The following is a 140,529-nucleotide window of genomic DNA, read 5'->3' on the forward strand; positions in this document are numbered from 1 at the left end:
GAATTGCAATTTTTTTGTGTTTCTGCAGACTGTTTCATTTGTGGGATCATAATATGTTAGAGTTTCCCAGTTTCATTACTGCCATGGGAATTCCCTTCCCTTTTTCCAATGATGCATTGATAATATCAGATATGTAATCCCAAATTTGATTTTGCATTCAGCATTGCAGACTTCTATTGAACTAAGATTATGTCATCTCAAATGTATTCCCTGGGAGAAGCGTAAGGATCCGAGAGAAGGAGCAGGAATGCGTGTTACTGAGATGGGAAAACAATGGAAAAATAATCTTACTGACGAGGACGCAGGTAAAGAGAAAGAGGAGCTCCGCTATTCCACAGACGCAAACGCTAAAATGGGATGACCCAGAAGGGGGACGCATACATGGACCGCAAAGTCAATCTCAACATCATCAGCTCCTGATTTGTTTTTAATTTAGCTTTCCTTTGGCTAAATAGGAAATTATTTCTATATGTCATCTTCCATGAAAAATAAGAGTGGAGCTTCGCGGCATTGCATAGCGCGGAGCGCTACGGCGCATGCTTACAGTTATAAAGGATCTGTTCTTCCAGCTGCTGATGCAGGCGATTGATCTTTTCTAATCCCGGTGGATATCAGTGCTGCATGTGACACAAGCGCCGGCTTTCTTTCAGAAATGCCTCGGAAAATAGGTTGGCGTCCCAAGCGTTGATATCGCATGTTTCAGATCTTATCTGTGTTAGATCATTTCCTTCTGCTGCAGGGAAGGTTCTTGTCCCATCCGGCGTATTTCATTTGTGCTGATGTGTTTCCACACAATGTGTTTCCTCTTGCTAATGCATGCATGCATGTGGTAGGTTCTATTTAAATGCATACATTTATGCATTTATTTTGTAGATAACTTTAATCTTACTGAAGACAGTTCAGTTTTCATTTTGCAGCCTGAAGAGACAATGGAAAGACATTTCCTGCCCCACTTTCCCTGCGGCAAATTAAAGATGGTTGAGGATTGAATGTCAAACAAGACAGATGTAAAGCATTAAAATCAGATATCAAGCGAGGCAGAAGCTTTTTACAAGGAAGGACTTGGGATCTGTGAATGTGTCTGGGAGTAGCTTGAAGGTGAACTGACTTGAAAGAGGTGTGTTAGAAAGTATGAAAGTTGATCTGAGCTTGTGTGAGTCTAAATAGAAGGCTTGAAAATGTATGGGATTTCTCAATGGATGGCAGAAAACACACACACACACACACTGTAAACACACATTTCTATAACCTCACCAAACAGCGCTGAGGCTGCGAAGTGCCACCAGAATTTATTGACCCCGCCTCCACAGTCCGTCCCAGCTTGTGTCCTTTTCTTCTTCACACCATTAAGTACAGGATATGAAACTGCAGTGTTGGTAGTACCAGCTGGAAACCTTCCAATTGCTTTATTTTCTTCCTGTTCTTCCAATGCCTGGACGCATTGTCTTTGTCAGGCAGCTTCCATCATTTGGCTTCTAATGGTTATCAGTGGGTCAAGGAGGTTTGCTCCAACTGGAAGCGTTACAAGGATGCTTGGGAAGAAGAGCTGACCATGGCTGTAATTAGTGTTGAACTATTGACAACCTTTTCCCAAGTTGGCAGTAGTTTTCATCGTCTCAAGCTCTGAGAGAGCGAAGAAAAAGCCGGTACCAAGCAATGGCTGAAATAGCTTGTTCTCTCAAGTCAATACAAACCTGTAAAACCATTTAGGAAGGAATATTCCCAGTGGACACAGTACCTAAACAAGTGTTACATAGGGCGCTCACTGGAGGTGGTTTGGGGAATTTGCTCAAAATGACCCCCCGGATGCCTGCCGAGATGTGTGGAAAGGCCCCTTGGGGGCGGGAGGGTGACCCGGAAGAAGGTGACCCGGAAAAAGGAAGAGATGGGGAAAACGCCGGTGGGAATGTTGCATGTGTTTGATCATATATCAAATCATTGGGGGGGGGGGTTCTGTGGTAATGGTGTGAGTTGAATTATCACAGTGAGTTAGCGTGTGCCATTCCCGCATGGAAGCACATTCTCAATGTGATCAATCACATTTCCTTGCACAAATTCCAGTAAAAAAGCATTAAAAAAAAATGATTGGTCCTACTTTATCATGGATGATTAATTGTAGATGTATTTGTCCCAAAATGTAGACAAATCCCCCCCCCCATCCCACCAAACCCTAATCACCGCTCCACCCTTCCAGTGCTTATTATCTACTGGAAACAGGCGAGTGGAAGACAGGAGAACGAAGCAGGAAACTGAAAATCAGTCATGTCGCCGTGGTTTCGAGTTTGTTAGCGAGAGACAATACGCTACATAATGCATAACATTATCAATATATTGTTGGGGAAAATGTTCGGGGGAGAATATGGTCAGAGAGAGATTAGTCATGTTGCAAAGTTTAAAGCATTCATGAATTCAACCCTGGGATTTATGATTTCTCCATCAAGAAGGAGCTCATTTGTCCCTTGTGCGTTCTCTAATCCATGGCGGGAAGCGATGAGAGGAACATGGACTTAAATATTATTTACCACATGCTTTTTTAAACAAATATAAATAAACCAGAAACCCCAGTTAAGAGCAGGAATCAGCTTCCAATGCATTCAGAAGGCAGCCTCGCTAATCCACTTCATCTGATTCGGGTCAGACCCGGCACTCAGCGGGTGAGAGAGAGGAAGTAGCTGGGTGAGGAGGCCGCAGCATTTCCTCAAGTGCCTGCTTTAAATTCGAAATGAATTAGAAGCACAAGCCAAAATTTTGTTGGCATGGCGACGAATCTGAGACCATTTGATCAAAGAGGTGAGCAAACACGTCAACGAGGTGCGTTTCAAATGTTCTCCTCTGATTTAGCCTCGCGCTAACGTCGCCGAGAGGCCGGAGTGGAATCCAAATGACAACTGGCGCCGCGTCTTTTAATCAATCGGTTCTTTCCTTGTCACTGGTGCCGACTGCTACACCCATAATGCAACAGTGATGTTTCATGCTTCAGCCAAAAGCCGAGCCAGGCTCTACTGCTGAACAGAAATCAGCTTTTTCCCAAGACGTAACTAAATATTTCTTCATCTGTCCAGCAGCAAAATACTTCTTTAATCGCACGTTTTCCCTCTTGGGGTCTGATGTGAAGGATTTAGTGGCACCTAACTGTGACAGCCCCCCCCCCCCCCCCCCACCCTTTACCCTCCTCCCCCAAACATCATGGCGAATCAAAACTGGTCCGCTAAAAAAAACCCAAAAGCGATCATCCTGCACTATAAAGGAAGCCGTTTCAACAGATCACCTGAATTCTTCATGGCGACATCGAACAGGTCAGCTTTCCTGCTGCCCCCCCGAACTCACTTATTTGGCTCTCTAATATACCTGCTGAGTGTAAGCTGTCAGCATCAGGGACTTCTCTGGCCTTTAGCACATTTGCATTCTTCAACTGTAACATTTTGAACGGCTACCCTTCCCCTTAAGTCCATTTTCCATCACTCTCTCAGTTCCTGAAGCTCATTCATCACACACTGCCTCCCCAGCAGCTTTGATTACTGTTCAATTCCCTCCGGCTTTCCCCTCCGCTCGCTCTTCCTCCTCGCGCCTCCTGGCTGGCAACAGGAGCTGCCCAGAGATACCGACACTACAGTCTCTCGACCGAGGCTGCAATCTTTCACCTGTCAGGCCGGTTCAGCGCACCAATCTTGGATCAGATCCAGTCCTCAGTAGATGCCCGTTTCACTAACGTGGACCTCTGAGCCCACACACATTTTCCACACCGGCCTAGAAAGTCCATCCTATTACTAGTCGGGACGCTTCATCACGTCCGCGGGAGAATCTGGCCTCCTGATGATCTGCAGCGTCCGTGAGCGCCGTGGTCAAATTGGACTGAAACGGCACGAAGGCGTGAAAAGCAGGGAAGTTCTTCAGACGCTTTTATTACTTCCAGCGGTTTTTGGACCCTGTTTGCAGCAATAAACGGGATATTTGCACACGTACTTAATATTTAACATTGTTGTTTTTTGCCTTATCTTGGAGAGAGAGAAGAGAGTTCTCTTCATTTCAGCTGAAGAACGGTGCAGAAATGGGACGGAGCAATAATGAAAGCGATGGTTTCCACAGAAGGCGGTCAATTAAAAAACGGATTCTGCAGGGTGACGTTCAAATTCAGGACGTGTGGACTTCTGAGGGAATCCGAATTGCGTTTAAAGTCTCTTTGCACACAGATAATTGGATTTTGTGCTCCTGTTACAAACATGGAAGTTGTTTCTGCACCGCTAACATGAATGCAATACCCATAAATCAAGCTGTTATTAAATGGATAGTTAATGCTTTTTATCGAATTAAAGGACAGGTGATTTCAAGGTTGAAATATTTGGTCCTTTTCTGACAAAAATCCACTTTCTGTTTGCAGTCCAGTCAGTCAAACCTGTCACAGGTTCAAATCCTGTACTATTCCGTTTCATTCAGTCTGAGGCATTTGGATTTTAAGGCTTGGAAGTGATTTTCATGTCACAAAAGTGCAAAGTGTGACTTTTCAATGTGATGCTTTTTTCTAAATGTCAGCCAGTCTCTCTGGATCAAAAGATAAAAATGTGTTTGATTCCTGTAGGCTACGAGTGACCCTGTGCCAAACAGCCAATCAGCAGCTTCACCAGCAGTTAAACTGCAGCTTTATATTTGGTGCTGGATGATATATGTACAGATTAATTCCTGTGGCTTAACTATCTAACTAACCCTAACCCTAACCCAATCTGACAGCCAGAGCGCTGGTGAAGATGAACACCATTGATATGTTGCTGCTGTGGCTCTGAAGAATGCAGAATGTGCGTCATTTAGCAACGCAATGAAATGAGAACAGGCACGAACTGGAGCTGGAACTTCACGAAACATCGTCTACCTTTACTTTGGGAATCTGTGTCAGTTGCCGAAGCAGTTTGTTCCCTTTATGCTCCTTTTTCTTCTGTCATTGTGAATAGTTTGGAAATATAACAACTGTTCTATCCCCATTTCATTTCTTATTAGGTATTTATAGGCATTTACTGAGACCGTGCGAATAATAAAGGGGACCGAGGACGACTAGTAAGCGGCTGGCGCCATCGTAAAACTGTTGTTTTAGCAGAATTGTGTCAAATTCACAGGGAATGTCCCATTTCTCTGTCCTCATCGGGGGGAATTGAAACAGCTGGATCAGACTGGGAGACATTTGTGTGAGTGTGTCGGGGGGGTGGGGGGGCACACAGATGCTGCACCATGCAAGCACTTTGTTTTTCCGAAGTGGATATTTCGGTGTGGAGCAGACATTGTTAAAATGGTTTCTCGAAGGGAACCGAGGGTTCCTCATTAATTTTTGAGATTGTGCTGGCGCTGCCGTGGAGGCCACCCAGGCTTTCTGTTTGATATATGATTCATATTAAGTGAGAATTTACCTTTTGCTGTTAAACAGCTCCTGGATCCTTCCAGAGCTTTTTTGGATGTTGGTGTTTTCGGCGCAGCCTCGAACATGTGTACGTGTCGTTTTCAGGAGAAGAGCCATGAATGACAAGCTAGGAATAGTCGTTCAAATATTGATGAGTACACCGAGGCGCTGTCATGTCTTATATTTTTTTTTTGGCAGAGCTTAATTATACAGTTAGGTACCCGTTTGACAAGTGGAATATATCAAGCTGCGCTCGATGAAGTGCAAATCATGAGCTTAGTGTTAAACGGCTCAGTGGAGTGCACGTAAAGGAAAATGAGCGCTGGAGCTCTGACATCTGGTTCATCATTACAGCCTTCTTGTGAAGGCTCGGATATATATGGATCGTTATATGTCATTACTTTTTGTCAGATCTGGAGTTACACTGTGGCACAGAGTGAGACCTCTCTCCTACAGCCAGAGATGGTAACGCGTGCGGCGTGACGTCACTTCCTGTGAAGCTATTGGTTGAATGTTGCCTGAACATGGAAGCAGCTCGACGCTAGTCGTGCGAGTCTGTCCGCGGTGTGAAAGCGTTTTTAAGTGGATGACAAAAAGCTGCAGATTCAGGCGCTGCTCATTTTATTTTAAATATTCGTATTTAATATTTCCTGTTGCACTAGTCCAAGTCCAAAGTGAAAAAAGTATTTTATTTATTACTTGAATGTTCAAGCTACGCCACAGAAGTGCTCTGTTTAAGAGTTGAAATAAGCTGATTAAAATAAAAAATAATGGACATCCTGGATCCATTTTTCACTCGTCTTTATTGTTTTTTATGTGTTAAAGAAGTATTGGATCGGGACTCGGGACTCGGTATCGGTTCAAAATCAAATGACTCGGACTCGGAGTCAAAAAAAAACCTGAGACATCGAAACATCCCTAGTACCGGTAAGGTAATCACCATTAAATTGGTAGTAGAAGCTTCGATGTAGTAGTAGTAGTAGTAGTAAAGCTGGTTGCAGTAAAAGGTTGTAGTTCTGGGTAAAGTCCTCACTTTTACTCCATATTTGAAGGGGACACATTCTGTCATCAAACCGAAACACTGACTCTTGCCTCACCTACGGTTACCATGGTAACAGCGAGCGCTGGGCGATACTCCAAGCAAACAGTCCTTGGCCAGCCGATGCATCTGTAAAAAGTTGAACGAGAACAGCGTTTCATTAAGAAAAGCCATTTGGGAACAATTGGAAGTTGTGATTGATTTCTTTCTTCCACGTAATAGGCTCATGTCGAGTTACCTCGCCGAGAAGCTGGACGTTTGCACACAGTCTTCAGCGAGTCGCTCAAGCAGCTCATTCCGCGCCCCTCTCGTATTCTGGCTTCCAGAAGTCGTAAAGGCAGCGATGTGGAGTTAAACGCGTTTCATTGGGAGCAGCGGGAGGAAATACAGTCGAGGTGCAAAGGACGTAAACACTTATAATCACTGAGACCGTTAACGAGATGAAATTATGATGGATGGCTGAATGCACTTTAAATCAAGGCCCTTTGAATCCAGCAGGAACGGTGACCCCCCCCCCCCCCCCCCCCCCAACAATGAAAACCACTGAATAGAGGGTAATTGCTTTATTGAGATACTTTAAAAGGCTGTGAGAGAGAAATAATGACCATAACAAAATAGGATTTTACTTTATGAAAATCTTAGGCTTTATAATATAAAGATAAGTGATTAACCCTCCAGCGTTCCTGTCCTCCAGTTGAACAAACAGCTAAATGCGATCAGCGGTGCTGGGGGGGGGGGGGTTACTGGGGCAGAAGAGCGGCCTACGTTACTGAGCTGCGTTCAAAACTTTGTCTGCTCCATAAATCTCAACGTCCTGGTGTATTAATGTTTATTAAGCTGTGCTCCGCTGAACCGTTGCAGGAGTTTGTGATGCTTAATTGATGCTTAACTCTTGCCCACAAACGTTTACATAATAGCCACTTAGCTCGGATGGAGTCATTTGTACAAAACGTCAGAATGATGGTGCGTTTTACAGAGAGAATGGAGTCATGTCCTTTCTGACCATTTCAGAGTGATGTAATTGCTGCTATTAGACGTGCTCACCTGCAGCCGGCTGTAACGGATGAGTTTGTAGTTCCGGCGGAAGAAAAGTCAGATATTAAAGTTAATGGCGTGTGTGGTGACGCGCCAGGACACGGACCGCTTGTGGGCAGGGATTACGCTGGCATTATAGGTCCGCCTCCTCAGAGGATTGAACTTTAATTAAATGCGTTGCTCATTAACTCATCAGTGTTTGCACCTACAGTTAGCGGCCTTTTCATCTCGCCTCAATATTGTTCCCGAGGGGATTGTTGAGTGTAAATGAATAACCGGTGGCCGATGGGAGTCTGAACATTCCATTTCCTTCTTAGAAGAAGAATTCATTGTGTGTAAAGTAATATTTATCATTGATATATCATGTACTGAGGAATACCTGATAAATATTCATTCACGCCGCCCTGAGATTATGATTTAAGTGAATTGTTAACCGGGAAGATGGAATTGCACAACTAGTTAACATATTGTGATGTATTTCTTTATTTCTTCATTTTTTTTAAGTGGTTGAGATTGTAAATAGTCAGCTTTCAGTGAGAAATGATTCATTCTCACTGGATTTAATCAAAATCGATCTTATCTGCTGTTTCTAATCATTATTTCATTCTCGCTGATTGATGCTTTCATCGTTTACTGCCTGTATATTCTGGCGAAAGGATGGAACAGTTGGAGCCTCAGTGTAATTATTAAAGGTTTTTGTAATTCATTTCACGTTTTTCCTCCGTTGACTCAACCTTCCTCTCTCCGTTTCTGGCTGCAGGGCCGTCGTTGGCCACAAAGAGCCCTTGCCTGATGATAGCAAAGACAATATTACTATTTTCACCCGAATCCTAGACAGGCTGTTGGATGGATATGACAACAGGCTACGCCCCGGGCTGGGAGGTAAGCAGCGCTGCATGTCAAATAAAGCTCCACAGGTATGACTTTCACTCTGCTCAGTCTCTCTGCTCCTGCTCATGAAATAATTGCCATCAGTCACTATACTATAACACATTGCTAAAAATTGACCATTTCTTGTTTTTCTTTTTTTGTTGTTGTTGTTCATCTGACACTTTATTTAGGTCACTTTAGAAATATGTATAAACACATAGGAGCAAGTTCCAAAATACTTTGACCGCCCCCCGTCTAATCGATGAATCTATTCCAGCCCAAGCACTCCCATAAAGATCTGCAGCCTAGTGCAATTATGCACGTAGCAAAATATTGTGTGGCACAAATATCTGAAGGAAAAGAACAGCGAAGGGTTGACTGGGTTCAGAGATCATGACAAAAGAGTTAATGCCTCTAATGAACTGATACGGGGAGGCAGCTGAGGTTTCATTTCAATCAGCAGAGACAAGAGAAAAAGCAAATATTGCTGCCTATTATCACAGGTAATAGGTAAAAAAAAAAAGGGTATTTTGCCTAGACCCTTCAGGGAGATGACGACTGCAGAGTCTCTGCCCGAGCATGACTAAGATAAATTCCCTATTAGAGTCCAGACCCCAGTGGAAGTGGGGGCTGATGACACTGCTGGGACTGATGAGGCTGGTAAAATGATGAACTTGTAATGCAGCCGGGTTTGGGCCGCATATCAGCAGAATGAATGAGCCGAAGACAAAGTGAGAATTGTATATAAAAAGGCAGCAGAAAGACAATAGTCTCCTTTACTTAACTTTTGTGAGCGCTTCAGTCAGAAGGGATCAGTTTGGATATTTTATTGACATATCCACAATAAGGATGACATACTCTATGTAAAGTCTTTGCTGGTTAATCATGACAGACCTTAAAAATATGCTTCAGTTAACAAAAACTCTCTACAAATTAGGTTTACCCTCACTGCATATGGCTGATAACACTGCATTTTTGCAACGAGGCTCATTTTCATAGAAACAGTCTCATTTTGTGCCTAATGTTTCACTTAATTTAAATATGAGCAATCAGCAACAGAGCACTCAGATGCTATTTGCTTGGCAGCACAGACAGGAATACATTCACCTCATGCCTTAAAGTTGCATCATTATTTTTTGCATTATTTGTGCACGTTAAATGGTCTGCAAAGCCATTCAATCGTTGCATGAATTACTATTAGAATTATAAAATGTCATATCATTTTTTTTATCAATGTCATTATTCGATACTTTTGTTCTAACTTAAGAGAACATTCTGTGACTTTATTCCTTTTGAAAAACCTCCAACCTCTTTGGCAGCTGAAATCCTTTTCTTGCAACAGCCACCATTAAAATTGGGTTCTTTGTAACCCTATTTCCCGCCTGAGGATATTAGGGGACATAGTAGTACCTGAGACACACAGCAGCCAACGCAAAATCAATTCAGGCCAATTTGAGCCCAGAATCGTCTATGCCTTGGGTATTGTCTTTTGTTCAATTATGGCCCAATGGCAAATAAGCACATATGCCAGTCGAAATCCCTCCCCCGTGCCATGTCATCCGAATATTCGCCCTCAGAGGAGAAGAAGCCGCATAACTGCAAGCCCCAGATGCTCAAACAGGCTTTGCCATTTTTCAGTCAGCCAGCTGGAATGGTCATTTCTGCTCTACTGCTCGCCACTGAAGCCACGAGCGTCGCTTCCAGGCTGTAGACCCACCAGACAAATGAGCCGGACTCTGCGACGGCAACCAGAGACGAAGCAGGCGCAAGACATTAATGTCATATTCTGCTCGGTGCAAAGGTTCACATGTCCCAGGGCGAGGAGGCGGTTCCGTCTGAACGACTGAGCCTCTTTGTGCTGTAATAAACCTGTGGTGCAGTGAGACCTGGTAGAAAGAGCTATAATTAGAATGATTCTGATTGGTTAGAAAGAATCTGATTGCAAAGATTAGCATTATATTGGGGGGGGGAACAAGCCATTAGCGAGAATCCTTTTGTTCCATTTCAATTGAAGTGAATGCATCTTACATGCAGTCTACAAATGACCGAGACTATTTTCTAATTAGCTCAAGTCTACAGGCTCAGTCGACAAATATCATTTATTCAGTAACCTGCGATGAAGCGCTTGCCAAGTTCCACAGGAAGCCGTTTTCATCGCCCCCCCCCCCCCCCCCCCCCCTTGATGTCACTGATCTCGTTTTACACTGTCCCTCTTGCTAGGGTAGGAAAGCAAATGTTTGATGTCCAATAGTGCCCGCACCCTGACGCCTCTCGCTGTCATCCAACAGGAAACACGCTTTAAAAGTGTTTACCGAGGGAATGGCTTCATGCTTTTCAGAAGTGCATCATCTGATACGTTTCTGTGTCTGTTGAGAATCCAAGCAACGCTGCAAACAATCCAGATGCCCGACTGCAGCAGGAAAAGCCAGCATTTTGTGCTGCAGCTGCATCCACTGTCCTTTAATTTAGTTTGTCAAATATATGTAGTGATATGACAAGATGTTGTTCCTTGTTCTGCAAAAGACGGCTGCAAAAACCTTGCGAATATTAAAGGTTACCTTCTACCATTCGACCTGGAAGCAGACCCTCCAGTTGGCCAGTTCTCAATCAATGTCAGGGGCTTCCACATGTGCAAGAACCCGATTGCCAATCTTCCTCCTGTTTGTCCCTCCCCAGCCACCATCTTGCTGAGACACAGTCATGTGGGGCCGTCTCAGGCAAGCAGATCGGACAGAAACTGGGGAAAACCATTTCATTTCATTTTTGGCTTCTATTAGCGCTGCCCTATGCTCTTGTGCGTCATTGTAAACAAAACGGGGGCAACTCATTTTGTTACCCCGTCTGTGCCTGCCATGCAAACTGCTGACTTGGGTGTTGTGATAATCACATATTTGCGAGAGCTATTTGTGTCACAGGAATGATTAATGTGGGAGCAGATCGTCTTTCTCTGGGGGGGGGGGGGCTTTGCTAAAGGATTGGAGATTTCACCTGTGGGGTGGTCACTTAGAGCCGGGGCGCCGTTACAGACGAGGATCTATTCACTTTTAGAGAAAGGGCTCATCACTCCAGCCGTTGACCCTCTGGGAGAAGCCATTTGTCTCACTATTGGCCCGAGGGCCTGCTTTAAGGCCCAGAAGATCCATCCCAGCGTGGGGGGGGGGGCTGTTTTTGATCTGTCTTCACTTTCACATTATTTTTCCTTCTCTTACTGATGCATCCAAATTAATGAATTGTGTGGAAACTTGGAAAAAAAAGTCAGGATGGACTTCTATGTTTATTCCACTGCAAATGATTCTTTGTTGTCTTTTTATCGAAACCTTTCTTATTTCTGGCAAAATTATTTTAACATTTCTTGACGTACAAAATCATCACTCTACATGGACAGGTCCTTTCATTAAGATTGAGCCATTTTCTGTGTAGATTCACTGGTTACCTCTTCTATTATAGCAGCTCCTTTTTGCTGACGATGCGACCAGCATGGCAAAAGCCTGAAGCGAGGTGGAAATCAAATTTGTGATGGTCAGATATTGCGAAAGCTCAAATCCGATCAACGTCTGAAAATGTCAGATACGATCGCATCTGAATGCAATGCAGTCGTTTCTGACATTTTCAGATGCTGATTTGATCCTTTTTGCGAATATCAAGAACAATTCATCAATTGTTGTGAATCCATCACAATTAAAACGAAAAGCAGTCAATGAGCTTGCATTGTAACTCGGCATGCAATGATAGATACACAGCCGCAAAGGAGCACACAAAAAAAAACAGTTGTGTCTGATTCAGACTACATCGTTTCTAATGTGATTTTGATTGCAGAAAAATGGGTCCATTATTTGAAATACACAGACCTCCCCGTCCGGAATGCTGAACTCGCTCATTTTTCTTCCCGAGCCAGCGGTCCCGTAGGGGCAGCCACAACAACAAACAGTTTTGCAGCAGGCTAACTAAAATTATTTTGGGTCAAAGGGGATGTCTTCTCTCCAAAGATACAGACTGGCGGGCGGGGTGCTCGCTCAAAGCAGATTTTATAATGTGGTGGACAAAACCAGCCTGTGCCAAAATAATGCTCGTTTTACTGAACTAAAGCGTTTGTGAAGTTGCTCACAGCAACATTTTTTTTGGCCATGAAATTAAGGCTGAAAAAATAATCTCCACAGCCAAACATATTTGGGGTGCTAAAACCATTCCTGTATGGCAATTCTTGCATCATAATCTGAGGACATAGCTTTTGGTCTGGTGACGAAATGATGCACAAAGACGGCGAAAGTCCAGGTACTTATCCGTCCGCCGGAGCGCACGGTCTTGACTGAGCATGAATAAATCCTCAGTGTTTGAAGTGTTACTCTAACCCTTGATTGCAGCTGACTTGCCGTGTGAAGCAGCTTAGTTAAATGCAGGCAGCCTTTCCTCTCATGTACACAAACAATCGGCTTAGCAGAGACGGAGCAGCAGCGACGCTTTATTTTGTACGCAGACTGCACGGTAACGTTTCCTGGTCCTTGTTGTCTCTCCTCTCAGAGAGCGTAACAGAAGTGAGGACAAACATCTATGTGACGAGTTTTGGGCCGGTGTCGGACACAGACATGGTGAGTTGTTGCCTCCCTCTTTCTCTTTATCCTCTCTTTAAGTCTCTGTGGTTCATCAGACCCCAGGTCATTTGTCTGTTTTAATTTCAGGATGGTTCTCATTATAGTCAAGTTAATAATCTGCTGTGTCTAATAACTGTTTTTTCACCCTCATCATCGGACGTCTCATTCGTGGCGTCTCCGGATGAGAATGCTTTGGTCCCATCAGTAGAATACTTCCTTTACTGTGTTTTCTATAGATAAATATTTTGTTTTTGTTTTTTACATTCTGTCACTCAAGAATTCTCCTATTTGTCTCCACTTTACTTTTGCAATAGGTTACAAAACGCATGAAACCATGGCATTAAAAACATCTTTTTTTACACGCCAGGGACAGAAAACTGGCTCCAATTCAATTACATCCTCGCTGCACATCTAGGAAGATCATGTTTAATTGCTTCACTTTGGAATGTTTTCAATCAGGAAATAAAATAAACAGAGCGGATGGGCTGACCAAAATGAACAAAAGACAAAGCAATCAGCCAGCCCAGCCCACTCAGTCAGATCAAAACAGAGCATTCTGAACCGAACAGAGAGACGTCTTCAAAGTAGGGCTGTCCGACACAACAGAAAACAACAAGCATAAGAAGCAGCTCGAGTGTCGAGGTGGAGGAGAGTGGGGAATCAGCGCAAGTCATCAACACGTAAAAACGGGAGAGAGCACAGGACTATGAGACACGATGTAAGCAGCATCCAATCCGTAGAGGAAAGAATATGTAGCATATAGCAACCCAGCCGAATGACAAAATAAACTAAAGACATTTACAGCAACGCAAAATCCTCCAAATCAATTTAGGAAATGTGCTTAGTTGGAGCTAAGTTCTGGAGGAAGTCCATTTTGACGGCCTCCTTCCACCAGCGGATGCTGAAGACGGCGCAGATCGCGCTATGCAACATTTGACGTATTTGATTGTGCTGCTCTAATTGGCCACCTGGAGCAGTGGGTTGTTTCACCGGCTGAGCACTGAGCGTGCTGGACGGCCCGTAAGCTTCTTGGTCTCACTCCGTGGCTGCTTCGTCCCATCTCCTCACATGAAGGTCTCTGGTGTAAGTTTCTGTTTCGGGCTGTCGGACCCCAGGACCGAAGAACGGACTCGTGGTTCATGTTGGGATAGCGGTTAAGAGAAGGCAATGGGCAGCGTGTCCCTGCAGAGCCAGGCCATAATCAATAACTTATATATATTGATAAAATGCTGATCATTCACACACGACACTCTTACCTCTTGCAGCATTTTGCCACTGTTAATCTATTTAGTGTATAAGATTTCAAAAGCTGTCCACACAATTTAGAGCAGGCAGCCAGCATGATTAATTATCAATACATGATATCAATCAGCTTTGCATATTAGGAGCATTGAACCTGGACTTGAGGTAACTGGCAGGTGCTCTTGTAGCTCTGTTGACTATCTGTGTATGAATCTTCGTGTGCAGCCGTAAAATGAAGCAAGGTAAGAAACTGTTGAGATTGCAGAGGCTTATATTGTAAAACTGCAGTTTCCTCCATATTTAATTTCTTAATATAGTTTAGTTATCTTGACAGGAAGACTCTGTCAGCCTACTGCCAGCGCAGTGAGAAGCTGATCAGGCCCACTGGTGTGATGGATTATTGAACCCCACTGTGGACGCGTGGACCTGAGACTCTGATTGAGTGACAGATAGAATTTCTCGCTGGAGAGTCAGTCAAACTCCTAAAACCGGCGAACATTCAGGGGTTGCGTCACCCGCATGAGGAGGAAGTGCATACATTTTCTTCTTCCTAATCTCAAACATGCACACTCTACGAGATTTTAAAAAATGATGACGCCTCACGGACCGCAGGATATTCCTCGGATTACCGAGTCTCAGGGAGCAGCACGCAACCTGGTGTGATCTCTCCCGGGGAGGCCGATGTAAACACAATTGAGACTGACATGGTGCAGAAACTTGCTTTGGTGATGCTTTTCAATGAGAAGGCTGAGCAGGTCTGGATGAGAGATTGGACGGGGAGGCAAAGCGGAATGGGCTGTCTGCGCTGCAGGTTCAATTTCCGCTCTGTGATGGCTTTTGTGCTATTGCTCATAAAGTAGCGACATAATTATCCAGATTTAACCTCCTAAATATCCAATGCCCCAATGCGTCTCCAGGCAGTTTGGGATGTTTGAGGAGCGGGTCTGTAAATGCTTCATCGGTACCAAACGGTGTCGATGAAGACCACTCTTCTGCGGTTTTTCATCATAGAAATCCTGCAGCCTGAGCTCGGCTTAAGTGATTCAAAGCAAGATGCAAAGGAGGTACGAATAAAATGTCAAACAAAGTCCGAAAACAGGATATAAAACAACACAAAAAGGGCAAAGTGACCAAATAGAGATGCAAATGTTGCAGACACAACAAACAAAACGCTTTAGCCATTAATGACTAATTATAATCTACATAATACTGTATACTTGAGATTTTAAGATGAGTCTAACCCTTTATGGCATCATTTCTGCCACGTAATGTTGAACTTGCGTTGTGTGTAAATGCAAGTTCTTTCCCTTTTGACAGTAGACAGTGCTTGATCTTTTTTTCACCTTTAGGGTCTCTTAGGGTTCAATTCGAGGCTCTATCTTTTATTCTATTCACATGCTCCATTTGGCAAGCGTCATGAATCAATAGAAATGTCACAGAGTACAGTCAGGGGAACTCATGATGGCTGTGCAGGACGGAACAACCCGCCCGGGCTTTCGTCCCGATCAGTAAGAAAGGTCACGGCAGGTGTTTCCAGTCCACCGATCGTCCGGGTACGCTCACATCTTTGTCTGGTGATCGATGTATGAAAAGTAGCTGCAGACATTCTTACTGATCAAAGATTTGTCTTTTGTGTCTTCTGCTTTGTGTGACGTGTAGAACGAATGCTTTGGATTGGAAGACATCCACAGAGTTAGACAAAGGTCAGCCCTGGAGGAATGAGAATTGTAGGCTGCAGCAAAGAAATCGCTCCCGACTCGGGACTGTAATGAACGGTTCCGATTGTGGAAATGTGTGCCTGTTTCCAAATCAGGGGGCACTGGTTCTCCTTAAAAAGGGCCGATGTTTCAAACAGGGACGGGGCTGAACTTGCTTTACATTGTGTGATTTACTGGCTTTCGAGAGACTCTTGAGTTTACATTCAAGCCAATGAAGCCAACTAGCAGAGCAGGACGGTGTCGAGCCTTTTGTGTTTTATGGTTCGCCAGCTTCCAGGCTAGTGGGCTCAGAATGAGTCGGATCCGATCTCCGAGTGTGGAGCAGGACAGCCTCGGAGTGTTGAGCTCTGCAGCAAACGGTTCTGGGAAACAAAAGCATGGAGCAGTTTTCTAGGTCAGTTAAAGGGGAGGCAACGACTAATCCTGGAGGTATTTCAGAGGTGGAAAGAAGCGTTTTAAAAGCATTTCCTTTATGTGCTCAACAAAAGGAAGACTTTGTCTGAGACAATTTGCCAGAGTTTAGAAGATTGATATGGGGCAGCTATCCAGTCATTAAAATAAAGTGAGAGAAATCAGCTGCTAAGGGATCGCTTAACTTTGTTTACTTCCTGTTGCCATTACATCGGTGCTTTATCAAACCAGCTTTATTTCTCTCCAGATTCTTTAATGAGCCTTTGCTAAACCATTTTTAATCAGCTTTATGCTCTACATAAACTAATGCGCCATCGTCGATGTCACGGCTCCGATTGATGCAATGCAGGAAATGAACCTCCCCGGTTCTCTCCTCGCTCCAAGGTAAAGCATCAGCCGCTTGTTTCATGAAAAACGGACAAGCAACATGAATTAATGAGCTCGGTGCTGTAAAGCTATTTAGAAAGTTGAGACTGCGTTTTATGTTGGGTGAGAGCGAGACAGCACCGGAGGATTAGAGGATGGAGATAACCATATGGCTGTGTTGGATGGGGAGGGCGAGAGGAAGCCTCTCATATGCTGGAGCACTGCATTGCGCTGCGGGGGTGTTGTTTGGTGCATTCCGTGGAGGTTGCTGTGAATTCAACATCAAATAACCTCCAATAAACACTGAATATTGATAATGGTATATTGAATATTTAGATAGCAACAACACAAAGGGTCTACAGCCATGACTGCAGGTCTGTCTGGCTGCACCTGCGGGGGGGGGGGGGCTTTGAACTTGTGATGTGCTGTGAGCATACACATGCAGTGCTAACATGCTAACTTGTGCATATGTACATTGTGGTCCCCATCTGATTTGGGTGGGTTAGCAAGCAAACAGCATTGCTACATTTGGTGAGGAATAGCGCTCCTTTAATTTGTTGGAATTCCTCCTCTGGGTTTCCTAGCAACCTATTAATCCCTTTTTATATATATATATATATTTCTCATTGTGAAACCACACTGGAGGTTTGTCTGGCCGCCACTGAGGAATGTGTAACATAACTACTTGCAGAAACTATTAAATCTCTGATTTCTCTAGACAGAGGACATTTTACACCCGAGGCATCCCGTACTTTATGTCATGTAAATCCAGTGGTCCAATTACCCAGCTCTGTAGTGTCCCAGAAATGTCTGCTTCTCACTCGCCCTGAGGGCTACTCGCTCAAGCCTTCACTTGAACCCCAATACGCTACATCTGCCTTTAGCGTCCCACTATCGCCGCAGAGGGGAAGCTAACTGTATAATCGGAGTGAAACTGGGATATTAGGCCAATAACAAGGCACACTGTTGAATGTCGCGTCTGACTTGGAAGGATTTCTGCAGTGTCACTCCAAAACCCAGAATGTGAGTTTGCAACCTTGATGCTGATCCCTCGTAAGGAGGATGCGTTTCTCTATCGCAAGCCCTCCTCCGTTTGTTGCTGAATTCTCCTCTCTCTCTTTTGTTCGTAACGTCGCAGCACATTTGTGAGGTTTGACAGTTCCGCTCAGGTGTAATGGGAAGCGATTCAGGCTGTCACAGGTACTGGCCTGACGTTCGCATTCTCAGCCACGTCATTGATGGCCTGATCTCAGCAGGGTTTCTGACTCTCTAGGAGTAAACACTTCAGGAGCATCTGATCAGGTGTTTTGTCAGAATACAGCCACGTGCTTAAAATTCAGGAAGCTTCTGTCCAAAATGCCTGAGTGGTTCGCCGCCTTCTGACGAGACAGATGGGAGGTTTGTGCTACAAATGTTTGGAGGGGCCACTCCCCCCCCCCCCCCGTTCTGCATGAATCAATTCAACCTTGTTCAAAGTCCAATTAAACCCAGAATTTTAAGATGTGACCCAGATTTTCAGAACCTTTCAGAATACAAAAAAAAAAAAAAAAGATTATACTCCCAATAGGGCTTAATTACTTTCCATTTGTTACAGAGGTCGTGTTGTTCCCCATCTCACAGTGTGATTCATGTACAGGGCAGAAACAACCTGAAAGCAGAGCTGCTTCACTCTGGTTGTCACAGCAACCATTATGAAAAAGGCAGCTGCTGTTATTGAGACCTTTGAAGATCTGATATGAACATGACAGCCCAGTGATGGGAAGTTACTTTTTCAGTTTGGAGCCACCTGTTGTTTTGACCCCGGGGCCAACATGGTAATTTGCTGATCTTTACAGAGGAGATTAAGAAGCATATATTGCAAATGGAATGGCTCATCCATCGGTGCCGCAGCTTTTGCAGTTCTTTTTTAACTTCTCTTGTCATTTTTGCTTTATTCTTTCATGGTAACTACCAAAACATATGGTCTCATACGAATAAACATAAAAAATAATAATAATAATGTCATGTTTTCCACCTTGTTTATTGTCAACATCATGAGGAACAATTTGTAATTCATACATATCTGCAGTTTTGTTTTATTTGTTTTCCCTACAATAAGAACGCACGAATGAAAGGTCATGTTTTTTGTGGACAACTTAAAGCAGCTCAGACAGACTGTGGAATTTGTCCAATTGAAACTGAATTAATTCCGCCAAATAAATTTGGGGACCGAGCCATATTTCCTTCTTCATTTATATTGTCAATATGTATTAGGTTTCTGACTCCTTTATGGTCATTGCAGGCATCTGACCTATTAATTGATTGATATTCACATCCTGTGGGCAGAGATGCTGCCTGTTTTGGTCGTGCACGGCAGATTACAATGTGAAGTGTCGGTTAATTCAATGCGCATCTGTCATTTCTTCTTTAAAACGAGCCACTCCTGTTTGTTTTCCTGAAAGCAGCTCGCCACAGTCGCCATTTAAAAGTGTCTTAAATATTGAAAATGCATTATGTTTTTAGTGGCAGTTTTATTTTTTTTTGCCAATTAAATATTTGTAGGACTGAATGTAGTGTGTGAAGTGCAGCACAATAAAGCGCTGGAGCAGGTTCACGCCTCAGAGCTACAGAAACTGGAAGGCAGTAAAGGTAATTGGGGTTGGTACGGGTTTCACAGCTCATTGCTAGTCTTACACAGGTTTTATTCCCAGTAGGCGAACAGCATGTAAGAAGCAAAGCAAGGTGGGATAATTGATCATCTGAGAGCAGGGCGGACTACTAATAAAGACATTTGTCAAATCCTTCGCTAATCTTTACAATGCTCACAGTGTGAAGATCAGAAACGCCGTTGGAATGGCTGCTCCGTCTCTGCAATGTGTGATGATGATGATGAATATATTTATTAGATAGAATGTTAGAGTACAAGTACAGTCACACAGTAGCATGTATAACAGTAAAAATAAAGTCTAACATCCTGTCTAAGAGGAGCATTTCAAAAAAGCCCTTGCGGTCTTGTTTCCGTTGAAAGTCCTTAGTACATAAATCATCGACATTTAACAAAACAAATTTAACAATACAAATAAAAATAAAAACAATATTAAATCGCTCAATTGATGCAAAATAACAATAGAAAAATTAAAATAATTTTACACCACATATGCAAACTAACAATAAATCTAAAATAAATTAGCCCACAGATGCAAAATGGCAATGAATGACAATAAATTATAATAATAATAATTAATAAATAATAGTCTGTGTCACAAATATATAATGAGGATATTGCTGGTCTCCTGGGTTCAACCAAAATCATGACATTATGGCATGCATCACATGTGACATCTCTGCACATTAATTGGGGAAATAACCCTGCAGCATGATGTCATATCTCCTCAGGAGCTCTAACTCAAACCCATCAAGATAATATTCCTGAGCAGAAATAAGGGGAAAAAAATAGATTTCCAGTAGGGATGACTACGATTATCAAATAATCATAATGTTGTTTTATCTTTAAAAGAAAAAAATATAATATATGAGATTCGGTTTGTCATTAAATCATTATTTACCCTTGTTTTACCAGCACATGGGAGTAATGTAATGAGACTTCCAACAGGTGGCGCTAATGCACATGCGGGCTGTTTGCAACCGTTATTAACAAAAGGAGAAGAACAAGTTATTATTAAAAGGCACCGGTAAAGTTCCGCAGCAGAACGGGAGAAATGTGCGACAGCTGTCAAAAGGTTTGCCGTTAACTTCTGTAAGAAGATCCGGCAAAGTGAGATGTGATGTCAGCCCTGCCAGGGATAACTAGATCATCACATGTCAACTCTGTGCAATCATCTGAGAGCACAGCAGCCAGCAGTAGGAAGGTCCAAGAAATGTTCTGTGGAAGTAAGTTGGATGTTAGAACAAACAGCCCTGATATCAAAGATGGTAGATAAAGGCGTGCGTCCTGCCAGCTTCGGATGTGAAGGTGAAGATTTTCCATTTTTCACTGGAGTTTGTTGAGCCTGAGTTTACAGAACCATCCTGAAGCTAAACTCGCCGTGCAGACAGAGGTGTGCAATCTCCTCTCAAGCAGCTTCGACTGTGTGGGAAAAGGTGAAGCTAAAAAACCAAACGCCCACAAAGTGATGCTGCATCTGGGCGCTGCCATCTCAGCGCCCTGCAGGGAGGATTACGAGGAAACGACACGCAATGCACAAACGTGCACACCCCTTCACATCGGTCCCATCAACTGGTGAAAAAAACAAACAAACAAAACAGATCATCCCAGAATGGGGAAAAGGCTCCGTCTTCATCCCTAACATGACATGCCCATCTTTTTAAATAAGAATGTGGAATAGGCTAGAGGCCTGAGGACAGACTTTATGAAGACGGACGTTTTAAAAATGAATGTGTGCAGAATCGTTTTCTAAATCAGCGTCAGTGTTGTTTTGGCTCGGCTGAGGCCGGCACACATTTTCCCTGGCGTATTCTAAAAGATTGATGCTGTATTGATAAACAGCCATAGAAGGCATTTCGCTTCATTTGGCCATGCCGTTGAAGGATAACGCCGTTAGCTTCGTTCAGGCCGGGAGAATCGGGGCCGTGTTTGTCTTCAGCATGCTGATCTCAGTATCAGCCGGAACAATTAAAAGGCGGCATGGTGGAAAGCGCGGCGTCCTCTTTGCGCTTGTGCGTGGGTGACTCCTAGAAACCGGTTCATGCATTCATCTCCAACAGATTACGCGACTCTAACGCTGTATTTGCAGGATTATCCGAGCCATCGGTGGGACAGCTGCAGCTCTGTACATGTAAGCCACTCTGTTTACAAGTACACAAATATTTGAACATATTCATTCAGTGCTGGAATCACTTCATTGGCTCCCACTTCAATACGGAATCACCTTCAAAGTGCTGGTTTGTGGTCTATAAAGCATTGCTGGTTTGTTTTATCTGTAGTCTCTGACTACTCTGACCCGCTTACTTGTTATAGCCGCTCAGGTCAGCAGGTGAAAGTGTTAGTATTAAATCTAAGGCAGGTGAGGATGTCGTTCGTGGTCCTGCTCTATGGAACAAATTGTCTGCTGATCCGAGGTCAATCAGTCTTTTCACCTTCAGAAACAGACTCATAACTTCATTCATTCATCTTCTTTACCGCTTTGTCCTTTACTGGGTCGTGCTGGAGCCTATCCCAGCAGTCTATGGGCAAGACGCGGGGTACACCCTGGACAAGCCGCCAGTTCATCGCAGGGCCACACATAAACAGACAATCATTCACACACGCACACACACACCTATGGACAATTTGAGTGTAACCAAATCCCCTAAATTGCATGTTTTTGGTGGGGAGAGGAAGCCGGAGAGAACCCACGCAGACACGGGGAGGACATGCAAACTCCTCACAGAAACTGTCCTCCATTAATACAATGACTGTGCCCTCAAATATCAAATTCATGAAACCTTTTTAGATAGTAAATGGGAGAAAGAAACAATTCAAACATGCGATTTGATTAGGAAGATGAAATTCAACGAAATAAAAAGAGACTGTAAAAACCAGTAGAAATGAAAAACTGAAACTTTCCAGATACGCAAGTAAAACCAAATGAAGTCTAAAATGTGACACGTTTGAAATACGATCTCATAAATAAAGGTTTAGAATATTATGAGCTCATTAATTTATGATTAAAGGCTACATTTATATTCTGTCAGACATGAGACGCAACCTTCCTGCCATCAGCCAATCAGACACTGTCATTTTTTTTAATGCCTTGCTCAGTCTTGTTATTACCCTTTCCTATCGTTTCCTCATTTCCATTCAAACCTCATGATCTTCTCTCGACTTCCGCCCTACCTTGGCCGCGTTTCCTCACCTCGCCGCGTCCTCTGAGACGCTCCTTTTGTTTCCATTTGTTCCTTAAAGCACTGCTGCCGCATTCCTACAGTATTTACTATTCAGTGCACTCAGAGGAGACATTAGAGGCAAATGGAAAATGGACTGTACTTGTATTATTTCTCGTTCGACTCAAAGCTCTTTACAATACTCGCCAGCATTCACCCTTTCACGTACAGTTGCACAATTTCTGAAAGGAGGGAAGGAAAATGCATAAATAAATAAGAAATCATCATCATGGTTTCTGGTTGTCTCCTCATTTTTTCAGTGAAGCTAGGAATAGAAAGAATGTTGCACAGCTCACTAACCTCGGATCAAACTGTCAAATCGCACAGCGCTCGTCAAATATGGATCAATATTCTGTGTCTACAGAGCCGGAATCTCACCTGAAATGTCTTGTGAAACATTTTTAAGAACACTATTCAGATATAATAAGAGTACGGTTGTGATCCGGCCACCATTTCCCGAAGGCTATGAGTGTGATTCTTTAAGTGGCCTTTGAAATAAACTGGTGAACCCCACCTCTCATCCAGTGTCAGCCGGAGTAAGATCCAGCCCCACCAGTGAGCCCGACGCAGGACGAGTGGTTACAGAAAACAGATGGACGGATGTTTGTTGTGGTCGTAAACACTGAAATGGTCTCCAAAAGCAGATTTTCCTTTCCGTGTACGATGGGGTGAAACAAATTTACACAAATTGCAGGAAAACAATCTGAACTGGAGGCCACAATGGGGTGCATGCGCCGCTCCATTTTCAGGAGCCCTGAGGGTGAAGAGGGAGAAGGTCTCATTTGGGAGGCGTTCATTTTGGTTTTATGTGTCAGAAAATTGACTTTTACAGCAGGAGATCAGGGTTTGAGTTCCACGTGTAATCAAATGTTAAACACATTTGTTTTGAAGTCAGATATGTAAGCTGGCGTCCTCATTTTAACCCGCAGCACATCTTTTCCCTGAACCTCGCTATGTCGTTTTCATAGTTACAGCCCAAAAACATTAAATATTTGCGCTGGTGGATTTTTTTGCTGGATTGTTTTTTTATTATTATTATTTAAAAATGTGAAAAATAAAGAAATAAAAACGTTAAAAAAATTTATCTCTGAGTTTTTTACCCGATAAATGTTCTTCTAACAGCAAACCAAAACAACGAACTGAAAGGCACCAAAACAGACAGCTTGAAGGGTCTTTCACGGTTATCGTAGTCATGTAATTCACCATTAATCTAAAGTATATGGATTGTGTGATGACTTACTTTAATTCCTAATCAGCTTAATGTAAATATAATGAAAATAATCTTGATTGCAGCCCCACATATTGATTGTTGTTAACATACTATTCATCCAGTTGTCAGGTTTAAGGTTTAATTATATTTAGGTCATTTGAAAAAACCCACAAATAATCACTAGGCTGAATGAATAGAAGCATTTTAATAGCTGAAGAATTTCTGAATCCGTTTGAGGTTGTCTTGGTGCCAAAAGATGTATAAAACTCCGGTACTCCTCATCCAACCCCCCTCAGGGACCGTTGAGACATGACGCTCGCTCTCTCGCTCTCTCTCTCTCTCTCCACATTTGCTGCATCTCTACTGTGCTCTCTAATAATGGCGCCATGCCAGAAATATGAATACAGCCATTTAAAAAAAAGGATCTGCTGTGATTCTGTATTCATGAATCTTTTTGTAAGATCAGGTGCAATAAACGTGTTTTAAGCATCGTTTAATTTAAGGTTGCTCGTGACAGTGAATCCTGTTACGTCTGTCGGTATCAAGAATATATTTTTGATGTAAAAGTCGGGTCACGGCTCTACTGTGTCTCCCCTATCAAGGAGAAATCAATACCTCGTCCCTGGAGGAACACAAGCTGGCAGTTGAACTATGTGCCATTTGGCCCGGTGTTGCGTTTGACTATGATTTTCCTTCTTCCTTCCTGTCAATCAATCTTCAAAGTAATTCCCTGTGTATCCTTGAGATTACTGTCCAAAAGAAACTGAATAATGAATATGTACTCAACAGGGACACTTTTGTCTGGCTGGTCACTGGATTTCATTTTACATTATTGGGATAAGACTTGGCAAGGCTCTTGGATCCCATAAAGAAAAGGCCAGACTTAAAGCGTATAAAATGGCGTTTAACTGTGGTAATGGAGATTTAAGTGTTTGAGAGATTCTCTGTGCCAGGATACAACATTCCTGTAGAGTTGCCAAAGATTTTTGTTGAAGGAAGACCAAACAATAAATCGCCATATGGCGTGTGAGCTATTGTCAGTCTTATCAGTCTTTCTTGAGACCTGGAGGGTCCTTTGTTGCTGCACCGGGAGCAGACTTCACAAAAAAACTTTCATACAACGTGAAGGGATGTGACTATCGCTCTATCATCTGTCCATCCATCACATCTGTAAGTATTTTCTGTCCACGAATGGATGATATTTCTTTCATGAAATCTATCTAGCGTGTCAAACATGTCTAAGCGTGGTGAGTTTTGTATTTGGGTTTATTTTTATTTTTTTTCAGTTTTATTTGTTTTCTTTAGTTGACATTTTTTTGAGTGCGGACTGTTTGTCCTGATGAACGCTGGAGAGATTCTTTTTTGTCAGTTAGAAGTTTGATGGTTTTTTTGGGGGGGTCAAAATCTACAATCTGCCAATTACAAGTTACTGGAATTATCCTATTTGTCTGTAATTCCAGTGTAACCATGTGGTTTTGGATTTGCATTTCCCCTCTGTCGAAGAATATGCTATTGTTTAATTTTATTTTGCATTAAATGAGTGAAGAGTTTAAATATTACTGAAAAGGTGAAAAATATGTATAAGAATTTGGTATTGCTTGAGGGAAATGAGCTGGACAGTCACTTTTATGTCTCTGCTTCGGATGTTTTGCAGACTGTCAGCAGTTCAATGGCATGGAGGGGAATCTGCACTCTCAGGGTCCCATTTATAATTTGTATTTCTTCAACGACAACATAACCTGAGCGTCGTTATTCGTGTCAGGTGTTGTGGGAGAACAGAGACGTTGGCGTTGGGGGAACAAACGGCTGAAATAACAGACGTCCATTTGGGATTTGATCACAGGCGACCTGTTGATGAGCTGCGTGGAAGCTGTAAGCCTCCCTTCCACTGACGATGGCTTCCCGTTGTTAAAGTCAGATGAGAAATGACTGTAGGAGCATTTCAATCAGGGAGAATCCGGTTACAGCTCACCGGCTCTGCAGTGCACAAGCCCTTTTATTGTATTAGCCAAAGCACAATGAGAATCAAACAGAAACACACGCGGCATCCTTTCATTGTTCACCGATAACGTGTACTGTAGCGAGAGATGCAGGCAGCTTACCCTGCAGAGACGCTGCATTCAGGGCTGCACCGCCGCTGTGTGCAGCTAATGAGGGAAATCTGTTGCTAGGACACCAAGTCCATTTGAATGCATCATGTAAAATAAATTCATTTCGACTGCCTTGCCTTCATTTTATTTATTTACTTTTCATGTGCCGGGGACAACACAGAAAGACAATGTCACGCACATTAATACAACGTGAAACAGATGTTTTTACAGGGTTTCTGGCTGAGACTGATTGTGCCTCAGTCCAAGCTTTGGAAGATAAATACCGCTACTCTGTTGTTAACAGACTAATTAGGTGAGGACGGAATAAATTATTTTCAGAATAAATTATGCTCAACAATAACTGATGTGTTTGTATCCTGCCGGATTGGGGACAGATGTGCGCGTCAGTTCCTGTGTTTGCTGTGCTGTTAAAGCTGCGTGCCGCTAGCAGATGGGAAAGCTTGGCACACACCTGTGTATCTCTGATTAGACCTCACACGCGACGGACAAATTGTTTGATTTATTTGAACGTTGATCATCTTCCGTCTTGTTTAGCGCGTAAGTAAGACGAAGAAAAAAGCACAAGTGGTGTTAATTGATGACAATTTTTTATCCTGTTTCTCACGGTAAAGTTACGATTAAAAATGAAAAGGTGTTGCAGATTCATTGCACTTGCAGTCTGAAGAGTTTTCCTTTAACAATTTGCACAGTGCAAATGTCCTTTGTGAAGATCTATTAATGCCACCATCAAATGAACTACCTGTATGTGTGATCATACGGCGTCATCTCATTGTCGATCTCTTTGCCCACGCAGGAGTACACCATCGACGTCTTCTTCCGGCAGAGCTGGAGGGACGAGAGGCTAAAGTTTGACGGGCCCATGCAGGTTTTGCCCCTGAACAACCTCCTGGCCAGCAAGATCTGGACTCCTGATACCTTTTTCCACAACGGAAAGAAATCTGTGGCTCACAACATGACCACCCCGAACAAACTGCTACGACTAGTGGACAACGGCACGCTGCTCTACACGATGAGGTGAGCTGCAAATCACACAGCCGTCGAAAAATTGTTCCTAAAGAGAAGTGAGTCATCGGCATAACAAGTTACACTGGGTGTTGTATTTCAAGCATGAAGGGAGCTGCCCTTTAGTCCAGATCCATAGTCCTCTGAGTTATCCTCTGTTATCTGTTGAGCCATGTTACTCTAAGTCGAAGGAGTCCAGCACTAACCCTTGCAACTTCATTGTAAAGAATGAGGACACACTCCGATCGTGTAATGGTGCTGAAAGAAAATGTGGGGATCAATTTGATTCCATTTCTTACAATCTAGCGTGACAAATGAATGTGACTAACAACGTATGATTGATATTTCACGTGTTATCTGCAACATCCCTCATAGAGGCCGCTGAATTCTAGATACAAAATCCTAATAATTGAAGATGTGTCAGCTTCATAGTGATGCTAGATGAAAGGGGATTAAAAGTGAAGTTGTGGGCAGCTGTTCCAACAGCTGATCGATTCGGATCGTTTCATACATCTGAGTGCCAGATAACCTAATTGCAGCCAGTGTTGTAGAGCCAGAGAGGAAAGTACTCTGACTAAACGTGTGGTAAGATGATGGAGTCATGTAGTCAATTTAATCACAATAAGCCTCTGTCATAAAAAGCAAAGATGCTTTTTTCAGAACCAGCTTGTTGGTCTCCAGTTGCATTTGCAATGCGGCTTATTCTGATCCTGAAGCTCATTTACGTAATTTAAATATGCAATAAAAAACTTTCACATCATCTTTAATGTAACTGACATCTTTGAAACTATCAGAAGACAAATCTTCAGACGTATTAACTGTTTGTTTGTTTGTTTGTTTAAACTACCTGAAGAATTTTGCAAGTCTTCATGTCTTTTGGCCCAATGGCCGAGTCGAGCATCGGCTGTATTGTGTTTTTGTACTCCAAAATTTTGTACTATAAAATAACGCCTTTGCATTGGTATAAATCTTCATAGAATGAACCCATGATGATAATTTCAATCATACCTTTAGTTGATTTCCCTCCAAACATCCACCTCAATCCCTTTAATCAGCGTGTCTACAGCCTCGGAGCCGAAGCCCCCTGCTCAGCAGGACCGTGTCCTTATTTTCAAATTGACGGAGGTTGCATTGTCTGCCTGTGCTGCTGCTGTCTGGTTTCTAGCGTGAGGCCATTTATCATTCATTTCAAATTCACCTCAGTTTACTTCAAGTTGAACATGGTAACTAAAGCATTTCTGTTTGCTCATAGAGAAAATTAATGTCTTCATATATCTCTCATTTCTTTTTTTCATTGTCTAACCGCTTATTCCGCTATCGGGTCGCGGGCCAAGCTGGAGCCAATCCCAGCAGTCAATGGGCGAGAGGCAGGGGACACCCTGGACAAGCCGCCAGTTCATCGCAGGGCAACACAGAGACAGACAACCAGCCACACACACACTCACACCTACGGGCAATTTAGTGTCACCAATCAGCCTAGGCAGCATGTCTTTGGAGGTGGGAGGAAGCCGGAGAACCCGGAGAGAACCCACGCAGACACGGGGAGAACATGCAAACTCCTCACAGAATGGCCACAACGAACCTGCGACCATCTCGCTGTGAGGCAACAGTGCTTACCACTGCGCCACCGAGCCGCCCTCTTCATATATCTATTTACATTAAAAAAAACTCCTTACCAAAGGCCGTCCTATGTACCCGTTGAAACATCATTCCAGGAATGCATGTATTTTTTTTAATCCCCACAATGGACTTTCCATATGAGGCACCTAAAACGACTGTGCAGCCATTATTGAAGATGGCCAGAACAGAACCAGGAAAAATTGTGACATTTGTAGAGAAAGTCGTGGTCCCCAGAGGATGGTTCTGGTTAATTACCGTTAAATATAATGCAGCTGTGTCTCATTATGGCTTGACTGTTGGATTGCTGATCTCTAGCTTCTCACCAGGAACACCAAAACTTCAGTTTGCCCTTCACGGTGCTTCTGTGCTACTTTCAATGACAAAGAAAAGCTGTAAAACTAAATTCCCATGAGTCTGCTCTACTTAAAACTGCATGTTATTTAAAAAAGTAAGCAGTATTTTTCTTTTCTCACCAATATATGGAATTATATTTAAAAAACAAAATGGGCTACTAGCAGTAGTTGGCTTTCCGGTATGCAAATCGATGCTGAAAAAATTACTGTACAGCCCTACTGCTCTAGGGCTGCTTTGACGGATATACACTGGTGCTTTCAAAGAAATTGTAGTTATTATAAGATAAATATTAAGGTAATTATTATAACTGCAAAACATTCATATGTTTGCATTAACATTCTAAGCATGTTAGCATGCTAATTTGAGTATTCAGCATCGATTCGTCATGGTGGCGCCTCCGGAGAAGCTCGTCTTGCTGCTTTCGCTCTGTCTTGCTTTCCTTTCTTTTCTGTCTTCCTCTCCACTTAATGGGAAGAAGTTTTGCTTTGGCACAGTAAAAATCTTGCTTTTCTTGTAAATTCTGTTGTATTTTCTGCCACCCCTTGATTCGTTTAGGTTTTGCTTTTGCGTTCCGTCGGTTTAGGAACAAGGTTTTTGCCATTAGTTGCTGGTTCCAGTGCTGCGTGACATGCAGTGGAGCGTCGCTCCCGTTTGTTTTCTATTAAATTGCATTCATTTGCATAGTTACTGAGCCACTTATCAGAAGCGAGTAGCACCAGAGAGGGAGACGGCGCAATAACAGGATGACATGGTTGCTGCGAGTGCAACAAAACAAGCTAATTAGAAACAGTACGTTTTGTCCGTAGAAGCGGCCCACATTGATAATTGGAATTCTCGCCCGCAAACTTTCTGGAATATTCCACACTAAGGGTGTTTGTGATCTGTGCTATCTGTAGGCCAGACCACTGTAGTACGCATGTGTGGGTTGCTAAACGTTGATTAAACACGTGTGAGTGAGATAACGTGCACCACTCCGCAGCTGTCTGACCCGGTGAAATAAACTGATGCTATCACAAATACCATTATTTTGTTGTTGTTGTTGTCAGTCAGCTAACTAATTACCAACGTTGGCTGCCGGAAGGAGGTGAGAGAAAACGGTTCTCACTCAGTCAACAGACTGTCGTTTTAAAATGACTGGAATGCTCTAATATGCGAGCAGTTGCTGCGTCATATGAAAATGCGCCCTGTGTTTTGTTGGTGCGTGTCATGATCGGTTTGTTCTGTCGCCCTGACTCAGGTTGACCATTCATGCCGAGTGCCCCATGCACCTGGAGGATTTTCCGATGGATGCGCACGCGTGTCCTCTCAAATTTGGAAGCTGTAAGTCCGTCCGGTGAAGACCTGCAGCGCAGAAATAGCTGTGACTGATCTTTGCTGTGAACGATACTCATGCCATTGTGACTATGACGTAATGGAATACTTCTTTTGGCATGTAGCATAAGATAAATGCTCTTGATCACTTCTTAGCCAAGGCTGAACTAATGTAGGATCCTCTGTGAGCTTGATGTTAGCAGGTGTTCACAGAGTACGTGGATCTCTAGTCTGTCCGTTTCTTTTTGCCTCCTCCCCGTTGCCAGATGCCTACACCAATAACGAGGTGATCTACCTGTGGACTCAGGGGGATGAGAGGTCTGTTGCTGTGGCAGAGGACGGCTCCAGGCTGAACCAGTATGACTTACTGGGGCACGTGATTGGCAAAGAAACCATCAGATCCAGCACAGGTGCACGATATGTCAGCCCAGACAGCGGTGTACAGTATGCTTCGAATTCTGCATATTTGAACAGGCAGCAGGATCGCTCTAGACCAAACAGCACGCCTCACTAAGCTTGTGCGCCTGCAGTGTGTGCAGATCGGTCCGCTACACAAATGTCCATCACAGTTTGACAGTTCTTGCAAACGATTTTCATGCATCAAACGGAAACTAAATTTGATGTGTCATGGGCTGGAACTTTTGCCTTTGAAACATCAACTCTTATTTTATATAGGGGGGGGGGTTATGCAGAGAATTTGTTGTGAATAAATTGACGTCCTTCTTTTGTGCTGATACATTCTAGCACTGTTTTGTTCAGTCTGCACTTTCCTCCTGTTTCCATCACTCCAGTCTCAGCCTGCATTATTTAGTCCATCAAAAAAATAAAAAGATGACTGGTGAGCTTTACAGAAACTATTGATGTGTATTTATAAAGACAATAAGATGAGGCGCCAGAGGTGGAAAACCCTTATTTCCACGTTTTTGGCTGCTACTTAGGGTCAACTATAATAAGCAGAAAATAATTAAAAGGAAACATCCCAGCCCATAATACTATGTGTACTGCACAGGTATAGATAAAAAAAAAAAAGTACTTTGGTAGCTCTACAATGAAGTCGTCTGCCTGTGTGTTTCTCAGGAGGAGAAGTCACAGAGGTCATTTGGACTTGTTGTTGTTGACTTGCCTGTTTCCCCAGGAAGCAGAGAATGCGTGGACACAGGGTTAATGTTAAAGTCGAGCAAGTTGCAGATGTATTACGAAGGGACAAGACCATTTGAAGTCTATAAGGTGGAGTCGACATCACTGCTTTCATTATCAGCTTCAGACGGGGAAGTAAAAAAATATAGATGCCATTTATTTATACTGTAAATGAAATGGACTACCGTATGATGAGGAAATGGGAGGGGGGGGGGATGGATTTTCAGTGAGCCTGCTCGAAAAGGCACCTCAGGGAATGAGAGGCTGTTTTTCCTCATATCTTTTGAGCACAGATAACAGCAGACATAGCAATGAGAACTGGTGCCTGGAGGAAAGGAGCCATCCCCTGCCATCAGTCGCAAAATATTAGCTGAAGAAAATGTTCAATATCAAGGGTTAGAAGGGCGCAAAACAGGAGTTCTTCATATCACCAGCGAGGAGGGCCACAGCAAAGTGTGTCTATTTATCGACCTGATTTCATTTGGAGAGTAGAAATTAGCTTTCTAGATGAAGCCGCGTGCAGTTCTTCTTTCTACAGTTGTGACGTGGAGATATCCTTAAAGATAACAATGACAGCATGTGGTCAATGATGAGAACCATGACGAGGCAGCATCATCATCAATCTAACAAGATTAACGAAAAGGCAAATTTTGATGACAACGTTTTGACAAAAATCTCTTTCCATTTTCATATTTTCATTCACCAAATGATGAGATCTAGTCTCATACAAAATTACAACCTAAATATTGTGTTTTATAAATGGTTTGTGGTACAATACATCTGGAATGAGATGAGATTATTTGGGATGAGATTAAATGAAATTAAAGGAGACAAGATAAAATGAGATTCGCTGAAATGGGGTTAGGCTGGGACGAGATTATTTGGGATGAGAGTGTCCAACATGTTAGAAATTATTTAATGTAAAGGACAAAACTTTTCCAGATTGTTTAGACTAAAATTAAATTAATTTTTTTTTTTTTTTTGACAGACAAATAACATTTTACCAGAAAGAAACATACAGTTGAGTAGACAGGATTAAAATAATAATGGTGTTTGACAGGGAAATGTATTTATAAATGAATTCATAAATGTTTTCCTTACGTTTTTAAATCTCCACCAAAGATCAAACAAACGTTCTACCTCAACTCCATATTTCCCCTGACTTCTCATAATTGTAATCGGATCTCTGTTAAGTGTGAAGTAGAGCTGCCTTCCATATGAGTCCAGTAGATTAAAATGTATGTTTCCACTCCTTCAACGTCCTCTTTCCATGACAATTTTCCACACATCACAACCTTAAAGAAAATGACTTATTCAAACCGACATTTTTCATGTTATCTTGTGTTTTAATGGCTCATGTGAGTAAGCGAAAACCATCTTTGAAATACTTGGACTTGAATATTTCAGATGGGCGTATAGCTGTATTAATAATTATGACCTTGTGTGTGTTTCTCTCCATCTCTTTCTGCGTTTCTCCCCTCTCCCTCAGGGGAATATGTAGTGATGACAACATATTTCCACTTGAAAAGGAAAATTGGCTATTTTGTTATTCAAACCTACCTCCCTTGCATCATGACTGTCATACTGTCTCAAGTCTCCTTCTGGCTGAACAGAGAATCGGTTCCTGCTCGCACTGTGTTTGGTAAGTGCCATCTTGTGTTCTTAATCCGAGTTAGAGAAAAGGCTCTGAATAATTTAATTGAAAAGGTTCATTATTCCCAAATGGATGGACGGACGGGCGGTTCATTGATTTGGTGGAAATTTGGAGACGAGAGCAAAAACACACATTCAAATTTGCATTTGTTTGCATGGTCAGATGATTTGATAACCCACAAAACAAGTCTGTAAAATAAAATGTATAAAAAAAAACGTTCCCCTTTGAAGTTTCAAAAAGCATAATCTACAAAACATGACTCGGTGCTTTTAGGTGCAAATGGGCATGAATGAGTAATTATTTTTCCACAGCAGTAACTTCCACCCAACTCTTTAGCTGTAAACATCAATTACTCAAGCGTACGTTGCAGCAAAGTTTTTAAAGTATGAAATTGGAAAAGTGTGGCAGGTGATGGACGAGGTACCGCAGCTCTTGAAGACGCCCGACTGCAGAGATTGGCGTTACCACTCACTGAGCATGAGGTCACTTATGAAGAACCACGTCAGTGCTGAAGACCTAATCCCTTCAAAACTGCTTTATTCTAAAGGTCAGATTATGTATATGGTGCAAAGGAACAGAACAAACCAGAGGATCGTCAGAAAACAGTCCCCGTTGCACAATATAATGTTAATAGATTTACATATATATCTTTTTTTTTAAGATGAATGGTGAGGAAATAAAAATCGCCTATCCGTGTGCATCCCTCTGAATAATCAGCTCCTTCACTCACACAGATTCGCTGCAACATTCTTCTTTGAACAGATGTTTGAAAATCACTCCAGTCACACAAGAGATGTAATTTTTAAAGAACCTTTTCCTTTGTGTGGGGGGGGGGGGGGGCTGTAATCAGTGTCATTATAGGGGAAGCCAACAACATTCATCTCTTTCTATGTTTTTGTTCTAAAATAAGTGCTTATGCGTTCTGACTATCACCGGCAGCTAAAACTGATTCATCATTTCTGCTCCCTGCTTTCAGGTTGTATTATGTAGGCACAAAATAAAATCTTGTTTAACGTCTCTCACAGTTTAATGACCTGACTGAAGAATTCTCTCCTTGATATTACCATCACTTCCACATCCCTGAATTTATTATCAGCCTTTTTTGACACTGTGCTAATAATTAAAAAAAAAAAAACGCCACTGATGTGATGAGCAAATTAAACAGCAGGCAGTTAAAATTCTGGAGTAGTCAAGTCATGCATAATCATTATGATCAGATACCTGCATGTGAAGAAAGAAGCTCCAGGTATGGGGAATAAAACTTGCCTACTGCCGCCAGACTCTTAATCCTCATTACGCAATAGCGAATAACTTGTAAGTTTAGAGTGATGCATAAAGCATCGCCAGATAATAAATCAATATCCACTGCTCGGGAAAAGCCAATATATTACCTATCAATTTAAATCTCTCACCCATGACTTAGCAAAATGAGTTGTCCACGCTCTCCAGTGACACAGTACCCGTACTATCACTGTCTCTTTCTCGTCAGATCACATTGATTGAAAAGGGCGAGGTCTTTTCTTTTTTTGTGATCAGACACTGTCCGAAATGCATTTCATTCCAACAGCACTGAAGTCATTAAGGAAAGGTTATAAACAGTTTTACGTTAAAGAATTCAATTCCAGATTCGTTTATTTTAGTCGATGGAGTTCTGCTTCTGCTTTCAGGTGTTATAATTTGAAGTCTCGATTGGAGCTGACTTTTGCACGCAATCGTGGTCCTTGAGATTGCTCGTCCTACATGAGTGCAGAATAAGAGCCGCCTGTCTCCGTTCCAACATGGGGAAACTCGTATTGCCATTTGTTTCCAGTAGATCTTTCTGCCCTTGCAGCTCCACCACACAAAGGCTGACGCAGCCATTCACTGATGCCAGAGACTGATTGGAGCAAAATACACAACAAAAACAAAAAACTTTAATAGTTAGTGACTGCAGGAATGAACCATAATACTTACAGGTTTTATGTGCAACTTGAATTTCGTTAGCTTTATGTTTCTTTAAATGATCTCACAGAATAAATTATGTCAAGTCAAAACAAAGAGCCAAATTTAAGTAATCTGGATCATAATGACACAAAGTAGTTTTTTTTTCATGTGATATTTCTAAGTCACATGGATCCCTGGTTGTTTAAAATCCGTGAAAATAAGAAAGTAAAATGTTTTACCTGCTCGGCACGATGATAAAACCTAGAGAAAATCTGACCTAGTTGTAAAGCAGAACTTCCATTTAAGTGTTTGCTTGCAAGAAAAGAAGAACAAAAGAAAGATTCAATTTCTTGATGTTTCCATTTTGCCTTCAGGAGTCACCACGGTCCTAACCATGACCACCTTGAGCATCAGTGCTAGAAACTCCCTTCCTAAGGTGGCTTACGCCACCGCCATGGACTGGTTCATGGCGGTGTGCTATGCCTTTGTCTTCTCTGCACTGATTGAGTTTGCCACAGTCAACTACTTCACCAAGCGCAGCTGGGCATGGGATGGGAAAAAGGAGGGCATGGAAATAAGGGTGAGTCATTATTTGCTAAAATACAGACTGCAACACAGAGCATAGTGTCCATCCTCATGTCTTCCTTCCTGTTGATTTCCATAGCAATTGTTCCCCATCCTTTGATTTGAAGACCTTGTTTCAGAAATGCGATTGATATTGTTCCTTGAAACCACTGATGGAAAGATGCCGTCTTAAAGCAGAAGAGCGCTATATAAAGACTATAAAGACAGTTTTTATTTATTCAGTAACTGCCAAATGGAACAGGGACAGCGGGGTGTAGCAGTGAGAGCAGAACTTTGCGGAAACTCCCAGAGACACTGGCCTTGATTTCTAAAGGCAGCATATGTTCAAGTCTCATCCCAAAGTTAGTGCAAACTCATCCTCCCCAGGAAGGATGGCATACGTATTTGAAGTTATGCGTCATGTTACGGAAACTCTGATTAAAAAGGGGCGTGTGCATCATTTCAAATGAGTCACCGGAGGCCAGTATTTTTATGTTAAGCAAGAGATCTCATAAATCACAGCTGGCAAACTTTAATTTGTCAGCGTTTGGGTTATTGTTTATGAGGACATGGGACGGGGAGTATAATTTGCATCTAGGCAATAAATAATAAATACACAATCTATTGGATTTGACACAAAGTCGCTTTTAGTGCTTTAACTGAATTCATAGACTGTTGTTTTATTTGCAGGGACTTTAAAAAGATGTGTTTTCCCGAAGGCTATGTCACAACAATAAAAGGTTCCCATGGTTACCTCAGCACTTGGATCCATCAGTATTTCAAATATATTTCACAACTGATCAATGAAATAGGTTTGAGCCGTGATACTGTCTTAGAGCGGCCAAACAGAGGCAAACTAAAACAGCTGCCTCTGCCTGGAGCTTCACGTAGCCTCAGTCGTCCCGCAAATAAAAGGAAAATGTATGTGTTCCTGTTTTCATATCGATCATGCCGTATGTGTGACAGAATGAGATGAGGACAGCCGGGTGCGACTTTGATTTATGGCGCTGACAATATTTGTCAGTAATATGCTATCTCTAGATGAATAATGCATGTTTGATGTTTTTCGAACTCGGCACATCGCTTATATATATCAGTTTTACAAAGTCATACCAGCCTCTGGTAGAAAGGGATCTAACAAATACTGCTATATATGTATTGATTGCTGAATCAGAAAATGTATCGGCTACCTGCATTTTCTTTTATAATATCTTTCCTTTTTTTTATGAAAGGTCTCGTTGAGTTTTAAACCCCTTTTCGGGAGAAACCCGGTTTGGATGACAAATTTAAAAATGCTATCGAAAAAATAACTAAACCAAACAATGGCAACAACACAAGCAAGCCGAAAGGACTTCTCAATGGATGCTCTAAAACATATTAGCAGTAGCGAAGCGCATTAAAACGATAGTCTTCCTGGTGCTGGTGTGAAAACCGCATTTGAAACCTGATGAAACTGAAACGGTAAAAGCAGCTTCTACGTCGCTGGGAGCTCATAAATCAGCCGCAGACACAACACGGAATGACTCATATTTGTTCTGCTGCTACAAACGGTGTCACAGATCTATTTTCTGCTCCCAGAGTACAAACTGTTTGACACAATCAGTGCAGGCTTTACAGTGGGGGCTTTTTTTTTATAGCTCGACATTTTGGTCCTCTGAGTGATTGGCAGGAATGCATACCACCGCCGCAAAACTTTGCAGTCGGCGGGGAGCCAAGTGGAGGTTGCTTTCTTTTCTCTCTTTTTTTCTTCCTTTATGATGCCTCATCTTAATGGCAACGACGTGTGCTGCATCCTCGGGGGGGGGGGGGGGGGGGGCTGTGCTGAGCATGCAGTTGTCTGTCATAATAGATAGAAAAGAAAAAAGAATGGGGTCAGTGAGGGAGAGAACGCTCTCCCATCGTTGTCCTCCCTTCTGGAATTATCTGCTAAAAAAAACAACGCATCCTTTTTAACATATTTGGGTACAATAACGGGAGCTTAAAGAAGGAGAACCTGCGAGGACAGAGCAGGAGCATCAGCTCTGTGACAAGTAGCATCACTGGAGGGGGGGGTTCAACCACTGCTGTTATCTGAACTAAACAATGACGCCATCTCCTCAAGGGTTCTTCCTTTTTTGGGGGGCCGTAAATTGTGAGCTGTGGACGAAATAAATGTGCACTAATTGACCTCTTGAAGCTTGAAGCTTTATGAAGCTCCTTTGCTGTTCCTTTCCTTTCACGTAAACATCCTGTTTGACAAGCCATCTAACTAATTACCCCCCCCTCCCCCATGAAGGTGTGCTTATTGCACAAATTAGCTTGGTGGGGAGCTTGGCCGGAATGAAAGCCGGGCTATTCAAGGCGCTCCGTGACACGTGATTGGACAGCGCTGTGTGTGTGATACAATGTGCTGCTTTCATCAGCAGAGGCGGGCGCACCGGCTCATCGTGCTGTGGGCTTCACTGCCAGAGTGTGACATTTACTGACGTTTTAATATAACAGTTTGTAAAAGAACGGCGGAGACACAAGCCTGTCAGAATCAGTCATCGCGGGCGGGCACAGTGCGGCGTGACACCGCCGCTCATTTCACTGGAAAACACTCGAGTTCTGCGACAAAGTTTGCTAGTGAAGCGTAACTTTGTGTAGCTACGTTAGGAATGGAAAGAAGCACAGCTGAAAGAACAAACACAGACATTTCTTGAGGCATCCACTTGAGATATTTTCCACGCGCAACTTTTTTTAGCTACAGGTGTGGTCATGCACGATTCTTTTCCTCTCGGCAAGCTCCTTTTCAGTCATGTCTTCACTCAAATGGCCTTGTAATATATTCAAACAGAGTGGTTGCATCTGCCTAACCATCCTGAACGGTGTGATCGGTGCAGCGTGGGCCCCACCCAAAGTGGAGCAAATAGATTTGTTTTAGCAATAAATAAATAAAAAAGCAGATACATATTAGGAAGGAAGTGTTTTTAGGAACAAGTAAGAATTACATTGTGTGTTTAACAAACACAAATTCATGTAACCTGACAACGCTATCATATTTAAGGCTGTTAAAAATGTCAACACCTCATGTCCAATCTTAGGCAGGGGACAGACCGTCTCAAGGTCAGGTCAGCACACATGAGCTCCGAACAGCAGAGCCGTTGCCCTCAGGATGCTTAATCACACCCAGAGAAATGTTCGGATGCAGCAATTTGCAGACGCTCCAAGGACAAGGGCAACAGATGCCTTCTGTATTCGTGCCTGCAGCTCAACAGATGACTTTGAATAGTGCACTGGAATCTCTGGCCTGAAGCGAGTGAAGTGCTGTGTCTCGTTAGGTTCATGAAAACATGCACAGCCCAATGCTATTTGATTTCCCCAACAATTAGGCCGTATATATTACTGCACGGGGCAGCCAAGCTAAATAGCACCGAAAAATCACTTTGCTCGGTTCGTTTGTCGGGTTGCCGGGCGAAGAACATCCTTGATGCCACAGACTGAAGAGTTTAGGGGCTGTGATTAAGGCTGTATGACACGCTTTGGCAGTCCTTGGGTTTTCCTGCTGATGTAAGCCATCGCTGTGATAGAAGAGGCTCAGGGTGGTTTTAGAAGTGGACGAATCGATATCCTGGAAAAGGATCTGATCATCCAGGGGGGTAACAGTGCAACTCTTTATCGCTCTGCACTAATTGACTTGAGATAGACCCCTTCAGGCAGCGGCTCACCACTTCTCTCCTTCATGCAATCAGCCGTCTGGAAGGTTTGTTAGCCGCTGTCGGCTGCAGAGGAACGTGAAGGATTGTCCTCTTCCTGTTGTCCCGCTCGCTTGAGGAGGAAACGTTGATCACACTCAACGCCTCAATCCTGCTGCCTGCATCTCCTCGGACGGATCGTCTGAAGCTTACCCCCCCCCCCCGCTTCATCTCACACCATTGTGATTCCCGTAGATAACGCTGTCCCCGCTGCTGTCCACGTCTGAAATCCAAAAATCGTTTCGTTCAAACGCTGACCAAACTCGTTGTGTCCGCGTATAAAACCATTTTTTTTCCGCCTCCGTTTGAGAGTGTCCGTGAATATTCGGGAATAAAGACAAAACAAAACATTTGGGAGATGAGCCGTGTGCTGGAAGAGATCCTCCGTGAAGCATTTCGGGAGGAGGGTAAAGAGGGGACATTAGTTATGCTAATTAAAAAAGATGGATTCAACAGAAAAGGAAAATAAATTAAATGAAGCTGAAAAAGTAGAGCAGGAATTAGAGCCGGGCTCAAAGCGAAACCGAGGAGTCCTGAAAGTGAAAGGCACGCCACTTTAGCTTCTGCTGCAGATCTTACAATAGCCTCAGTGGAAGAAATGATGCCGTTCACCCCGGATGCCCCTCGATCAATCCTCCTTGTTCTCGCTCCTTTACAGCGAACGCTGCACTGTCCTCATCAACGCTGACAGGATCCGCCGACGATCTGAGATGAGCTCTCTGAGTGCACCAAATTTGCAAACATAGAATTCTGTATCGCTGTGCGACTTCACTCTGAAGGCAGTTTCTCCAACCAGGTTCATCACACACACGGTTTGTTTTATCGCTTTTTGGCTGAAGAGGCCCCATCGTCATTTGATCCCATTTGTCAGGTGTCTTCGGGCCGTCTTGGGTTTTCCCTACTCCTGCTCCGTGCGTCAGATCCCGGTTCTGCAGCAACGCCACTGATTCCTCTCTCCAGCCCGATCGTTTCGTCATGACTTTTTATCGTGACTTCTTTTTTTTGTCCCCCCCTTTTTTTTTTCTCGCAATCTAGATCTGTATGATGCCGTTTAGAATTGACAAATGATGAATAGAGTATGTAAGTTGGGTAATTTTAATATAATTGGTAAACTTTTTTTCTTTTCTACTTTTCTTTTCAGGAACCGTTTCAGGCTAACATGGCCAGGATTAAAGATATGGTTAGGCTTTTGTTTTGTTCTTGTGTGTGTCGTGTCTCGTGGTGTTGCTTCTATTTCCTCTTTATGAGTTCAAATGGAAGTATTGTTGAGTCTGTTGCCTCGCTCCTGACGATGTTTACTCTACTGCCTTCTTTCCTTTCAGAGAAGAGAATCCGCCACTCTGTCCAAAAAGGCCAACAACACATTCAACATTGTTGGAACCACCTATGCCATCAACGTAGCTAAAGACCAGGGCTTGACGACCATTTCCAAGAGCGCCCCCGTAGCGCCGGCCAAACACTCCTACCTACATAAAATGGATGACCCCTACACGGAGGCTAAAAAGTCCTACAACCGTGTCAGCAAAGTGGACCAGATATCCCGCATCATTTTCCCTATTCTGTTCTTCATCTTCAACTTGGGCTACTGGGCCACATATGTCAACAGGAAGCCGGTTATCATGGGGGAAAACAACCTAAACTGAATTTAACCAAATGTTAGCTTGATGTGGTTTGTTTTGGAGCATAGACAGCGCGTGTGTGTGTGTGTGTGTGTGAGCACGTCTTTATCGATGGGAGGCAAATTCGGGTAGATTCACTTTATCGCGTTGGGCTGTGTGTGTGTAGCATTTCTTTACCCCCCCCCCCCCCACACACACACACACACACACACACTTTGGGTTTGGCGCCGAGCTTTCCCCCCGTTCTAACTCGGTCGCTTGCGTAGAGTAGTCAAATTGTGTTTTCACTATGTTTTGACATGCTTGCGCTTTGCTTTGTAATAAGTCAGAGCAAGCATGCCTTTGAATTTTTCATTGTAGCTCATTTCCGACGATAAGGTTCGGACACATCCATGCAGTTAACCACACACACACACTCACACGTGCACACACGCGCACACACACACAGCGATGCGTCAGAACATGCCAGAGGAACCGTTCGTGGGTTGCTTTACTGTGCGCCGTTAGCTGGGGGCCGCCTGTATAGTCCCATAGGAACATCATTAATAACCGTCAGTGTCTGGCCTTCAGCTCAGGCTGAATCTCTACACACCCAGTGCAGCATCATTTTGGGATTGCTTTTGCATCCCGTGGGAACGACCGCCTGTACATTTTTCCAATCCAGTGGCTCTTATTGTTTTAACTGGCTGACTATATTCATTGCCAGAGAAGCTATGTGCCTTGGTGAATACACACACGATAAAGAAAGAGAAAAAAGGCTCTGACACGCTCACGCTTGCATTTACAGCACGCTTATGCACAACGGCCTGTGTGTGTGTGTGTGTGTGTGTGTGACACCCAAACTGGTGTCTGCAGGCTCCGCACTCTGCCCCACCCACCCACCCACCTGCCCTCGGCCCACGGACACGAGCACCCGGTGTAAAATGACCCGTTAGCATGGAAGGCTAACAGGCCTCTCTGCTTGGAGATTAGAGGATCCAGTGTTGATGTGTATTCATGTTTTGGCTCATGAGCAGAGCAGTCAAAGCTAAAAAAAAAAACTACCACCCTTACCTCAGAGTGAAGTTGAATTTTGAATTATGACATATTTTTCGTGGAAATGCAAACAACGCTCGATGTTTTATGCATTAAATCAGAGCAGACACCCTTTTCTTTCTCTTTCTTTCTTTCTTTCTTCTGCATCGGTCACTGTATTCACTTCTGGCTTCGTCACAATGAAGCTGCATTTCACTTTTTTTTGCCCTTTTAGGATTGATTGTGTGAAGTATATCGGTGTCTAATTGATTGTCTCTATATGTCGCAGTCGTGGAGTATTTCTGAACAAATGTACAGGACACTATCATCACTGGGGGCTGTTGCACTGGAAAGTGCTGCCAAATCAGCAGAAAGAACAAAGACTGCCTGATTTCTCCAGCGATAAATGGGTTGCCGAACTGTCGTTATCGCACTGAAGAGCAAAGCAACGAGCAAACTGATCCTTGAACGACATGCAATCATGTTTTCAAAGTTGTAAATCATATTGATATCCAGCTTTGGTGAAGGTCTCCAACATTGGTTTGCATTTTGTATTTTTTTGTCACGTGTTCTTGGGTGCCGTGCTTCTGCAGATATGATGCGATCCAGTGTCCGTTGCGTCTTTGCCGGATGCCCTCTGGACATCTCGTATCATCTTAAGTGCGTTAAATCAATAAAACACACAGTGGATCTCCTCAAACTCCACCTTAGGCGTTTAGGCGTAGGATAATGAGCGTGCTGTGTTGTTGCCTTTTTACACAGAACATGTATAACGTGTCAGTCATAGGTTAATGCATGACAATCTGTACATGTTTATGTCTGCAACCTCCAATAATGGTGTTTGTCACTCTGAACTGTGGATCAGTATTAATGCTTCTGACTGTTCCTCTTTTAATTAGCTGCTCCTCGCCTCAGCCGCGACGACATAGACAAACGTAAGCATCAGATATGTCTGTACGTTGATGTGATGATCAGGATTCATGGCTGGCGTAGTGTTCCGACAGTGTTTGGTTTACGTTTAAATCCATGTACTAACACACACACACCACCAGCTCTACATCCATCTCAGTCACACACATTAAAAAGTAAAGGGAAGTCAGTCTGTGTACAAGCACACGCTACGATTCTGGATGTGGCCTGAAATTGCATTCAGGTCACATCCAAAACTAGAAAGTACTCAAAGGTTTTAAAAAAAATAAAAAAATAAAAAACCTCCCTCGAAAACTGGACCAATCAAGAAATAGTTTCCAGAACAAACAGCAATAAAAACTCATCATAAATGTTCAACACGGAAATATAATCAGTAATGACTGTATTAAGATATATTTGTTAAAGATGTTAAAAATATGCGTAATCAATATAGTATTAGAACAGCCATTAAATGTCAAAAGTGAAGGCATTAAAATATTTATTTTTCTTGAAATGGCCAGAAATGTCACTAAAATTCTGTGTGTGTATATATTCATTAATGTTAGCCCGACAGACTTCCTTTTGTTTCACTGACACAAACATTATTTACTGAGAATAGAACCTAAATGGAGGCTTTTTCTTCTGGATAAATATGAACAAGCTGATCAAATATTTATTTATTCATTTTGCATCTAAGCAAAACGTGACAAAAGGTGTTTGTCCCAGGCACAATGCCCCCCCCCCCAGACTCAATCACCATCTCCTGGTAAACCATTTTTCTGTTTAAACAATTCACATACTGACATCAAATCATGACACTACAAACTCTGGATGAAATCTGTGCGGAGCTCCTTATTTTATTTTATTTTACTTTATAACCGCATCATGAGACTCCTCCATTGGAAACACAAAGTCGAAGCCTGGCTTTAGAGCGAGTCTCTTTCTCAGACGAGATTCTGAGCATTCTGCCTGAAAGGAATTGATTGACGATAGAGATGATGGCGTTTAAAGCCTGCTGACAACACAGAGCGCTCATGATTATGGATGCTTCCTCTTGGTAATGTGATGGAGGTCCTGAAAGCGCCGTTTGCTCCGTCATCCTTCTCAGAAACATCACCGATGTGTTCACCAGCAAAAATCTATTCTAGTCGGATGACCAAAGATACACGACTCTGTAATTTCATCATTTGTAGGACTGATCCACAGTTTTAAAACAAAAACTATTTAATCCCATTCACACTGAGAAACTTGTTTGGGGGGTGGGACATAAATTATATATATCAATAGTTATGACAGCAGAGTAATAGAGAGCGCACTAAAAAGATATATGACCAGAATATTTGGGAATAAACAAAATGGTTTATCCGGAGTTTAAAGTTGGATCGATTCCATTCATCGTGTCACTCATGAATGTATTTTATGATTTATCATTACATTTTATATTCATGTTCACGTCTTTGTGCTGGATGTTATCTTTGGGGCCACTTCATAATTGCTCCAGATTATTATTTTCAAGTCATCAAGATGACCTGATTTTTGTTTATTCACATCTTTTGTGTCTGTATGAGCAGAAAAAGAAACAATTTTAAATGAGGGACTAAACACTTCCAGTCACAATAGCAACAAAACTGCACCCAAAACGTCTCCAAACATGCAAATGTGCTAGAATTATAAATGAAATTAACTATAATTTGAAGGTATGGGCGAATGGCATAACAGGTCCAGCGTTTGTGGTCATTCAGGACCATTTTTGTTGAACAGGAGTCTATTGTTGCCATTTAGCTTCGGTTTTGGATTATTCATGCTGTAAATCTTCTCCCCACAGATGCCAGAGGTCTCAGCAGAAACATGTTGCCCTATAAAATACAGTATATTAAGATTATATTGCTATAGGAGTGTATTCATGCTATTCAGTGCAGCATTAAATATTACATGTTTCGTATGAAATATCGTCTGCAGCATCGATGCAAATCTCTTAATGGGTAGAAAGCCGCTTATACAAAATAAACAAATGATTATAAACTAAATGGCAACAATTCTAATTGCTCAGAATCGTGTTACCAAGTTGTGAATTTGTAGATATTGTGAAATGAATTCCAATAGTCTTTGTGAATATTGATATGTCACGTCGTTTATTTTTACATTGGTACCCCTTGTCTTACATTGAGCCCAGTAACACTGCGTGCTATGATTTTAAAGACAGTACAGTAGAGATAATACTCATTGAACTACCGGTACTTACAAGATCAGTACCTTGTGTGCACTTTTTCAAACCTAACTGTGAATTAGCAGCTGTCTGCAAGTAGAGTTGTACACAACTGTGTTCTCTCGCCGACGATTTCACTGCATGTCCCAACGAGAGCGCCAGGAGGCGAAGGACTTCCTCCACAAAGTCCGCTCCAGGAACATTAGAAGGACTTTGTGCTTTTTGTTGGGCGGCTGCTCTCTAGTCTCTGCTCAGTGACTGGACTCTGTGTGTTGCTCTCTTCTTCATGGTCTTACTGTATGAGATGTAACGAATGGAAATACGGATTAAAAAAGATGTTGTATTTTGACTTGGTTATAATGTCCTTCTTGGTCAACAACTCAAACCCAAATTCTTTGTGACTTTGTGCTTTAATCTGCTAGTTTGTTTGTTTTTTGAGCAGCTTGGAAGCAGGAACTCGCATCCAGAGGGTGACGGATCAAAGGCTGTGTGTGGGGGGGGCTGTCTGGGGGTCAGGCATTATTTTTTCCCTGCTTTGTAAAAGGAGCGTAAGATTGATGCGTAGTTTGCTGGCAGTAGTCATCATCTTCCCCGTGGTATTTTTCACGGCTTCTGTCAATTTGCAAAACCAATAAATGGTCAAAACAAATAAGACTGTACGTTAGGAAAAAAAGAATGTATTGCTTTAGTCAGTAAAATGTGAGATTTTTGACTGCAGTGAGCAAAACATTCAAATCAAATCAAACTGTTTGTTTTAGAAGTCTTTTAATGGTCAGTATTGGCCTGAAGCTGCAACAACAATTCACCCATTTCACTGCATAAATGATTTTTAACGAGTAAAAGCTGCGAATCCTCAAAGCCCCGTCTCTCACAGAAACACAGCCAAAACGTCCCAGCAACCGTCGGTTCTTTTAGTCTCATCATCTGGCTGTGGTCCGGTCCGGACTGTATGCAGGTTCCCTCAGATGGACAGGAACGCTATTATCTCTCAGACTAAAACATCTCATTTCTCTCAGCACGCCGGGGGAAAATGAGCGCTCTAAAACTCCCCACGTGGACATATAAAGCTATTTGCTCTGCTTGCTGTGATAAATGAAACAATCCATTATACATTTGCGGGCTGGTGTTCATAACAGTTACAGGACTATATAGTCAAGTGCTTTGCTTTTGTGAGCTGCACCATTGCTATTATCTGCCTGATCTCATATGCGTTAAAAACCCCATGGGGGGATTCGAGTACAATGAGACTGAGGCCGTGTGCAGATTGACCTTTAGCCAAATTGAAGGTCATCCGCTGGTGGAACGGCAGCTTTATTTGAATAGCATGCAGGAAGGAATGAGTGTACTAAATGTGGCGTTGGGAATATGGGGCCAAACGGTCCGACCTTTGCCGGCAACGCCACTTTAGGACTCGCAACCTAAAGATCTATTTTTTTTTTCCGTTGGTCCCCAGCTCGTTTTAGCGGGTTTCCCCAACCACAGGTCCGCTCACAGTGACGACCAGCACGGCATTCAACAATTCAAAACATTTATTAACACTCTAAAAACTCCCTTAAAAACACTCTACAAACAAAGCTAACAAATGAAAAGGAGACACAAGGCAGTGACAGTCTACGGCCAACCTGCCTTTGACGGGGAAAACACAAAGACAGGAACGAGGGAAGGGAAGCACCAATATACGCCCCCCCCCCAATCAGTGGCAAATGGGCCACAGGTGCTCCCTCCCACACCTGCCTGCCTAATTAAATCCCATCCGGTTACATAAAGTAAATCAATTACCGGTAATCGTCATTTTATTAGTAGATGGCAATTTAGATATGTGACATGAAATGAAACCTGATAACAGAAACTTGAATGAAAACTGATATAAGAGGGAATCTCATAAAATTATCAACTAGAAAAGAACTCAGAGAACGCAAACTGCCGCCAAGGCACAAAAAGATTTATAATAACCCAGTCATATATTTAAAAATTCCTGGATCCACATGGTGATCTGGATCATCATCAAAAGGGTCTAAATTGTTCTTTATACACCAACCAATGAAAAGAAAAAGTGAATCAGAGTTGCTCTTTGAATCCATAAACATTTTTTGTTTACCCTGCCTCTTGACTGCTTGGATAGACTCCAGTAGACCCCGTGATCCGGATTCAGCGGTAAAGAAAATGAATGAATGAATAAATAAGACCAGGACCAGGATCTTCAGACATTTTCTTTGGACTGGACTCATCTTTATGCCGAGTCGACGTTTTGCAAAGAGAAAATGAAATGCATCATATTGTCGGTCTGAAGCTGAATTTCAATATTTCTATCTGTGAGTCTTATTTGAATGACAAGAGGATAAGAAAACAATATGGATGAATAGCATAATCATGCAGAGTCGCTTAGACATCGGCTCGCTCCTCTCGCTCCTCCCACGCGGAAGACGTGTGTCTTTCCTTGCCCGTCACTGGCGCTCTCAGCAAATAAAATGGCTGTGATGTGGTTCAGTGAGCGACGCACAGTTTTGATGGCGCTAACAACTTCGGATTGGGTTGCAGCGTTCGTGTGCCTGAAGACAGCCCACATAATATCTTCTGATAGGCAATACATTGATACACTTATCCCACCTCCCCCCAGGAGATGCGAGGATGAACACACTTATTCTGCTTGTGGGGTGTTCCCCATGCATGACTGATGTTCAGATTCATATCCTTGACTGATTCCTGCTCTGCAGTGGAGAGCGGAATGGGCCGATCAGAGCACAGCTGCCCCCTCAGGACTGCATTGATTTTCCCACCATTCTGACAAATGTAAAAACTCCCAAGACCAAAAGCACTTCATTCTGTTGTTCCTTTAGACGCCATCTCATCAGGCTCGATGAGCCACATCCACATGCGCTCAAAAAATAAAAATAAACTGGATTTTCTACGTGTGTATTTGCTGAATCTTATTCATGATTAATCTCATTCGATGTAGGAACTACCTATTTAAATGCATGAGATAGAAATGGAAGAATCATACGCCTGTCAAGAAGTTTATGCATTCATGTTTGTTTGACTGGGATCCCCGCGAAGCTTCTTCAGCAGCTCCAGTCTTCCTGCAGTCCACACTGCAAAACAAAATATTAAATCAATATTTCATATGAAAAACTGTTTATCATTAAACATCAGCAAGGCAAAAAATCAAATCAGGCAAAATCAGCTCAACCTTTTCTGCCGAACTGCAATGACTTGTATTGATTAATGTATAATGAGAGATTTAAATGTGGACTGGCACCTGCATGGTGTTGACTTGGCTTTAAAGCCTTTTTGTATTTGTAAAGGTACCGTCATGCTGCAACAATAATACTTTTTAAGTCCTTAATATTAGTGCCCGCAAACTGGATAGAAAACTCCAGGCAACTGGTCTGTAATTTGACTGAAATTAACAAAGTACTCTGATTTAAAATGAAGTGCTGCTTTTCCACCAAATAACCTCCAAACAGCCTCGTGGAGAATAAATGCCGAAACCCTCACAGGGAGGGGAAAATGGTAACATCGCCCCCTGGTGGTGACAAAAACAGCCACGAAACATTACAGCATGATTCCAGTACAGACAGTTATACATGTTTTAAAGAATCGTTTGTACTCTTCTCCAGAGAAAAATGTTGCAAAGGAGTGTCGGAAATTCTGTATTCTGCACAGACGGCGTGATCTTCTGCTCTCCCTCCCTGTTTCCTGATAAACAACACAACCTTCATCCAACGAGAACAGGCAGTCGGCTCATAATGAAGTGAAGCTGCGGGTTTTCTCTGCCCAGCTGTTCTTCCGTCTCAATCTTCAGCTAATTGGCTTTTTGTTTTTTCCAACCAAGCCTATAGGGTCTTGATTTGACGAGGTTGCTCCTATCTAAGATGTGTTTGTTTTACCCTCCAGTTAAGCATCTGGAGCCAGAAGGCTGACTTGTTCCTTATCCCTCAGGCTCTGAAGCTTAATCTTTAGCCCTGCCTCTTTTCCTTTCCACCCCCCCTGAAGCGAGGCCAGGCCCTCAGAGACCGTGGAGTGTTTTCCCTTTTGGGACTGAGAGAACAAGCTGTACTACCCTTTTGAAAATGCTGAAAGTGAGGTCCGTTTTATTTTCCCAGGTTTGCTGATGAGACGCTTTTCTGGGCAGGCTCCTGAATGAAAGCTTGAATCAATCACTAACCTATATGTTTTTTTTGGGGGGGGGGGGGGGTTATTCGCCATTAGATCAACCTCCAGCTTTAATATCCCATTACACAGATATATATATGTATATATTTTTATTTAAACCTTTGATTGGTTGGATCAAATCATGCCAATACATATATTGTGTCACTTATTAATCTGCCTCTGAAACAGAAGGCAGGGAAACCACCAAAATCATACAGAGTAGAGGTTCCAATTATCTGGCATAGTTTAAATCATGTTTATGCTCTATATCAAACTAAGTGAACTCTTCCCTCACAGGAATATGAGTGTTTTGTACTGAGATTTGTCGGATAGCTTTGTGGTCCTGTGATTGCATTCCTGCCAATGCATGTTAATTATTTATGTCTGTATACATACACCATACACCAGATTCGTGGCTTGTGAGTTTTGCTTTTCTTATCAGGAGATTATGTCAATATAAATTATCTTTTGTTGCAAAGCTCTTCTTGTCTATGAAGCAGACTGGACACTGTGACCTTTGCTCAGTTTCTCCAAGGCAGATAAAGGAATTCCCTCTCTGTTGCACAGCAAATCCGTTTGGGCTACGATTACAACATCAGCTTCATAATTTGCACTCTGAATGATGAGGCCTGCTTTCAAACAGACCTCACGCCACACTGAGTGCTGTACACACCCCAACACTAATGGAATCACGGCAGCTTGTGGTTATTTCAAAAAGCTAGCGCTGGCCAACCGAAGCAGGCGCCGGGGGAGAGACATTAGATCTCTCTCTCTCTCTCTCTCACTTCGCTCACTTGTCCTCCGTGATATTCACCTGCATCCTTGTTCGGCCCACTCCGTCTCCCCAAGAGCATTTGTGAAAAATATTTTTGCCAAATACCACGATGAGAGTACCGTGAGCCAAATGAACATGCAATGGAACCAGGTTACAAATTAGTCCTCTGAGGACTTTGATATTGCCAAGCGTATGTTTTGGAATTCATTTCAATCAAACTTTTCTGCTTTTTTTACACGAACATGGAGAGATTTCAAAGGAAACGTTCAGTTCCTGTCAGTTTAAATCAGACAAGCTTCCTATTCTTGTGGCTCTTCATGGTGTTTGCCCATATTTAGTGGAATGCTTGTTTGATCCTCCAAAGTTCTGTTATTTTTATTTTTTTTATGTCATGGACGCCTGAAAAGACTGGTCAACGGAGCAGTATGACACTGATCGCCTCTGCTTTCAGCTGTTTTTATTTCAAAATTTGAAAGCAACAATTGTTACAAACACACACTGACATCGTGTCAAGATCCTGGTCAACTCCATCCATGTGACAACAATGTCCCTCTTCTCTTATGTTGTGAAAGTCCAACAGCACATGGATTATCAGAGGATTACAAAAGTACAAGTGCATACATTGCAATGCAATATAGTTCAAGTCTATGCTGCATCCTTGTTTTGAGTCCTATATGCAGATGCTAGCTCTTGATTATGGACAAGTCAGTGTTGGGGAATTTCATTTTATATACAGTAATGCACAATTTTTTTTTATTAGTATAAAAATGCAGGCCAGTAAATCCAATGAAATATTGCCTCATCTTCAGCTCTGAATGAATGAAATTTAATTAATGAAAATCATTCTACATGACGCCTATTTCTGATTTTATCAGAGAATCACTGTACAAGGACTTTCAACGGAAACAAGACCGCAAGGGCTTTTTTGAAATGCTCCTCTTAGACAGGATGTTTGACTTTATTTGTACTGTAATACATGCTACTGTGTGACTGAACTTGTACTATAATATTCATTCATTCATTCATTCATTCAATATATTCATTCATTCACACATGGCTAAAAAAAAAAAAAACGATTTCAAAAAAGATAATTGTAAATATGAAGTGTCACACTACGAGAGTTTGAGGACGAAAATATGGTGATAATTGTTTATGGCTGAGGACACCCTCATGTAATTGTAACCGGATGGGATGTAATTAGGCAGGCAGGTGTGGGAGGGAGCACCTGTGGCCCATTTGCCACTGATTGGGGGGGGGGGGCGTATATAGGTGCTTCCCTTCCCCCGTTCCTGTCTCTGTGTTTTCCCCGTCAAAGGCGGGTTGGCCATAGACTGTCGCTGCCTTGTCTCTCCTATTGTTTTGTGTGTTTATAGTGTTTTTAACGGAAAGCTTGTTTTAGGGTGTTAAATAAATGTTTTGAATTGTTGAATGCCGTGCTGGTCGTCACTGTGAGCGGACCTGTGGTTGGGGAAACCCGCTAAAACGAGCTGGGGACCAAAGGGAAAAAATTAGATCTTTAGGTGCAAGTCCTAAGGTGGCGTTGTTGGCAACAGTCGTTTAGCCCCATATGCCCAACGCCACATAATGAACTATTGAGGCTCCGAATGAAAACATTATTAAATGCCGTTTCCGTTATGTTTCCGGACGCGCGACCTCCGGAAGCGTCGCGTGCGTTGGGTGTCCTGCGTGATTCGTGGGGTTTTTAAGCCCTCAGAAAAACCTTTCAGGCCCTGTACAACGTGTCACGAAACGTAAATTAAATGCCGTCCGTGAATATCGTTCGTGTTGTTTCACTCATATTTCACGTAGCCGTGGTCATGCAAATCACGAAACAAACTTTTCTAAATTAACAAAAATGTCAATTTCAGCGATGAGTTGACGCGGTTATCTACACTACCAAATAAAGCACGAAAACGAGACTCGTTTCCCCACTGTTGGTAGTTATTTCCCCTGTTATTGACAAACAATTATTAGTACTTTTTTTGTTGGTTTCGCGTGTGACGCCTGTGCAGCGTAAAGGGATTTGAGTTCTACCTGAGAGGCAAAGCGTTGGGCAAAAAATTGCCGCTGTTCAGAAAAGTGGGCTTGGTTGCTAAGCTAACCGCAACTAGCCTGGATGTACGCTCACGCTAACCCACGCAGCCCCGTCCCGCGGCGGCTGCTCGGTGTGATTAGGGGCGCTCGTCATCATGATTGTGTGCCTATTATGATACAAAAAAATATTAATTATAATGTTCAAGTTAGCCATCTTAATTTTTGTGTGAGGGGCGTGAGAGAAGAGGGACGGTTGCCACAACCACCGCTAGCTTCAACGCTGCTGCCTCCTCCTCCTCCTGCCGCTGCTAACTGAAGTTCCTCATTCGTGTTCGGATGGAAGCCCACAGTGGTTTAGCTACCGCTAGCTTAAACAGCCTCAGGCGGTGAAATACGCGCCTGTACCTCCCGACCGTGACGCCGAACTGCGAGAGGAAAACGCTAGCGGTTCATGTTTCGCCAAAAAGTCAGTGCGACGTCTTTTATTCCATCTTGTTCGTATCTGTGCCAATACGGGAAGAGGAACATGCCCAGGTATAACCTCTACAGCCTGTTGGACTGGGTTTACGGCGGGGTGGACCCGAAGTTCGAGGGCAACGGGGGGCCCGAGTGCGCCGCCTTCCTCGCCCCGCGGCAGCGCGTCGGTGAGAGTCTGGTCGTCGTGCTCATCTCCCTGCTGGAGGTCGGCGTGTCGTTGAAGAAGATCAACCTCTCCAGAGAGCTCAAAGGGCTCGGAAAGGACTGCGTGAAGGCGAAGGAGGACAGCTTAGCGAAGAACCTGTTGCTGGTCGCACTTTGCATGACTTTCGGAGTGGAGGTCGGCTTCAAATTCGCGACCAAGACCGTGATATACCTCCTGAATCCCTGTCACATAATGACCATGGTTCAGGTGAGGAAACGCGATGCAGACGGGCTTGTTGTTTAGGGTGTACACGCCCAGCCTGGTGTGTGTGTGTGTGTGTGTGTGTGTATGTTTGTTTTTCTTTGTTCCGATTCTTTTAAACTCAAACGTTGCTCAGGAAACGAAATTGAACATAAACTCTTTTTGCTGAGGTTCTAAATAATGTTTGCGTCGACTTTTGTCTTTTGTCCATTTCCTGATCCACTCAGACTTTGTCTAATTAAAACCAGCTTCTCATAGCAGAACTAAAAAAAAAAGAAGAGGAAGAGGAGGAAGAGGAGGGGAAATATGTGGCCATGTAAGCAGATTAATGCCACTTTGAATCGTGATGATAAATACGAATAACCACAGTAAAATAGATGCAATCGGGGAAAAAGAAAAAGTTGTGCTACGATTGGAGTGATGAAGCACGGCAAAGTGGGGGGTGGTGAGAATAAGGATCATGTTTTGGTTTCCCCCCCTCTCCCCCTTCTGGAGGGTGAGGAGCTCCTTGATCGGTCAGGCACACAACCCCTTATCAAGTGAGCTTTCTCTCCCCTTGAAGGTCGTCCCAAATGTCCTGTGAAAATGAAGATCGTTGAAAGTTGGCTTCCAGGAAACCAAGAACTCGTTCCGATACTGAATCGGGTCACATGGAATTCTGTAGCGGCTTCGATGGGCGTCTTAAAACACTGAACACGAAAACGATGTGCCGTTTATCTGTCGCAGAAGCAGAAATGCTGCCTATGAGTTGAAGTAAACTCCCTTTTTAATTTGACTTGAACGTCGTAGCTCGTTATGTTGATTACAGATATTTGAACGGCTGCTCATTTTGCAGCCCGGCTGTCAACGCTGACCTGGTTTTTATTTCATATTTAAGATCTTTAGCGGTAAATTAACAGGATTCATTATGGCCTTATGTTTCGGCCTGTTAGGTTTATATTTTAGCTGAGAATTAATAGTGAGGGACGAGCATCAGAGGTTTATGGTGTCTTTTATGCTCGTGCAACAGCGCCAAGGCTGGTTTGACTCTCGTAACTTTGTTCACGCGTGTCTGGGCCCCACCCCCATTTAATGCGGCCGTGGAAACCATCGTTTTGGTCGACCACTGAAATGGTTTTGTATGCTTGTGTTCATGCTTGGCTGTTTATATGTAATCTAATGAAAACAAATTCACTTTTAAGTTTCAATAAAGCGACACCAAAGGGAAACGTGTCGTGACGACTTGGTCGTCTTCCGCCAAACGGGCACGTTGGCACCAATTTGAATCATCATCGCACCCGCACCCACGTCCATTTGTAAAGATTATTGAACAATGTGTGTATAATGTCATGTTTTTCCAGGCTCATGCAGCCCCAGAGCCGACCCAAATCTGATAGATATATCTCTGCATCATAGCCTGTAAACATGGACACGGTCCTAAATACCAGTCCGGGTTGGGCAGTATGATCCTCATAGCATCATGTCAGCTAACGGGAACACACTAGATGTTCGTGTAAGCCTTTGTCACGCTCGTTATTATTATAATGGGAGTCTGGACTCTCTCCAAAGCTCATGTTATCTGTACGTCCAGAGGACCCAGAGCCTGTTCACACTAGTGTGAAGGACGGGAACCATGATAATGCACACGTTCAGAGAAATACATTCCTGTATGATCATAAAGCTGGCCCATAATATTGTATCTTAGACCTTCGTTTCATGATATATTCTGTCAAAAAAAGAATCGTCCACATTGTGGTGGGCAGTATGATTACAAGAGGTTGATCCACTTTTTATGGCTCGTTCCAATCTTTTCTATTCCAAGAATTGGGAAAACAAAACCAAAACTGGTGCTTTTAGTAATTCTAGAAAACTTCTTCTGTATTCTTTTCAGTTGTCTGGCAATAAGAAGTTTTTCCATGAGAAGTACAAGCTGAAGTACAACAGATGTCCATGTCTCACCTGCAATCATTCGCTTACCAGCGCTGTTAGCCTAATGACAGCTAATTACACACCCAGGTGAGACTGAGAGCAGTGCTCCCTAATTGGTCCGTTTAAAAGCACCACTTCTAAGTTATATGACGGTAATTAACGTTTGTTGATTTGATCGTTTCTGTGAGAGAAATAACGGAGAGACCAGAAACATGAATAACACTCGAGAATCAGGATTCTGAATAACCTGTCTCTTTGTAAACTCAGTTTCTGTTGCTGATTCTAGTCAGGAAAGCTCTTGTGGTGATAATCACTGCAGTAATGCATATGGTTCTGGGACCCCCCCCCCCCCCCCCTTTCCAAGCTCAAATCTTCCATAAGCCTTCATGCAAAAGGCTAATCCAGGAGATGTGCAGCCCACCGATACCACGATTTAATACAGAAGAAGTGTCGGTGATATAAGAGACGTTAAATCACACGGAAAGGAAGAGTTGGGGCGGAAGTGGGTTGCAAAATAGCTTTCAGAGGAAAAAGGAATAATAATAATAACACTGGCAACCGAGTTTGATTTCAATCGCCTGCCCGAACCAACAAAACCCTCCGACACTGGGTTCCAGTCGTGTATAGGTGTGTGTAGTGCATTATAAATGCAGCCGTAAACCACTGAAGCTGTTGGCTTTATTTGGTTTTCCCTGCTATTTTTATTTTTATGTCACAGTGGATAGGTGTGTGTGTGTGTGTGTGTGTGTGTGTGTGTGTGTGTGTGTGTGAGAGAGAGAACAGTCACAGATTGTGGCCCAGCAAACGCCACCAGTCACTCAAGGAAGCGACTGACTGATTAGCAGAATGCTTTTCAGCGTTTTGGTCCAGTTGTCCATTGCTGAGACGTAGCTCCTCAACACATCTCGACTAAATAGCTTTCTTGTAAAATGGTTTCCAGATGACGGCGTGTGGAACCAATTCCTGAGCACAGTGTCCTCCAGGCCCCAACGGCACAGTCACTGAGCATACATGGGATAGTGTGCATAGTATAGCCTCTTTCATTTAACTGTGGAGGTAACATTAACAAGAACCTATTTGACAAGGCAAAGCAGCCGATTGGCTTCTTTATTCTTCTATAAATAGCAGCGGTCCTCACTTGGGACTGTGAGTTTACAGTATTTCTCTAAACCCTTTATTCGTGGTTCTGCTGTAAAATCAAACCTGAAGTCACAAGTTCAAAGGTTGTCTTGGTAACGCAGTCGTTATTATAACGTCCGTTTAGAAAGCCTGACAGAATCCCCAGCTTTGTCGACGTTGAGGTTTTGGGAGCAGCAGTCCCGATCGGATACGTATCCATGGAGCTGCTGCAGAAATCGATTACATCCCTCCCGCCTGTTCAACAATGAGGTGGAGAACAGTTCAATCAACCGTCGGGCATTTGTATGCAGCATCAGTACCATAGAAGTACTTTTAAACTCCACACTAAGCGTTTCGCCGTCCTCCCGGGTGCCTTCGTAACTCTGTGGTTGGTTCTCTCATTTGGAGTGAGATGCATTTTGCAGTTGCCTCTGGCCGTCTGTTCAAGGCTCCTACTTTTATTATATTCATATTAAATCAAGTTAAACGTGTTTGTTCAGTTGCTTAAAACATTGGGTGCTGGAAGCTTTTGAAGTGGTGATGATGAGGGTAATTTAATATGTTTTTATTTTTATTTTTACGTTTCTCGTCTGTGTTTTTCCCGACAGATCTTCCTGTTGGCGTGCCCGCCATGTAAAACAGTCATGGTTTTGTTTCGGTAAGTTCCTTCAGCGCTGGCTCCTGCGTGTTTTTACTTTGTTATATTGGACAATATATTTTCACTCTATAGATGAACAAGCAGTTTGTTTTTTGACTCCAATCGATTTCAGTTCTGTCGTGCTAATTTACTACAAAAGGCATCCATCAGGCACCTTCTTCATCCTCATCCTCCAGAGTTATCTGCCATGACTGCAGTATTAGAAAAAAAGCATAAAAAAGAAAGACGTTTTTCTCAGTGTTTATTGTTATTGCTTGCAGGCCTCTTCGGGATGAATCCAAAGTTCCACCATGTTTTATTGTAATTAATTTGTAGGGGTTTATCGCCGCCTCTTCAGAAACAGTTCTGGTCTTTCTAGTTAATTTTACCGTTCAAAATGATCCTGTTTCTTTCCAGTGGGCGCATAAAGTTGGATTTACTCAGGAATAAACAAAAGGATGTTTGCCTTCGGTCGATCTTACGGGAGCGACAGAGTAGGCGGCTGTTTGTTTGCATCGGTGGCTCCAATAAAGCTAAAAGCATCAATAAATCGATTTTATGTAAATGTAATAGAGACAAGTCGAGGTTTTATGGTTTTGATATTTTGAGTTTTCCTAAATTTACAATATATAAAAAAAAAAATAGAACAATACATCCGCTTGTTTTTTGCCAGTACAGTGACGGCTGGCCTCATTGGATCTGATCGATCAGTCGATCGAACATCCGTCACGCTGTCCATTGGAGAGACGGCCGTGTGGACACTGGCCGTTTGATGAGGAGCACTGATTAGGGATGAAGGACTCCCGTCAGAATCCCGACAGCATCTGGCTGTAACTCCCTTCTGAAATAATCTGTGGCCTGACTCTCCTCACAGTCGACACTTCCTAACGGATGGGAGGCAGCTGCTGCTAACAGTGTAAAGGAATTCACCGTAATGATGTCATCAGTGTAGAAAGCATTGCTTAACAATGATTTCTACACTGTTCTGCAATGTTTCTCTCCTTATGTTTCAGGCTGCAGGTCCACATGCTGAACGGTGCGTTACTGGCCCTAATGTTCCCCGTAGTCAACACCAGACTGGTACGTAACCAGTGCACGGGACAAAGCCTTTAGCAGGGCCGATGCTGATGTAGATTCAACTCTTCAGTATTACTGTCCTGAAGATGTGCAGAGATGATCTTGGAATGTCTTAAATTCAAACCCAAAAACGTATATTTACATCTGCGTAGGAGAAATGAAAGTTGAGCGAGTTGGAAGTGTTTTTATTTGGGTTTTTGGAAATGAACATTGAAATACTTTTTCTTAATTATGTCAATTTTATTTTGAAAAAAAAAAAGAATTCATGATGTTGGGGAAAATTTGCTATTTTATTTTGAAAAGAATATTGGAAAAATCAAGGGTTTTGTTTTCCAAAATTAACACAGATATTTTTTTTTCTCCCAAACAGCCACGACTTAACTTCTTACATATATTCCATTCTAGAAAATAACATTCCCTTCACTGTGGACATTTCATACCATAGTTGACATTTCGGCACAGCTGAAAACAAGTTCTACTACTACACTGTAGTGTAAATATAAATGTCATTTAAATGTATTCCTACCGTGTCCACCTCCAGCCCCTGCATTTCCTGTGCAGTTCACCAGAGAACGTCGCTTCTCTGGCTCTTAAACACTGTTTAACAAATATTGTACAGTCAAATAATACTTGTCAGTCATAAAGTACCTGAGGTCATAACATGAGGAGCAAGTTTCAAATGCGTTTCAAGAAGTTTAAAAACACTGATTTCCTTGAGTTCTTAAACCTCCCTTGTTCTCTCCGCAGCTCCCATTTGAAAAGGAGATCTACTACATCCAGCATTCCATGCTGTACCTGGTCCCTCTTTACCTTTTCAGGAAAGGAGGTACGTTTGATCCGTCTCTCCGTTCACACTGGCATGTTTTATCCTCCAGTGAAGACATTACTGTTGATCCGTGTTGAATAGTTACTGCTGCTGAGCATGATTCCAAGGCCTTCCGATGCTCGGCAGGATATTCGCACATTAGTGCCGGATCCCACTCCTCCTGGGTGGGTCATAAAAAAATGCCTCTTGATCTTCAAATAGAACGAACGGCACAAGAAACTCCTGCAGCAGAGTTCAGGACGCATTTCAGAACTCCGTGTTGCCATGTCAGCGCGAACCAAATGTTGCACCATTACACTGATCTGGTGTGATGCAGAGCAATCAGACCTCCGCAGTCCCTCAGTGTCCGTCGGCTTCGTGGCGCTGGAGCCACGCGAGGAAATCTGCGTAGCTTTTTGTCAACCTTTGCACATTTACTGCTTTCCTCAGCAGCAAAGAAACAGGAAAAGCCAGTCTGATACCGCATCCTGCTCGAATCGTCATGTGGGTCGGACGGCGCCCAATCTGTTGACTCGCCCCAGCCTCTTTACAGACAGCAAATGCTCTAGAGCGGTGTTTGTTTGAATACATCGGTGTTTCCACGGAGACGGCGCCTCCTGTCGGCCCATGAACTGCTGCAGGTATCATGTGTTCTCTCTGCAGGAGTTTACAAGCCGGAACCTCTGGGGGACATGTGGTGGGCGCTGCTCTCCAACGGCTTACTGTTCCTCTATCACTTCCTGTTGTTGCAGTTCCTTGGCCTGGTAAGATGGAGCCCCCTGCTGGGTGTTGGGAGACACTCCGTAACGCTCGCTGTAATCACGGCATCATTGATGGTAGATTATCAGCATTTTGCTGATGAAAATATGGGGCACAAAATTAGCTTTTACCCGGGACCATCGTGAAATCGGCTGTCCTGTGTTTTCCTTACACCGGATGCATCATCTGCAGGATTTCAAATTTAATATCCTGTTTCGTGTGACAGTCACGCCGTTATTCTTGTCTCCCTGCTGTCCTTTGAAGGCAGCGACTCGAGAATACTCATTAGAAGCCTTAAAGTAAAGTTAACTGGATATAGAACTGTGGGTGTTAGTGGGGGGGGGGGGGGGTCTGCAGCGCTGCCGCATTGGGTTGCATGATGTCAGACAGTTTTCTTAGACCGCTGCCGTTGAACTGGCATCAGCGTTTTGGTCGCCCTCGGAGGGACACTTTTAAATGCTCGGCTATATAAATAAACCTACTTGTTATATAATCGCCTCTGCATTCTACTATTTCTGGTTTTTGTTATACCTCAATAATTAATCACGCTGAAGCAATGGCAGGCAGAAGTTCAGCGAGACGGCCGTCGGCGCACAAAAATCTGAAAATCACATTATTGTTTTCGTACATTGAAACTCAAACTTGATCATGAAACCAGAGCTTTCGTTTTCTCCTAGTGTTAGCATTACGAGCTATTAGCTACTGTACCCGACATGCTTTTGGAACCACCGCGCGGTTCTTGTATCGACATCGACCAAACCTCACGGCGCTTTCATCCGATCGTGTCGGCGCCACGCGAGGGCTTCAGTCTGTTTCTTTCCTCCACCCAGGTGACGGAGGTCAACCTGAACAACATGCTGTGCCCGGCTGTGTCCGATCCCTTTTACGGGCCTTGGTACAGAGTGTGGGCGACGGGCCACCAGACCCTGCTGACCCTCCTTCACGGGAAGGCCCTCACACTTCTGTCGCAGCACACGGGCTCGGTGTGCAGGTACCTGCTGGACACGCTCTGCCTGCGTAGCAAGAAGGTCGACTGAACTTCAGCGAAGTTTCAAGGATTTCAAGGATTATTGTATTGCAGCTTTTAAGGCTTCCGATCTGTGACGCTGCAACAAGTGAACTTCTCAGCGTTGGTGAATCAGTCTTTTTTGTGTTGTTTGCATGCACACACATTCTGTATGATGGGCATTGAATTGAACAGATTTAGCCTTTTTTTTATATATATATATATATATATACACACAATCTCCTGGTAAATGTGTGAATTCACGGAGGGATTTCCCAAGATGCCTTTCTGTAGCTGTAAAGACAGGCATTAGGGATTGCCTAAATGTGACCACTGATTTGTTCTTACGGTTTGTGTAGTTGTTCCGCTCGATCTGTCGGTGGATAAAGCTGCCATTTTATTTGTCTCGAGTGCGTTAAAATGCTTGTGAATGTGAGTTGTTGTAAAAGTGATTGCACCTTCATGTGTGTGGGATTTTCTTTCTTCCTTTTTTTTTTACATATCTAATCAGTTTTCAGAGAACCTTATTTTTGATGTCGCTGCATTCCCACCTGATACACGCACACGCAGGTTAGGGAACGACGGTAACCGTGTTCATGTCCAGCCTATTCAGATCATTCCGGTTGTGTTAATCAGCGGAGACGAAGTATTCGGTGTCATAAATAGAAACGCGATGGAGGTTTGTTCCCTCCATCGGGGAGGCGGCGTTTCTGCGATGGTGTCATTTCAGTCGAGTTGCACGAATGTGGCGTTTGTTGACAAAACGTGTGTGTGTGCGCAGATCTCCATTCTTACACTCGGACAGTGCACGTTGTGTTACATAACCTCTTGAATCCACTCGACAAGTCGCCGCCTGTGTTTTGTATGAAGTCACTCCTGTCAAAGTAAAAGAAAGTATTAACTTGCTGGTCATTAAAATATTTCAAGTGAGGGATGTGTGCATTACTGTAGCAGATGTAGAGAAGGGAAAAGAGCAAACATTTGTTTTCTATGGGATGTAGTGTGTCGTATGGATAAATAAAAGTGATTTCTGTTGACCTCTTGTGACGTGACTTCACTCAACTTCCTTTGAGAGTTTTGACTAATTCTCAGTTTCTATTCGTCCGTATGGAGCGGCAGAAACGCTGCTTAAACCATTTAGTTTGGTCTGTTGGAAGATTTCTCCTGTTTCTGGAACCTTCTCTTTTACGGAGCAGTAGTTTGGTTTATTTTATTACGTGCGTTTAGAGCCCAGCCAGATTAGACAGCCGCTCGTGTGACACAATCTTATCCGGTTGCCATCTGCCGCTGCCTCCTAGTTAACAAGCGGATGATGATCGTAAGCGATGAGCGGTTGTCTCACCTGACGACAGGCAAGAAGCGAGAAACCTCTGTCTGATCTGGAGCGTTCGTTTTGAGCGGCTGCTCCCGGAGTGAAAAGCTCTAAGTGCAGAATATCGACTGGAGTCGAGCTGCAGAGTGTTTTCGCAGGCCTGTAGTGCTTCATCATTGCAGACTGCACTACCTAAACCAATCAAAGCTATTGATTCTAGATAGACGGAAGCCCAGAGTCAGACATGAAAGCCAAGCGCTTGTTTTGATCTCAGAGCAGCAGGACTTGCACCATTCACCATCTCTGGGACGCTGCTAGAAAGTAGCAAAATGTTCAAATGAAATGAAAATTAATCCTAAAATACGCATCTGTGCACCCTAAAGGGACTTTAAAGCTATCTGGCATTAGAGCCAGATGGCATTGAATTCTAGTTCGAGATGTTTAGGACAGATGAGAAACACGTCGGCACGTTTTAACTCGATACCGTTTCATTTTCATTGAACAACTGCGTTTGCAATTCCAAGCATTTTTGCCGTTTGGTTTTTCAAAAGTTCTATTTAGCAGCTGTCCTAGAGCTTTCAATAATGCAACATGACCCATTAGCAGATCACATTTGCCCGAGCACAAAACTGAGTTATATTTACTTTTATGCTTTTGTTTTTCGTACTATTTACACATCTGTTTAAAAACACGTAGTTACATAATATAACTGCAGGCATGTAAATTGGCATTTATCTGCTGCGTATGAACGGATTAATCCAGTTTCCGTTATTTCTAATGGGAAACGTAGTTTCGGCTTTCGAACAGTATTTCGGCACGAATTCTGTTTGAGAACATAAATATTCTGTGCAGAAAGAAAGTAGGACACATTTTCTTCTGAGTTGTTTTTAGATTTTTTTATTGAATAAATGATTTTCAAAGGTAATAACAATGTTTAAAACTACATTATCATCACATCCATTGCTTACATACTCAGGTAACCCATCTATATATATTCTTTAAAACCTTCCACTTTAATTTTTTATGATTTCTTTCTTTTGTATGATTTCTGTGTATGTGGGTGGGGCTTCTTTTTGAGTAATACTATCATAATAAATGCCCATTTCAAGTCTCGTCACACTAACAGCAACTCAATAGGAAAAGGAGGAAGGTTCTAGCTCTACAGGGGATAGGATTTGAAGTTCCCAGTTCATATTATTCCATCAATATTTTTCAAGTTACGAAAGCAGAGGAAAACAAATCCAAAAATTGAAAGGAAAAGAAACAGAAGTTGGTATGAGGAGTTACACCAGGTAACCCTCCCAGCCAATCAGGCCACTGCATCAGAAAGAAAGTCCTTTTGTACAGTGACATGTCTTAGTAGTCAGCGTGTCAAAAAATTCAACCATAGAAAACATCTAAAATAATTTTCAAACTAGATCCAAAATTTCCTTTTGAAAAGAATTTATTTTGATGTACAAAAAGTCTTTTTTTTCTTTTTATATTTTTTTTTTTGTAAAACATTCAAACACAAGTTTATTGTAGTTCTTTCATTTGTCGTTATTATTATTATTACTGATTCAGCTTTTTTTTTTTTATTCATCCATCAGTGCGATTGTATACCAGTGCAGCTACTGGGTCCAGAATAAAGAAAACAGGCTTGCTTTTTTATTTAATGGCATAAAAAATAAAGAAAAATTCATCTATTATACAAAGTATAACTGCTGGTCTTCAGGGGAAAAAAAAAACATTTATAAACCCATAAAGCTAGGAGGCACACCATGGGATTTTTATTTTTGTAAATAATAGCGATAACAATACTAAAAGTAATAATAATAATAACAATAAACACATTTTAGCCATCCTTGATGCCAGGTATGGCTTCAGAGACAGGCTCAATGAAAAATCAGAAATATTGGGTTATTAAATCGACAGTTGAAAATAAAAAAAATAAACACACACACACACACACACAGAAAAAAAACAAAATAAGACAAACATTATGTCAGTTGCAGGGGGGTGTCTTTTGGAAGGACAGGAAGCCAGGCCTAAAGAGCAGCATTTGGGCGTGGCCGCTGGCGTCTTTGGTTCAGTCAAACATACAAAGGTAATGAGCTTGAGCATTCCACAAAATATGAGAATGACCACAGAGGGAAATGCTGAGGCTAAACTCTAACCCTGGTATGGAACCAAAACACAATCTGCTACAACAAACTACAAAAGTTGTTTCCAAAATATCCCATGAGGTATCAATGCTTTAAACAGTTTATCAGTACAGAGGCAGGACCGTTTTCTGCGTCCTGTACGTAAAGACGTCAAACTCTGCGTCCCGCTGGGGAAAGACGCCTTGCCTTTGACGCAGTCGCCGAGGCCGCTGGAGCCTCGGCGACGGGACCGTTTCGGAGGTCAGCAGCTGAAGGATGTGCTCGGCAACGCAGCGTCCCGACTCCCCAGGGGAGGGAACAACCACTAAACCACCGCCATCTAGTGAACGACACAAATCACACCGTGACAAACGAGGCCACGGTGTGAGAGTGTGTGTGTGTGTGGGGGGGGGGGTAACCGAGCAAGGTGAGGCTGTGTGTGACTTCTTGTCCTTTCAAACCTGCAAGGGCATTGATTTTGCACTGGTGGGAAACACAAACACCTGTTCAACAGATCTGCATATATCAAGGATAGTAAAAGGTAGCATGTAGGATCTTCTCTCGGTAACCTGCTGCGAAGTCGGAGCGGCGATCGTTAACAGTACATTCCATGCCCCCCCCCCCCCCATACGGGTTTGCTGCTAAAACTTTTTCTTCTTCATATGGTTTCTAAGACTACCCATCTGGCTTTTCCCATAGGGAACTGATCCTAAAATCCCTTCCCCCCACATAGGACTTCATGTCTGCTCGCATTCACGAGGCTACGGTTAGCATCAGTCGCATCCTTCAAGTGTGAAATGCACTGCGACGCCTCGCTTCACAGAAACGCACCCAAGAGCAAATCCTACACGCAGCATCTTTAAGTATGATATGAAAAAAAATTAAAATAAAAGAAATGAGTCCGCATGACCAGTCACTAGTTGTGACCACCCCAATATGAGGTCTGATAGCACCGTGTTTGTTTTTAAATCTCTTAATGGTTAGCAAGAGTTTCTAAGCCATAGGTAGGATCAAGCATATCGCGGATAAAACCATAGGTCTCATACTCATACCTACATGCAACCAAACGCATTGCATGTGTACACAAAGATAGATGTAAAAAGAGCATGGTCAATTTGGTTTTGCAGCAGAGAAATTCAGGTTGTGCTGTACCAAGCGGACCAGGAAAGGCAGCCCCGACTGCTCCGATGTCACGTGGAACACGTGCACGCCGCTTCCCCCCCCCTTACTGTAAAGAGAGTGACTTTCTGTCGGAAGAAGACGTGAGCAAACAGGAGACTGCAGGCTCACAGGAGCCGCCGTGCGTCTCAGGCGGTATGAGCAACAGCATTTCAGTGTGGGGGAGACGTCATAAGGCCCTTTTCCTGCGCTGTGGGTGCGAGGATGGAGGCGGGGGAAAGCGCCGAGCGAGGAGCACTCGGGGCGGCGTCTTACTGGTCCACTGCTTAATGTATCGTTCATTTAAGGCAACACAACTTAAATCTAGGTCATTTCGGGTTACTGTGGATGGAGTCCCTAAAGCCCTTGACATTTTGCATAAAGAAAAAAAGAACCTGTCGTTTAAGTGAAGACTGTTACGCGGAAAGATACCGAGCAAGTAACGAGAACCTCGCGAAACGTCCAGCTTGCAAAACTAAACTGAACCCAAATCAGGAGATCATCCAGATAATCCGCATTCGGGTCGTACATTCTGGAAAAGTGACTCCAAATAGCAACGTGTGTGTGTATGTGCGCGCACACGAACGCGAGAAGTAACATTAGCATGAGAAATGGCTTCTTCAAGTTCCTACAAAGCCCTGGCTTTTTTTATTTGTAGACCTGAACTCCAAGTCGCTCGGGCCCCCATACGGAGATTCTGCTCCAACAGCTGACCAAACAGAACGCGGATCTAATCGGTTCCTTGTGTCGGACGCACACAGAGCAACGGGGTTCTGGCCGGACAGCGTCAGAGAACCGGTCAGAGAACCGATCCACGCTAGTGAAGTTTCAGCGGCTAAATCTACGAGCTTAAAATGACACCCGACATGATTCGGGAGAATTGTACGTCATCCAGAGGCATCGATGCGTCCTGCTGCGACGACCTGACGAAAAGGGTCGGGGACGCTCTGAAAAGGCAAAGACGTCGTTTCCACGGTGACAAAATCGACAAAGACATCTGAGGAAGGAACGAGCGAACCGGTTTGAAACTCTTCAGCGGTGCAGCATCGCACCCGAGGCCGACTGGTGCGGTTTGCATTCAGAGGGTCGATGGTCATGCACATAGGGGGGGGGGGGGGGGGGTCTTTTTAACCCCTTCTAGTGAGCCTTGGATTCGCCTGCTCGTCCCCCGAGCTCGTCCCCCCTCAGACAGAATGGCTTTCTCCGGGACTTTAACAGATAAGATCAAAAGAAAGAGCGAGCCCAGCGGCAAGCTCTGGTCAAAACAACATAATTTAAGGTTTATGGGTTCCACCAGAAACGCGACAAAACACCAGCGAGGAGGCTTCCACCCTAAAAAAATAATAATAATGGTTTTCAAGAATCCTTTTGAAAAAAATCCAATTTGTAATTTGCTCTTCCTGGTTTTTCCCATATCACCAGACCAATCTTCTGTATCCACACAGAAATAGAAACGCACACTCACCACCAGCAAAGGCTGGTCAAAGGGCATCATAATCCTACTACCCATACTTGAGGACACAGATCCCAATATATATATATATATATATATATATATATGTGTAGTTCTACATAAGCGAGCAAGGCAACAACAACCTCGACGGTCAACCTTTGTTTTTTCTGAGCGGTTGGAATCGAGACAACGCAGCCTGTAAGAACTCCAGTTGGCCTGCTACATGTTATATGTCCGGATAGGACATAAAGAACATAATGGTAAAAGATACTTTCTTTTTTTTGGTAAACGTAAAATCAAAGCGAAGCCTAAAAAAAAAAAAACAGGAGAAAGACGAATCCATCATAAGAGACCTCCTTCCATCCACAGAATCAAACACCTGATAAGGTTTGCTGAATAAAATAGTATTCAATTTTCAAACATAGGATGAAAAAGGGGCGGGGGGGGGGGTAGCTAAAGGTATAAGTATGCTGCAAAAACGTAACCACAGGCGAATGAAAGAAATTGTGGAATTCTTGCCGAAATCAAACGATGCTTCGTTTGCCACCCGTTGCCATGTCAACGTCTGGGAGACGGCCAGCATGGCAACGGAAACTATCATCATAAAATGGTACAGTAGTAGAAATAGCTAGACCAGGAGGGGGCGGGCTCGCCTGGGAAAAGGCCCGCGGAGAGGTCCAGTGATTGGTCATGCGGCTCGCTGTCAGGAATAATGGTTGTAGGGGGGTAGAGGGTGCCCAATGCCGTTCTGGTAGTGATGGTGCTGGCGGTGGGCGATGTACTCTGCATAACCCATCGTCATCTTCTCACTACGGTACCTGGAGGTGAGAGGAGATGTGTTAACGTTCTGGTGCGGAACAAGAGACAGAACCCTGTTCCCTCCTTATGAAAAACCTGGATCTGGTCGAGATGGAAGCACTTCAGACCCGCACCGCCAGGAGGGGGGTTCATCCCTCGCCCTCTCTGTTTAACGTCTATCAGCTCCTTTTTTTTCATCTTTTTTCGGTCACTAACATTTCGCTAGCAGCAAAATGAAAACACTTTTAGAAGTTAAAAGCAGAAGCAGGGAGATCCTGTGCTTGGGGGGGGGGGGGGGGGGTTTGATTTGAAAGAATCTTCCCTTACATACATTTGAGTTTCTTTTTTTGCTGATAAGGGTCTCCATTTCTGCAACGAGGGGCTTTCAAATCTTTAAATCAAATGCTTCCTGTGGAATCTCTGCGGTATAACTTGCTAACCCCCCCGGCCTGGCCAACTGGCGGGCGGCGTCAAGAGTCGTCTCTCCCGTCTGGTCATTTTGCTGCTGGGGGGGCCCAGCTGACGGTGACATCGCTCGCCATTTGTCACGTGGCCACAAACGGGATATGTACCTGATCTAAGGACACAAACGAAAGGGACTCATGTCTACGTTGTAAAGATGAGATCGTATACGTTTCGCTTCACATCCGAGTCACTTCCTGGAACGCAAACACACGGAGCCATTTCTGGAATGTACCAGGTTAGCGTTCAAGAGATCAAACAAATCTTTCCTTTAGTTTGTGCGTAACAGACTATTACACGTCTGCCATGTCCTGTCTGTTATTTTGGGAGGGTTTCATGTTTGAGCATCCATTTCTCAACAGTTTCAGCCCTTTCGGTTAGATATTGTAGTTTCTACAGTATGGCCACGTCTTAAAAAAAACACGGCGTGCATTTGTTGGTGATTTTTGGTCCCGTTTTATGTTTAGGCGCGTGTGGATTTAAACGAGAAACTTCTAGCAAACAAAACGTGCGCCAGTGGCAACTCAACATGACGTCAGAATATGTCTGTGGGTAATCGAGCACTCTCACCTGGTTAGCTTTATAGTCTTCCTGAAGTCATTTGTGATGGGAGCTTTGTAACCTCCCTTTCGTAGTAAGGAATCTATGGTTTGAATGTGGTCCCAACCTTTAGAAATATAAAAGAGTGACAGCTTTCATCCCTTTTCGTGTGAGACGCGACATCTCCATCCATAACTCTTGTCTTCCTACAAAGCTAAAAGTAATGGCCAAAGGAAGCGCTCTCACCTTGCTCCTTTGCAACCTCTGGTAGGTAGGTGGCGGTGCGTTTTGATCCTTTTTCATTGAAAAACTCTATCCTAATACCGTGAACACCCACCTAGGATTCGAGACAGCAAAACCATGTTAGAAAATCCTCAATTCATGAAGCTAAAATCAAAAGTTGAAGGCCGTGTTTTGCAGAGTCAAAGGCAATCGCTTTGGATTTGTTGCTTCGTGCATGAAACACAACGCGATACATTCCATGAATGACAATTTCAGCATTGGAACACGCGTCATCTCGCGCCTCCTCACCTCCCAGTCAAGGTAATCACCGACGTCTTCAAAGTTGGTGAGAAGAGACACTGAGCAGAAGAGGCGAGGCAGCTCATCCCTTGTCATAGGGGGGAAGCGGCTGTCTTTAAGGGCACTGCCGACACAGAAAGCATTCGCGTGTAAGAGGCAATTCAGAATAACGGTATCGAAGTCAGCTATCAAGAGCTCAAAGAGTTTGACTACCAGGTCTAAACATGTAATGCGATGCATTCAAAAGGTTTTTGTTTTTCCACTCGGGATGAAGGATCAACCAGCCGGATGACCTATGAACATATGGAGGCCGGCGTGGTTGCAGCGTGAACCCCGATCTCGGCTTCTGAGCCGTTTGGAATGAGTGTCTACAGGTCAGCTGCGAGGAATTCAAACAATAAGCAGAGAATTTCGGTCATTTAGTAATACTCCTATTACAAGGTCACCCTTGATATGAGACTTGAGTCCAATGTCCAAGTTGATGGTTTGAATTTCCGAGTAATCTAATTATCTGCGCTCATGCTCGGTCACAGCATTCAGGCTACAGGTGGAACAACAACTCACCTGGTAAGGGTGTACTCCCTGAGTCCTGAGTGCAGATTCATGGCAGAAAATGTACCTATACAACCCCGCAACCGCTTGTCTCTGCCTATTTTCCACGTGACAAACAGCGGGCTGAAAAGCAACAAGACGCCACATTAGAGAAGAGGTCACACACAAACAAAATGTACATGAACTTATTCTGCTTCAGTATGCCACAGATGGCACGCCGTGGTCCGGCACGAAGCTAATCCCTCATAAACAATAAGACCAAGCAGTAGCCAAAATGTCTCACTCAATGGTGACGAGTCTTAAAGTTCATCCGTTGGGTTTGCACGAGTAATGTTCCCCGCATGAATCGCAGGACAATATGTGGCAGCGTTTGTAGTCATCGCAGTCAACATGTACTAAAATTGTTCAAAACGGAGAGCCGTTGCCATGACGAATGCATATCTGACAGAATAACGGCACTTCAATCGGAGGCCAACCCGTAAACAAAAGTGTATTTCTTATCATTTGCAGAACGCGATTCCAGGAAAACAGATAAATTCGTTTTTGAGAAAAGACAGGAGGGCCTTCCTGTACCTCCGGTTTACGGGCAAACAGAGCGTCTGGATTACTGGTTTTATAACCAATCAGAAGGTGTTGCTATCACAGAACACTGGAGGTCCATCTGCTTTAAATGAGCATCAGCTCAATTTTAACTGATTAAATATTTTTCACGGAAAATTGCATGAAGTCACACAGAAAGACCGGCAGCAACAAATACCATGAAGCTTGGAGACATTTTTAGTCAGTTTTGTTTTGGTCTATTTAGAGAAGGAATTCAAATGGATTTGAATCTTACCGTTTTTGTTTATCGCCAAGTCTCGAGGCAGACATTTTTCTCTTTGAACACTCAAATTCTATTTCAGTTTCCTCGCAAATTAATCAATCATTGTGCCAAATTAAGGGGAACCTTTGGATGGAACAAAACACTGCAACTATAGATCGATGAGACCATGTGGATCGTAGTCACTAAGTAGTAGTCTCTAAGCTATTAAAGTTGGAAATCAGAGACCCTGTGTGCTAAACTTTCCTGGAGAATTTTCCCATTCTCTCACATTGGTAGGGACGACTTCTATATTCACGTCATGATTGACTTGCTCGGTTATAAGTTGGTTTCACTTGGCAGAGCGTGGTGGGGCATAATTTCTGTGGAAACTCAGGTGGGGTTTATTTCTATGGGAAACATTTTACATCGTGATGTAATTATGTGTGAAGTGCAGAGTGTCTGAGTCCTTCGTGAACGTTCCTCCATGTCGCTGCTGCGGGAAATTTTCTGCATAATTTACAATGACAGGGGAATACTAAATTAAAAAGTGCCGCAGAAGTGAAGAAAGCCATTATGATGATAGAATGATAATATTAACATGAAAGTTAATATTTTCTTCAGAATTGGGTAGCAAAAAACCCTATTTTATCAAACTACAGTCACAAGACGCTCGTCTATGCTGCCTTTGTTCCTGCAACACAATGATGTTAAATAGATTGGGTTTTGCATAGCATGCCAGCGTTCCTTCGCCAAAAGGAGGGACTCAGCAGCTCGTGTATCTATTAAAGTACTTTACATATACATTGAGCAGTGGATTTTACATTTTACATTACAGTGGATTTATCTCAGAGAGCAACAACAATCATATACCATCCATTGTACACAGCATCTGATTGCATCCTCCCAGATCTCACATCGTGCATGGTGTAGGCCTGCTTTAGACTTTAATTAATCAGATTACAGTCGAAAACACGTTTAAAAACACGACATGTGTCCCTTTGTGAGGGAACACGAGTCTAGTTTCATCAGCCATAACAGGTCAAAACACTGGAATGGCCATTTACAGCAGAGACCCTTCAAGGCCTCACCCAGTCAGATCACTCAGCACCGCTTGCACAAGTGGGGGGGTTCTACAGTTTCTGTGGAGTGCGGTTACAGGCACGAGATATGCATGAACCAGTCCTGTTGTTAAACCGGTCATAACGACAACACCTTCATTCAAATATGTCGTTCATCGCTATGTCTGTATTAAAGATATTTGTCTAACTTTTTTAAATTCAGGTTTGTTCATAAGAGATTCTTCAAACTGCTTAACTTTATTGATTAGAAGAAAAACTAAATTTCCTTTGTTGGTCGATGCTAAATCAGCTGTTTCAGTAAGTTTCCCCACAATTCGACAGTATATATATATATAAATATAGATTCCAAACGTGCCCCAATACGACCGAATAACTTGACAACCTATCTGTCTGGGAAAACAATCAGACTTTTTCCATACATTTATTACCAAATACCTTATTTCTGCTAGCTCATTAGCACTTCGTTGCTAAGCTAATGTAGCTTACAGCTAACAAAGCTAAGTCACCAGGGTTCATTGAGGGCAAATGAAAAAAATAAAACACTACCGTAAACTCATAATGTATTGTATTGTAGTAGTTTCAATCGTTTATCCTCGATAGAAAACGGTAGAGGTTGCCAACAAATTAAACAATATTACACTGCTTGTTTCACACTCTCTTTTTGAACAAGTGTTCGTATAGCTAGCTATTATTAGCGCGTAGCTTAACCAGCGTTAGCTCGTGTTGTTTCGAGTTGGTCAAACAGGCTCGACAAATCTTTATTTCGCTGACTAGCGATGAGAAATCGATGCGACAACATTCATATCTAATTTATATACAATTTCGCTTTGCTGACCTCTAATAATTCATTGTAATGTAATTCATTGTAACGTGTGGCAACTATAGGCCAGTGGCCGCCGCTCTTCAAACAAGGCCCAAATTTCAACTTGCTAAAAATCAAGCAAAAAGAATCGCAAGTTCTTTTGGTCACAAAATTCACAGTAAGTACAAAATGTTTCTACGTGACCGTCTGTGTCTCTAAATCTGAAATATAAACCAAAAGTAAAATCAGTGAAAAGTGCAGTGAAAGACATGTTGATGAATGAAAACATCAATGAGCTTTGACATGGAGCAGAACAACAAAAGAACACACTCACTAGGGATCGTTTGTAAACCTGGGTGTCCTCGGAGGCTGGTATCCGTAGAGATGGCAATAAAGCACGTCAAAACAGAAGCAGCACATCTCCGCCGAGACGACCATTTTCCTGCCTCCACTTCCCGAGCCGGGACCCGAGCTGAGATTCGGGGAGAGGCCGGATGAAGTGTAGCCGGTCGGCGCTGGGGACAGAGCGTTTGTGCCGCCGCTACCGCCACTACCACTCCCGCCGCCGCCGCTAACGCTACCCCCAGGTCCCCCCAGGCCGTTCGCTCTGCTAACGCTAGCCGCTCCTGCGACAGACGCCGAGGAGCCAATCCCCAACTCCGAGCCACAATGTCCGGTTCCTGCCACCCCGCTTCCCGCCCCCACCCCGCCGGGACCCCCCGACCCGGGTGATCCCGACAGTTTCTGCTTCTTCACCCCGCAGCACCCGGCCGCCATCTTGGAACAATCTGCACCGACACACCGCTTCCGACCCATAACCGTCACCGCGGGAAGGGTTGGGGTGTGGGGTGTGGGGTGTGGGGGGAGGAGGGGGATGCCGCCGCGACCAGACGGAGAAATCCCACTGCGTTGATACGTACGACGGGGCGATACTCCACTTTCACTCCTCTTTTTTTTTTCTGTCGGACGATGAAATAAACGACGTGGGGGTAGCAGACTGCGATGTCACCCCAGCGTGGCCTTTAAAAACGTTGCGACAAACCCATATCTGGGATAAGCGGGGGTCTTTAGCCACGAGTAGTCCAACCAGTCCAACGCTTTGGACCGCGGTGGATCACCGATGACGCAGAGTCCCAGCCGGAATAGTCCCCCCCCCGCCCCCGCTTCTCCCTAACGCACCGCCACCCGAAGCGACTTCCCCTGCAAAACCTTCAAGTTCAGGGAGCGTGTGAGTCGGAACCGGGCCGCAGACGACAGTAGCCAGGCGGTCCAGATGTGAAGCCGACAGCCCGGTGCGCCGTGGCCCCCGCAGCAGCAGCAGCAGCAGCAGCACGCCTCTCCTCCTCCGAGTGGAAGCCGGGAGCTTGAGTGCGCAGCAGGACCCATAAAAGCGTCAGCACGAAATGCGCACCGCGTCTCGGGCAGCGCAGCGTTTCATTCCCACCAAGCTTTAGTGGAACTTCTTAATTATACGACGGGCCCGGCGTGAAGGAATTCCAGACGATGGGATAACGCGGAGTAAAAAAAAAAAAAAAAAAAAAAAATGGCATCTGACAACGCGAGGTTGGCGTCGCGCAATGAAAAGGCGTCATTTCAGCGACTACAGTTCGCACCTGCAGCGTGTTGTTTTCTGAGACCTCTTTAGGGAAGAAAAAACAAAATCCCCGATAACCCCCCTCCTCCCCCCGCGTCAAATGGAGAGCCGAAAGTTTTCAGTAGACCTTATAGGTTTGTTTGGAGGCGCTCCGTCCGCTTATGCGGATGCATATAGAAGCGCGTTCTAGTCCGGTCAACCGTGAGAAATCCTCCGGTTTGAGTCAACCCTCGCTGCGCACCCGTCTCTCAGCTGCTACCATTCAGTGCTGGTCGGGGGGGGGGGGGGTCTGTAGGCTGTAGGTATAATCGGTGTCGTCGGCACTCCGGAAGCGGATTCAGAAAAACGCGTTACGCACATTTCCTACACTTTCTGCGTATCGCTGTCCCTCCGCTATAAAAGGCAGCGAGAGTGGCCGGATGTTAGCTTGTAACGAGTGTTTTCATTCGATCACAGCTCATAGTGTCTTCAGTTAGCTGGGCAGCTAACTATTGGTAGCAAAACAAAATAAAGAATTGATATGCCTTGGTTTCGAACCCGTGACTTTCTGGCCGGGAGTCCAGCTTGCTATCCGCTATCGACCCCGTCATCGCTCCATTTGTATCCAGCTATTCTCCCCGTCCATCGAGAACAGAATACCATGTTTGCTAGTTATTTTTTTAAGCTAAGAACTTATCTCCCTAACTCGCATCAAAATGTTTATATCTGCTTCTTCATATTGTGTCAACTTCTCTAGCAAGTAAAATAAGACATTTTTATCACTTTTATCACAAAAAACACTTTTAGGTGGAGCCACGTGTGTGTTTTGTACATTTATAATAAAAATCCTTGTTGTTGAAGTTATCAATGCTGCATTTCTTCTTTTGTCCTGTAGAGGTCAGTGACGCTGTCGACCTGCGTTGGTTCGGCCATAAAATAATAGGCAGAAGAAGATGGAGGGGGCGGAGCTTTGTGTTTGAAACTGGCGGGCTGTTGAAGGTTTTGTATCGACGCTCGTCTGTATTCACAGGTAGGCAAACAAACCTTTAATTAATTTAGTTGCAACCAGTAAAGATATCTGCCCGATATTAGCACCGTTTGCCGTCAAAGAGAACCTCTGAATGCGGAGCTACTTATATTAAAGCCGGCAAACGAAAGAAGTAAAGTTAGCCTTCTTCTTCGCTGACACTTTTTACTGTAGCTGGCTAAGGCGCAGGAAGCACCGGTCTGAATTCAGGGAGATTGAGATTTTCACTGTTTGGTAATCACAGCGTAGCTTGTTTGTTGAGTGAAGGGTTATACGGGCGAGCGATGTTGTTATTTGTTTGTTTGTTTTCTGTCATTGGTGGTGGGTGAAGTGAATTAAAAAGAAACGGTGTGTTGTTTAGCTAAGCATTTGTCGTCACCTCCGTTTCTGCGCAGGAGTCTTTTATCATGACAAACGAGGCTGTTAAGGTGATCCCGGTGCGGGTTGCCTTGAGATGTCGCCCTATGATTGAGAAAGAAAGACTTGAAGGATGTCAGTCCTGTCTCACTTTTGTTCCCGGGGAGCCACAGGTCTGTTCTTAACATTCAAGAATAGATATTTATCTACTGTATCCATGTTGTGCAAGTACACAATATGTCTAAATCTTGGTAAATGAATTGTTTCAGGTTATTGTTGGCACAGAAAAAGCATTCACGTATGACTACGTTTTTGATCCTACTGCTGAGCAAGAGGAAGTTTTCACTACGGCCGTGTCCTCCCTGCTGGATGGGCTTTTCAAAGGTAGCTGCAATCAATAACATGATTTATGGAATCCAGTGCGAAAATATGCCCCCAATTCCCTTGGTGACGATATAGATTTTGAGATGTCAAAACTGTTAATAAATTTACCAGACACTTCCCTATTCACAGCTCACTGTTTTCAATTATATTTTATATTGGAAAAAGTAGAATAAAATGGACTCTGATTTTAAATAATTAAAAAAAAAAAAATCCCTTTTTTTTTTTATCATTTTGACTCCTTTCATCCTTGTTAAATTGTTCTTTTTCGTAGGTTACCACGCTACCGTTCTTGCATATGGACAGACGGGTTCGGGGAAGACCTTTTCCATGGGAGGGACATACACAGCATCTCAGGAAAAGGATAATTCTGTGGGTGTTATTCCTCGTGTTATCAAAAGAATATTTGAGCAAATGGAGGAGAGGGAAGACACGGACTTCTGTCTGTCGGTGACCTACCTGGAGGTTGGTTGATTGTTGTTTAATCTTCATCTCTGCCGAGGAGGTCTTGCTTTTGCTGCTGTTTATCTGTCTGTCTGTTTGAAACGTAACTCAGAAAGTTACAGATAGATCTTGCTAAAATGTTCATTACCAGAAACAAATTATACAGTTTTTGTGATGATCCAGAGGAGATTCTGAATCACTGAAATCTTTGGTAGCGTTGCAGTCAAAATGTTTGCTCCTTAATATCTTGGTTGATTATTGGTCCAAACATTCCCACCCTGGTCATTTAGGGTGGGAACATCTATCATACCACCGAATTCATCCAGATCTCATTCCAAATCGGAGCATGTCAACGGATTTATTAACTCCGCCAAGGAGGTTATCTTTTTGATTTTTATCAGGATCGCGGACAAAATACTGGATGTATTTGGATGAAAAATATTCTTACTGGGATCGCATTAAATTTTCAGAGTGATCTGGATACGAAAAAAATTACAAATCACATTTACTTATAATAGAGGCTTCTTGTCAGTCATAAACGGGTCCGATATGAACTATCATGCAAAATATCTCCTGCATCTGATCCAGAATGAGATCAGGTAGAGATTTTAACAATGACATCTCCATTTACGAATTCAAAAATCTGTTAAAAATACACGTCTGATTGAGTTGTTTTTTTTCATGGTCGGTTGGTTTTTTTTATTTTATTTTATTTGTCAAAGTTTTTTATACTTTTTTATTATCATAGATTTATAATGAAGATATACTGGACTTGCTGAGTTCATCAAAAGAAAAAACTGCCATCAACATTCGGGAAGACCCTAAAGATGGTATTAAGGTGAGTTGGCTGACATGTTTGTGAGAATGAATGCTCAGACGGCTGTTCTCTGGAGATTATCGTACATTTTAAGTCAGATTTTTTGTAATTGTTGTCCTGTTTTGTATGAATATACTTCTCTTTTCCAGATTGTGGGTTTAAATGAGACGGTGGTCCGTACTGACGGTGAGATGGTAGATTGTTTGGAGCTCGGAAATTCCGCTCGCACTGTGGGATCCACGGCGATGAACACGGCTTCATCTCGCTCGCACGCCATCTTCACCATCACGTTAGAGCAGCGCAAAGGAGCCGACAGGTCAGCCTCATTCCTCCTTATGGGAGTCGCTTTTAACATCAGCGTGGGTAACGACACGCAAACAGAGAAATACCGGATCAAGCGCTTTCAGCCATGCTATAACTCGGGTCGTATCATTTGCACTTCGCCACCACAGAAAAAGCATTAGTTTGCTCCGGATTAAGAGGAAGTTAAATATTCCATTTGTGATGTATTATATATCTAAATGTAGGTTGCAGATGCCTTTAGGGTCACTAAAGACATCACAGTCCGGCCCTGTTTATATTTGTGTTCTGTTCTGGGCAGAAGTTTTATCATGAGTTTTGGATTTTCTGGAACCGGCGAAAACGCTTTTGTGAGTTGAATGTTTTTGCTGCAGGTCTGACATTGTCATTTCCAAACTGCGCTTGGTCGACCTGGCTGGTTCAGAGAGGCAGAAGAAAACTCGAGCAGAGGGAGAGCGATTAAAGGAAGGTAGTGGTCTATTGTGGACTTGAACATTTCTGTGTTGTAAAAGTGGGCTTGATGACGGCATTTCGGTTTTGATGATGTTCAATTTCATCCTCAGGCATCAACATCAATCGTGGTCTGTTGTGTTTGGGTAACGTGATCAGTGCCTTGGGGGATGAAAGCAAGAAAAATACCTTTGTTCCTTACAGGGACTCGAAGCTAACCCGCCTGCTGCAAGGTAAGCTTTGATGTCAGTGTAAGTGACCTTTAGGGTCAGCTCTGATGCCATCCTCACTTTGAGGACGGGATCAAATTGTGTTTCCAGCCGTTAGTCCCTACCTCTCTTGGCTTTTTTTAAAATCAGATAATGAAACTTGTTTTGCTGCTTATTAAAGAAAATAATTTGTTGTTCTCTGTGCTGAAATGAATCTAAATATAACCTTAGACTTTAATTGTTTCACACACAAAATAACATTGATTAGCTTACACGAAACAGCCCCATGTTGAAAGCAGTCAGGATGCAAAACGATCGACTGTAATGCGCTCATGTGACTGGTTTCCTTTTTCGCTTTCGTCAGATTCTCTGGGAGGCAACAGCCACACTTTAATGATCGCTTGCGTCAGTCCCGCAGACTCCAACATGGAGGAGACCATCAACACGATGCGATACGCTGACAGAGCTCGCAAGATTAAAAACAAACCCGTTGTCAACATCGACCCCAGAGCTGCTGAATTGAACCGTTTGAAAAATCAGGTACTGAATTTTCCATTGCCTGAAGCAGCAAAGCTGCAAAATTCAGTTCAGTTCAGTCATGCGTGTTCAGAATTGTGTATTCTTTTTTTTTAGTCTGTAAAAATCCATAAACTAGATGCATCGTCGTCTCAGCCGCAGGGTTCAAACTAAGTGTGTGAAGAACGCAGCGGCTTAAAGTCCGGACACGACGGTGGATATAATGTAATGAATGCTTTGTTCTAGGTTAGGGAGCTGCAAGTGATGCTACTCCATGCCCGCGGAGGAGTAGCTCCAGTGCTATCTGGGTAAGAGGAATTTCCCAGTGAACCGTTTCCCACCATAGAGATGCATCATCTAAACTAAAAGTACCCCAAAAAAATAAATCCATGACAGTCACTCAGTGCTTCCGTCACAGGTCGGAGTCGGGGGAGAATGCGACGAAGCTAATGGTAGCGAATCGAGCCCTGCAGGACGAGAATAAGAAGCTAAGCAGGGAGCTGAGCGAGGCAGCCGGACAGACGGCATTCATGTTTGAGAAGATAATAATGGTGAGCGAGAGCTGCGGTCATTGAAAGAACTCTCTCTGAGTGAAGATGTTTGTTTGCACCAGACAGAAAACTTCAACAAATCAAAATATGAAATGGTTAAAGAACTTCATTGACATGAATGGTGTTTCTGTCGATCACACTGAGACCATTTCATTCTACAGGCGGAACAAGCAAACGAGCTACTGCAGGGCAAACTGGAACAGCTGCAGCACCACGATGCGTGAGTTCATAGCGGGTCTTCATTTCTAATTCCTCCTGTTCAGCGTCACCTCATACTGAGACGCGGTCTACATTTATCTTTTCCTCAGGTGTTCAGTTGACCTTCAGAAATTGTTGGAAGCGCTTGAAGACCAAGAATTAAAGGAGAACATCGAGGTGATGAAAAGCCTGCAAGATATCATCTTGGAACTGAAGGTATGCGAGTCGGCGTGTGTTTTCATCCGGCGTTTGGCAGGGCTCTACTGAGTTGTTGCATTTGCCCTTTCCATTTTTTTTTTCCCTTCGTTGATAACAGTCTGAGTTAGTTTTTTTTTTTAGGGGTAATGATTTGCCAAAGTGAGGTTGCCTCAGCAAAAACACGATCCCAAAGAAAGTGAAACGCTCACTTCAGTTGTCCGATCCAGCCCCTCGACAGGCCCGAGAGAATCGCATGAATTCACTCAGTCAAATCTTTTTTCATGATGGTTTCATTCATACGGATCCTCAATAAAGGCCATAGAAATGATGCTGCACGGATTCCGAGTCGGTCGTGTGCTGAGCTGGTGCCGAGCTTCTTATTGGACGTTTGACTTGTTACAGAACAGATTAACTTAAATAATTATGACTGCATATTGTTTGTTCTTGTCACCTTCATCAAATGCTTTATTGTCTTTTTGCCTAAGAATGAGAGCGCATGCATCGAGGCCTCCATCGATGCGATAGCTGCAGGAGAGAACGCATCGGAAGCGTCCGGCGGTAAAAGTGCATCGGATGAACCGTCACCGGTGTGTGAACGGTTTGACGCTCAGCAACTACCTAAGCTTCACTAAATCTTTTAATTTAAACCGACCGACTGTGGAGACGCCTTTTCTGGCAGACATTAATTGACAGTTAAAAATTCAACACTTGTCTTTAAAGTAAATTAAAATGCGTCTCACCGCTAACACGTTTAAACAGGACGCCGCCGTTGACAAGGACTCCCCGGAGGCGTTTACAACCCGCCACGCGCTGCGGCAGGCCCAGCTGTCCAAAGAACTGATCGAGCTGAACAACGTGTTGGTCCTGAAGGAAGCCTTCGTAAAGAAAATGTGCCAAAATGACACGCAGCTGGAGCCGATGCAGTCGGCGCATCAGGTGAGGGCGTTTAGTCTGGAAGGAAGATGCCTTTAGCGTCGCTCGCTAAGTTTAAAGTATCACTCACCGGGCGTTTTATCCCGACAGAAAAATGTCCATTCTCTGCAGTCGGCAGTGGAGTCGCTGCAAAAGGAGAAAGAGGATCTGATTTTAGCACTTCAGTCTGCAAAGAAAGACACAAACCAGGCCAAGTATGAACTCTTCGTCTCTCTTTTTGGAATGTTTGAAGTGAAAATGCAAACCCATCCCGATACGCTTTCACGCCGGAGCTCTCCCTCCGTCTGATGTTCTTCTCCCGCTTCCAGACTCAGCGAGCAGCGGAGGAAGAGGCTGCAGGAGCTCGAGGGTCATCTTGGAGAAATGAAGAAGAAGCTCGTGGAACAGTCCAAACTTCTGAAAGTGAAAGAGACGTCTGTGCAGAAAGTCGGCAAACTGGTGCATGAAATACAGGTGAGCCGTGATTGATCGATCAGATGGCGTCGCCGAGCATTGATTGTCTTGAATGCAGTTTATTAGGCGTGTGAAACGCTGTCCTCGTGTCCTCACAGGCCATGAAGACGCAGCGCACGCAGCTGATGAGGCAGATGAGGGACGACTCCGAAAAATTCCGAGACTGGAAAAACAAGAAGGACCGGGAGGTGCTGCAGCTGAAGGAGAAGGTGCGGACATTTTGTTTGACCGGCGTTTGGGTCATACAGTCACTCCTTCAAATGTTCTAATTCTGCGAGACGCTTTTCTTGTTAAATGTGATTCTTCGGCCTCGTTGAAGCCCACATTTCATCTGCTTCGTTCCAGGATCGTAAACGCCAGTACGAGATACTGAAGCTGGAGAGAGACTTCGAAAAACAGGCCAATGTTCTGCGTCGTAAAACCGAGGAGGTGAAGCCCGTTGGTCTATTTCAAATCCCGAAGTCTCCAATTAAATATTCAGCAGCTTAATAATAACACGTATTTAAAGGGTGTGAATATTTTGATCGAAACTTTCCGAGCAGCATATTGGAAGCTATTTTTCTTTTTATTTGTCTCTATAGGCTGCAGCTGCGAACAAGAGACTGAAAGATGCTCTGCAGAAGCGAAGTGAGGTAGCGGACAAACGCAAAGATGTGCATAACAAAGGGGTGGGAGGAGCTGCTGCAAGAATCAAGGTAGGAACGCTCGTTTCTCGCGTCTGGAGACATGAAAGACTTTTACGTGATTAGTGTGAAACGGTAAAGCAGAACATGCTGCAAACTGCCACCGACTTTGTTTCTAAATGGGACTTTTGGACTTATTCAGGCACCTGCTTTTGAGAATTTGAGTGTTCTAAAGGTCAGCGACACATTTCCACAAGTAATTTTTGCTTGAACTCTTTGAATGGGTTTGTGTGATCAGGCGTGGTTTCTCAATGAAGTGGAGGTGATGGTCAGCACGGAGGAGGCCCAGCGCCACCTCAGCGATCTGCTGGAAGACAGAAAGGTCTTGGCGCAGGAGATCAACAACCTCAAGCAGCAGATGGAGGCGGGGCACCGACCCTCGGCGAAAATCAGGGTGAGATCTCAACTCCAGTGGCGACCGCGAGAATAAGAATATGCACGAAACCGTTTCCAAATAACCCCCCCCCCCCCCCAATGCAGCGCCGGACGATGATCATCTCTGAGCTGGAGACCCGCGGGGCGCTGGAAGCTCCTCTCTGCAAGCAGGTGGAGCACCTGGAGATGGAGATGGGCCTGAGGTGAAGCAGACCGAAGCTCGGCCGCAGCGTTCACGGCGGGTTTTTCACCGCCTCGTTCTGTTCGGGCTTCATCGTTTTCTATGTGAACAGGAACGCCCAGATCGCCGACCTGCAGCAGAAAGTCCTCGTCGCAGACGGCGAGGGGCGCCTGAAGCAACGCATAGACGCCGTCACGAGCATCGTCGAGGCCAAGTGCGCCCTGAAGGTCCTGATGTCCGAGGTGAACGGGACCAAACGTTTCCCGCTCGCACCTGAAAGCGGAGCCGTGCCGCCTGTGTTTCTAAAAGACATTTTCCTTCCCGTTTAGCTGGTTTCTGCTAAAACGGCCGGTGCCAAGCTGGAAAGTGAAATCAAGCAGGAGAAAGGGAACGGGCAGGATTTACGGAAGATGCTCACCGACGAGAGGAACGTGATGTCGGCGATGGACGTGGAGCACCAGCAGCAGCTCGTGGAGCTGGAGCAGAGGCACCAGGAGAAGGTACCGGTACTCGGCGCTTCTGCTCGTGCACCAAGTTGCTCTTTTTGGATAGATATTACAAAAATCTCTATTATTGCCCTTTTTTCTTCTTCTTCACAGGTTCTTTACCTCCTTAACCAACTGCAGAACCAACCCATCGGGGAGGCGTCGGACAAAATGAGCGACGAAGAGAGCTCGAAGGAGAAGGAGCTGCTCGAGCGTCTCAAAGTCCTGGTTCGTCTCCGCCAGCCGATGGGCTTTATCAGACTCAGGAAAGAATCTGCTGAATAATGACTGAAAATGAATCTTATGATTGTTGTACTTCGATTTAGGAAGAAGAACTGCAGAGATATAGTGAGCAGAACCAGAAACTGGAAGAACAGAATGAGCTGTACCGACAGGTGACTGGTCTGACGGCCGTTTGTCTTTTGTGTTGGCATCGAGGGAGGGGGGGGGGGGGGTCATGGAAAGGTCCATTAAGGAGCGTGACGGGCTCGGATCAAACCATTCTTGTTTTCTTTCCTCCAGAAACTCCCCCTGCTTCACTCCGGAAGTTCAAAGAGAATCCTCGCCTCTACATCCAACAAGGAAAACGACCTGGACGACTCGTTTGAATACATCCCACCGAAGGTGCGTCATTAAGGATGTCTGGGGTGTGTGCTAAGACCTGTGCAATATTAAACCGCCAAAAAGACAAATGTTATCCTGTAGAACGCCATTAAGATAGAATAATAATCAATTTGGTGCAGATGAGCCTGTCCTGTATGGAAATATTGATATTCCTTTGTTCAAGAAGAGGCATTAGAAAATGAAGGATCATTTTGATCACAAAGAATTCATAAAATGTAAGACAAACGATGACGAGTCGTTTATTTCCTCCTGAAAACGATTTATTGGGTGTTTCCTGGAACGCCGCTGCGTCCTTGTGATCATGAACTGAGTTGTCTTCTTGTTTCTATTGTTGATATTCCGAGCGATGGCTCGACTAACGCTCCGTAGTTAAAGTAGTGACGTAAGCCCTGAGGTCAAAGCGTCCCTCTTCAAAGCACAGACAAGCAGTCGAGAAACGGCGAACGTTTTTCAGGAAAAATGAAAGCGCGTTTTTAAAACGACATTCTCTGATTCAGTCGTTTAGATTATTTTTAATGTGCGTTGACTTTATTTTTTTTATTTTTTGCTTAAAGCCTAAAGCAAAGCGCCCCAGCACTGCGAAAGCACAGGGGGGAAAGATCGTCCACGTCGTGGAGCTGATGTCTCCCAGCGACGAGGACGAGGAGGAAGAAGAAGAAGAGGAGGAGGAGTGGCGTCCTGTGAAGGAACGCAGAATCTCAAAGAGGCCAAAAGCAACTGGGGTAAGTCGGGGGTAATCTGTTGTGACGTCTCGGATCAGGAAAGCTGGATCCTTTCGGATCGATGGGAAACTGATGAGCGGCTTCTGTCTCCAGTGTGCGTGTCGAGGTCACTGCTTCAACAAGCAGTGCAGGTGCCGCAAGAGAAGGCTGGCCTGCGGGGAGAACTGCAACTGTGATCGGGTGAAATGTCGAAACATGGAAAAGCTGCCGCCTGCTGAGGCAAGTTCACCTGCAGTTTCTCCTCCCGACACGTTTAATTTAATTCTTTCTCTTCACGTTAGGGTCCAGAAAATGTTTGCGTGTCGACAGAAAAACAAACCGTCCCCGTGAGCGTGTGTCTTTTTGCTCTTTTCAAGGACGTAGCTCAGATAGAAGGCGTTTCCAGAGACTCTGGGTGTCTTCAAGATTCCACGTCCGTCAGCCCCGACAACACCACGTTCTTCAGGCCGCCATCTTGTACGCCCACTAAGAAGGTAGGCCCCGATGCTTCTGCGCTCCGTCTCGAGGAACGTGTTTTAGCTCGTAGCATCTCGTCTCTGACTCCAGAGTGACGCCGCTCTGCTCCTTTCCGTACTGTAGTTGCTCAGAGAGATCGACGACATGGGGCACACACCCACAGACCTGAAGCTGATCAGGAAGCCAAGCTTGAGACTGAAGGAGGAGGAAGAGGAGGTGGAGGAGGAGGAGGAGGAGCAGATGAATGTCAGCTTACTGAAAAAGAAGAAGAAACTCTTGACGAGTTATCAGAACAGTTTTTTTTCGGGATGCACCCCCATCAGGGAGGAATCGTAAGCGGTGGAGGAACGCGAACATTCTGATGTCTAGATTCTGTGCAGCGGCTCGAATCTTTGTTTCTGCCCGTTTGGGTTTGAGAATAACCGGAACTTCGGATCCAAATGTTTTCGGCTGCTTAGCTTCTGTGTTTTGAAAACGACAGCCTTTTATCACAATTATTTTATCATTTAACACGATGTTTTTAGTTTCAGATAAAATAACACAATAAAGTTTTACTGTTTCTGTACATAGATGTCTAATAGTTTATGATCGGTCTTAAATAAACGTTTTAGTCTTTATTTTTCATGTTCTTACATCTGCCGAGGCGGAGGTAATGTTTGTTGTTTGTTATTCTGTCTGTCTCTATCCCACCACTGAATTTCATCTCCATCTGGTCCAGAATAACGTTAGAGAAGATATAACATTTTAACTGAAAACAACATTCACGGATTTAAAAATCAGTTAAAAATACACATTTGCTTCATTACTGAAGCTGCGTTTGCCCTCAGAGGAGCGTTGTGATGCGTTCATGGCACCGATAGAGGGCAGAATAGACAAGTCGCCAGCCAATGGGATGGCTGGGTCACCTGAGGCTACGGCTAATCAGACCGTCCGTGTTTGGACTCATTAATAATTAAGCGTTTGATGCATGCAATTTTTTACCGAATATACCGGAAATAGTAGAAGAAGTTATGGCGACTTCCGTTGTAAACAAATCCTCCTTTAATATCTCCGGCAACGTGTTTGTCTCAGATATTGACCAGTTCTGTCTTTCGCTCGCTGCGGTTCAACTAACTTCCGGGAATAGCAGCGGCGCGCATGGCTGACGTCACAGACATGCGCAGTGAGGACGGCTTGAAGCGAAACATCGGAATAAGTGTTTTCGTGCGCCCTGATCGGATCATCAATCGATATAAAACCACCCCTCTTGATCGGAATAGAATCTTGATCGGATTGAGTTTGATTGGGTCCGATTTGGGTGTGTACATGAAGCATTTTTATTCCGATCAGGTTTTTAATCCGATTAAATGTGTCCATGTAAATTAATTGACATCATGCAATGTGCTCAGCTCAGATTCGACGACTCCATGTGACACTAATGCGGATAAATTCATGCTCAGCAGATTCATGTCGTTATCTCGATTGCAGCAGAAACTATTATGACCGATGGCAACGGCTGTATAAAGGACAAAAATTCATGCTGTGCACATTCTCTCCCTCTCTCTCTCTCTTAAAAACACTGAACTCTGCACTCAAGTATACCGAAACCTTGACAGAGATAAGATAACCAAAGTTTATGAATAAAAGATGATTTTACTTGGAAGAACAATACGGATATTTCACCTAAAGCATGAGCGATTCGCATGAGTAAATGCCGGCATGGCGACAGAAGACTCTTTCATAATGATGTATATATATATATGTATGACATTGATGACAAGAGAGGATTCGGATGCGCAAATCAAGAGCGCGCAGGAATAAGATGAAATATCTGATATTGATCGGAAAAGATTGCAAATCTTTTAAACCGGATTGTGTCAATGTTGCTCCTCAAAAGTTCACTGCTGGAACTTTGTAATAAAAAAGTTGCCCTAAAGTTCATGAGTTACATATCGGGTATCGAATCCATCATTGATCACTTTAAATGTTCTCAAAACAGAGTTCAAAAGCACTTTTTGCTCCCCGTGATCGGTTTCTTATTAATATTCTGTAAGAGTCAAAGGGCAGTCTGCACCTTCTTAAACACACCGTTCAATCAGCCTTTTATTGTGAGCTTTTGCTTCCTCCTGCGCTCTTGCTTCATAGTCCGAGGAGTCATATCTCCCCATTCCAGTAACGTGGGGCGTGTCCCGCGTGTGGCAGGGAGACGAACTCCCGCGTGGTTGACGCGACCTCGGCGCATCACGGGTCTGCATTTATAGAGGCGATGATCAGATTGGGCGAAGTTGACGCACAGTTGGCGATCAAATCTAAAATAATGATGCGTCGGTCTTATATAGAGCTTTTCTGGACACTCAAAGACGCTTTACATTCTGCAGATACAGCTGCCCTGTGGTAGATACAGCTACCCTGGGGTAGATACAGCTGCCCTGTGGTAGATACAGCTGCCCTGGGGTATATACAGCTGCCCTGGGGTAGATACAGCCGCCCTGGGGTAGATACAGCTGCCCTGGGGTATATACAGCTGCCCTGTGGTAGATACAGCTACCCTGGGGTAGATACAGCTGCCCTGGGGTATATACAGCTGCCCTGTGGTAGATACAGCTACCCTGGGGTATATACAGCTGCCCTGGGGTAGATACAGCTGCCCTGGGGCAGACTGGCCACCACCGACATTCACTCGCTCACTACATTCACACAGGCAATGAGGGTGAAATGTCTTGCCCAAGGACACAACGACAGTGTACACGTGCCGGGACCCGGGAATCGAACCGCCAACCTCTCGAACATGGGACGACCCGCTCAACCAATGAAATAGTATGAACTGAATGAATTATTTTTTATGTGACGTGGTGAACCACTCTGGGTTCAAACATTTCAAAGCACAGATATAAGTCAGATGGGTGCATCTTGGTGGGGGGGGGGGGGGGGTCGGGGTGTGAGTTTGATTCCCTGCAGGCCCGCATGAGGCTTTGAAGACATATTTCTCTGCAGGGGACAAAGGAGATGTGCTCGCCGCTGGCCCTGCCCCTCTCTGTCAGTCAGTGTGGAATCAGGATGTTGGACTGAGGGGCAGGGCGCCGCGCCTGTTAAATATTGACTGCGAGTGTAATAATTAACCCTCCACCAACTCCTGGTCTCTTAAACCGGCTGCTCTGCCTCGCTGCCATTGCTCCGCGGTTCGCTGCTGACCTTTACGTCAAACTGCGCCTCGTTCCAAAGCCGTTGACCGTCAGGATCAACCTCCGGTCTGTCCTCCTCCTCTGCCAGTCAGGCCCGACTCACCCCCCCTCACTCCCACCGTCCCTCCCCTCTTCAAACCTTTGGCCTCGTCCTGTGGAAGCCAAGCGGGTCGTCGAAAGGTGAGTGCGGCGGAAAAAGTGAGCTTTTCACAGAATACCCGACCAAAATTGAAGTTTCATGAAACAGAAAATGCTTTTTTTTTTTTGATGAAACTGAAAATGGATCCATGTCAGAAGATTTGTTATCAATTTGATAATTTACAGAGGAATTTAAATAACACATGTTTGAAATATGTGTAAGTGTTGATAGTTTGATAAGCAGGTATTTTACAATGAAATGTCTGATTCTACTATTATTATTATTATTATCTTTTTTATCTTATTGTTTCTCCCTTCAAAGAGGCAGAAAGCAACGGGTGCAGTCTGATTGGTCAGTTCAGAAAAATAAAGAGCCGCCGAGCACAGGCTAAGGTTTGAGAGAGCAAATCGTTTAATTGCTTTATTTCTCTGTTTCTCTTTGCATCTTTAGTCTACAGGGATATTTATTCTGCACGCGGAGCACGATGGGACGAAAAACGAACACAATGTACTGCAGAATAATAATAAAAAAAACGTATACGAGGTCCAAACTGATTAAAAAAAAATGTGTGCAAACCGTAAAAGCCAGTGTTTTAGAAACGATGAGGTCAAATGTCATCGCAAGCAGGAAATGCAGAGTCTGCACGTACATAGGTCCGGCACACCCATGTAGTCGCCCATTGAAAAGCGCACTCATGTTGACAGCTACCATAAAGTCTGCGTTATCTGTGCAGGCCTTGGCCTTTTGGACGTGCTGTTGGAAGAGCGTGAGCAACGATGCCGTTTACTTCAGGCAATAAAACTGGGTGGAGGAAATTGCCGGGTCAAAGTCACTTCGCGCTCTGAAGCTGCTGCCTGAGTTAACCTCGGTTCTCCCGTGCTCCCGTTAGCCCGTCTGCGGCTGCGACCTCGTGAAGAAGCCGACCTCAGCCTTGGGGTCGAACGGCTGACAGGAAGTCGTTGGGTGACGAAGCCTGCATGGTGCTCGCTGGGTGTAACAGCAACTCCATGTGGAAGCGGTGCCTGTTCCAATGGAAGTGCTGTTACCTGCAGAGAGCCACCACACCCAGCGCCGAGGCTCCTTTGTCACTGCGCGTTGTACCACTTCTGGGACGCTGGAAGTCCGACCGGCGGAGAGAGTTCCTGCTGGGACACAAGGCGATGACCTATGAATTGACAGCCAGCGACTGCGACGTCTGCCTGTCAGTTCTGTAGGCCACTGCTGCGTCCGTCCCTCTGAACGGCACCGGCGTTGACGAGCATTCGTTTTACAGCTGGTACATAAACAACAATGATTTTTGAGACTATTGCAGTACTCACATTTATTTTATAGTGTTTTTTTTTTTTTAAATAAAGAATAAAGACTTAATATTTTATTTGTGTCTGAATGATTCATTTGTCTCAGCTCGGTCTCACTTTATCCTAATGGAACCGCACTGGTGCATTATATTTACTCAATAATTACTCCTGGTAAAAATGAGCATGTATGTCTATCAATAAATAAACTGTCAAATTACCATCTGATGACAGAGAAATTGATTGTTTCCACGTCATGCAAACAAAAACGGTTGTTTACATGAAACATCGTTGATCGATGATGCGATGATGAACTTTTCAGACTTAGATTCTGCTTCATGAATAATTCACCAATTTGAAAAATGACACCTAATCATCTGACTCTTAAGTGACAGTGAGGATGAATAATTGAAGCAAAAATATTATGAGTTCTCAGCAGCTAGTTTGTCTTTAAATTGGGTTTTAAGTGGGTTTTGTTGCATGCCTCAATGATGCTCAGTTTCATGGGGCCAAAATCATATTTTAAATTAAAACTTTGCTTAAATTACCTTTAATAAATCAAAGAAATAATGTAAAAAAAAAAATGGAATTCAACGTTTGTGGATTTTTAATATAAAAGCCAAAGAGTATTCGAGGCCGACTGACTCTGACTCTCCAAAACGAAGACGGAAATGAAGGAAAGTGAATCATTTTAAACGTTTACTCTTTCTTTCCGAATCATAATCTTCTCAACAGCAATGGTGATAATTTGGTGAACGGCATGATTAAAACACAACGATTGCGTATCATTTATAATCTGTACACCGACCACATAAAAATAATAAATCGATAAAAGTTATAGTCAGGAGATAAACGTATTTTTTTTGGCAAGTAGAACTCATGATACGACGGGAAACCACACTGCCATCTAGCGTCGAGGCGACAGACCGCAACTTCCTGTGACGCAGGGGAGACGCGGTAAAACGATTTTCCGGTTTGTTCAAGTGGATAACGGGCATGGCATCCGACGCCACCGCCATGGATAGCGTTAACGGGCGAGAGGCCGTCTCCCTGAACGGAGAACCGGTCGTGAAGCGGCCACGGGAGAGCGCCTCACAGGCGGAGGCGCAGCTCCGCGTCCCGAAGGAGCCCCACAACAAAGTGACCGTGGTGCTCGGCGCTCAGTGGGGCGACGAGGGCAAAGGGAAAGTCGTGGACTTGCTCGCAATGGACGCGGATATTGTGTGCAGGTGTCAGGTACGTGCCGCCGCCTTACACGGCTAAATCCGAACCAGTGACGTCACGCGGGTGGCCTTTATTTAAAAAAAAGAAAAGAAAAATCCGCTAGCGTAAAAACAATTAACGTCATCGTTCAACGTCAGCAACCTCGTCTGATGTCTGACTTCCCCGGATGTAGGAAATGCTAAATGAAAGCTAAGCATGCTAAGCATGCTAAGCCGACCGGAAGGAGCCCCTCCGTGACGTCGCTGGGCGTTTCGCGCGTCGCTCGCGTCGTCTTGTTGAGCCCGTGTTGTGTTTGCAGGGAGGAAACAACGCGGGCCACACGGTGGTCGTGGACTCGGTGGAGTACGACTTCCACCTGCTGCCCAGCGGAGTCCTCAACAAGAAGGCCGTCTCCTTCATCGGTACCCGGAAGTCCCCCCCCCTATCAAACCCCAACAGACAGCCTTAGCTAGCACACGTAGCTCAGGGAACTCCTGCAGAGTTTTATAGCTTTAAACAGTAAGCTAAAGCTAACATTGCCACCGTCATGAATTTGCTGTATTTTTGTCTTGTCCCCTGAGGGGTCGCCACAGCAACCCAACCTTCTCCACTTCACCCTGTCCTTTGCGACGTCCTCCCCAACACCTTCCACTCTCATGTCCTCCCTCACTATACGTCCATGTCTCTTCTCCTGGGTCGTCTTCTAGCCCTGTTCCCTGGCCGTTCCATCCTCAGCATCCTCCCACCGATACAGTCCCCGTCTCTCCTCTGGACATGTCCAAACCATCAACGTCTGTCCTCATCTCCGAAACTTCTAACCTTCACCGTCCCTCTTATTGTCGCATTTCTAACCCGACCTGGTCACTCCCAAGGAGAACCTCAGCATCTCCGTCTCCTCCACTTCTAGCTCCGCCTCCTGTCTTTTCCTCAGAGCCACTGTCTCTAAGCCGTCCATCATGGCTGACCTCACCACTGTCTCGTAGAGTAGTAAAACAACCTGTGTTGTTGAAATGAACCCCCCCGGGGAGGAAATAACGGTTGTGTTATTTTCCGTTCAGGTAACGGGGTGGTGGTTCACATCCCGGGCCTCTTCGACGAGGCAGAGAAGAACCTGCAGAAAGGCAACGGTGAAGTGGACACCGATGTTTCGGTCATTTGTTTTGCTGTGAATTAGCTGGTTGTGCTAGTTTACGCTAACACGTGATTTGCCGTCCCACACGCAGGATTGCAAGGATGGGAGGAGCGATTAAAGATTTCCGATCGCGCCCACATTGGTGAGTCGAACATTTAGCAAATCGCATTGTTGAGTTAGAAGAAGCTTTTTTTTTTTTTTTTACGGACGGTCCGTTCTTTCTGCCTCCAGTGTTTAACTTCCATCAAGCCGTTGACGGCATTCAGGAGCAGCAACGGCAGCAACAAGAAGGGAAAAAGTAAGTCCACTCTAATTGGTCCAACTCTTCTTCTGGCAAAAAAGATTATTAAGAGGATTAATATAGTATTTTATTTATTTGCTCTTTAGTTTGGGGACCACTAAGAAGGGTATCGGTCCCGCCTACTCCTCCAAGGCTGCTCGTAATGGTCTGCGGATTTGTGATCTGGTCTCGGATATCAAGGTTTTTGAAGACAAGTGAGTTTATATTATTTTATTAGTTGTTATGTGGCGATCTAAAATGATAGCGTGGAAAAGAACCTTGAACCGCGTTGAGGATGGTGAATGTTTTCATAAGGAGAATTTATTGACGGCTCATTCATCTTCAGTTATGTAATAGTCCAGCGTCTAAATGTGATCAATAAAATTCAGGGATACATTTCATAACATTTGCACACTTGTAGGATCGCCTATTGCGTTGTGGCACGCGCGCATATCACTATCGTTGGTTTAATATCAGGTAAAACTACTGTTTTACCTTCACCTGCCACCAGGTGGCAGCACCTGAATGCGATATCTGTTGGCACCTTGCTCTAAAGAGCCCGTCTCTCCTGCGCGAGGTTAAATTGTGGAGGTTTATTCGTGCACAGAAGCGTTTCACGCAAACAATCTCGTCCTCGCAGGTTCCGCATGTTGGCAGAACACTTCCTGACGATGTATCCGAACCTCGACATCGACGTCGACGGCGAACTGGAGCAGCTGAAGGTGAGGGGCGGGACCGCCATGTGCCAGGAAATACTGGCGGTCGCATAAGACGGTATTTTTGTCTCGGTTGCTTGGCGACGGTATTGTGACAACAGGACCTTTTTGAATTTGAAGACATTCTCGCGCGTCGGCAGCAACAGGTGCGAATAGTAAAATCGGAGACGGCTGGAGTTCTCCCGGCGGTCTCGGTTTCAGGGTTGGTGGTTTCTGTTCCTGCCAACTCCGTGTCGCCGTATCGTGATTTACCGGGACTCATAATCCAATGCTGCGTTTAACCCCTTACTGTCCAGCCGGCTGGAACCGCTTCACAGAGGACCGGGATGTATTTTTAAATGAACCGGTTTTATGACGAACCAATAGTTGATCATTTCATGGTCAAGTACCTTATACTGCTTTATATACTTCTTTAGGTATTTATTTCTGTAGTGCAGTATCATATCTCCTATTTTTCCAAGTTTAAAAAAAATTCATCTTACAATTTTTCATTACAATAACTTTATTTCTTTAGTCTCTACGTCATTTTTTATTATGTATTGTTATTAATAATTGACTCTGAACTGAAAAGCTTTGGACTTATTTTTCTAATTAATTTGAAGTCTATAAATACTTTATACCCGTTAAAGATAGTTTGCATATGGCGTCAAATTATCCACGTGGGTTGATTAATATAATACATATTTTTAACTTGATGTAATTTATTTAAATCTATTTAATAGTCAGCTGTTAGTCGCTCCAGTCTAACTTGTTGGTGGGGCTGTCTTTCAGGCGGCTGCAGAGAGACTGCGCCCCCTGGTGACCGACGGGGTGTACTTCATGCACAAAGCTCTTACTGGACCCAGTAAGAAAATCCTGGTGGAGGGAGCCAACGCCGCTCTGCTGGACATCGACTTCGGTGAGCGCGGACGAGTTTGTCGACCATTTTGAGAACGCGATCCGTCTTTAACGGATATCCGTCCACTCAGGGACGTATCCTTTCGTGACGTCTTCCAACTGCACCGTGGGCGGGGTGTGCACCGGCCTCGGCGTGCCTCCGTCACACGTCGGCAGGGTGTACGGCGTTGTCAAAGCGTACACCACCCGGGTGGGCGTGGGGGCGTTCCCGACCGAGCAAGATAACGTGAGTAAATGAGTTGTGTGAACTCTTCGGACGCTTCGTCGGGCCCGTTTAAAGGCGCTCCTCGCGTTGTGCTTTTAGGAGACCGGCGAGCTGTTGCAGTCCCGAGGCAGAGAGTTCGGCGTGACAACGGGCCGGCGGCGGCGTTGCGGCTGGCTGGATCTGATTTTGGTCAGATACGCCCACATGGTCAATGGCTTCTCCGCGTAAGGGAACCGGCGCAGCGTCTCAGAGCTCGGCCGTGCGCACGCCGTCGTCGCTAGCTGAGCAGAGCGATTTGTGTTTTTTTTTTTTTTGCAGGATTGCCCTGACGAAGCTTGACATTTTGGACACGCTGCCGGAGATTAAGGTGGGCGTGGCCTATAAAGTCGATGATGAACCTCTTCCGAGTTTCCCCGGTAGGTCTTTCAGACGCGGAGCGACCTCGCCGATGTAACCGGGCGGCCTGTGGCCCAGCCAGAAAGAACGTCCAGCATTTTAAACAGGCAGCAACAAGCATTAGCTTAATGACATCAAATGAAGTAGAGGGCCGCTTTAATGATTGTGTTTATTATCTATCGATTATGTTTCGCGTTATAATGTCCCAGAATCTCAGAACCGCGTCTCGACGACGCTCCAAGTGTCTGAGCTGCAGCCTAAACAGCCGCCGACACATTCGTATTAGCATAAAGGACATAAATGGATGCGTTAGCGCGAACGTTCTGCGTCTGGACGCGATCGATGATTCACGTCTGCGTTGAGAGGCGCTTGTCCGTAAACAGATTGTCCTTTCGGGGCCTTTCTGTCAGAGCTTCTTGCTTTTATGCTCGGTAATGTTTGCATCCGTCAGCTTTTACTAGCAGGAAATGCGAGTCCATTTCACTCCTGTCTTTATCTCCTTTTTTTTTTTTTCTCGGCTAATGTGCTAAATGTTGGATTAGCGGCTGTCTTTCCTCAATTTCAACGTACATTTCTGAGCCAGAAACCGTCTCCGTCCCTCGCTCTGCCGTAGCAAACATGGACGTCTTGACCCGGGTGTCGGTGGACTACGAGACGCTGCCCGGCTGGCGCTGCAGCACCGAAGCGGCCCGGAGCTTCGAGGAGCTGCCGCCGCGGGCTCAGGGTTACGTTCGCTTCATTGAGGACTTCCTGCAGGTTCCAGGTTTGTGCCGAGAACATGAAGGGGAGTCGGGCCGAAGACGGACCGCTGCTCATTTCGTCTGGTTCTTCTCATTTCAGTGAAGTGGGTCGGCGTCGGGAAGTCGAGGGAGAGCATCATCAAGCTGTTTTGATCCCTCCGACCGCCGTTCGGATGCGAAGCTCAGATTTCGATGGCATTGCCCCAGAGGGTTTATGAAACGCTCCGTTGCTGCGTGGCTTTTTACATTCACGATGTTTTTGTGCGTCTTTTATCCGACGGTGTAAAAACGCATCACATTCCAGCTGTGATGTCATTGCTCTCAACACGTGTCATAAGCGACATCGACGGCAGCTTAAAATGTGCGAGGCGTTTTATTTGTCTGCCCAGTTGGAGCGAGACAAAGCCAGGCAGGAAGTTAGATGCCGGCTTCCTTCCGGAATTTTCAAAATAAAATGTAGAAACGGATGAGAGACATGGAGGGAGCGTCTCGGCGAGTGAAATCGAGGTGTTGGGTTTTATGTGTGTATTCCTGCTCAGATTGCTGTTCTCAGTAAAAAGGGGGCCGTCTCTTCCTATCACTTCCTGCTATTGTTTTATTTCTACCAACGGTTGTTTACGTTTAATTCACGATGGCCTCCAAAATAAATCAAAAAGTTTTTGCCTTGTGATATTTAGACTTTCTACTTATTGTTTAGTTTTTCCATTTAACTGTGGTATTCTGGTGGCTGGTTTTCGGCTCGTCTTCATGGTGTGTGTATTAAAATCTATTTCCACTACATTTCATCCTGATGCATTTGTTTTACAGAGGAGGGTTTGGAAATTAACCTGCCATTGCTTTCTGCTTGAAGTACTCGTAGTACATCGTAGTACATACAAGTATGCACACGAGCACTACGTTCCTCTGCCGTAAGCTCAGCCAGTAAACATTTATAACAGAGTTATAACTTTAGAATCAGCAGACTGGTTAATAACGATTTGCTCTGTGCCTGAACTACGTTCAGCTCTGATTGCTTTAGAAACGGATGCGTGTACCGGTAGTAGATATTTGCACTTCACACGTCGCTCATCTTGTTTCTCTCGCTCTTCCTCTGACGATTTAAAAGCTTCTCAGGAGCGGGAGGGATTGGATTAATGCGTAAAGTGGATTCCTTGGTCGATCGATCGAAGGTGTAACAGCGCATCTCACATATTTTACTGTCTTCAAAAAGCTGGGAAGGCCTTCAAACTTCTTATTTTAAGGGATTCATTTGATTTTAAAACCTGACATGAATTATTTCCTGTGTAATTAAGGGACATTGTTAAAGCAGCGTTCTGCCTAACATAAATATAATTGATTTCCTGGCTGCTATCCTATTTATTTTTTGTTTATTTTACCAGGTAAAATAAATTCTCATTCACAATGATGAGCTGGGCCAATGGAAATCCATCTGATCAATCAGTTCTGCAAAGGAAACAATCAATAAGCAAATGGACAGAGATGAAAATTAAAGATCCATTACGTCAAATCCACAAATCACAATTACACGGATTATTTAGCTGTTTTTTTTGTAACTCAATATTATTGGCAAAGTATTTTTGTTTTTCTGTCTTTTAGTATAAAACAAATCTGCTGTAGGTTAGTATTCAATCTGACACCAAATGAAAGTTGCAGACGTTTGCTCTAAACAATCAATTTCCAGTCCAAGAAGTCCCTGCATCATCAAAAAAGGCCTGAAAGTGGATCTTCCAGTACATGCGTGAAGCCTTAATTGAAAATAAAGTGCTCATAATAGCAGCTCAGCCTCAGCCCCCCCCCCCCTCCTCCTCCCACTACCGTCCTAATTGTGAGTACATTTATGATCAGGTCAATCACATTCTGGGTTTTTTATTCTGGTCTAGACTCTGGTTAGTCGTTCATTCCTCTTCATGTCGTCTTCCAAAATCCTCCTCTTTTTCCTCCAATGGTTGGATGTATTTAATTCATCTTAACCAATCCTCAAGTGGAATGTAAAGGACAACTGGAAGTGAAGCCATCGAAACCTGCGAGAAGTAAGGAGTCATACATTTGCTGATGTCTTTTACTGCACGATGCCTCTGTGCATGTTACACGGAGTTACCTGGTGTACCCTGGTGACCCCTGGTGAACCCTGGTGACTTATTAGCAGATCCATGCCCACTTGTGCCAGAGCGATGCAACACCTTTTTCTCTGCTGCTGGACCGAGGCTCGGGTTTTCTTAAGAGCTTGGAGGCAGCAGCTCTCAGATTGAATCGGGGGAGGTAAATGTATTTAGCAGTATATTTGGTAAGTGCATTAAATAGATCTGATTCTGGTGCACAGCTACAGGGTCAAGTGTGAAGCGTTTCACAGGATGGAGAAGAAGCCTGCCGCCGTTGCTCAATGCATCCAGACACATTTACAAGCCTTATTACTGATGAGCTAACGCTTATGCTCAGAAGTCTATTTAACACACTGAACCTCACACTGTTCACAAGTCACTTAATGTAAATTGATCTGTATTTTTCTTTTTTTTTTAACTCCCTAATAAAATTATCTTGTCACCCAAGATTACACAAAAACAACTAAATGCATTTCCATGAAATTCAGGGGGCCAGAACTGAAGCCATTAATTTTTCGATGCAGCTCAGAATGCAAAGGAACGATCCCGGATTATTCATCCACTTTCTTCAACATTATGGGATTGGGTGTTCCCGGGCAGCTAGAATGACACTCATTAGCTTGCAGCTCCCTTTAATTCAATCAAGGCTTTTTCAAAAATCAAATTCATGGTTTGGTCGTTATAATGTACAGAACAGACTATCAAATGAGAAAACATACAAATCTGTTGGATAGTTGTATAAATCAAGATCACATTTTTCTTTTCTTTTTTTAAATTGTCTTCATTGCGATCCAAACACTTTTTGAAATTTGACCCCTTTTGCTTCCTGTAGTGAATTTTTTTTTTTTTTTGCTTGCTCATCTCATTCAGCGACGTGTTAAAATCAGGCGTGATAGATGATCAATAGAGTTATGTATTGCTGGTGATGTCTTGGCTTCACTTCTCAAACTGCTACGATTGTAAAACTGTCAAATAAACAGAACAATGAGAAAAATTTAAATCTGTGAAATAATAGTAATAGAAAAAAATACTTTTGATTGAATTAGATGACTGAATAGAGAAAAGATGCTCCTCACATCTAGCATATAAGGCACAGTGTAAACAGCTTCTTCTAATAGCAACGCCCCCCCCACATGTGGAGTTTGGACATGGAGCCCCTGATGTAAATTTAAGCCTGCACTAACTTAACAGACAGTTGCAGTGATGCAGCAGACCCGGCCTGCACACACACACACACCTTCATCGCTCGTCATCGTCCAACCAGTAGCTGTCCACTGACACCACCATCCCTCCCCACGGTCAGAAAGTGCACACAGTGCAGAATCCTTCAGGGCACTTTCTCGTCTTCCTCACCGTGGCACAATTTAGTAAAAAGATGTGGTGGCGGGGGCTTTTACAGTCCCCGCAGCTTCACCATCAAAAATGTGCTGGTGAGGAAGATGATGATGTACAAATCGAACCGCGGTCGCTCCCAGGGCCGAGCGGCAGGGCAGAATATCAGGCCGAAGCCGTCCCGGCGTCTGCAAGAAATAACGAGTCATTTAAGATGAACTTGACTGAAGAGAACGTCTAGATTGTTAATCCGATTATCGATTAATCTGGAGACAACAAAAACAGTTTAGGATGTTTAGTCAAGAGTTACGTTCATGTTTGAGTACGGTGAGAGCATCAGTGAGTCAGAGCATCTCGGTTTGGGGTGTTCCTTTAGGATGTGATCAGCAGACTAATGTCTATTGATCTGTGCTGAGAGTGATAGATGAGCGGCATCGGGAGAAGTTCCCGATTTTATCCAAAAACATGCAATTTAGGTTCATTGATTTCTCCAAATTGTCCGTAGTGTGTGTGTGTGTGTGTGTCAGAGCGGTTGTCTGTCTCTGTGTGGTCCCCGCAATGTGTTGGCGACACGTCCGAGGTGTACCCCGCCTCTCGCCCAACAGCAAGCAGGGATAGGCTCCAGCGACCCCCGTGACCCGCCAAGCGGAAAACCAATACGGAGAAGGATGGATGGATGTTATCCTCGTTTTTGAGTCAAAGTTCAGAACAACCTTCCGTCCGTTCCCCGCGGACAAGAAAGGTTTTCAATTCGGCACAAGCATCCACTTGGTGGTCAGAGGTCAAAGTTCACCGTGAACTCGAAACCTAAAAAATCCATGGGCTCAGATTTAAAGTTAAATCTCCCTCGCTGTGAAGTCACATTTTCTATTTAACCAGATTATGCAACTAGAATCATTTTATATGGATGACAGACACACACACAGCAATTCTGTGGAGCGGCTTAATGGAAGATGGGATGCGGTGAAAAACCCAATCACACTTCCATGAATCTCCAGTATTGATCCGACTGACAACACGCAGACAAGACTGAAACCAATACTGCTGATTATTAAGAGTAATAAATCACCGGAGAAAACTATGGAATGAAACTGGTGTCTGAAGAAACTGCAAAAATCATCGTCATCATCGTCATCATCATCATCTCAGCTACTCTCCCTCTCTGTGAGGTCAGTTTGAGTTTCTCTCTTCTGCCATCAGCGATCAGCCTCCACCTCCTCACTCACAGTCAGACACGCTCACACACACACACACACACACACACACACACACATACTTCCCTGCATGCTTCTGCCTCGACTCGGGAAACGCTCCACTGTGGACCCTCCTGACCCTTCGTTTTGAGGTAGGCTCACGGCGTGACGGTCAGCGTGATAAATGCCGGCGACCCTCCGAGCAGCAATAAAAGAGGATCCCTGTGACTCGGCTGCAGCAGCGCTGTCGGCTTGTATTTTCTTTTTTACGGCCTGTCTTGTGTTCTGTGTGACGCTCAGAGGAGATAAACTGCATGTTGCATGCTGTCCTTTGATAATGCATTGCTGGTTGTTTGTTGACGTGTTGCAGAAGCAGCTGCAGCCACATTGTCTTTTTAACTTAACTTAACTTAGTCCAGATGATGCGACTAGAATCATTTTCAATGGATGACTTTTGTCTTTTAAGTCCTTCATTCATATCATGTTTTATTTGCCCCCCTTTTTTCCCAAAGCTATTTTGCAAACGCAGAGATTCAATGGCTTAAAACGATCAATGGCGTAAGTGAGTTGCTGATTTGGGTCCTCCCGGCCGATGTAACCGCTGCTGTAGTTTTGGATGAAGCCCAGCAGATCTCCTGATTAAAAAGCTGGAGTCAATGACTTGGATTTTCTTTCTTTCATTTTGGCCCACAGTCCAGTGACTTTGTGAAAATAAAATAAAATATAAACCTCCCCTCTTCTCTAAAACCTTCTCTGAGTTCATTCCTGGTGTATTTGGAGATTCTTTCACTCGAGATGTTCAATCCAGACTTTTTTTCTCCCACTTCCCAATTCAGATTGCAAATATGGCACATCGACTGCTGCGATAAAGAGATACAGATATGAGATATTATTGATCGACTGCTGCGATAAAGAGATACAGATATGAGATATTATTGATCGACTGCTGCGATAAAGAGATACAGATATGAGATATTATTGATCGACTGCTGCGATAAAGAGATACAGATATGAGATATTATTGATCTACTGCTGCGATAACTAGATACAGATATGAGATATTATTGATCTACTGCTGCGATAACTAGATACAGATATGAGATATTATTGATCTACTGCTGCGATAAAGAGATACAGATATGAGATATTATTGATCGACTGCTGCGATAAAGAGATACAGATATGAGATATTATTGATCTACTGCTGCGATAAAGAGATACAGATATGAGATATTATTGATCTACTGCTGCGATAACTAGATACAGATATGAGATATTATTGATCGACTGCTGCGATAACTAGATACAGATATGAGATATTATTGATCGACTGCTGCGATAAAGAGATACAGATATGAGATATTATTGATCTACTGCTGCGATAACTAGATACAGATATGAGATATTATTGATCGACTGCTGCGATAAAGAGATACAGATATGAGATATTATTGATCTACTGCTGGTCACCATTACTGATGCTGAACAACCTGATGAGTTGGTTTGAGTGAAATAATAATAATACACAAAAAATAACAACCGTAAAAACCTTTAGTAAAAAATAATTAGGCATTAAAAAATATTTGTTTTAAGTAGAGAGTCAGCAGGAGTCCACGCAGCTCCTTTCCATCCACGATGCTCATCACCGTCCTTTGTCCGTGTGTTGGACACTGAGGATTAGAATTTATGGTCTCTGTCAGCAGAGAGGTTTAATATTTATTTGTATGTCATAAAAAATATGAAAATACTTCACACTATAGCAGAATTTATGTTTAAAAAAAGGTCAAGCTTAAAAAAAAAACAGGCGGGTCTACAGCTTCTGAAGTTAATATAACTTTAATTCAAGGAATATCCAGAGTAACGCGATCTGGAATAATTATGATGCTCCGGAAACACAAGTGCGTAGAAAATAACTGTGGCACGCTTTGACAAGACTTGACATTGCTGTTGAATTTCACATGAAAACATGCATCTCTGGTTCTGTCCAGTGTCCCCTCCCGTAGAGTGTGTGGTGGACAGGCTCCCCATCGCTTACGGATCCAGGGACTCCATCCTCAGGCCCGGGCAGAGGAAGGACTGGAAAAGACGACGGCGTGGGGAGCTGAGACGGATCAGCAGGTAAAAACCATCATGGTAAATTCATGCGTGACACAAACGCCTTCATTTCCCATAACCCTCCGGATAACAGCCATTTGATTGGGGGGGGACGTAGCATCTGCCGTGTCAGCAGTGCGGTGAGACCCGACCCGAGTCCAGTTTAAAGTGCGGCTGGGGATGTGGTCACGATGAAATCCTTACGCTACGTTTTTTTTGTGGTCGCTAAATGTTTCAGCTGCAGCAACTGGGATTCCGAGCACGCCGGCGGCGCCGAACCTGAAGCCGGCGAACATCAGTCGCTGTTTGGACTCGGTGGAGGGGCCGCCATGCGCTGCTCCACCCTGCTTGGCATCTTGACGGGGGTGCTTCTGTACCTGGTGCTCGGAGCCGTGGTGTTTCGTGCCCTGGAAGCTCCGGCGGAGGAGAACAAGCACACGCAGCTGCAGGAAACGCGGCGGGATTTCCTGTTGAACTTCACATGCGTCGGCCCCGACAACCTGCAGGACCTCATCGAGGTTACAGCAACTCTCTTTGGCAATGTGGCACCGGGTGGATCTCTAGCCAAATTCTTTCTGTGACAGTTACAGCATGCTAAAGTCACACGAATTCCATTCAAATGTAAAGCTTTATTTTAAATATGAATTGTAATAGTTTTCATTGATTCATCCTGAATGAATGAACGAATGATAAAACCATCCGTCCATCCGTCCATCCGTCTTCCTGCTTTCATCCCAGGACGTGGTGGAGGCCGTCGGAGCAGGCGTGGATCCGAGCAGCAACATCACCTACGTCAGCCGATGGGATTTGGCCAGCGCCTTTTTCTTCTCGGGGACGATCATCACAACAATCGGTGCGTGTCCAGAAAGAGACCGTCAAGACCACGAAACGTCTTCACCGGGCCGCGGTCATTCCTCAGGTTCATATTTAGTTGACCTCTACTCCTCTGTCTGTCACCCGCTGCAGGTTTTGGAAACACCTCACCAAAGACAGAATGGGGCCAGGTGTTCTGCATCTTCTACGCGCTGGTGGGCATTCCGATGTTTGGCTTCCTCCTCGCTGGAGTCGGAGACCATCTGGGCACCGGGCTGAGGAAAACCGTAGCCAAGATAGAGACCCTCTTCCTGGTCAGAGCCCGGACGCCGAGCATCCAATAGACCGTGTGTGTACTGTACACGCCCCTTCGTTTGTCTCATCCCACCGTGTCGTTCCGCCTTTGCTGACAGAAATGGCGAGTCAGTCCCACCCTCGTGCGAGTCATCTCGGCTGTCCTGTCCATCTTGTTGGGCTGCCTGCTCTTCGTTGCTGTGCCCATCCTGGTTTTCCAAGACGTGGAGAAATGGACTCTTCTGGAATCGGCGTATTTCGTGGTCATCACCCTGACAACAGTAGGGTTTGGAGACTATGTTGCAGGTGTACAGTCGTTGCTACACCTTGACAGAGATGTGAAATGTGAGACCCCCCCCCCCCCCCTCCTCCTCCACCCCCTTTCCTAAGACTAGACTGCTGCCTTTGTGCCTCCTCACAGGTTCTGGAAACGAGGGCAGCGACCACTGGTACAAGCCTTTGGTGTGGTTCTGGATCTTGCTGGGTCTCGCCTACTTTGCATCGATCTTGGCGATGATCGGCAACTGGCTTCGGGTTCTTTCCAAGAAGACGAGAGCTGAGGTAGACTTCTTCTCTTATAGATTGCATTCATCCTCCTGCCACGACCTTTCGTTAGCTCTGGGTTTTCATCGCCGTCTCTTAGATGGAGGAACTCCGGGCCCACGCCACTGACTGGAGTCAAAACATACACAACATGTCGGTGGATTTTCGCATTGCCGGAAAAATGGACGACCGCTTCAAACGGCGTCGACGGAAGCGCCGCCACGGCCGCAGTGTACCCGCGACTGGTGGCGGCGAGGGGAAAGAAGAGGGGCGTGACAGTCAGACAGAGTCTCTATCTTACTCCTCTTCCTCCTCCTCCTCCTCTTACGAATCGGGGTCCGGATCAGAGACTGAGTCTCCGGCCACTCAGACAGAGCGAGTGCCCGAAGAAAGAAGCGCCGAGCCTGAAAAAGAGGCGACCCTTCCAGACCCTCACCTGTCGCAGCCTCTGGACTTCTTTGGCGAGAACCTGGCCTTCATTGACGAGTCCTCAGATACCCAGAGTGCTAAACTGCATTTGAACGCCCTGCTGGACGAGGCTCAAACCAACTCTGGACACTCGCGCCCCCCAAAGAGAAGACGCCAAAGAAGACCTGCTCCACAGAAGAGCCCTAAAGTCGAGTGCTCCAGTCACGTCAAGGGGAAACTCAATGGACACACGAAGCCAGCTTCAGATCCGCCGCTGCAACCTTCGGATCAAAGCTGATGACAAACTGCACTGCTAGCACAAGAATCCGTAGAGGGCGTGGCCAGGTAGCTATGTATATGCACTGCCGGATCTTTGCATGCGGGGGGGGGGGGTCTGTCTGCCTCAGTAAAGTGATTTTTTTTTGCTCATGATCCCACCACTTTTCTGAGGAGATACTGCCCTCTACAGGGTAAAGAAAGAAAAGCACTACCACTATTTCAACGCAACCACATTTGCCACAGCAGCATGATGCTGATGATGATGATGATATTAGTCAGAGCCTGTTATTCTTGAATCCTGCCAACAGCTAAACGTATCCCGAACAACCTTCTTGGACATTTTGTCGTCGAGGAAAACCTTTTTTAAATACCTTCTACAACAATAATATTTGCATTTTGATGGCTGAATCCTAATCCTGTTGTACTGTATGTATGCAATAAAGTTTTTTTTTTTTTTTTTTTTTTAAAGCATGACTGTTTTTACGAACATGCTTTTATGAGATGTAGGAAATTTATTATGCCAGATTGTATCCTGGATTTTAAAGGATAGCCTCAGTTTTCTGACAGGAATGGCAGTTCAACATGAATCACAGTGGAAGCTTTAAAGGTTTCTTCAGACATTTTATTTTGTTAGAAATAAATAGAAATTGTATGTTTTATTTCATCATTTAAAAGTCAAAGACACTACATATTTTCAGTAAAGCTTTTGTGTTTACAGGTGAGAAGACCATAAATGTGGTATATTGCATCATGGAGGCACCGTATAAATGCCCTTCTAGTTGTCAATATGGCCCTTTTAGCATGAGCCGCCGGTCCTCAGCTGGTCCGTGTAAGTGATACGCCACTGGAAACTCAACCTTGGCGTTTCTATTTGAAAGCGGCACCAAGGACAAATGTGGTGCAGCAGAAAACGATGTCTGCGTCTCTTTGTTGTCTGTGTCCAAACACGTATTTGTAAAGTAAAGCTGATTCCACCTTCACCAGATTATGATACATCGCATCGCGGCACGCAGGAACATTTCATAATGAATCCTGCACATTAATCAGTGTTTCCTCCGTGAAACACAACAAGCAGATGGAACGCACTGATACGTTTCCCCTCTCTGGGGCAGTCAAAGAATAACTCATACAGAACGCTTCATTGCTTCAGCGTTCTTTAAACGGAAAGAATTTACATTTTGGTTTTTTTGGTGACCGTTAGAATGAGTTGGAATGGGACTGATTCTATTCTGCCTTTTGTTGCCCTGGTAACATGCTTCTATTTTGAATATGCTTGAAACAAACAAACAAACAAAAGGAAGTTGAATATTCTTAAGTCCATCATGCATGATACGTGAAAACAGAACCATGTCCCGTGGCAGTGGGTGACCTTTTACTGGAGGACAACGCACAGATGCTATGACGTCATCAGCACCGTCCTTGCAGTGTCCCGAAGCTGCCACTAGAGGGAAACAAACAGGACTGAAGTTCAGATGTGGGTGAAATAGAATCCAAGAAGTTGAGTGTGTTCAGAATGTATTCCTTTTGTGAATGATCATTTAGAGACAGATCCTGTTGCTGCTATTCGCCGGTTCACATATTGATCAACTGGATTGGAAAACAAACCTCAATGTTAGACATTACAGGTTTCATGTTTCTTTTTTCTTCTTTAGATAAATATTTAATTCCAGCCAAATCATTTATTTTATCGTTTGGGCTGAAGAACACTCTGTTAAAAGAACTCAACGTTCGGCTGACAAAAATAAATAAAAGTCTCTATTGAGCAAGGTGTTTATAAAGGTGGAGCCTGTCCTCCATCAGTGCTTTATCTATGACTCACTGATGTTCGGTGCTATTTGTGTAGCACAGCCAGGTTTCTCAGTAGCTGACACCTGTCTCAGGTGCAGTAAGAAGCACCCTGCGGGACTCCATCTGGCGTTCTCTGAGCGTTCCGACTCCTCAACTCGACACTGATTATATACCGAATCCGGATTTTCGGCTGTAGGGCGCCTCTAATGAATTCAGCATGGCCGCCTTCTGCGCTGGTGATGAGAAGGACTCTGCGCCATGCAGTGCGATGTAGAATCGCAGCGTCTGCAGCAGAGACCGCATGACCTTGCTTCAAGGTCGAAATGACACCGCCGTCAGTGTTTCCTCTCATGCGCGCAACACCGAAAGCCTCCTCGGTGGCCACTTCTCTCCGTGCCAGTTGTCAGCAGGCGTGTCGGGGAGCGCGGTGGAGCCTATTTCAAGAAGCAGCACGCTACAAAGTTCCACAGAGAAATCCTATTATTATCCGCTGCGTGATAAAAAAAATAAAAGGGATTTTTATTGATAACGCATTAACGCGCATGGCAGGTCTATGTTTTTCTTTTTTTAATTACACTTCCTGTGTGGTTGTAAATATCGTATTCTCAAACTTTCTGTTCCACTTCCTTAAAACCTGAGAATAATAAAATAATAATAATCATATAAGGACAACTCTAGTATTGACTTGGACGGCATTTTAAGAAGTGAAAAATCAAGAAAATATGAGCATAAAACGTATAGACTTCAACAAGACAAAGAGGAACGATAGAATTTTATAGGAATTTTCATTTCTCCGTTTCTTTGGTGAAGTTTGCTGCAGCGGAAACGTCACGTTGCGTCAAAGGTCGCAGCGGATTTCACTGCGCGCAGCCTGCTCTTACGTAGCGCGTCACGATATGGACGTACACAGTGGGGTCGTATTTCCTTCGCGAGCTGCAGACTCTCATTGTGACGCTGATGACGCTGGTGGAAGGCGCGCGCGTGCGTGCGTAACGGAGACACAGCGGACGGAGGGAGGAGAAAAGCTACGACACGGGGACGACGTCACTGCGTCGCGTGAAGCTCGCGGGGGGGATGAAGGCGGAAACCGGAACTCAAGTGTCAGTAGCATGCTAAAATAAAACTACTTGTTATGCTTTTATTTTATTTTAATTAGCATGTGTGCGATTCAAGGGAGTGTGCTTAGACTATCAAATGACGAAGACGTTATTACGTTCGGACATCGATACCAGCTGACGCCAGGAAAGAGTTAAATTTGAGTAGTTACGTTTAATTCTGAAATTTGACAAAACCGGATGTTGTGAGTTCCTCCTTGAAACCTTGACGCTGATGTCCAACTAAAACATCGGCGGCAGCAGCTGAAGGCGAGGATTTATAACGCCAAGCGCACGGAACCGAGCCGGTGGACAAGTCGGCGTGTTGCCGTTTAATCATCTGATTTTACGGTAACTCGGTGACGAGATGTGACGACGAGGACGGGGCGCCGTTAAACCGGTTCAATCGACAGTGGACTTGCGAGCCGAAAAGACTTCCGATAAAAAGAAAAGAAAAAAGAAGCGTCCCTGTGATGTTCTTACGTTTCCCGTAAGTAGCAGCCGCAGAACGCGGTGGGCTTTCGGCTGTTACCGGTCTCTTTCCATCCTTATTGTCGATCTGTTTGCAGGGGGGGGGGGGGCAGAATGGATATTTAGCAGGCATATATTGTGTAATATTTGAGTTACAAGGTTTCTGTCAAAAAATAACATTACCCTGCAACACCAGCCCGTGTTACGGCTCTAATAAACGGGATGCGTGGTCATTTATTGAAGAAGACAAGGCCATGGCTGCCATTCAGCAGGTAACACGCTGAACTATTGACGACCCACAAGCCTGCTGGACCAGGATTGAGGTCATTGATCTTAAACCATAATCCACTATAGGGGCAATTAACCTTTCACCGGCCCGAGATCAGTCGGCAAGGTCACCCCTGGCTGCTGTTCGGTTCTCCCTGCCTCCACGGTGCGTGAGCCGCATTTAGACGGTGGACGAAGCTATACGCTCAGAACGCTGTCAGAATTCAGTTCGTTCAAAGGACTAAAAAAAAAAAAAAGTTTCATTGTCTGCTATGATTGAAATCTAAACTTTACTGTAGTATTTTTTTTGTTTTTTTTACAGAACTATCACTCTTGAAGAAAGTTCTGATCACTTCCACAGAAGTAGAATAAAGATGGGTCCATCTTTGTCACAATCTACAGCCAAATGTCATATTTTTATATTTAATTTCCTCTAATTCGGTATTTAATGTTGTCTACTTTTTGTACATATTCTGAATTATTTACGCTTTAATTAACAATCGCGTTATGTTGGTTTTATACTTTGTTTATTTGTGTTTGTAAAGCAGGGCTTGTCTATTTATTTAGCTCCCTCTGTAACTAGATAATGATGTTTTTATGTCTTATGATGTTGCGTGAGTGAGAGACAAGGTGTTGGCTGCGCCTGATCCGTCCTTCAAGCATTCCTGTGACTGTGACCTTTGGAGTGTGTCGCGTCGTGCAGCGTAAGGGGAGGGTATTCTGGTACTGGTCGTGTGTGGACGAGAGACACCTGGACAGGGACAGTGAAACGTGTCTCTGGAGACGGGGGGGAAAAAGGCACTACTGCTGTTAGATATCTTCTGAATTAAAGACGGACACTTTTGTTCTAAATATCATCTTTTTAATCAAATATGGACTTCACAGAAATCATTATTAGTCCAGAACATATTAAGGGTTGTTGATCTTTTTAAAATTTCAAACGGCATTTTGGGAGCAAAGAGAAGAAGAAAAAAATTGACACTCAAAAATATTTGCTTACTTTGCAGGTTTTCTGAGAACGAGAATAGCGCTTCATTGAGCGACCGCTGGGAGTCACAAACATCCAGGCTTTGAACTCCAGCTCAGCAAGCAGGTAATCTGTTTTCACATCGCATTTTATGATGGTAAAAATATTCATATTATACTTCCCTTAGGATTATTCCTTTTACTTTTGGACTGTAAGCCTAATGCTTTGTCTGCCATACAGTTCATGCAAGACTTTGACGGACTTAAAGGTGAAAATCTGAGTTTTATTCAGAAAAAAAAAATACATTAAAGGGACAGTGGAAGCAAATAATAATAATAATAATATAAAAGAATGATCCAAAACATTTTGAGTGGCTCTTAATATTTGCATTTCCTTTCGCTCCTTGGAAGGGTGGCCTGTGCATTTTAGAAGGATAAACAAACGACAGTAAGTGCATCAAAGGGGGGGGGGGGGGTCCTCACGTTGCAATAATCATTGTGAGCGTGTCCAAATCCTGCCTGAGTGCAAAGGAACAAAGCGTGCATGCAAGGTGAGCAGCCTGTCAAAAGGAAAAGCAGAGTCTGTGGCGCAGAATGTCATTTTGTGGTCAAGTAAATTGCAAGAGGAACAAATAAGCAACAGATTAGTGCCGTCTTGCAATCTGTGAAAGGAGCCGAGGCTTTAGTGAGTGATGAGTTCTTTTATTTAATGTTTTTAAACTCAACCCGGAGCGTCTTTTAGCTGCAGCGCAGATCCATCTGTAATCATCTACCTGCCGCCTGTAGCCCCGCCCATTAGGATAGCCGACACAGAGAGCTAGCAGTAGCAGTAGCAGCTAGCTAGCTAGCTAGCCGACAGTGTGGACGCCGTCCTTCTGTCAAACCTGGGCCATGAAATCCCGCCGCTCAGCGACTTGACGCGCGAAACGAGGCGCCGTTATCAGGTAAAAATGCTGCCTCGTCCCGGGCAAGAGGGACACGCATATGCACGCACCTCCGTCCCGGGGAGAAGGAGCGAGCTGGCGTTAGCTGCTGCTAGCATAGCGAAACCGCAGCTTTCATGCGTTGAGGCTAATGCTAACGCCATTAGAAACGCACTCTGGTTCGTTTCGTTATGAGTAAACACGCCGCGTTTCTATAGCGATTGGTATTTAACTAAAACGAAGCAGACTTTTGGTTGTGTCTGCCATTGTTTTTTTTGTTGTTTTTTTTTATCGTAGCCCGTCCATTACTAGACTTGTGTCTATCAACTGTTTATATTTTTTTAAAGACATTTTCTTCGGTGACGCTGATGTTCCTCAGCGGCTGAAAGCTGATCCGGACCCGGCCAGCGGTGCACATGGTGAAGGGATGTCCGAGTCAGCAGCGATCCGGCAGCAGCGTCGCTGTTTGCACGGCTCGATCCATCCAGAGATTGTAAACTAAACGTTAATCAGCATCGGGTTACTGTGACATCTTCGCCACTTGCCAAACAGGCCTACAATCAAGACCAGAGTGGGGGGGTCAAACTCCAAAGAGAGCAGCTACAGCGGCAGGATATCTGCTGTAACCGCAAAAGTTGGTTAACATTAACATTAACTTGTCCCCAGTCAGACCAGCGGTGTCGGGTAGAAAGCCTTCATCTGTGCCTTCCTGTTGTACGTGTGATCTGTAATCTGTGATGATGATGATGATTATTGTGTTTTGGAACGCCCAGGAAAGCGTCTAAACCGGTTTGGATGTCTGTTTTCCGAGCGGGTTGGATGACCTTTAAATCCGCCGAAAGGTTCAACACGCTGAGTCCTTATTGATTACGTGGCTTAAACGCGTTTATGTTTTTCTGCAGTAAATTATACTGACACAACTGTGCTTAATTCAATGTAAATCCAGTCGTTTAGCACTTTGGCAGTTGCTAGTGTGACGCTGTCATTGAAACCCAGCAGAGTTCTGGCCCTGAGCTGTTCCTCATTTGTTGTTCTGTTGTTTTAGACATTATGAGTGGACTAAACAAGGAGACTAATCTTCTCAGAGCGAATGAAACTTTTACTGCTTCTTCGTTTAGCTTCGTTGAAGAGAGGCAGATTTCAATGTCAGGGTTTGCAGCGAATGGCCTACAAAGGGTTAATTTGCACACGCCAAAAAACGATGAAGCGGCTGGTTTAAGCTGCTTTAGTTCCAGAAACATCCTGAGAGGGAGGCCCCTTCGCCGTTACCCGATTACGCGTCAAAGAGGTCGAGCTGCTTTTCCTTTTAACCATCTCACCGATGGCGGATGCGGTTCACGACTGAACGGAAGTGCTGCCGGCTGCCGGCATTAGAGGTCACGTGAAGGTCGCGACTGTACGCTTAAGAAATTGAATCTCTTAATTATCAAAAAGCCCTTTGTCAAAAGGAGGGGCGTTTCTCCCGAGACTGGGCAGCATTTCGATTCCATGCGACTTACTTTCCGAACGTCCTCGTTGCGCCATCTTAAATCTGTTGCACTTTGAGCTTCACGTTTTCAGCGGCGTTGGTGCTGGAACTGGGGAGTCCAGAAATGAAAGGTGGATTTATTTGCTGTTCGATTTATTGGTGCTGGTTGTATCTCAGGTAGGCTTTCGCACCTACTCGGCGTTAACTATTCATTCGCTCTCCCGGGACGTCTGCGGGAGGATTTCATTTCATTTCCACTATAGAATCTTGCCATATTTGCCTCCCCGAAATGAGATGCGAGCGGCGGACAGCCTTTGTGAGCCGAGCAGGTTGCTGCAGTGCTGCCGTACTTCAGCATGAGTTACGCATCTGAATAGAGGGAGAGCGGTCACCGCTCACGAGCGTCACGACCTTCATTCAGTCACCTTGGCTGTTTTAATGTCACAGCGGTGAAGGAGGAGGGGCTGCCGGAGAGCGGCGCGGTTTTATTTTAGGTGCCGGTCGTGGTTTTTTTTGCGACTCTGACGTGTTTGTGATGTAGACGAAGCGGGCGCTTTGTGACGGCGGCATGTTTAATCTGGGCGCGTCCCGCGATCCGTGCAGCAAAACCACCGCTTTCTGGGCTAGCTGGGCTCGAAGTGAGTTTAGATGAGTGTACGAGTATTTTATTTAGGCTGGAATGAGGTGACATGAATACTTCTCGGATCGGAATATATAGCATGCATTCGTTTCGCCTGCTTCCTGTGTGATCCCTGTGTTTGCGCTGCAACCGTCCCGCGTGGCGACTTTAAAAGGAGAGGAGCAGAAATGGTCTGGCGTAAACATTTGGCAGCGTTAATTTCCTCTCGCTGTTAACGATTTTAACGTCCAGCGCAGCGAATATGAACGTGCCAGTCTGCGCTTGGACGCCTGCTGGTAGTTTAATGGAGTGTCAGGTGAGAGGTTGCAACGCTCTACTCACCCCGACCTTTCATTGTTGTTTATTCACACACACACCCCCCCCTCTAGGCATCATGTCTTCCAGAGAGCGTCGGACTGATGTCTACATAAAGGCGGAACCGAGCAGTCCAGAAGGAGGCGGCGGAGGACGGACCAGTCCTGGAGGGGCCTCCTCGGACTCCTCTCAAAGCGGCGGTGGGGGAACTAGAGGAGACGGGGCGAAGCGCTACTCTCCGCCGCTTTACACGCCGGCCCTGCGTTGTCACTTCAAAGACGAGGGCGGCGAAGGCCCAGAGGAGGGCTCCGCCGGAAACGGGGCGGGACGATGCAAGTACGCGCTCAGCACGCTGCCCAAGAGGCTGTGTCTAGTGTGCGGCGACGTGGCCTCGGGCTACCACTACGGCGTGGCTTCATGCGAGGCCTGCAAAGCGTTCTTCAAAAGAACCATCCAAGGTGTGTGTGTCCTGCTTGTTTTCTGTGGTGCAGTTTTTATATTTGGATCGCGCAAACCACGGGGAAACTAACGGCAAATCTTTTTTTATTTTTTTTATTTGTATCGTGGTGTGAATTGTCGACTTTTTTTTCCCCCCACACTAGGTAACATCGAATACAGCTGTCCAGCATCGAACGAGTGCGAGATCACGAAGAGGCGCAGGAAGGCTTGTCAGGCGTGCCGCTTCACCAAGTGCCTCAAAGTAGGCATGCTGAAAGAGGGTGAGCCATTTCCCAAATATCAATTATGTGCTGAATGTATTTATTTATTTTTGTTCATATTTTTAACTTGGCAACTTGTCTCTACGTAAATCTTTAAAAATGACGCTTGTTTCCCCCCCCCCCCCCGTAATGCAGGAGTTCGTCTGGACAGAGTCAGAGGTGGGAGACAGAAGTACAAACGGCGCCCCGAAGTGGAGAATGCGACGTACCAGAGCGCCCCTCTGCCTCTGACCAAGGAGAGTGAGAAAGGTGGATTCACATTCTCGTCTTCTCGCCGGTCTTTCTTTGTGAACGGGTCGGATGACGCGTCGCGCTCGGTAGCCTGTCCGTCAGATGCTGCCTCTCAAACGAGTAACGGTTAAAGGCGAGGAAACACGGCGGCGATGCGTCTCCCTAAGCAAACTGTCGGCTATTTAAGTAAGAGAAGGCAACATTTTTGTGTAAAAAAAAAAAAAAAACTGCTCAAGTTTTTGTTTGACATGGAAATGGAAAACAAACGATGCGGCGTAGTGACAGGTCAGGTGTGCTATTGGATCCGAAAGCATGACGGGGCGGAGGGTCGGGCGACATTGACTCTTTAATGAAGGGGAGTCTCGTTCTCGTCGATCGGTTGTGCGCTGCTGAAAACACGGTAAACACAAACGGAACTCGTTTTTGGAGGTTCAGCCGCACGAGAGGGGGAGACCCTCTTATCTAGAAAACTGGAGGCGGGACCAGCGGCGCCCTGTTACGGACTCTTAAGGAGACGGCGCCCTCCACAGGCAACCCGGTGCAAGTTCTGTCCCTCAACAGTGAAATACCTCCGCTGAGCTTATTCGCACAGATTTAGGTTTAAAGTTCGCATAAATCTGTCTGGAGGATTTCAGCCGCTTGAAAGCGAAAATGCCGAATCTTGAAAGTTCTGAAGGTCAAAGCCGAAGGTCGCCGTAGAAACATCTGCATCGATTTAGATGCACTTTAATGTCTGCACCACATATTAACCGGTTTTGCGTCCTTTATTCAGGTTCCTCCAACATCATCGTGTCCCACCTGCTGGTGGCAGAGCCGGAGAAGTTATTCGCCATGCCTGACCCCCTGCAACCCGACACCGCCCAGCGCACGCTCACCACCCTCTGCGACCTCGCTGACCGTGAGCTGGTCGTCATCATCGGCTGGGCCAAACACATTCCTGGTAAGAGATGCAAGGGGGGTCGAATCATTTTGGCTGCTGTAATAGACGTGGAAGCATGCCTCTGAATTTAATAACCCCCCCCTCCCCCCGCCCCCTTCAGGCTTCCTTTCGCTGTCCCTAGCAGACCAGATGTCCGTGCTGCAGTCGGTGTGGCTGGAGGTTCTGGTGCTGGGCGTAGCGTACCGCTCGCTCGGCTGCGAGGACGAGGTGGTGTTCGCCGAGGATTTCGTCCTCGATGAGGAAATGTCGCGCGTCGCTGGACTGACGGAGCTAAACGCAGCGATTAGTCAACTTGCTCGCCGTTTCCGTGCACTCAACGTGGACCGGGAGGAATTCGTCATGCTAAAAGCCATCGCACTTACTAACTCGGGTACGTGAAGCCAAAATCTACATTCAGTTTCCAGATTAGTGTACATTTTACAGATTTTATACTAAACCTAATATCATTTTAATCACCTCCAGCATGGGTAGGTTTATGTACCAGACCCAGACCCTGCCGATTCGGATTTTTTTTTAAATTAACTGACAGCACACACCTTCAAATGTTCCAATCTTATTTTATTGAACACAAACAAAAACGTGTGCAACGGGTTATACTACGAACCTGTTTTAAGCCTCTCTGCACGGCAGTATTTTTGCTTTTACAAATAAAAGGAAACCACGAGGTTTGAGGTCGTTAATAAAATAACTATCCAAAGCACAAACTAACAAAACAACCTGAACCACCAGTCAGGCGTCCTGAGTTTAGCTTTTCTTTCTTGTAATGCAAAAAGAAAAGAAATACCCAAATGTAAAATAACTTGGAACAGTTTACAGGACAAAAGCATTCTGCAAAAAACGAGTGTGTCATGTTTAACATTTTCACAAGTCAACGGGTAATAAGATTAGATTAGTGTCGGGTTTTATTTATTTTTTGATGAACATAAGCACGTCTGCTTTTTCACCAGAGGGGCGACTTCTCTCCAGCTACATGTCCAGCCAAGCTGAACAGGCGCTCGCTCTCAATGCTCGTGTGGGGTGGGGCGGGGCTTTAGGCTGGGGCAAGTAGGCGGGCCAGTCGGTGGCTGACTTTCAGACCTTTGCGGAGGTAGATGGATGAAATCTGTTTCGTATGCAGGAATCGCCGACCCCCACAAAATTAAGGATGGATCGATCAGTGCATGTTTAGCAGAAAGGCTTCTAGCAGTCGTACAGCAGCGTGTTTGTCGGCCATTCTGTTTTTGCAGACCACCTTAATTTGACTTAAGATTACTATCAACAGCAGATCATATGGCCTGTTGCGCTCACATCACAAATCCACGGATTGTTTCGCCAACAGAAGCTGACGTTAGTTCGCTTTTGTGCCTCAGTCTTTCTGTCTGTGCCAAAAGCTTGGAAATCAATGACACCCTTCTCTGTGTTCCCTGCTGTTCCGTCAGACTCTGTTTACATCGAAGACACGGAGGCGGTGCAAAAGCTGCGAGACCTCCTCCATCAGGCCCTGCTGGAGCTGGAATGTCAGCGGCACCCGGAGGACCCCCAGCGGGCAGGACGCCTCCTCTTAACGCTGCCGCTGCTCAGACAGACTGCCGGTCGGGCTCTTAGCACCTTTTACAGCATCAAAACCCGCGGTGGCGTCCCCATGCACAAACTATTCCTGGAGATGCTGGAAGCCATGATGGACTCTCCTTAGAGCCGAAAGCAGGAGTCGCAGAGGATGGGGAGGAAGCGGAGACAGAACAAAGACGCCAGAGACGCACAAAAAAAAGGCCCAAAAGAGTAAATGAGCGGTTTGTGAGGAAACAAAGTATTTTAAGAGACTATAAACACAAGGAATAATCTTGTATTCTGTCCATAAGTGGGGATTAATGAGACGTAACTTTAGTAAACGGTCCAGAGTGAAATATAAAAATGTCGTTTCTTCTACTTTAATCGTGTTCCTTCACTGCAGTCGTGTGGCTCTGGAACCTTTTAGAAACGAAGCGACATCCACGCACGAAAGCCATATCGACACATCCGGAGACAGGCTTGGGGGGGGGGGGGGGGGGGGGTCAGAGCGACACACACACACACACAGAGTGCTTTTCTTTACTGTAGTTTAGTGTGCCGTTGTAGGCAAACCCATAGGAAGTACTTGCAATATGTTTAAAAGCAATATGACTCAGATACTGTCCGTCACGTAAACATAGATAGGAGGGTGAAAACATCTGACTTTGTATATCAGTCGTTCTCCGCTCTGAGGACTCCAGGTGTTGATTTTCCTTTTTTTTATTACTGGCTTGTATTAGTGACCGCTTTGGGTCGGTTGCCGGATGAGAACATTAAAAGTCTGGAAAGAGAGAAAGCCACCAGCACTTTTTTTCGGGGGTCAAATACCGGAGTTGGGAGCCACTGGTATATTTAATAGGTGCAGGATTCTTTATAAAAAAAATGGTGTGCAATTCATTTGTAGTTCCAGGAGAAGGTGCATAAAAAAAGAAATTATGTTGGTATCAAATGCTCTTTAGAATTGTTCAGTGTTTTATGTAACGTTCTACTGGCATACAAATAAGGCTTCTGTAAAGACGAGCGCGTTGCATTCCTGTGCAGTCTAAAACCAATGAGCGGCACTGAGATCAGGGAAAACACAACTCTTTGACATTAAAGCCCACGTGGCAATGCTCAGAAAAGAAATGCGTACGCCTCATCTGCTTTTTTTTTTATTTTTAATACTCTCAGCTAGGTCTGACCACTATTTTTGACTTCCAGAAATAATGGTCGGACTTGTTTGACTTGGGGGACTCGATAGTTGCGTGATGAGATGTGGTGGTGAACGTTGGGTAAAAAGTATTCCCACGCCAGATCTCGTAATTGTGTGTGTCCCGTCTGTCGAGCGTTACGACTTCAGTGACGATAAAGGGCTCAGGACAACAAGAAATGCGACATCCGTCTTTCTATATGTCGCCACATAGCAGCATCCTGAAGGTCCGACTCATCGATCAACAGATTTATATGCTTGGAATTGGGAAAAATAATCTCTGTAGGAAGCTTCAGTCGCAAGGCCACAGTGTCTGATGTCAGACTCAGAAGTAGATGTAATGTATAGTGGCCAAATGGCCTTCAGTCTTTTAGCCATGTACAGATTCCATTTGAATAAAAAAACCAACATGCAATTTATCATTTACAGCCAGCAAATGTGATGCAAAGTCCCCGTTACAATTCTATTTGTGCAGCTGATGGTGTTCTGAGAGATGTAAATACTTGAACTTGCTTTTTCATACATTTCCTTTCTAGGATTTGAGGGTATTTTATTTACATTGTGACAGTCCTTGTAGGTTTGGTGTTTCTATTCAGGATCCTTTAAAAAAAAAACAAAAAAACAAATGTAAGCAGTGGTGCGTTTTTCTGAAGCCGATTGTCGTTAACTTGGCTTGATATATATTTTTTGTAGCACGGTGAGACGACAGAGGGGCTACCTCATGAGGAAGACGGCCAAACATTTGCAAAGACAAATGTTCATGGTTGATCTTTTGAATTGTCGTTTTTAAATATTGGATTTCTTTGTCAAACATCTGAGGTCTTTAATTTAGGATGTATATGCCTCATTAATTGTGCTTTCTAAATGTTCTATGATGCAAAGTGTCTCGGATTAAGCGGGCTGCCCTGTGGTTGTCATGGTTTCGCAGGTAAATCGATGCAGCCCAAAAACACCGCAGGTTATTTGCAGTCGTCAAACGGCTCGGCTAGCCGGGAACGGCACCTGTTAAATTCTGATGTATTCCTCTCGAATGGTTTCTTTTTTTTGGGAGGGGGGGTTAAAAATAAATATCTGAAGCAAAAAATAAGTTGCCTGGGCTGAATTAGAGCTGATTGGCTCGTGTACTGATGTTTTTTTATTATTTTTTAAATGAGCTTACAAACATGTTTCATGTACGGTGGGTTAAAGGTGAGGTTATTTGCCGTGTCGCTGTTAAAATGATACGGCTATTTGTAGTTTTAATGTGTGCATTAATATAAATAAGCAATACAGTAATTTACCAAACCGCCTACACTTCCTTGTATAGCCAGTGTACATTTAACATTGCCAGTAATAATAGCAACTAAAAAGTTATATTTAGTTCAAATCAATGTTTGTATTTTGAAAGACTATTTAAAAATGATTAAATTCTATTTTTTACTCAATTTGCTGTTTGGCTGTTGACGCTGCTTTATTTTTCGTGCGTGGTACTCCATGTGTATTTCTGTGTGTAGGCTTTGATGTCCTCGTCTCACCATGTCCACGTAAAAAAAAAAATCACTGTGAAAAAAGTGAGCTCTTCCACTGTGACGCAGCAGAGTGGATAAATGTGTAGGTGCTTTGTGTTGTGTAATAAATGGACACACCACCACCATAGGTCTCATCTCTCCCTGTGTGTGTGTGTGCGCGTGTGTGTTGTAGATCGGGGTCATGTGATGGAGACTGCTGTGAATGTTTTGTCTAATGTCCAAGGGTGAGATCTATACTGTGAGTTATGTTAATAAAGTAAAAAAAAAAATTTTTTTAAACTGTAAATGTCACCGACAGGTTTGAACGCTTCCTCTGTCGTCCTTTCAAAATAAGAGCATGTTGCTTCTCACAAGACGCCACAGATTGTTAGAATGTGGCGCAGTAAATAATTATTTAAAGTTCCCAGATTTGTGCAAACTCACTGTACGGTATGTTAATTTGCGACCATTGGAGAATCTTAAAAGGGAAGCGGAACACAACAGGAAACGCCCTTTAATAGCGCTGCTAGGCTAGCAACAACACAGCAATGCTAATGCTAACATGTTCTGCATAACAACCACCCTCGTGAAGAGCATCCGTGTTGCCCAGTGTGTTCGGCTCCTGCGCGGTTCCGCGTGTGCAAAAATGCCCATTAAGGTGAGTGTTATTGTTTGTTATCGTCAGCTGCGCATTACTCTGGCAGAAGCCGCGTTGTGTTCTGTCATAGTTATAAAACTCACACAGCTGCGTCATTCACGGGTCTGTCGTTAGCTAGCTAACAAAACTGTCTCCGTGAAACAGGTCGCCATGACAGCCGCTCAGCCGCGTGTGACAGAACATGTTCGGCGCTGCCGCTAATGTTACCGTACCGCCATTAACTTCACCCGCACGCTCTGAATCCGTAGCCTAGCCTGAGAATGTGTGTTAATAATCAATCAATCAATCAATCAAAATCTTTATTGCGGACACAATGGTCCAATAACAGTGAATACGCGCATATTTTTATGTGGCGTGTCCCTTAGCAAACATGTGTCACCCATTGCTATTTATTTACCATAAAGTTGGCAGACTACAGGTAACTTTAATGTTTGTAAGGGGTTAACTTGTGTCTGTGTAGCGCGTTTGCCGTATCATTAAAATAAATAGTTTTAGCTCAACTGCGTCACGGGCGTTCGGCCATTTTATCGGGACACCTGCATCTGTATCGGAGGATTTGTCACCCCCTGGTGGCCAACAGGCTCAATCGTGTGTTTGTGTTCCAACATTAAAAACGTGGAGATTTGTTGCTTTTCTTTTGACGCAATTAAACGTCAAAGCTTAAGGGGGGGAAATAATAATGTAAAGACCATCATTCCATGTCATAATAAAATAACTCCAGCGTGCATAGAGTTCAGCAGAATGAATGCACGTACATATAGATCCTCTGCTGTGTAGCTCTTCTGAGACTGTTGTGACAGAGAATCAGCTCAACAGTAGTTTGAGTTTTACATTATCTTCCCAACAGGTTGGTGACAGTCTCCCTGCAGTGGAGGTCCACGAGGGGACGCCGGGTAAGAAGGTGTCCATGGATCAGCTGTTCAAGGGGAAGAAGGGAGTCCTCTTCGCTGTACCTGGAGCGTTTACCCCCGGCTGCTCCAAGGTTTGATTCCCACGCTCGCTTCTTCGTGCTGTGTCTCGTGCACAGGCTGACTTTTGTGTTTCGTCTCCGCGCTTTTCAGACTCACCTCCCTGGTTTCGTGCAGCAGGCCGAGGACTTGAGGAGTAAAGGCATAGAGGAGATCGTTTGCATTTCTGTCAATGATGCATTCGTCATGGCAGCCTGGGGGAAGGAGCACGCAGCGGATGGCAAGGTTTGGGCGACCTTTTAATGGCAGTGGTAGCGTGCCCATTTCTTTGACTAACTGCACCAGGTCGAACGGCGTGGTAGACGCTGACTATGTGCCATCGCCTTTCAGGACACACCAATAATAATCTTTCACGTCTAAGAACTCGGGACGGTTGAAAGTGTAAATTCCCGTTTGACACCGACTTGCTGGTTAAAGCTTTTGAGCATCCCTTTCCTTTCTCTGCAGGTTCGAATGCTGGCGGATCCCACCGGAGCTTTTACTCAGGTAAACCGAAACGTGTTCCTGGTACTTTTAATGCGACTGTATTCTCAGCTGCGTTTTTCTTTATGCCTCTTAGGCAGTTGACCTGTTAATTGACGGTGGCGATATTGTGCAGGCCCTTGGGAACAAGCGATCCAAGCGGTATTTATCCCCCCCCCCCGCTTCACTGACAGATTCTATGATTATAAATCGGTGTGTAATGTGTATTTTTTTTTAAATCCTGTGTTTCAGATATTCTATGATCGTGGAAGATGGAGTTGTAAAGAAGATCAACGTGGAGCCTGACGGCACCGGACTAACTTGCAGCCTGGCTCCCATTGTTCTGGCTGATCTGTAGGTTCATCGAGATTCCTTTAAACTACAAACAGGGATGTCATTATCAATGTTGCACTTCCTTTTCTCCCGTGGCCGTTAATCAACCTCCAAAGAGTTGGAGGTTGATTAATGCGCACAAATATGGCAGTAGGAGCGATCTGAAGGAGCAGATATCACCATCTTTATGCTGTTACATAAATAAAGTTACACTGAAAGCAATAATGGCTTTTTCTTCATGTATTTCTCATAGTCTTTTCATATGCAAATACAAAATACATAATGCAAATGTCTTTAATGTCAAATGAAAATGGAGCAGAGGAACCCATCGTCATTTCATCACATGAAATGAATATATTTATAAAGGGGTGATTAGAGGCTTGTAATTAAATGTTTTTTTTAACGCATATTTTACAAGACCGGAATATTATATTTTGAGGGCAGCACGGTGGCACGGAGGAATGTGCATGTTCTCTCAGTGTCGTGCATTTTAGATGAATTGGTTATGCTGAATTGTCCATCGGTGTGAACGTGTGGTCAATAATTGTTTGCAGCCCTGCAATGAACTGGCGGCTTGTCCAGGGAGTACCCTGCCTCTGGGCAGTAGACTGCTGGGTTAGGTTCCGATAGACCCCGCGACCAGGATTCCGGATTCAGAAAATGAATATCTATATTTTTAAAGCCTCCGTTATGTGTAAACCGGAACATCCGGATATTTGCTATTTCTTTTTTTTATCCAGATGGGTATTTGAATCGCTCTCAAAATGTAATGGGATCTAAGTTGGACCAAGTCCCGTCTGCCGTTTCTTTTAATCGAGATCCGTCCAAAAAAAAATTCGGTTATACTGCTAACCGTCAAACAATAAAAACAAACACCGTCAAAATCTGACTATCCTGTAAGTCATTGGTTTGGGAATAGAAATCTTTCCCACTGCGTGACGTATGGCGCAAAATGGCGGGCGCAGTGCATTGTGGTCGACGGCGTTTAAAACAGAAACTAAGATACTGTGAGCCACATTCACGCTCATCCCGGACCGAGCATTGGAAGGTAATATCAGACAATATGTCGCAGTCAGTATTCAGAGTTAGCCGATTTCATTAACGTTATACTCTTTATTTATTTAAAGACACGTAGCATCACATCAATCTGAAGGCACCCGGAGTCTGAGCTAGCGGTTCTGATGCTACGCTAGCTTAGCTTCAGAGGGGCTAACTTCTGCGATATCGGAAGAATTACGGCACTATCGCGTTTCACGAAATGCCAACGATAGTATCGGTACACGCCGTCAAACGCGACTCGTTTGGGCATAAATGGAAACTTTTCTCACAGCTGGCATAGCGATTAAATGAAGCCCCGCGTGGAGGCCGTTAGCACGGGAAGCTATTAGCACGGGAAGCTATTGCGCGCGCGCCGTTCAGCGCTACGTAACTTTACATTCATAGCAGTGCTCGTAAATAGACGTTTAAACGCAGAACTGTGTGTTTTTTTGATGCGAAGCCAACCGGAAGTCTTCTATGTCCGTGTGGATGAAACTAGTGTGCTGTTTGACAAGGAAGGAGGAAGTTTAATTCCAAAGTGTCTTTGTGTGTGGTTAATTTGGAAACTCTGTGGAACAAAGGTCGTATACCTTTTGTGTTACAGCTTAGAAGTCTGATCTGTGGCCATCTTAGGAAGCAGCCATGTCGTCGACCAGCCAGAAGCATAAAGACTTTGTGGCAGAGCCGATGGGCGAGAAGCCCGTGTTGATGCTCGCTGGCATCGGAGAGGTCCTCGGCAAAAGACTGGAGGAGAAAGGCTTTGACAAGGTCATTTGATTTTGTCACCCTTTTATTTTTAATATGATTGAGGCTAATATTAAAATGTTCTTCCTCCTCCTCAGGCGTACGTCGTCCTCGGGCAGTTTCTCGTGTTGAAGAAAGACGAGGAGCTTTTCCAGGACTGGCTGAAAGACACTTGTTCGGCGAACAAGAAACAACAGCGCGACTGCTTCGGCTGTCTAAAGGATTGGTGCGATGCGTTCTTGTGAAAACAGTCATTGATTTCTACTTCGGAAGTCCAAACGGTGTTTTACCTTTTCTGTTCACCCACACAATATGTGTGATTGAGGTTTAACTGACACTGTCAACAAAAAAAAATTGGTTTTAAATGACGCTTGTTTATTTTGAACAACAGCATTCGTCCATTCTCACGGACTGGGAATAGGAATTGTTTGAATTGGGTTGATAATCTGTGTCATGTCTGGGTTCCACACATTCTGATCTGCTCAAATTAGCGTTTAGAGTTCCTGTCATCACCGGATTATTGTGTTTTCCATTAATGACCACATTTTATCCATTGATTGTCCTACACTGAGGGTTTATCTCTTAATCTTAATCTCACATTTTACTGCGTCTAATGCGCCGACTTGGCAGGAACATCCAGACTAATATTTATACTCTGTCTGTTCATGGGCTTCTCTCCACGTTCGTCTGTGTTTATAACCAGTGCAATGTTGCCATAAAGTCCATTTTGTTCAAGAAATTGCACGCAGTCATAATTATAAGATTTCACCATTTACCTTTTAAGAACAAATGTTTAAATCATTTCATGAAGGGGAGGAAAGTATGAAGATTTATGTGATCTACTGAAACACAAATCCCAAATCTGTTCTGGTCGTCAGTGTTCTGATTTTATGGCGCGAAAACTATTGATTGTTTGAAACCGAACATGCAAATGTGTATAAATAAAGATGCCGCTGCAACAAACTCCCCCTACTGTCAAATCTTTGTTGGGTCATGTCATGTGGCCATGTGTGTCAAACACATTGGCTGCAGATTTTGTTACTCTTGCTTTGTCCTGTTTTTCTGTATTGATTTGTGGCTTTTCAATCGGATGCCTTAATGCCGATTAAACATTTGGTGTCAGCTTTTTTTTTGTTTCACATTGTAAAAATACAAACGAGTCAAACCATTTGGTAACGGTAGATTTTATTTCCGTGGTTACTTTTCTGCCAACCAAAGGTGACATTTGAAACATACTACAAATGCGTTGGCCGATTTTCAGTCCTGAACAGAGAGGGGGGGGGGGGTCCCAAAAATCTCTTGTGAGTTGCCATGGAGGTGATGCGATGAGAAGGAGCTCGAAACAAGAGCAGTGTTCTCTTTTGAGCTTATGGTTCAACACAACCGTAAACGGCTAAAGAACATTCACATTAAAGGAAGTTGAAGTGTCTCTTGACTCTTTGTGTTTGGTTAAAAATGAAGATGAAAACCTGTCTTTAAAATATATTATAACTGGTGCATTTATTTATTTTTTACCCTAAAGAAATGTAAAATATTTCACTTGACGCTCATAACTGATTTCGGAATATTTTTTTCTGGGTTTGTTTGCTATTGAACTATAAAATCGTGATTTGACAGTGATCAGATGTTACTTTAAGTTTCACAATATAGCAACTACGCACGCGCACGCGCACACACACACACACACACAGAATAAACATTAAAATGAACGTATGTCATTATAACCCACTCGTACACCTGCTGTTCTTGGTCGATGGAATCTAAAAGGTAATGAGGAAGAAAAGGCCCCATCTGTAGGTAAAGCATCAACGATATCAGCAAATGGAAACTCAGTTATCACCTAAAAAAAAAGGAAGTCATTTTTCCAGTCAGCAAAAGCTGCAAATCCACGCAGACCCGTTACTGCTCGATGCACAGACTGTTTGGCACCTGTAAATATAGTATGTGTGTATGAAATGTCTGTTCTGATGATAGCTGACTTTTATTTTTATTTTATTTTTATATATAAACTGACTTATCGATTGTTTAATTTTAGTTTGAAATCTCTTGAGACGGACGTTTTAGCATTTAAGGGATTTCAGTATACTGTAACATCGGCAGCTTTTACATAGGCGAGGTGTTACTGTAGCACAGTGACGTCTTATTTAGATCGGAAGTACATGTACTCGCTGTACATACATGTACACACACTGTACAGTTGTACTTGAATCACAACAATCCCCTGACTGGGTCTCAAAGCAGAGCGCAGAAGAATTTCTTCTCCCTGAACGGGTTCTCTGAGGTGGGCACAGGTGTGATCAGGGGGTCGTCGCAGGAGTGGGCGTCGCAGTACGTCATCAGGTCGGCGGCGGCCTTTGATACCTGGAGATCAATCAGGGTGGACAGATTTACTGCATTATCTTCAGCTATTAGTCCCTTTACAAACACAACTCACGAGCAAAAAGATAATCCTTTTGGTTTATTAAAGGTTATGGTGCGTTTAGAGACTGGAATAAATTAGGCTTCTAAACTGGGAAATATTTGCTTGACCTCTGCGGCGGGGGTGTTATGTAATCGCCGCGGCCATGTATTGTTTATCTATTTGCTTTTGTTTTTTGTTTTTCTCTATGTTTTATTTATAATTACTTTCACACCGCCTCCGTCTGTGCCTTCCTCGTTAGTATAGTGGACAGTATCTCCGCCTGTCACGCGGAAGACCGGGGTTCGATTCCCCGACGGGGAGATCTTTTTTTTTTTTTTCGGCTGCTGGCGAGTTGACTCCATCCCATTCAGAGGCGCTTAAAGTGCTTCAATGAAATACATATGATAATGAGTTAGTCAAAACTCTACAGCGTCACCTTTTAAATGTCGCTACGAGGATTTACTGCATAATGAAAGTCAAGCTGATGGCAGGTTTAATGTTTGCACAAGTATTACTGTGCTTGAAGTGGCGACTTCCTTTACTGCACAGAAATATAAGATTTCACATTCTGTGTTATTCTTCATATATCCGTGAAATATTTTGCTGTTTTATGATTGGTTGATGTTTCTCTTTTGGGTGTTCTATCCTATTACACTCTCACGGTTCAAACCTGAATCGAGATTATCTTCAGATTGTCTTACCTTTATCCTGCAGAAACTAGCTTCTATCTTCAGCTGCTCCACCAGCTTCCTGGCATGGCCGACGCTCATGGTGCTGTTCACTGGGGTGTCTCCTTTCATCCTGGCCACAAACAACAACATTTATAATTCCAGGGTTACAATTAGGAAGTGAAGGAAGTGCACGCACAAGTTTCATTTGAAATCGCTTCCCCGTGGCCATGCCTGTGCCCGTCAATGATCGATCCGGAAATCCCAGGTTTCACCTGAACTAAACTGATTTATTCAAGAGTAGAAAGAATGTTTGTTGTTTGCAAAAAGTTTCGCATCGTTGAATTTATACAGCCGAATTCGCAAAAGCAAAAGATCAAATCAGTTATATGTATGAAATAACATATTTAATGATAATAATAATTGTATATAAAATCCAAGACAAAAGCAGAATATCGGGGTGCTTATTGGTAGATTTTGGCTGCTAAACAAGAAAGCATGAAACCAGTCAGGCTCCAATATTGTAATTATAAATTTCACGTCAGAAAATTCACACAACCGCTACATTACATCACCTTTAATGGAATCAAAATCATATCCGATAATTTATTAAACGCAAATCACACCTGTAAACTGGGCCAAATGGTCAGATTTATTCACCATGGCCCACAGATTCTCCCACTATGAGTGAGAATAACCACTAAGAATAACCAGAAATAAGCACTGCAGGCTTAAAGACATTTATGAAATAAAGACTGTGTCTGCATATGGCTGGAAAACAAATCACAGAAGGAATCGTGTGAGATTGGATGTCAACAGGAAAGCAATAAAAAACAAATCGAGCAGCAAAGGAGCAAATCTATTGGAAACATTCTGGACCTTTCCCCATTGTCTTTTCCCTTCAGCTTCCACCCAACCCCTTTTCTCCTTACCCGTATAATACTGCTCTTCAGGTGCAATCTTCCCCCCCCTCTTCTCTCCCTCTGTCAGCTTATGTTTGGTGGTAGCAGTGAAGCCGGACCCCACCCTCACAGACAACAGCCTGGATGCTACCCTGCTCTGCACAGACCAGTGCTCTGCAATTCTGCCACAATAAAGCGCTAGATTTATGGTGGATGGATGGGCTCACCCCTCGGCAGTGAGTGGTACCCGCCAGACAGAGGAATGGGGGGGGGGGGGGGGGGTGTTCTCTCATGAGGGTGGATTGTACCATAACTGTGCCTGAGAAATGGGGGCCAATTGAAGTCTGTGGCTTTAATCTCTGATATGATACAGGGAGGTGTGTGTGTTTTTTTTTGCTGTTAAAGATTTTATACAGTGCGGGATGTGAACTCTAGAGGGCTGAATCATTATGGGTATGAGTGATGCCCCACCCCCCTCCTCTGTTGCTATGGGGACTGCGGCAGTCTAGTTCATGTTTACGTTGTAAAATGAATGCTAAGTGACAGGATGCTAGTTACAGGTGAAAGGAAAATGGGTGATTATTAGCACATTAAAACGCAGAGACGTTAAATATTTTAACCAGCCAATGAGCGCGACACGCATCCTAAGTGTCGCTCTCAAACCAAAGACCCTGTGGAGGAAAGAGCTCCAACAGCTTGACGCCCACGTTAGCTCTTTCTCGGTCTGTGCGCGTACACGACGCCATATTTGCTAAATTGCTATGCTAGCGTTCCGTCGGTCTCGCGATAAGACTGTTATTCCGCCGATAGCGGACAAACAAACTCAAATTCGGACTCCTCCTAACTCCGCTACCTCCACTGGGTTCCTGTTCGAGCTAAAAACAAATAGATATTCAAATGAATTTATCGCCAATTAACAATATCGAGCGAATTCGGAAGAGAAGATGCTCCGGAAGAAACGTCACTTTCAATCGCAAGCCAATCAGATAGCCAGAGACAGAGTAGGGCGGGTTATGGCGTGGCCTCGATGTGACTACCGGAAGTGACGTCTCTATACTTTTATTATCTCTGGCCGAGTTTGTCCTCGTCATCGCTGACGTCACCAGTTTAACGGCGTTACATTATGACACGCTACCTACTCAGTAACTGTAGATGTTTTAGAATGAGTAATTATTGAGGATTTTTTTCTTCTTCATGCAGACCAGCATCGCCGCCTTCCCATTTGTTAACATTTTCTTACAAGTCAAATAACGAACAGCAGTTTAAGGGCTCCATCTGCTGGAGGAGACTGGACAGGTTCGATTCCCTGACCTGAACAGAACCGAGTCGTGACAAGTCCGGTTCCTGACGAACAAGCTGAAGGATTATATGGCCTGATAATATAAACTGCTGCATCACAGCCATTCTTTAAATGTGTAATTTATGCTAAATTACATTCACATTAAATCAAAAATTTTAATTAATTGTATATTGTCTATATTACATTACAATATTGCAGTTAATTATTTCCTCTCTTTAATTAATATTAGCTAATTAAGATGAAACTTAATTACTGCTGTGCCGCAACGGAGCTTGATACATGGAGGCCTCCGTCGGTACAGTGCGACACATTGTTGTAGTACTTGCTGCATTTATTCAAGGCACAGAGTTTGCTGTAACCTTTCGCTGATCGATCAGTCCCAGCTGTGAATCCCAAGCCAGCTCTTATGCAAGGATGAGCAAAGCAGATTTGGGGCGGGGTGATCGTGTGAATCATCAATCGCAATTGGCTGTGTGTATCGACGGTAATGTAACCGCTCAATATTTTCCAAACAGACACCCCTAACTTCAGAGCGAACTTCAGCCGGCACACGGCACGGCAGAGATGACAATGAGATAACTTAAAACAGACACTCAATTATTAGTTATCCCTTAAAAAAAAGTGTTTTATTAAAAGAGCCAGTTCCAGTGTGTTTACTCCAAATTAACATGGATGACCACTTCCAAATCCAGCCATTAAGGGTTTGCACTGCACACTTTAGAAAGATAAGGTATAATATTCATCAATAACCAACAAAAGACAAAACAGGAGTTTAAACCACTTGATGGGAAATCAACACAAATATCGGTTTCATCTGAGCTGCTGCAAATCGAATGTAAGAGGCCGGAGTTGGTCAGTGTCCAGAGAGCATCCTAACAAAACTTCCCGTTCTTCCTGCAGCTATAGTGAACCTATGCATTCCGCACAAAAACAGATAATTCAGATTCACACACATCCAGTTTAATGTCATCTACAACCTTGCGTCTCGGATAGATGCTGCTCACAAACCAAAACGGAACCTCAGTCCTCCATCCTTGTCTGGGAAGTCATGGATACACGGAAGGCCTGGCTGTGTATATTTGACATAACTATCTACTAGCCATAGATTATTTTAGGAGTACTGTATTTCAGAACAATACCATTGGAGCTTTGCATATGTTGTGCTACACGATGACGGAGTGATGCAGGGTGAAATTTAATTTAGTGTCTGAAATCACCACAACATTCTCAGAATTCCATGGTGCATTAATGGTATGGATTTATCTTATATAAGGAGACATTAGGTCTATATTTATTATAAATGTACTTTCATGTCCAATAGATGTTTATAACATGTGTTATTGTGATGTGTATTATTAACTTCTTTCCACAAAAAGCTATTCTAAAAATATTGATCACACCCGAACACAGATCAAACATTTACACCTCTTATATAAAATATATACATATTTTATAGAAGATGAATTATTTTTATATTTATTTAGGTCAAATTGTTGACTAAATTTGACAGAAGACTTAAAACCCGCTCAAATATTAAAATAATCCTATTTTAATGTTGGTAGCACGTAGAGTAAAATCTCGTACTTTTCGGAGATGCTAGCAAAAATTCTAATAAATGTTAATTTGCTGCACATGTCAACACTGCAGCATTTTCTTTCCATCTAAATAAGCATCTCGTTTAAGAATCAGTTATAGGATGAAGTCTTTTACAGTTTTGAAGTAGTTTAAGGACAGATTCTACACCATTGCCATTCCTTAGCTTGGATGTTTTACTGAAGTCAAAATAAAACTGCAGCATTTCTGCAGATAAAGCAACGTCACAGTTTTAGAGAACCACAGCAAGCATACATTACAGTATAATATTCCAGTGCTACATTATACCGTCTCTTTCCTTCCTCTCGTGCTTACAACGGAAGCCCCACAGGAACAGCTACGCATCCTCTGGCTGTGCAGCTACGCTGAGATTAATGCGCTGCAGCGAGGCACCCCAACGGAGCCTGGATTGAATTCGTACAACTTGAACTCTGTATTTAAACCCGCTTTGCATCAGTCACTCTAAGCGATATTCTCCCATTTGCATCAGCTGGTTGAGACATACAAAAAAAAAAAGGTATTTGCGATATAGCAGCATTGTATTAGTCACAGTGCATGAGGGTTAGAAACGTCGTCGAAATACAAGGAGCAGTTACAACAATATGAAAATATTACATTTGCCTCAGAGGAACCTTTCATTAGCATCACAGGTTAAATTACATGAGTGTTTGGGTCTCTGGAATAGGAGGAACGTCGAACTGGAAGCGCACAGCGTTACCTGAAGAGTTCTGACCCCCCCCCCCCCCCCCCCCGCTGCAAAGAAAGGAGGTGATCTGCATTTTCTTCAGCCATCGCTGCAAAACAGTCTTTCAATTTAAAGTTCAAAGTTCAATATTTGGTACAGGAAATAACAGTGTCTTTTTAATAATAAAAAATAAAGAGCAATAAAATACAAACAGGAGTAATTAAAGTCCCACAATTAAGCAATGATCAGATTTACAAAGTCCTCAAAAAGTTAGCGTAGCTCCAGGAACAATTTCCTCTTCTCAGAAGGATGGTTTGTACACACCGACAGTCCCAGAGACACTGGCCCTTCAGTTTGCATGAATTATAGAGAAAAGGTTTGGGTTCGATGCATTGAAGAGATTCCTTCCACAACCATTTTGCATATATAGTCCGTATAAAAAAAAAAAATGAACAAGGATCAATGGCAAAAGGCCCTCTTCAAGAGTTAATACTTCAACTCCTGTGAGCGGAGCCGGAGAGACGGGAGTTGAAGATCCTTACGCTGAAATACGGGACAGGCAGCTTCTCGAGGTCTGATAACACGAAACAAAGCTGAAGATCCCGAATTTCATTCTGCACAAACAGCCGTCCAGACAAAACAAAGATTACTGCAACCAAAAAGTATTTTTTTACCCTCAGCAAATTATAAAAATATATTATCACGTTGTAAAAAAAAAAATGTATGGCATCTTTAGCTCTCCACAGAACACGGATTCTCCCCGTAATTTGCTAAATGTTAACAAGATGCTTCATAGTTTTGAAATGAAGGGGTTATTTATGTGCTGCACAGTATACAAAGAAAACCTGCACCTCAAAATACTTTTGCTCATCACAAATTAACAAACAGTTGTGATTGGCTGAAAGGAGATATTACAAGAATACAAGAAGGATGACCGTAAGGCAAAAGAACATTTAAGGAGCGTCTCCTTCCCAAAGGTATCTGGATAATAAAATAAAGAGATTTGTTCTTGACAAGATAGCGTAATTAATACGATTAAATCTCTGCTGCATCAAATGACCCTTCCGTCACAGGATATTTAAACAAATATACGTGGTTTATGTCTTTATGTCATTCAAAGAAATAAAAAGAATTCAGTTCACTCATCAACGAAGAACAAAATAAAAGGTGCACAGGTGGGAAAGGTGTGCCGTTTTAGAGCACATAAACAGGACAGCATCTGCTCAGGTCAAATACGCTACAAATTAAAATAAAATAAAATACATCTTCAGAAACTACCGCTGACCTTTGGGGTCATTCAGGCTCTAATTGTGTTTAAAATCATCTTTATTCAGTGTCTTCCCCCGAATATTTAGATGTATGTATGATTTATGGCAGCTTTGACTGTAATAAACCACTTTCTACACATTTCCATGAACTGCTTGTGTTTCCTCTGATCGGTTTCCAAAGTTAATGCTACTAAAATGCTACATGCATAAAAGGTCCGTGCTCCTCTAGAGCGCGGTTCCCGAACCGGAGGAGAAAAATCCACAGGCATGACGGGATGAACGGAAACAGTGACGGCGGTCTGTGCGACCGACTCGTCAATGCACGGGGAGTAAAGAGCATCGTAATATCCTGCGTGTTATCCATCGGCGTTCCCGTCCCACGTCTGCATTCCTGCTCTGGATTCGTGATTCAACAGATTCTCGGTATTCTTTGAGGCGCTGCGAACGTAAACGATGGGAGGAGGAATCGTCGGGGGGAAACACAAGCGAGATAACCCAGAGCGACGTGGAGTCTGTGCGGAACATTGGCAGTTGATTTAACGAACATCCGCTTCCTTCTCACGTTTCACAGTATCAAAAGTGCGCCGACTATTATAATATTTTCTGCCTCGTCTTTGCCTGCGCTGAACCCGAAGCTCCTGACCCCCCCCCCCTCGACCCCCTTGACCCTTCTCACACCTGCGTCTCCACGCCGTTTAGCTTGGGCATCAGGATGCGAGGAGTGACTCCAGAGTTGAGGTCCCTCTCGAACTCCAAAAGTTGGCCCATGAAGTTGAGATTCGGGGACACCACCGGGCGGCGGCTCCGAACGTACTTGTAGGCGTCCGTCATCGTCATCAGGGTGTGCTTCATGAGGTAGGCGATGGCGATGGTTGCAGAACGGGACACGCCTGCCTGGCAGTGCACCAGCACCCCCTGCCCACTCTGATAGGCCTCCTCTGAGGACAAGAGGAACAGGACAGATCAATTTACTGATTAAAGGTGGAGAAACTAGTTCAGCAGGTCAAGCTGCTCGACATTTCTATCTGAAGGGGGAACTAAGGAGGGAACCAGTTTGCAAACCCAGGCTGGATGACTTTCAGAAGCTCCACAAGAGCTTCCTCTGCCCCCCCCCCCGTCTTTAATTTTAGCCTCGTCTTTCGGATGAACAATGCTGAATGCTAATTTAGTGCGAGTCGGTGCTTCCTGGTCTTTGTCTCGTCCACGTCTCAACTTTGATTAAAGTTTTTGTCAACCCTTCCTACAACATTGCCGTAAACAACTAGTAATAAATACATCAAAAAGGTGGAACTCTCACCAATAAATTCAAAAACCTCCTCAAAGTACTGCCGGAGGTTCTGCTTGCTGTTATCGGTGGCCGGCAGCCGTTTGTACCGCAGCCCGGCGCTGACGTGGTAGAGCGGGAGGTGCGTGGTCACGTTGACCACGTAGCCGATGTCGAAGTGCAGCAGCAGGTCCAGGTCTTGGGCGTCTCTCTCGTTCCCCAGGAACAGGAAGGGCAGGATGGCGCTGACCACGGCGTTCTCCGCGTCGGGCGTCATCGCGCTCTCGTCGGACAGGGATGCCGGCAAAGAGGAGGAGAGCGGCAGGGAAAGGTGCGCTGCGAGAAAAAAAAACGGAAGAGAGGGTAAAGCGGAGACGGGAAACTTCACCACGGGGCAAGAAACGACAAAAACAAAACTTAAATCAGACTGGAGCGGACGAGGCCGACGCCACGACTACGGGATGGATTCTTACTTCTGCCGTTCTCCTCGTCTTGTTCCCTGTTCAGCGAATCGAGGGCCAGGTGAAGCGACCGCGCTGAAGGCAGGGAATGTCCTCCCTCCCGGTCTCGCAGCCAGGGCTTGGGCCTGACGAGCGTGGTCGGGGCGGACGGCGGCGGCGAGAAGGACACGGGCGACGGCGGCGATGCCGAGCGCGGGTACGACGCGACGCCATCTTCACCCGTTCCTACGTCTTCAGATTTGTTCAAGAGCCTCTTCAGGGAATTTCGGCCGTCGTCAAAGCCAGATCCGGAGCGGCGGCTCATGAAATCGAGGGCGGCCATTTTCCCCTGCTGCAGCCTCCATCGGCCGGCATGGTCTCTCAGATGAGACTGAGTGTACTCCTGGAGGTTTTCAGAGTCCAGAAGGACGAGGCCTTCCTGGGCGTGGCTTGCATAGCTTTTCCCAACTCCCCCCCCCATCCCGGCGAAGTGATTCTTCTGGGCTTTGGAACGGGTCATCTTCTTGGCCAGGTCTTCCGGCCAGATGGTGCGGACACTGCAGTCATCGCCGTCGTCGTCGTCCGCTCGCCGCGCGCCCATCGGGGGAGCGGCTCCAACGCCTCTTCCGGGAGGCTTTACTCGCCGGGGGTTGAAGGTCACCACTATGGGGTCGCTGCTGCAGTAGCTGCAGGTGGAGCTCCCCGTCTGAGAGGCCTTGGGGTCACATCCTGTGACGCAACTCTGTATTGCCCGCAGAGGGGCCGAAGAAGACAGCGGGGCACAGGGCAGGCAGCCCCCTACCAACTTTCTGCGAAGAATAGCAGGGCTCTCGAAGTTCCCAGCCGGGCCGGAGCAGGAGGCGCAGCGCAGCGGTCTGAACAGCGTCGCTCTGCAGTCCGACACGGTGCTGTTGGACGAGGAGGTGTTGGAGGTGGAGGTGGTGGAGAGGCACCCGCCCAAATTCCTGAGGCCCATTTCTTTGCCTCCTCTCCTCACTGCTCCAACATTGTGGGTGCAGGAAATTGAAGTGGAAGAGCTTCCTCCGCCTCCTTGGCAGTTATCAGATCGGCCTTTACCCCCTCGGCACGCTACCAGCCTCCAGCAGCAGCAACCGAGCGGGCGGGTGCAGTCAATGGTGCAGGTGTGGTCCGGGCTGGGGAAGCCTCCCGCATGGGGGGCGCAGGGCGAGAGGGGCAGACCATGGAGAGCGTGAGGGCGGTGATCCCTGTGGCGGGACGGGTGCGGCTGGCTGAGCTGCGTAAGCGAGACTGGGACACGCGTGGCTTGCGAGGGGGGGGATGAGGAGCAGTGGGAGTTTAGGATGGCGGCGTGGGGCACTGGGACGGGCAGGCTGGGATGACTCTGACGGACAGTTCCCAGTTTGGAACTCTTTTTGTGACCTATAGATGGAATTTCCTGGTTGGCTCGGTTCAGAGAACCGACGTTTTCCTTTTCCCTTTCCCTCCTGAATCTGCGCTGCGGTGCGTGGGCGGGGACAAACTGCAGGATGTCCCCAGGGGGAGACGACGGCCGACTATGGCGGCTTTGCCGTGGCTCGCGTTCTGCTCCACCCGACCGCCCTGGAGTTCCAGTTTTCCTCTCACATTGCGCTTGATCCAATTTCCCGTTGCCGCCCTTGACACTCCCGTTGCGTCCCAACGAGTTGCCGAGTCCTCCTCGCCGGCCTCCTTTGTCCACCGTCACCCTGATATCAATAGAGTGAGTGTGCGAGGGAAGCCGCGGGCCGAGCGTCACTGTGCCATTGCTGTGGCAGTGGCTAGCGATGCGTCGGGCACCTGTTGGAGTGACGGGCCGATCGCCTTTGAATTTCTGCGCACGGGCCGGTCTGCCCTTGCATTCCAGACTCAGGGATTTACAGGAGGGGGAGCAGAAGTGGGGTTGAGACTGGTGGACATGTCCATTAGATGAGGCGTGCTGCGGGACGGCCTGTGGGGACGGGTGGTACAGGGCTAGGCTTTTAGGGCGCTGGATGACCACTATGCGCTCATCTAGAGGGAGGGGAGGCATCTGGTTGTATGCGACGCTGTCAAATGTAGAAGAAGAGACAGGCGGAAGAACAGCAGTCAGGAGAGTACCAATATTACAAACATGAAATGTGGGGTGAACTTTACATTTCAGTTTCAGAAGCAACATCAAGTGCTTTGCTTCGGACCCATTAAATATTAATGTTAAGCATAGTTGCTGTTTTTTTAATTTTTTTTTAGTATGAAACAATAAGTGGAATTATATTTATAAAGAATGAAACGTAAAGAAAACCCCCCAAATTCACCACAACAAGGACAACACTTTGACACCGTTTATGTTCGTCTCTGAGGTACGTTTTCTAGAGCAAAACAAACCAAGTGAAATAAAACCAGCAGTCAACGAACGACGCATCGCAGGTTTGACCTTTAACACGCCACAGGACGAATCAAAGGCAGAGGAAACAAACAGACAGACTTTGGTGCACGTTTTGATTGTGATGGATAACGCGATTATGTTCTCCCAATCCATTTAAACATGCACGCCGACGTGTGCCTATTCTAGGGCTTGGACATTTAACGCTCATTTACTCAAAAGACTAAACGCGTTTGCGGATTATCCCAGCTAATCCCGATGGCGGCGAGGATCCGTCGGGTAGGTCAGCCACCGAAGCCGCAGCACCCGTCATCCTCCGATCAGACGCGGGAGTCTGTATTTCACTGCTCTCGTCGCAGACGTGCACCAGCGGGACGGACGTTACAGAAGAACACGATGAATGAAAAGCCAAATAGCCCAGTGCAGTTCTTGTTCGGTTAACGCTGGACAGCCAGCGTCCCGCTTCCAGAGCATCTAAACCTCATTCTGCCTCGGAAACACACCAAATGAACAGAACCCTTCAGGCCAGGTAGAAAGGAGCGTTTGTCCAGGCCGTGGCGTAAAACAGAAGGTCATCACATACAATTTAAATTAACCTTTTAAACTCATCGGATGGATAGTTGTTAAACATCTGTCTGGGATTGGGGGGGGGGCGGGGGGGCATGACGAACACCGAACAGACACTCTGGACAACACTGACGAGGAAGAAGAGGAACAGAGAGAAAATACAGGAAGGACATATTATAACGTGACACTGACGACTTCAGTGCGAGGGCGGTACCGACCCAGAGAGAACCCAAACCGCGCTCCAGGGCCCCCCGTGCTTGTATCCAAGCAGCCTGGTGACGCCATCCTCAGCTCGTTTTTCCTTTTTCAGCCTTGCCTGTGGTGGAGGGGGGGTAGGGGGGGGGGGGATACATTGACCCAGATTTATCATGGTGGAAGTCACTATCACTCTGATCACTTTCCTCTCACACACTGTAAACTGCAGGCCGGCTAGCGGCCCCTTTCACTGGTGCACGTTAAAATAGAAGATACTACCGTGGGGATGATAAAAGCGCCGCACCTTCTGACTGGAAGCCTCCATGTGGTAAAAAGAACTACATTACCCCCCGTTTATCTTTGTACATCAGTATTTCAGTACGCTACACCGTATATTTCACACATTTATTTATCAGCTTTGCTTTCGAGTCAATTGTCAGAAATATTTATATTGATAAAATACCCAAATCTAAACGTAGCGTTTTAAAGAGGTTGTGAATCAGTCCACTGGGCTTTTTATTACGCAGCAATGAAGTCAAAAGGCTCCGCTAACACACACTACATGCCCGATACACACACACACACACACTGGGCGTTATTGTGTGTCTTTCCTCCATCTGCTTCAGTTTGAACAGCAAATGAGCAAACTGTTGCTCTCGTGACCAAATAATTTGTTTTTTTGTTGATTTCACTATTACACTCTTCTGTTAATTGGCAGATCCCAGATCTGAGGTTGCAGCCAATCTGGCAGCTCTGAAAAGAGAGATAGGCGCTGCAGACAAAGCGAACAAGCGAACCAAATGAGCTCATTGGGGACAAATAAAGATTTTTGTTTTTGAAGAAGAAGGGTGAATTCTATTCAGTTTGAACGCTCTGCCCTTGGCGCATGAGACAACCTGTAATGTTTAACTGCACCGGCGAGACAGATAGAAGATCTGAAGAGTCCATTTTAGACAATTTGGGAATGAGACTCAATGATAAACGCGTAATTCATGGGAACTGATGCCCCGCTATACAGACCATGACCTCAATCACAGCAAAAACAAAAGCAGAATGCCATAAGAGGAGCAGAAATAGCCGCCGAGGACAAAGACAAGCGATGGAGTCAGCTGCTGATATCAGACCGAATAAATACCCGAGCAGGGCAGATCAAGGAGAGGCAGTCGCAGGTCCGTGCACTTGATGAGGCGGAACACTTCAGGAATCAACGCCAAGCCTGGATTTTGATGGCGTGAAATTTGAAATGAGACTCAGCTCACTGTTTCCACAAACATGCAGCAGTTTGCTGAACAATGCGAAAAATCATGATGGAATCATGTGACGAAATTAAAGCAAGACAAATATATGATTTCACCTGGAAAACGGCAGCGTGCGTGCACGGGAGGGGGGGACAGGGCACGACTTGTAGACAGTAGAGACAATCACAGTATAGATTTTTGGCAGGATGGGTTACAGCGTCTGGTTGCAGGGCTGGTGCAGCAAGTGTTTTTTTGGGGGGGAGAAAATGGCTGTGCTAAATTGATGCCGTTCTTCCCGTTCCTTCTCGCCACCCTGTCTGTACGCAGCTCCTCCATCAGCCTCCCCCGACAGCAAAGCACCCCCCCAGGCAGCTGAGTGGACAATACCAGGACAAGAAATCAATAATATGAGGATTTATGCTTAATTAGGGATGCAGGAGGTTTTGCTCTGTTGCATGACAAAAAAAAGTCACTGAGTCACTGGCAGGAGGCGAGAGCGATGGGCACAAAGGAGGAAAGGTGCGAGGATGTTCTTCATACTGTACCGAACATGACGTCACCGACACTGCATGAAGTTCTACATCGAAGTCAGGAAGAAAAAGAAAACACTGGTCGGGATATTAAAAATGGGAATCCTTTTACACTAAAGGAAGGAATTACAAAGTACAAGATGCAATATTTTCACCCTGGATACATATATAGTGTAAATCATGTTTGCTGATGCACTTTCAGTGAAGGAAAACTTAAATGGAACTCAAATTACATCCCCTCTTTTCATCTTCAATAAAATAATAAAGCCAACGACATCGATTTGCATCTTAAACCAATGCAGCCCGGCATCAGATTTGAGGTACGCATCCTCAAATGTTACCGAGCTAAATAGATCTTGAAGAAACATCGTCTTGAATAACAATCAATCGAACAACGATGCCGATGTAATTCTAGATTCTAGGGGTATTCTTTTTTTCCAGAGTAATACTCTCATGGGATTGTTGCTTTTAGGAGCAGGAAACTGAGCTGCCCTGCCGTAGCTTTGTGCTCTCTGGACGTCGACTAGTTTTACGCCGGAGTCCAAGTGGAACTCCGCTTGGTCTGAAAAATGAAAGGAAAGGCTGCACAAATCTGCAGGGAAGCAGAAAACTATCAGATTTGTCTGGATATGAGAATCCAAGCGTGATTTGGCAGAGAATTTTAACAAGCCAGACATCAGAGCAGACTCTCGGTGCGTTGCTGCACGCTAAAAAATACAATTAGGGACATGAAAACTTCCACGGAGGGAGGGGGGGGGACAGATAGGAGTACAATGACAGTGTATTGGTGTTTATGAGTGATGATGGTTTTATGGGAAACTTGATGACAAAAAAACGAAAACAAAAATCCACCATGGCGGAAGCCAGATGGGGAAACAGCAGCAGAGAGCGACGCCGGTTCCTGCCTGCTGCAAATATGACATGAATGATAATGGCTGAGTCCTCGAACATCCTGCACAGATGGCCGCTTGCCAGACTGGGTGAAAAATCCCATTTTAATGAGATTCTGCAGCACAAATTTCTACAAGTCCTTCAGACAGCAACGGCAAGAGAGGAGCAAGCGGTGTGCACGTGATAACTGTGCCATCAGCTTTATCCATCTTCAGATTAATTACGCAGTCACAAGGCTTAGAAAACCTTCAACTGACGGATCCGAAGCACACGCAGGATTTCCATTTATCCCCATTTCAGGTTCTGTAATAAACTGAAATAGCGGTTTGGATGCCAAAACAGCAGAGTGGGACGGAAAAAATAAATGTAAAATGTAAAAATCAAGGAGCAATCCAGGGTAAAAAGGAGAATCTTTCTAATCACATCTAATGACGCAAAATTAAATTGGGACAGAAGGAAAACGATTGGCAACAAACGATCCTGTGAAGGACTCGACCGTGTCTTTAGTCTACAATGGAACCAGTACTGACATTTAAATGCACAGAAATGACTGATCCCATTGGCCGAAAAGTTCCTCAACAACTACATTAAGACGCATCTCCACATTTGGTGCTAATGTTAGCATGCTGCAACGTTTGCTTTTCACTGCGTCGGCCTCGTTTCACGGCATCAGCGCTGACGCCACCACAGGCTGCAGGCGGAAGTCAACACGATTCCATCACCTCGTCTCTCCACAGACGGGACAGACAGCCATTCTGTCCAATCAGAGCGCAGCATAGTAGGACACATTCAGCCATCTCCTCTTTCCCTCCATTAGCCAAATGAACCCGAATCCCCACAGGTTCACGGCGTTCTCTTGCCGGGCCGTACTTTGCACAGGGTGCCTCCCTTTATTTACCCATATGGAAACATCAAATATTTAATGAAGCAGCAAAGCAATGCTAATTTATTCCGCTACTACTCAGCTATGTCAGCGCAAAGTAAAACAGGATTTTTAACCTGCAACTTAATGAATGAATTCAGAATAGGGTTATCCTAAAATAGAACGCCGAGAATAGAAACAGACAAAAGGCAGCTTGGCGGAGGATTTGAGTCCTCTGTCACGGGAAGAAAAGAAGAGCAGGAATATGCTGGGAATAAACTCTTTAAAGAACTGACTTTAACACACACACACACACGGCTAATGATCGCTGCGAAATAAGCAATATAAAGGTAAAACCAATTTGTTCCGACTTTGCTCCTCCTGACACGAGATTGCTAAACTTGAACAAATAATAATAATAAAAAAATCTACATCTGTTACTTGCAGATTGGTAACTACAATCTGCTTCTGTACCCTCTCTGGATTTTCTTATGCCAGATCATCCATCATCAGATCCCTGAAGGAAACCTCGACATGACGAGTGGGCATGAACGCGACAACATCCTGTAGCACAGCATCTCCCTCCCAGCCACACATCTGGCCTGCAGCAGCAGCAACACTCAGATTATCATCATTTATGCTGCAGGGACTGCGGCTACGCTTGGATTACTCAGTCGTGTCAAAAAGAGTTCTAATCGTTAACAGAACGACAGAACAAAGCTCACATTCGAAGCAATAAAATCATTATGATCAATCGTTCAATGCAGAAACACTCACTGTGATCTCTGCAATTAAAGGCAAAGCCGGATGCTGCGGCTAACGTTAGCATGCATGTGTGTTTGTTCATGTATAAAAATGGAATCAAGGCACCAACAGCCTCATCAGCATCATCGCGGCATGGATGCATTTTTGCTGAATGTGTCTTGGATGATGTAGCTTAGCATTTTTTGCTAGCATTATCCAACGCTCACCCCTAGCCTTTGTACTCGACTTCAAAGTCAATTAGCAGACATGCCTGTCAGCCCTTGGTAAAGCACTTAGATCCAAGAGAGACATCCTTTTACTTTCCTTACCCTTTAATTATCTTCCCTCACCACCAATGAAATGAGAAGGATGTGGGAATGGCTTCCATCCATCCATCCATCCATCCATCCATCCATCAGTTCTCAGATGAAGGTTTCCCGGGGGCCAAATAAACTTTATTTACATATCTCCCATCTTAGAAATTTTAAAAATAAAACTTTGAACAGATCTCCATTTACCAAAGAAACAATAGGTGCAGGTTAGTTCTAGTTCTTTCTCCTGTGCATGGAACATTGATTTAGCGCCCACCCGTTTACACCGCCGCTAGATGGCGCTGTTAATTTGTCCATCTTCCTCCCCCAGTGTGTACATTATTTGAATGATTACCACGATGAGAAGCTGATGGGACAGGCCTGCCCCCCCCCCCCCCCCCCTCTTTCTCTCTGCGTCTAATAATGGGTTCATTATTACCTTGCTTTCACACGCGCGGGGACTAATGATCTCCACAAAATAACAGACACACGTGGCAACGATCAATCAATCAGCTGTAAACACGTGGACAAAGCAGAACTTACATCAGCAGCTGCAGTCTCTCAGTGTTTGCGTCTGTTGCGGGCCGCGCTGCTCGACCCGAAGCCGCGGTCTGATCCAGATGTGCGACACCTTCCCCGCCCTGCGCGCCTCCGCTTAGAAGTTACGGACGAGATGCTCCGTCCTCATTTAAAGACAAACAGATCAATAAACGGCATCGGGAGGGGGTGACTGGCTGACTCAGCTGGCAGCGCGTCTACGCGCGTGTCACTCTGAGCAGCGGCGCGTGTGTGGAGAGGACGCGCCGACGGGGAGGTGGGCTCTATTGTCTTCGCCGTGTGGATGACATCATCCCAGACCAATGGCGAAACGCACGAGACGTTCCGGAGTCGGGGGCGTGCACGCCAAGCACGTGCCGACTTGTGACGGAAGATGGCGATTAGGAGGCGAGAGGCGCCGAACATCGGTCAAAACCGTCCGGAAAACATGCTAATAGCATGCTAATATCATGCTAATAGCATGCTATGTTCTGGTGTAAACATTTGAGAAAGGCTTACTTTTTTTTTTATCTTTTGATTTTTTTTATTTTAACAATTGTCCGATTATGTGTACATTTTTAACAATGTAAAAATAAAATAAAAAATAAAAAAACATTCTGATGTTCTGATCCAAGACCTATTCTGCCACTAAACATAATTTGTCATCTGTTGTGTGTATTTAAAAGAGTAAAAGAAAAAAGATGGGGAAAAATATATAAACACAGGTGACAGAAAGACAGAACTTGCATAAGATATAAATGAGAGGATTGTACACAAAATAAATTATAGTTGTAT

General features: G+C 44.5%; 10 protein-coding genes and 1 non-coding gene across 11 annotated transcripts; 9 read left to right on the plus strand and 2 right to left on the minus strand.

Moving 5' to 3' along the window:
- Window positions 1-8,114: 8,114 nt before the first annotated feature.
- LOC137900313 (gamma-aminobutyric acid receptor subunit alpha-3-like) lies at window positions 8,115-40,757 on the plus strand. The gene is made up of 10 exons (XM_068744377.1): window positions 8,115-8,122; window positions 8,218-8,339; window positions 12,846-12,913; window positions 26,630-26,850; window positions 30,050-30,132; window positions 30,390-30,533; window positions 32,750-32,902; window positions 35,212-35,417; window positions 40,256-40,294; window positions 40,437-40,757. Exons 1-10 carry the CDS (start codon window positions 8,115-8,117, stop codon window positions 40,755-40,757), a joined length of 1,365 nt encoding a protein of 454 aa, XP_068600478.1.
- An 11,517-nt stretch (window positions 40,758-52,274) lies between these two features.
- On the plus strand, window positions 52,275-60,048 carry LOC137900792 (transmembrane protein 164). Its single transcript, XM_068744934.1, has 6 exons — window positions 52,275-52,712; window positions 56,342-56,391; window positions 57,384-57,450; window positions 58,195-58,273; window positions 58,916-59,016; window positions 59,842-60,048. Exons 1-6 carry the CDS (start codon window positions 52,275-52,277, stop codon window positions 60,046-60,048), a joined length of 942 nt encoding a protein of 313 aa, XP_068601035.1.
- Window positions 60,049-66,766: 6,718 nt separating this feature from the next.
- ammecr1 (AMMECR nuclear protein 1) lies at window positions 66,767-72,436 on the minus strand. Its single transcript, XM_068744902.1, has 6 exons — window positions 71,955-72,436; window positions 68,950-69,060; window positions 68,395-68,509; window positions 68,110-68,200; window positions 67,894-67,990; window positions 66,767-66,881 (listed from the first exon to the last, which is right to left on the minus strand). Exons 1-6 carry the CDS (start codon window positions 72,434-72,436, stop codon window positions 66,767-66,769), a joined length of 1,011 nt encoding a protein of 336 aa, XP_068601003.1.
- A 2,191-nt stretch (window positions 72,437-74,627) lies between these two features.
- Window positions 74,628-84,059, plus strand: kif4 (kinesin family member 4). The gene is made up of 30 exons (XM_068744690.1): window positions 74,628-74,750; window positions 74,847-74,961; window positions 75,233-75,423; window positions 76,151-76,240; window positions 76,369-76,535; window positions 76,894-76,988; window positions 77,083-77,202; window positions 77,543-77,718; window positions 77,941-78,002; window positions 78,113-78,245; window positions 78,407-78,465; window positions 78,554-78,659; window positions 79,127-79,228; window positions 79,401-79,577; window positions 79,665-79,768; window positions 79,883-80,027; window positions 80,126-80,236; window positions 80,373-80,456; window positions 80,609-80,722; window positions 80,949-81,104; window positions 81,191-81,288; window positions 81,379-81,508; window positions 81,596-81,766; window positions 81,866-81,979; window positions 82,078-82,146; window positions 82,274-82,375; window positions 82,930-83,097; window positions 83,191-83,316; window positions 83,454-83,570; window positions 83,677-84,059. Exons 1-30 carry the CDS (start codon window positions 74,628-74,630, stop codon window positions 83,887-83,889), a joined length of 3,738 nt encoding a protein of 1,245 aa, XP_068600791.1. The 3' UTR covers window positions 83,890-84,059.
- Window positions 84,060-89,143: 5,084 nt separating this feature from the next.
- adssl (adenylosuccinate synthase, like) lies at window positions 89,144-94,491 on the plus strand. Its single transcript, XM_068744196.1, has 13 exons — window positions 89,144-89,384; window positions 89,671-89,773; window positions 90,410-90,478; window positions 90,575-90,625; window positions 90,715-90,781; window positions 90,871-90,978; window positions 91,404-91,485; window positions 92,251-92,377; window positions 92,448-92,602; window positions 92,681-92,805; window positions 92,900-92,997; window positions 93,591-93,740; window positions 93,818-94,491. Exons 1-13 carry the CDS (start codon window positions 89,145-89,147, stop codon window positions 93,868-93,870), a joined length of 1,428 nt encoding a protein of 475 aa, XP_068600297.1. The 5' UTR covers window position 89,144; the 3' UTR covers window positions 93,871-94,491.
- A 6,273-nt stretch (window positions 94,492-100,764) lies between these two features.
- Window positions 100,765-102,791, plus strand: LOC137900315 (potassium channel subfamily K member 4). Its single transcript, XM_068744378.1, has 6 exons — window positions 100,765-100,953; window positions 101,174-101,288; window positions 101,402-101,562; window positions 101,662-101,848; window positions 101,964-102,103; window positions 102,186-102,791. The coding sequence occupies exons 1-6, from the start codon at window positions 100,765-100,767 to the stop codon at window positions 102,789-102,791; spliced, it is 1,398 nt and encodes a 465-aa protein (XP_068600479.1).
- A 3,226-nt stretch (window positions 102,792-106,017) lies between these two features.
- Window positions 106,018-114,569, plus strand: esrra (estrogen-related receptor alpha). The gene is made up of 8 exons (XM_068743977.1): window positions 106,018-106,144; window positions 107,400-107,485; window positions 110,758-111,141; window positions 111,286-111,402; window positions 111,538-111,651; window positions 112,406-112,573; window positions 112,674-112,943; window positions 113,992-114,569. Exons 3-8 carry the CDS (start codon window positions 110,763-110,765, stop codon window positions 114,243-114,245), a joined length of 1,302 nt encoding a protein of 433 aa, XP_068600078.1. The 5' UTR covers window positions 106,018-106,144; window positions 107,400-107,485; window positions 110,758-110,762; the 3' UTR covers window positions 114,246-114,569.
- Window positions 114,570-117,276: 2,707 nt separating this feature from the next.
- prdx5 (peroxiredoxin 5) lies at window positions 117,277-119,436 on the plus strand. The gene is made up of 6 exons (XM_068744500.1): window positions 117,277-117,434; window positions 118,282-118,416; window positions 118,496-118,627; window positions 118,850-118,888; window positions 118,962-119,026; window positions 119,117-119,436. Exons 1-6 carry the CDS (start codon window positions 117,339-117,341, stop codon window positions 119,220-119,222), a joined length of 573 nt encoding a protein of 190 aa, XP_068600601.1. The 5' UTR covers window positions 117,277-117,338; the 3' UTR covers window positions 119,223-119,436.
- A 725-nt stretch (window positions 119,437-120,161) lies between these two features.
- On the plus strand, window positions 120,162-122,617 carry banf1 (barrier to autointegration nuclear assembly factor 1). The gene is made up of 3 exons (XM_068744437.1): window positions 120,162-120,245; window positions 120,840-121,003; window positions 121,078-122,617. Exons 2-3 carry the CDS (start codon window positions 120,878-120,880, stop codon window positions 121,222-121,224), a joined length of 273 nt encoding a protein of 90 aa, XP_068600538.1. The 5' UTR covers window positions 120,162-120,245; window positions 120,840-120,877; the 3' UTR covers window positions 121,225-122,617.
- Window positions 122,618-123,211: 594 nt separating this feature from the next.
- Window positions 123,212-133,529, minus strand: si:dkey-175m17.7 (uncharacterized). The gene is made up of 5 exons (XM_068744382.1): window positions 131,534-133,529; window positions 131,094-131,396; window positions 130,473-130,734; window positions 124,082-124,181; window positions 123,212-123,340 (listed from the first exon to the last, which is right to left on the minus strand). Exons 1-5 carry the CDS (start codon window positions 133,527-133,529, stop codon window positions 123,212-123,214), a joined length of 2,790 nt encoding a protein of 929 aa, XP_068600483.1.
- On the plus strand, window positions 123,630-123,701 carry trnad-guc (transfer RNA aspartic acid (anticodon GUC)). The gene has a single exon. It is a non-coding gene; the product is annotated as a tRNA-Asp (tRNA).
- Window positions 133,530-140,529: the final 7,000 nt, after the last annotated feature.

Source organism: Brachionichthys hirsutus, chromosome 10 (assembly GCF_040956055.1).
Source record: "Brachionichthys hirsutus isolate HB-005 chromosome 10, CSIRO-AGI_Bhir_v1, whole genome shotgun sequence".
Lineage (NCBI taxonomy): Eukaryota > Metazoa > Chordata > Actinopteri > Lophiiformes > Brachionichthyidae > Brachionichthys > Brachionichthys hirsutus.

What these genes read in the sequence shown, in the direction of transcription:
- LOC137900313 (XM_068744377.1), top strand. An exon ending in AACCATCAGATCCAGCACAG is followed by an intron (nt 30,534 to 32,749) that starts GTGCACGATATG and finishes CCTCTCCCTCAG; the next exon opens with GGGAATATGTAGTGATGACA. An exon ending in TCCTGCTCGCACTGTGTTTG is followed by an intron (nt 32,903 to 35,211) that starts GTAAGTGCCATC and finishes TTTTGCCTTCAG; the next exon opens with GAGTCACCACGGTCCTAACC.
- LOC137900792 (XM_068744934.1), top strand. Translation starts at nt 52,275, where the DNA reads ATGTTTCGCCAAAAAGTCAGTGCGACGTCTTTTATTCCATCTTGTTCG. An exon ending in TTACCTTTTCAGGAAAGGAG is followed by an intron (nt 58,274 to 58,915) that starts GTACGTTTGATC and finishes TTCTCTCTGCAG; the next exon opens with GAGTTTACAAGCCGGAACCT. An exon ending in TGTTGCAGTTCCTTGGCCTG is followed by an intron (nt 59,017 to 59,841) that starts GTAAGATGGAGC and finishes TCCTCCACCCAG; the next exon opens with GTGACGGAGGTCAACCTGAA.
- ammecr1 (XM_068744902.1), bottom strand. Translation starts at nt 72,436, where the DNA reads ATGGGTCGGAAGCGGTGTGTCGGTGCAGATTGTTCCAAGATGGCGGCC. An exon ending in AGGTTTACAAACGATCCCTA is followed by an intron (nt 69,061 to 71,954) that starts GTGAGTGTGTTC and finishes GTTGCTTTTCAG; the next exon opens with CCCGCTGTTTGTCACGTGGA. An exon ending in GTGATTACCTTGACTGGGAG is followed by an intron (nt 68,201 to 68,394) that starts GTGAGGAGGCGC and finishes CTCGAATCCTAG; the next exon opens with GTGGGTGTTCACGGTATTAG.
- kif4 (XM_068744690.1), top strand. Translation starts at nt 74,628, where the DNA reads ATGACAAACGAGGCTGTTAAGGTGATCCCGGTGCGGGTTGCCTTGAGA. An exon ending in TGAAGGTCCTGATGTCCGAG is followed by an intron (nt 81,509 to 81,595) that starts GTGAACGGGACC and finishes CTTCCCGTTTAG; the next exon opens with CTGGTTTCTGCTAAAACGGC. An exon ending in AGCAGAGGCACCAGGAGAAG is followed by an intron (nt 81,767 to 81,865) that starts GTACCGGTACTC and finishes TCTTCTTCACAG; the next exon opens with GTTCTTTACCTCCTTAACCA.
- adssl (XM_068744196.1), top strand. Translation starts at nt 89,145, where the DNA reads ATGGCATCCGACGCCACCGCCATGGATAGCGTTAACGGGCGAGAGGCC. An exon ending in CAGCAACAAGAAGGGAAAAA is followed by an intron (nt 90,782 to 90,870) that starts GTAAGTCCACTC and finishes TTTGCTCTTTAG; the next exon opens with TTTGGGGACCACTAAGAAGG. An exon ending in ATGGTCAATGGCTTCTCCGC is followed by an intron (nt 92,806 to 92,899) that starts GTAAGGGAACCG and finishes TTTTTTTTGCAG; the next exon opens with GATTGCCCTGACGAAGCTTG.
- LOC137900315 (XM_068744378.1), top strand. Translation starts at nt 100,765, where the DNA reads ATGCGCTGCTCCACCCTGCTTGGCATCTTGACGGGGGTGCTTCTGTAC. An exon ending in ACCTGCAGGACCTCATCGAG is followed by an intron (nt 100,954 to 101,173) that starts GTTACAGCAACT and finishes CTTTCATCCCAG; the next exon opens with GACGTGGTGGAGGCCGTCGG. An exon ending in GACGATCATCACAACAATCG is followed by an intron (nt 101,289 to 101,401) that starts GTGCGTGTCCAG and finishes CACCCGCTGCAG; the next exon opens with GTTTTGGAAACACCTCACCA.
- esrra (XM_068743977.1), top strand. Translation starts at nt 110,763, where the DNA reads ATGTCTTCCAGAGAGCGTCGGACTGATGTCTACATAAAGGCGGAACCG. An exon ending in CTTCAAAAGAACCATCCAAG is followed by an intron (nt 111,142 to 111,285) that starts GTGTGTGTGTCC and finishes CCCCCACACTAG; the next exon opens with GTAACATCGAATACAGCTGT. An exon ending in AGTAGGCATGCTGAAAGAGG is followed by an intron (nt 111,403 to 111,537) that starts GTGAGCCATTTC and finishes CCCGTAATGCAG; the next exon opens with GAGTTCGTCTGGACAGAGTC.
- prdx5 (XM_068744500.1), top strand. Translation starts at nt 117,339, where the DNA reads ATGTTCTGCATAACAACCACCCTCGTGAAGAGCATCCGTGTTGCCCAG. An exon ending in CCACCGGAGCTTTTACTCAG is followed by an intron (nt 118,889 to 118,961) that starts GTAAACCGAAAC and finishes TATGCCTCTTAG; the next exon opens with GCAGTTGACCTGTTAATTGA. An exon ending in GGGAACAAGCGATCCAAGCG is followed by an intron (nt 119,027 to 119,116) that starts GTATTTATCCCC and finishes CCTGTGTTTCAG; the next exon opens with ATATTCTATGATCGTGGAAG.
- banf1 (XM_068744437.1), top strand. Translation starts at nt 120,878, where the DNA reads ATGTCGTCGACCAGCCAGAAGCATAAAGACTTTGTGGCAGAGCCGATG. An exon ending in AGGAGAAAGGCTTTGACAAG is followed by an intron (nt 121,004 to 121,077) that starts GTCATTTGATTT and finishes CCTCCTCCTCAG; the next exon opens with GCGTACGTCGTCCTCGGGCA.
- si:dkey-175m17.7 (XM_068744382.1), bottom strand. Translation starts at nt 133,529, where the DNA reads ATGCCTCCCCTCCCTCTAGATGAGCGCATAGTGGTCATCCAGCGCCCT. An exon ending in AACGGCGTGGAGACGCAGGT is followed by an intron (nt 124,182 to 130,472) that starts GTGAGAAGGGTC and finishes GTTTGTGGCCAG; the next exon opens with GATGAAAGGAGACACCCCAG. An exon ending in CTAGTTTCTGCAGGATAAAG is followed by an intron (nt 123,341 to 124,081) that starts GTAAGACAATCT and finishes ATTGATCTCCAG; the next exon opens with GTATCAAAGGCCGCCGCCGA.